The sequence below is a fragment of the Pistacia vera genome, unplaced genomic scaffold, assembly GCF_008641045.1.
Source record: "Pistacia vera cultivar Batoury unplaced genomic scaffold, PisVer_v2 Contig130, whole genome shotgun sequence".
Lineage (NCBI taxonomy): Eukaryota > Viridiplantae > Streptophyta > Magnoliopsida > Sapindales > Anacardiaceae > Pistacia > Pistacia vera.
The window spans coordinates 90,101-212,499 of record NW_022195358.1 but is presented as its reverse complement, the minus strand read 5'-3'; the positions used below and the strand labels follow the sequence as shown (position 1 = coordinate 212,499).

Here is a 122,399-nt window from a genome sequence, read left to right as displayed (position 1 = left end):
CTCTTAAGTTAGAAGGGAGGAGAGTCGCAGGAGGGTCATGCTTGGGAAACATACTACTAGAGGTCTTATTGAGAACTCTTCCTTGGTTGTTGTTGATGCAAATGCTAGTCAACAAAGGATGGATGACAAACCTCATGTCTAGTGTGACCACTACAACAAGCCACGCCATATTCGTGAAAATTGTTGGAAGATCCATGGAAAATCGACTAATTGAAAGAGCAACAGGCATGTTGATAGATCCAACCGTGGGTTCCTTCTGCAAATGAAGTTGAAATGAGTCTCTTCAATAAAGAGCAGATGGACCAGCTCCTTAAATTGCCAAAATCCAATTCCTCATCTGGTATTCTGATGAGACCAACAACACTTTAGTATATGGGAGGAAAAATAAAGGTGTAAAAAGAGGGATAAGGGACTAAGGTTAGGTTATATGCGTGATGGTGGGTGGTATTGGGTTTATGGGAGAGTGACAAGTGGCAAATGCTGATTTGTTGGGGAGCTGAATTCAGTTATAGCAAGAGAGTATAAAGAACAAAAGGCAATGGGAAGGATCTTTCATCATCATCGATTTTGTAAAAGGAAAAGAGGTTGGGGAGGTGCTGGCCCTTGAAGTCTAGTGGGTTTCTTTTTGTATGTAGACTTATCTTAGATGAGCTGGTTTATGCTTACCTTTTGATTATGTTTAATTTTAGTTGTGGATGATTTGTTATTCGAATAGGAATGTCATAGAGTTGTTATTAAATATAGATATTGAGATTACTCATCATTGCTTGTGTTTTCAATTGTGTGAAGTGTTAAAACTGTTCTTGTGTGAATGGAAATTCTGGCTAGTGACCATTGGAGTTCAGAGTGATCTGGGTGGTGGTCTGTGAGTGAACTTTTGCAGGAGAAGCCTAGGGTTTCTATCAAAGTGGTGTTAGAGCAAGGTTATGGTTGGTACTAGAATGAGAACAAGGTTGATACTATTGAAAGAGAATTGGGTATGATCAAAGATTGTTTGGTGGAGATGCAGGCGTGGATGAGACGAAAAGATGAAGAAGAAGCTAGAAGGGGAGAAGGGAGTGGATCAGTTGAATTACATGGGAGGAACGATCTAAACCAGGGAGGGGGAAATGATAATCACGATAATCATGGGCGAGGAAGACCAGAGTATGGTGGCCAGAAACTGGATATATTGCTTTTTTCAGGAGATGATCCATATGGTTGGCTATTTAAAATCGTGAGGTACTTCAGCGTGTATAGAATCACAGAGGAGGAGGATTGATTAAACATAATTGTGGTATGCATGGAAGACGACGTTGTGAATTGGTTTCAATGGATGGAAGTTCAAGCCCAGTGAATTCGTGGGCCACTTTCAAACTCGCTCTTATCCATAGGTTCAATGGGTCTCAAGAGGAAGGTCCTTACGAAGCTCTAATGGCGATCAAACAAACAGGAACTGTTAAGGAATATCGTCGTAAGTTTGAGGCAACATCTGCTCCATTACGTGAGGTTAGGGAAGACATTTTGTGGGCTACTGTTATTAATGGGCTTAAGCCCGAGATCAAAGCTGAGGTGAGGTTGGGTAGGCCTAAAACTTTGGTCCAATCGATAAAGTTAGCCCAAAAGATTAAAGAAAAAAATTGGGCTTTAGATGAAATTAAAAATGGGCTGAATAAAAGGACATGATCTGGTGGGTTTAATGGAACAAATAGAGGCATCAATTCCTTTGGGATGGGTTCGGGTCGCCAATTAGGATTCAATAGCAATGGGTTTAGGTCGCAAATCTACCAGCCCTCATTCACAAATACACCCAAATCAAGCATTCCTTAGGATCAACAGTGATGATTCCCAAATGCTAACCCAGCCAACATCCAAAGAGGTAGCAGCTCTACGATGAATCAACCCATAAAGTAGAGTCTTTCTAATCGCAGAGAGTTTCCCTTTAAACACATGATTGAGAATGAGATCCAGAAGAAAAGAGAGAGAGGTTTGTGTTTTAGGTGTGATGCAAAATTTTTTCCTAGTCACTGTTGTGGAGAAAGACAATTTCAAGTCATCCTCATGGATGAAGAGGAGGAAGAAACCAAGCCGGTTAGGGTGGGAGAAATGAACAAGGAATTTGAGGAAGCTACCCAGGATGACATTGAGCTATCACTCAGTTCTGTAGTGGGGATCAACGGACCAAAAACCATGAAATTAAAGGGTATGCTTCAGGATACAGAATTAATTGTTTTGATTGATAGTAGGGCATCTCATAATTTTATTAGTAGAGGAGTAGTTGAGAAATTAAAAGTTCCTGTCACTGGGATGCAATCATTTGGAGTAAGATTAGGGGATGGTTATCGGGTGAGAAGTGAGGGTGAGTGCCAAGGAATTTGTATTGATCTTCAGGAGTCTCGGTTGTGTTGGATTTTTTCCCATTCGACATGAACAGCTCGGATGTGGTGTTAGGCATGGCCTGGTTAGAGGCGCTAGGGGAAACAACGATAGATTGGAAGAACCAAGTAATGAGATTCAAGGATACGGGCAAAATTATGACACTCTGTGGGGATCTGGCATTGAGCAAGACATTGGTATCCTTGAAAGCAATGTTAAAGACAATCCAGAAGGAAGAGCAAGGGTATATAGTGGAATTTGGCTCCTCGCAAAAAATAGCTAGATGATGGGGACGCATAGACAGTAGACTGCTGGAAATATTGGAGTTGTTTCAGTCAGTTTTTAAACCCTTAGCTGGATTACCCCCCATTAAGAACGATGCACACCATTCGACTCTTACCCAATGCCTAACCACCAAACATCTGACCTTACCGCTATCCCTACTACCAAAAAAATGAGATTGATCGAATTGTTAGAGAAATGTTAGCTTCAGGCATTATCAAACCGAATGTAAGCTCATTTTCTAGTCTAGTGTTACTTGTCAAGAAGAAAGATGGCGGATGGAGGTTTTGTGTCAACTATCGAGCTTTAAACAAATTAACAGTTCCGGACAAATTTCCAATCCCCTTGGTGGTTAAGCTATTTGATGAATTTTGGTGTGGGGGGGTGGCAGGGGGCACACTACAGTCTTCTCCAATTTGGATTTGAAATTGGAATACCACCAAATTAGAGTAAGAGAGGAAGACACCCCTAAGACCGCCTTTAGGACCCATGAAGGGCATTATGAATTCCTAGTTATGCCCTTCAGATTAACCAACGCGCCGGCAACTTTCCAAGCTCTAATGAATGATATTTTTCGGCTGTACTTAAGGAAGTTTATTGTGGTGTTTTTTGATGACATTCTCGTGTACAGTACGACCATGGAAGAGCACGTGCAACACTTAACGATCACCCTGCAGACACTTCATGAGAATAAGGTAGTCGCCAACCACAAAAAAATGTTTCTTTGGGCAGCAAAAACTCGAGTATCTAGACCTGGCAAAACGGCTCTAGACCTGCGGGTCGGCCTGTACCCAGGTAAAAAACATAGGGTATGGGTTTAATATGTTGAACCTGTTTTTTTTTTTTCAACCCGTACCCGGCCCGACCTGTATTATTAACAGGTTATATAAGTAAACCTGCGCGTGCCCGCAGGTACCCGTTTTTTGCAAATCTGAAATCCCTAACCCAGTAACCCTAAGTCCCTAACTCTAAAACAAAATAACATTCTCTCTCGCCTCTAAATCTCTCATCAGTAGACCTCACCCGACTCATTCATTCTCTCAACTCTCAATCTCTCATTCGTGAACCATGATCCCATTCCCAGACCCACCATCGCCGATCGCCCTCACTCATCCTCGTTGGCTCGTCATCTCCTCTCTCTATCGTCGTCGGGCGTTGGCTCGTCATCTCTTGTCTCTCTCCGTCGCAAGACTAGTGGCTCTCCTCCTCACCATTGCAGTCGCAGATCGGTGAGTTGGGTTTCAAGATTTGTTTTTCTTAATGTTACCTTAAATATTTTGCTTCAAGATATTTTCTTAATGGTGCTTTGTTTCAATGGTCTTTGAGATTCTGTTCTTGTAGCCCTAATTTTTTATGAAATTTGTGCATTTAGCTATTTTGTTGTTTTTGCATTACTAATGAGATTACATTTCTTAGGCATTTAGATGCTGCGGAAGCACATATTTTGATGTGAAATTATCTGAAAGTTGTGTGTTGGACTTTCTATTTCATCGTGTTTTCACTGAGTAGTTTTTCTTTTAATTGCATTTTGTTGCTGATAGCTAGTGTCATAGGCTCTATAATTGACAAACCCTACGAGTATTTTTTTTACTTTGAAGTAGATTGTTTGTGGCTTTTGGATGTATTATGGATGTGAAAAAAAAAAAAAACTTTTTTCATTCTAGAGCTGAAATATTGTGTAGATTGTGTTTTCCTCTTTTATCTGTCTCTTTTATAATAATGTATAATCTATGATAAAACTTGAAGGAATTTCCAGTTTTGTACCAGTCCTAATTAACTGAAATGCATCTGCTGATTTTTAATGCAATCCTTTCTTTACATGAACTTGAAAGGGTTTGATAATTTCTTTACATGTGGTAAGAAAAATTGCACTTCAGAGACGATTGTCACTTTCTTTTTGGTCATTAGAAGTTTCATCCTAAAGACAAATCGTAGTTTCCATGACAACAATTATCTCTTTTTGTTAGAAATCATATTTTTATTGCCGAAAGTCTACTATAAGTGTGTTAATTTGTAATTAAGTAGTAGAATATGCGCATGCAGTTTAAATGGGGGCATAACTCCGCAAAAGAAACAATATTAATCAGTACAGATACTGTAGAGCTCCCCATCTGTTATGGCAACACTTTGACATAGCTTTATATGTATTGTTTCATTTTTTTTAATTGTGTAGGACGTTGAGTAGTGAATGTACCTTTAGGCCTTTTCTCCTAATTTTTAGGTCCATAGCACATCCAATTTATATTTATGTTTAAAGCAACAGTTGACTTTGTACAAATAGAAATAGGAAACAAATGAAAAACAATGCCCCATCAAAATTCTGCCTTTTAGAGTAATGACAATGTAATATATCATCCAAAATATACATTATAATGATGACACTCACTGGTAGGTGAGCAATCAACAAACCAGAGATTCCCTACACCATGTAACAAGACTCAAAGCTAGCACAATATCCACTCCCTCATTGTCTCTGGCAAAAAAATTGGAGTCAAGTCAATGCTAGCGCAATATCCACTCATTTACTGTCTCAGTCAACTCAACTCCCACTAGCTCAATCAAAAAATTTGGCGTCAAGAACATTCTTCCAAGTTCTAACTAGCCATGAAAACTTAGTGATATGGATATACCAAGCACACAAGCATACTGACCAAAATATTAAATAAAAACAATATTAGACCTAAAACAACAGTAAATAATAATAGAGCATGTCTAAAATATGTCAACTAAATCTCACCCTTAGCATAGAAGAAGATCATCTCATCTGTGCAAGAACCTTTTATGAATTTATCAATACATGAAGTGGTTCCATGAGAAGAATGTGAAGCTTAAAAAGGCATCTAGATTAGTATAGGACTGGAAGGGGAATGTACAGTTGCCGCAGATCCATTTTATAGTTTATAATAGTCTTGATAAGATCTCTATCTTGTTACCTCACTTGTCCAAGTATCCACAAAAATGATGTAAAGAGAAGCAATATGATTTCCAACAATAAGGAAGAAGATTAACAAGAATTTTATATGACTTCAATAAAGGTCAAAATACAACAAAACCAAATAGTTTGGATATAACATTCTTTCTCATTTGATTGTGGGTAAATGATCATTTTTTAGAATTACGATCTTTAGACAGATTTCACAGATTGTTTGATTTCATAGAGAACGATCATACAAAATATAGTAGTTAAAAAAGAGCTAAATTACATATACCAGAAAGTGGGAGATGGGGCTAGCCATTTGACTAGGAGAGTAATTGATTTAATTAAGCTCTGCAAAACAATTGGATATTTCAACCCTTTTGCAAGAGCTAGTCCTTTATGATAATCTTCATAACAGCCCTTAATCTCTAGTTTGATTATTATAGAACAATACTAATTTATGTATTACAGGCAAATCAAAGTAAAGATAGTTGTCCCCTGACTCTTCTGTTCAATGCAAGGTTGACTCAGATTTTTTATCGGTGAAAGTCTGTTTGAGAACTTGAAACATGAATTACATTGTAGATATAGCTTTTAATATTTTTTGATACTCTTGTTACAAATTTCTGGTATGGATTCAATTGGTCACTTATTAAAACAAATACTTCCGAGGGAAAAAGTATCAAAAATTTATCTTTGCCGCCCAGGTTTTGGAGGACTCTACTTTATTATATATATAGTCAAACAGTCGCATCTCATGTTGGATTCCAATGTGTATACCACTACCTGTTTCAGCGAACAAACTAGTGTTTATGAACAGTAGGTCAAGTTCATTAAACTTGAAAGTGGAGCATGTTGCCTTAGTTTTGAACCCACCGCTACATAATAGTTCAATTGAACTAAATAACTTATCTCATTGTTTATGCATTGTTTTTCTCACATAACTTGAAAGGGTTTGATAATTTTATTTTGGTTATGGTGTCTTTTATGTTTGTTTCTTTGTTTTATTATATTATCCTTTGAGTGTGTGTGAGAGACCTAATATATTAATATTATTGCAACATCACCCTATCAATCTAATATATATATATTTTGTAGTCTCAAGCATTGACATAGCGGATTCTGAAACTATAGATACGGATATGGTTAACGTGAGAACAAGTGACTATGCTTCTAGGGTAATGCCACCTCCTTCTAATTATAGTATTCCTACAACTAGTTCCAGAAATAAACATAAAACATCAGAAGTTTGGAATTATTTTGAGACATATATTGATGAGAATAAGAATAAGAGGGTTAGGTGTAAGGCATGCAATAAATCTTATGCATATAGTAGTGCCACACATGGGACTAAAAATTTGAAGCGTCATATGGGAAATTGTCCAAAACGTGCCAACCATGATATAGGGCAATTATTGATTGATCATGATCATAGATTGTAAAGTATAAAGATTAGTCAAGATACTTATTGTGAATATATGGCCTTATCAATTATTCAACATAACTATCCATATTCATATGTGGAGAATCAAGGAACTAGGAGAGTCTTTTCGTATGTGTGGAAGGAGCTTATGCATTATTCTAGGAACACCGCTAAGGCAGATTGTTTAAAAATATATGAAAGGATGAAGAAAAAAACTAAGCTTGAATTAAGGAGGCTTACTAGTAGAATATGCTTAACTTCTGATGTTTGGACTTCTGGTACAACTGAGGGATATATTTCTTTAACAACTCATTATATAGATGAGGATTTGGAGTTACAAAGTAAAATACTGAACTTTTGCCATATTCCTCCTCCACACTCAAGGGTTGTTTTGGTAGATAATATTATGAATTTCTTGCAAGAGTGGGGAATTGAAAAGAAAGTTTTCTCAATTACTTTGGATAATGCAAGTAGTAATGATAGGATGAAGGATATCTTGAGAAACCAGCTTTGTGTGCAAAATGCTTTGTTGTGTAGAGGTGAATTTTTCCATGTGCGATGTTCTGCACATATCTTGAATCTTATTATTCAAGAAAGGTTAAAAACTACTAGTGTCGCTTTAAATAAGATTCGAGATAGTGTGAAATATATTAAAACAACTGAGGCTAGGAGAATCAAGTTTGGAGAACTTGTTGTACAAATGGAAGTGAAAAGCTCAATGGGGTTGAGATTGGATGTTTCCATTAAATGGAATTCGACATTTTTAATGCTTGAAACAACGTTAATATTTCATCCTGTGTTTGTGGCTTTATCAACAATAGATCTCAATTATAAATTTTGTCCATCAGATGACGAATGGGATAGGGGGCGAGGATGTGCAAGTTCTTGGAACCATTTTATGATATTATGACTTTATTCTCGGGTTCTAAATATCCTACAACAAACTTGTACCTGAAATGTGTGTGGAAAATTCAATTGTGTTTAATTCAAGAGAGGATGAGTGAGGATGAAGTTGTTAGGAGCATGGCGGAACAAATGATCCCAAAATTTATAAAATATTGGGATTCTTATAGTTTTGTGTTGACGATTGCAACTATTCTTGACCCACGTCTCAAGTTTCAGTTTGTGGAGTATGCTTTCAACAAAGTTTATGATTCAACTACTGCCACACGGAAGTTGGAGGTTGTTAGGAATGACTTGCAAAAGCTTTTTCAAGCTTACAAGGCTAAATGTTCTAAAGAAGTTCCTACCTCACCTTCAATTGTTTCTCCTGCGAATGGTTCTACTTCTAGTAGGCGTGCATATCATTCTTCTGTAAGTCACTATACTTTTTAGTTTTTATATTCTTATGATAAATAAAGTATTGTTTATTGTTTAATTTTAACTTTTGACACTTTACTGTTTAAATGATGCGGGATTTTGACAACTATGAGAGTGTTTTCATTTCCTCTAAGAAATTTGAATTAGATCTTTATTTGGAAGAGATGAGGTTTGATCGCGTCAAATATTAGAATTTGGATATCCTCGATCATTAGAAGAACAATAGTGATCGTTATCTGGTACTTGCCATGATGGCTCGTGATATCATGGCTATACTAATAACATTCGTTGCCTCGAATTCTGCTTTTAGTATTAGCAGTAAAGTGCTCAACAAATATCGAAGCTCTTTTTGACCAAAAAATGCAGAATCTTTGATATGCAGTCGAACTTGGCTATATGGATATGAGTTTATAGGTAACATGTTAACATAATATTTCATATATCTTATTATTTACATTTATTAATATCTGTAGTTGATCATTGTTTTGTAGATGATTTGGATGATGATCTTGATGTGCCATTAACTAATCTCGGGACTGTAGAATCAAGAGACTCTATCACCCCCACTGTGGGATGAACATTTGTTGCCCTAAGAATGTTTTTTGTTGAATATTGAATTATGTATTTGTTTATTTTAGTTGGTATTTATAGTTTATTGACTTATTTTGTTTGTTTATGTGTAATTGTGTATTATTGATTATGTATTTGTTTATTTTGGTTGGTATTTGTAGTTTTGTATTATATGTTATTGTTTGTTTATGTGTTATTTTTTATTTTGGTTCCTATTTGTTTATATTCTAAATTGAATTGAATTTAGAGTAGTTGATTTAGGGGGTGTAAATGTAAAAAATTAAAACTGTAGGAATTCTAGGGGTGTAACTATCATAATTGAAAATTGTTAGGGGTGAAACTGTAAAAATTAAAACCTAGAGAGAGAAAAACTGGTACCCACAGGTCCACTCATACCCATATAGGACAGGGTACAGGTCCAATATTTTGGACCCGTATACTTCGACCCGTATTGGACCCGTACCCATTTGACCGGTACCCGTGATAACCCGACAAGTACCCAGCTTACCCACCCGTTTTGCCAGGTTTACGAGTATCTAGGGCAGATTATATCATTGGAAGGAATAGTAGCTGACTCTTCCAAAATTGACAGTATTCTTCAGTGGCCAGTTCCAAAAGATTTAAGAGCTCTCCGGGGATTCCTTGGCTTGACAAGGTATTATTGGCGGTATGTCAGTGGGTATGAAAAAATTGTGACTTCTCTAACTACACTATTAAAGAAAGACGCATTTAAATGGAACAATGATTCACAGAGGGCATTCGAAGAATTGAAGCAGATCATGACTTTAGTACCAGTTTTAGCTATGCCAGATTTTTCCAAGGAATTCGTGATTGAGATAGATGCATCAGGACATGGTTTAGGGGCTGTTCTGATGCAAGAAGGTAGGCCATTGGCATTCTTGAGTAAAGGGTTGTCGTTACAATCCATACTTAAGTAAGTCTATAAGAGGGAGCTTATGGTCATGGTTATGGCAATCCAGAAATGGCGGCACAATTTATTATGCAGACATTTTGTGATAAAAACGGACCAGAGGAGTTTACACTTCCTAAATGAACAAAGACTGTTGAGTGAGGACCAACAAAAGTGGGTGATGAAACTGATGAGGCTCCACTTTGACATTCAATATAAATCTAGTCAGGAGAATAAGGTGGTTGACGCACTTTCTAGAAGGCTTAAGGTTGCGAAACTTAATGCTTTATCAATGGGCTGTTTTGCAGGCATAGAGGATCTGGAAAATGCGGTCCACCAGAATGCCAAGTTCGGGAAAATAGTTCAAGAGCTGCTTATTCACCCAACTAGATGACTGCCTTATAAACTGATGGGGAACCAATTGATGTACCATGACAGGTTGGTCGTGCCACGCACGGGGGCTCATATTCAAACCTTATCACAAGAGTTTCACTCATCTCCCATTGGAGGACATTTAGGTTTTTTTCGCACTTACAAACGTCTGGCCAATGTAGTGTATTGGGAGGAATGAAGAAAGATATCCACACATTTGTAGAGGCATGTGAGGTTTGCCAAAAGAGTAAATATCAGGTTTTGAGTCCGACTTGGCTTTTGCAACTGTTACCCATTCCAAATCAAGTGTGGGAAGACATATCGATGGATTTCATCATGGGCTTACCAAGGGCCTTTCAGGTTGATACAATTCTGGTGGTTGTGGACCGTTTGACCAAGTATAGTCATTTCCTCACCTTGAAGCATTCGTATACAGCTAGGGATGTCGCAAGCTTATTCATTAAAGAGATTGCCCGGTTACATGGGTTTCCTCATTCGATTGTCTCAGATCGAGATCGAGTGTTTATTAGTCATTTTTTGGGTGAGATATTCAAGCAGTCTGGAACACAACTTCGAATGAGTTCAGCCTATCACCCTCAAACAGACGGTCAATCAGAAGTAGTAAACTGCTGTTTGGAAACATACCTCCGTTGCTTTATTAGTACTCCACCCCAACAGTGGCCCAAATAGATTCCTTGGGCAGAGTTTTGGTTTAATACTACGTTCAGCAGCTCAATTGGCATGACACCCTTCAAAGTACTTTATGGCTAAGACCCCCGGTCATCCTGAAACATTCTAAACATTCCTCCACAATTGAGCAAGTAAACTAGCAGTTGCATGACCGAAACACTATCCTTTAAGAACTAAAAGAGAATTTGGTCAGAGCTCAAAATCAAATGAAGCACTTTGCAGACACCAAACAGAGAGAAATTAACTTTGAAGTGGGAAATTCAGTTTATCTCAAGCTATACACTTACCGCTTTCGTTCCTTGGCTCGTCGTTACAATGAGAAATTGAGTCCATGGTTCTATGGCCTTTTTTGATTACAGGAAAAATTGGGTTAGTTGCTTATCTCCTGCAGCTACCCTCCACAGCCTGGATTCTCGTCTTTCATGTGTCTCAACTTAAGAAGACTACTTTCCCACCCTCGAATGTCCAATCGCTTCCAACTGCCTTGGATGAGGACTTGATTTTAGCTATTGAACCAGAAGTTGTGTTAAAGAAAAGAAAGTTGTTGAATGGTACTTTGGAGGTCCAGATCAAATGGAAAGGACTATCAGATTTTGAAAATACTTGAGAAGAGTTCTCCAGCATCCAGCTGCAGTTTCCATCCTTTCACCTTGAGGACAAAGTGGCTATCTTGGGGGGGTGGGGTTCGTAAATGATGAGACCAACAACACTTTAGTATATGGGAGGAAAAATAAAAGTGTAAAAAAGGGGATGAGGGACTAAGGTCAGGTTATATGCATGATGATGGGTGGTATTGGCTTTATAGGAGAGTGACAAGTGACAAATGCTGATTTGTTGGGGAGCTGAATTCAGTTATAGTAAGAGAGTACGAAGAATAAAAGGCAATGGGAATGATCTTTCATCATCATCAATTTTGTAAAAGGAAAAGAGGTTGGAGAGGTGCTAGCCCTCGAAGTCCAACGGGTTTCTTTATTGTATGCAGACTCATCTTAGATGAGTTGGTTTATGCTTACCTTTTGAGTATGTTTAATTTTAGTTGTGGATGGTTTATTATTCCAATAGGAATGTCACAGAGTTGTTATTAAATATAGATATTGAGATTACTCAGCATTGCTTGTGTTTTCAATTGTGTGAAGTGTTGAAATTGTTCTTGTGTGACTGGAAATTCTGGGCTAGTGACCATTGGAGTTCAGAGTGATCTAGGTGGTGGTCTGTGAGTGTGTTTCCTTGGCTCAAATAGGTAGTGATCCTCTTGCTCTATCTTGTTGTTCAAATTCGGCTCCTTGGTTTAGTGATTTAGGAGCATTCGGTCATATGACTAGTTTTTCTTATCTGTTTACAAATTATTCACCTTGCCTTGGTAATGAAAAAATCAAAATTATAGATGTTAGTTTTTCACCTATTTCAACGAAAGGCCTAATAAAGATTTATGAGAATAAAGCTTAGTATAAGGAATGAAGGTGTAAAAAGAGGGATGAGGGACTAAGGTCAGGTTATATGCGTGATGGTGGGTGGTATTGGGTTTATAGGACAGTGACAAGTGGCAAATGTTGATTTGTTGGGGAGCTGAATTCAGTTATAGTAAAAGAGTACGAAGAATAAAAGACAATGGGAAGGATCTTTCATCATCATCGATTTTGTAAAAGGAAAAGGGGTTGGGGAGGTGTTAGCCCTCGAAGTCCAGCGGGTTTCTTTATTGTATGTAGACTCATCTTAGATGAGCTGGTTTATGCTTACATTTTGATTATGTTTAATTTTAGTTGTGGATGCTTTGTTATTCGAATAAGAATGTCACAGAGTTGTTATTAAATATAGATATTGAGATTACTCAACATTGCTTGTGTTTTCAATTGTGTGAAGTGTTAAAATTGTTCTTGTGTGATTGGAAATTCTGGGCTAGTGACCATTGGATTTCAGAGTGATCTGGGTGGTGGTCTGTGAGTGTGTTTCCTTGGCTCAAACAGGTAGTGATCCTCTTGCTCTATCTTGTTGTTCAAATTTTGCTCCTTGGTTTAGTGATTTAGGAGCATTCGGTCATATGACTAGTTTTTCTCATCTGTTTACAAATTATTCACCTTGCCTTGGTAATGAAAAAATCAAAATTGTAGATGGTAGTTTTTCACCTATTGCAAGGAAAGGCCTAATAAAGATTTATGAGAATAAAGATCTTAAATCCGCTCTCCATGTTCCTAAACTTGCCTATAATCTTTTTTCCGTGAGTAAATTGTCCAAAGATTCTAACTGTTGTTTTATTTTCTCTAATTCTCACTGTGAATTTTAGGCCCAAAGCTCGGGGATGATGATTGGCAGTGCTAGGATGATAGATGGTCTTTACTACATTGGTGACAACTCCTTTAATAATAAAAAAGCTCGAGGTTTTAGTAGTATGAGTTCAATTTTTGCTCATGAACATCTTAGACTAGGACATCCTAGTTTCCCTATCTTAGACATTTATTTCCTGGTTTGTTTAAAAATTTGGATTGTTCGTCTTTTCAAGGTGAAAGCTGTCATTTATCAAAAAGTCATCGTCCTACTTATTCCTCAAAACCCTATTGTGCTTCAAAACCATTTTATTTAATTCATAGTGATGTATGGGGCCCTTCTAAGGTCACTATTGTGTCTAGAAAAAAATGGTTTGTAACCTTTATAGATTATCATACCAGATTATGTTGGGTTTATTTGATTAACAAAAAATCTGAAGTGGACAAATTGTTCAAAGAGTTTTACAAAATGGTCAAAAACCAATTTCAAACAAAAATAATTATTTTTCACTCTGATAATGGAACATAGTAATTTAATGAGTATCTAGGGAATTTTTTGAAAGAAAAGGGGATTCAACCTCAATCTACATATCGTGAAACCCCTCAACAAAATGGGACTGCGGAAAGAAAAAACAAACATTTACTTGAAGTGGCTCGTGCCATAATGTTTTCCATGACTGTTCCAAAGTATTTATGGGAGGCCGTTTTAACGGCCTCCTACTTGATCAATAGGATGCCTACCCGAGTTTTGAAATTTATCACACCCTTAGATTGCCTCAAAAAAAAAAACTTTTCTTGAAACAAGAATACAATCTGATTTGCCAATAAAAGCTTTCGGTTGCATAGTGTATGTTCACATACCTAGCAAATTCTGATCCAAACTTGATCCTAGAGCTGAAAAATGTGTTTCGTCGGTTATGCTCCAAAGGATACAAGTGTTATACCCTCAAACCAAGAAAATCCATGTTAGTATGGATGTTTCTTTTTTTGGAAAACCAACCTTACTTTGACCAAATTATCTTCAGGGGAGGAAAAGAAAAAAGGAGACAATTTCTGGGACATGCATGTTTCGTTACCTAACATAATTCTGAACAATCTTGTTCTTTCTACAACACAACCCTAGAAAAAAAAATTGTTCAAGATACTAGTCAACCATTGCCAAGTATTAATGTATCACCAATAGGGGGAGATATACTACAAAAGGACCAAGACGATCTGAATATTGAGCTTCAAGTTTGTATTAGAAAGAGGACTCATACGAAGGGTAAAGACCTGTCTATCAGCCCAACACAAGAGCAACCAAAATCTACGAGAGATGGTCCTGAGAACATTCCAATTGTTCATGTTCCTATTCTTGCTTCTATTAAACCTTCGAATAATGAGCCCATAGATCTTGATATTCCTATCGTTGTTACGAAAGGAGTCCGTTCATGTAGTAGTCATCCTATTGCCAAATATTTATCTTACTTGAAACTTTCTAATTACCATAGAGCTTTTACCTCTAAGATGTCTCACTTGTTTGTTCCAAGGAATATTCAAGAAGCTCTAGATGATCCAAATTGGAAGTTAATAGTTATGGAATAAATGAATGCTCTTAGAAAGAATGACGCTCTAGAGGTAGTTGACTTGCCAAGGGATAAAAAGACAGTAGGATGCAAATGGGTGTTTACAATAAAGTGTAAAGCTAGTGGAAACATAGAAAGGCACAAGACAAGACTTGTGGCTAAAGGGTTCACACAGACATACAGGATTGACTATCAGGAAATATTTGCTCCAGTAGCCAAAATAAGCTCAATCTGGGTTTTATTATCTTCAGCAATGAATTCCAACTGGCCGTTACATCAGTTGGATGTAAAAAATGTTTTTCTAAATAGACTTGGAAGAGGACGTTTTTATGAACCTAGCACCTCGATTTACGAAAAGTTTAGTAAAGATAAAGTTTGTAGATTGAAAAAGTCGTTATAAGGGTTCAAACAATCCCCTAGAGCATGGTTTGAACGCTTTGGGAAGATTGTAAGAAGTTATGGTTACTGTCAAAGTCAAGCAAATCATACTATGTTTAATAAACATTTAAGAGAAGGTAAAATCGTTATCTTGATTGTATAAGTAGATGATATAATCTTGACAGGTGATGACAATGTTGAGCTGGAACGACTTAAAATGAAACTTGCTAATGATTTTGAAATCAAGGACTTGGGTACATTGAAATATTTCCTTGGGATGGAGTTTGCTACGTCTAAGGAAGGAATATTTGTTAATCAACGCAAGTATGTACTTGACTTACTTGTTGAAACAAGTTTGCTTGGAAGCAAAGCAGCTAAAACACCAATTGAAACCAACATGAAACTATAACGTGCCAAAACTGAATAAGTGGTGAATCGGGGGCAGTAATAAAGACTTGTTGGAAGACTGATTTATTTGGCCCATACACGTCTAGATATAGCATGGTTATTTAATTTATGCATTCACCTGGTCCGGAACACTTTGATGCTGTGTATAGAATCTTGAGATACTTGAAAGGGACTGCTGGAAAAGGGTCTGTTGTTCAAGAAACGTGGACATCTACATATTGAAGTCTACACTAATGTAGATTGGGCCGGGAGTATAACTGTTAAAAGACCAACTTCCGATTACCGCGCCTTTGTTGGAGAAACCTAGTTACTTGGCAAAGCAAAAAACAAAATATTGTGGCTAGGAGTAGTGCAGAAGCGGAATTCAGATCAATTGCTCAAGGGATTTGTGAAGGGTTGTGGATTAAAAGACTTTTAGAAGACTCGACGATTCCTTACTCCTCACCCATGAAGGTATACTGCGACAATAACGCAACAATCTCAATTGCTCATAATCCAGTTCTTTATGATAGAACGAAGCATGCGGAAGTGGATAAACACTTCATCAAAGAAAAGATCGATAATGGAATGATTTGCATGCCATATGTTCCAACCACCGAACAAATTGCTGATATACTTACAGAGGGATTTCAAAAGCAACAATTTGACTACTTTACTAGCAAGCTAGCAATGGAAGATATTTTCAAGCTAGCTTGGAGAGAGTGTTGAATGATAGAAGATTTGTTTATTTAAATAAGGCTAATTAGTTTATGTAAATTAGGCTAATTATTTCTTGTAATTAAAATAATTAGTTGCTGTAAATTAGAATTATTATTTACTATTATTAGGCTAATTAGTTGCTGTAACATAGGTTAATTATTTCCAACAAGTAGGCAAATTAGTTCCTGATTTTACGCTGACATGTATAGCTTTCTGATGAAGAGAAGAAATATACAAATTTCCTCCTAAAAAATACTCCTTTTTACTCGGCTTTTATTATTTAAAACATGAAATAAAAAATAAAAAATCAAGTAATATTAAAAATTAATAAAAAAATTTAATACTACTAAAACAATAAATTAAATTCCTAATTAATACTACTAAAACATGAATTATAAAATCAAAAATCAAAATAATAATTTTTATACTTACACTTTTATTAAATTATAATCCAATAATAAATTAATTTGATCCTATCATTATAACTATATGCATTACTGTAATTATGAAAAATTAACATTTAAATTAAATATGATAACAAAAATTTTATCATTGGGACTATAAGAACTGTTAATCGCTATAAATCAATTTTCAGAAATATTGCTAAATGCCATGGAATTAAGCAAATACTAACTGATGGCCGCTCTCTCTCTCTCTCTCTCTCTCTCTCTCTCTCTCTTAATATCTATTTTAGTAGCGTTATAAGGAATCGGAATCAAAACACCGGAGTGAAACTCAGAATTCACAATCAAACTTCCCTGGGTAATAAGTGAAATAGAAAATTAGATAACAATACAACTCTTTTTTTGTCCTTGAGATCACCAACATACTCTACTACAACTTAGATGTTTACATAACCAGGTGCTGCAAAAAATTGGAATTGGTGCAACATATTTAACGGCCACCACGAGCACGTCCGCGACCACGTCCACGGCCCCGACCACGTCCCCCAACAGGCCTCCCTGGAGTTTGATGAGGATTAGAATGATTAATATCCTTCGTATTCATGAGACAAAATCCTAAACTGGATACAATTTAATAACATAAACATGGTTTAATAAGAGAAATGATCATACCGGCAGTTGGCTTCTTGGGCTTGACCCTAGGCGTCTCTTCAACCAGCAATGTTTCAAGATTCAAACTGTCAGGAAGAATATAATAACGAATGTTGTTACCCCTCACACTAAGGTGGTCCAAAGTTACTGGATTTTTCCCCTTCAGCGTAAGTTTCACTGTTTTCAAATGTGTGTTCATACTGATATCCACACCTATAATAAACCAGCAAATTGAACTGTCAAAATATTTGCATCTTCACAAATTTGTAAAACGTAAATAGTAATTCAATTAGGAATAATATACACTGCTAGGGTTACTTCGATTATTATATCAACCTGAATACTAAGCTGAGGTAACATCAACACAGCATGCCTTGGAGAAATACGAAGAAAATTCAGATGATAATAATATACTATAATGAAATAAAACAATCACTCTCATGACAAGCAAAAGTACCACCCAATAGCACCCCAACGCCATTGCCATGCCCCCACCCCAGATAGAAAGAAAAATGGCACATTAACCAAAATGGTTGGAGCATGTTGTTGATAAATGGCGTTGGAGTAAGATAAGCAAAGTGCAAGAAAGTCTGTGGGTGTTCCTATGCAACTGGGGGCATCCATGTGTACGCAACAGCAGATGTGACATAGGAGAAACCGACAGAAAGACAGACAGGGAGAGGAGCCAGCCCTTAGAAAAACGCTAACTGTGTACAATTTTCTACAGGGCAGGAACAATTGGAAAACAGGTTCCCCCAGTAATACAGAACCTATTGAGTGAGCTCAACAAACAAAAACACGAAAATCTCAGGATTGGAATGTTTATGCTTTAAAGGTCATTATTACTTTAAACCTTGATTCATCAGCTAAAGAAACCATCAGGAATTCATGACTCTGATGGAGGTCAATCTTACAACGAGTTTCTTCCACATGTGAATCAAGGGTTGCCCCATCATTCAACCCACAAACAAAGGAAAATAACCATAAACTCTCAAGACAATGTGTTAAGGCATAAAACCCCAGATTTCCTACAACCAGTCCTAACTTTAGATAAACAAAAGAAAAATCTTAAACTCTTTATAACAGAAAGGCAAAAAATCTATCATTCTAATCACACAAGAGCCAGATAAAGGTTATATTTATCCAAAGAGATATACACCTCTATTATGAAAACCTTAAAATGCACAAAACCATGCCCTAAGATGGGAAAGCCAATCCTAATCTATATAGGAAACTTAAAGAGCACAAATAGAGAGAAAAAGAATAACCATATCCTATAAAACTTATAAAAGATTCATAGATCAGTTAGTGCTTTCCAATATGTATGGCCAATGGTTTTGCATAGTAACAGCAAATGAAGTACATTCATCTCCAATAATCAGTAAATGTATGAAAAATCATGCATGCTGTTTGGAGAACAATCAAAACTCAAACTCCACCATCTTGTCATCATATTTTGGAGTCAATAAAATCTTATACTACCCAGCCCTGGTTTACAATGATGCAAGTAATGCTTATATGAGAACAATTAATAAGAAAAGAAATCAATGATGGGCAGTTGACCACCCATAGGCATTCTTAATAATAGTAAAATGAAAAATACAGTAAAGCATCCTCTGTCACATACCAAATCAAAACATAAACTATAACAAATTCGAAAAAAAAAAAAAAAAAATCTAACGAATAGGTCCCAATTCAATTTATTTTGGGTAACATATAAGATAAGAGTAAAAAATTTGATGAAACAATCATAACCCGACTAATATCCAGAACCAATTACTTTTCAAGCAAAACTATACACACAAGTTCTCAAAAAGGAATGATTACATGGTATCACTAATTGAATTGTCCATAATTTTTCTGCATCTCCTGACAAAACAATTATTTATTGTGGTTTCATAGCAGGATTCAAAGCTAAGAACCCATGCCAATCTCACACATAAAACTTTAGAAATTATTTATTGTCACAAAAAAACAAGGCATAACAACTGAATTTATATTACTACAAAATAAGCCAAAATCCTACCCAAATTATCTCTACATTTTCCTCAAACTAGAAACTATTCAGTCCCAACACCCCTCAGAAATTAAGCTCAACTAGAAAATTTAACCGAAAAAAATCATAAGAACGTCTACAGAAAAGAAAGGAACAATTAAACAAGATAAAACCCTAGGGTTTAACAAAACCCTAGATACATAAAACTTCTGAAAAGAAACGAAGCAAAAAGTGAAAGAGAAAGTAAGCAACCTGTGATGGTTCCGTGAACAATGGTTCCGTTCTTAAGCTCAATCGAAACGGTCTCATTGTTCAGCTTCATCAAAAACCTGAGAAATTTCACATAAAAAATGACAGACAACAAGATCAATAAACTAAAAAACACATAACTAGCAACACAAAGAGGAAGTTAAGTTGTCGTAACCGACCTGACGAGCTTCATTCTGGCTAAGTAAGACGGAAGCTAGGGCTTAGAAGCAAATGCGAAGACTACTACTCTAAGAAGCGGGAACCGCTGCACTCAATGATCTGATTTAGGGCTCGAGCGTGTAATGAGCTATTTTGACTTGGACGAAACGACGTCGTATTGAGAATAGAATATTTATTTGGATACCCGTTACTTTGGCATAAGACCAAAGTGGCACCAAAAATATAATTAATTAAAAAATTGTCTTGATTTACACAAATTATTTAGTGTAATATACTAACATTTGCATTTTTTTCAGTTAAAAAAACTCTAAATATATACCAAAGTTCTTAAGTGATAATATTCACCCCGTCAAGCACGTGGATTTTACCGAAGAGACTGGCTTTATAAATGTATTTTTTTTGTGGATATTTATACACAATTCAAGAGCTATAACTCAATAAAATCGGTCATTTTTTATTTAAATTAATCAATTGATGAATTACATGTCATCGGTCCTAGCCACCGGTTGGACCAATCGGACCACCCAACCCATGGACCGGCCTTTTGACCGGGTCAAAGTCAGTCCAGGGTATAAAAACATTGGTATCTACACATAGTTTAAGAGCTATAATTGAACAAAGTAGGTCTCCTTTCAATTAAATTAATGAATGGATGAAGCCACATGTCATTTCTCAATCTGTATATGTCTTAACTTTAGACATTTTGATAATCAATCGAATGTCATTTCTTAATTTATGTTTCAATTTAAACATTTTGATTATCATAATATAGTAAAACCCCCTCTCATGGGCGACTACACACAATTCAAAAGCTGTAATCAAGCAAGGTTGGTTGGTCATCTTTTAAATTATTAATGGATGCAACCATATGAAGTTTAGACGTTTTAATTATCGTAATATGAAGTTTAAATTTTGGACAAGTATACAGAAGATGAGCTCGCCTGCTAATATTGACTATTTGTGAACTAGAGTGAACTCAAACACAAGAAAAAAAAAAGGGATTTATTGAAGCATTTTAGCAATGTTATGAAAACTGAACTAGACTGGCCAGTCGAACTAGGGACTGGCACTCTCTCTAGTCTGGTTTACTATTTTCAATTGCTTCCCAAACCCCTAATTTGATAATCGGCGAACGAATGATTATCAAGTGCTGGAGTTGATGAGGTTTAGTAGAGTAGAGACCGGTGGTTTAAGGGGTGGTGTTGGATTGAATTTTGGACTCTGGAATCATCTAGAATGTGGTCGGAAAAATAAAAAACTTAACTATTGTAGGGGTGTGTTTACAAGATTTCAAACCTATAGGGACTGTTTGGTGTTTTTGTAAGATTTCAAATTTTTGGATCACCGGTTAGACCATAAGTTTAACATGGACCGGTCAACCTAGAATTCGGATGGTACCCTGGGTCGGGTTTCAGAACATTGCACTTTAAATGAGACATATTGGCATTTTAAAGTTTGTATGTACTTTGATAACTGCGGTATCCTGTTGATATTTGGGCTACACCAGTATTTGTAACTAGTAAGCCCGTGAAAATCATAACCCAAGGGCCTAACCATATTTCTCACTTATTTAATTGATGTACTTTTGTCAAATGCAAAATTTTCTCCACTCGTAATTTAATTAATTAACTACAATAAATTAGCAGGCACCATAACATTACAAATCACTCCCATCAATGATAATAAAATTGCTGGAATAAGCAAATAAATAAAGGACTTGAACTTGATGAATTCACTTGATTGAGTTCCAGTAATCTCCCAACAGATATTTGTAGATGACTCTCAAATGCTAATCTTGCTTTCAATGAAACCATGTAAATTAACGAAGGACTCCCATAGCAACGTGTTGATACAAAAATCTGCACTAACTAGAGAATTCTGATCGACTTTGATGGGATCAGAATAGATGTGTGTGTGATTACGGATAATCAGCAATAGACAAATATTGAATGCAATAAAGTAAATGACAATGAGAGTATTTTAAAGTGGTTCGGCAAGGTAAACTCTTGAACCTACGTCCATTGTGTTTTGTATTTGATGTGAGAGCTTACAATGAGAATTATGTGTGAATGTCGTAACCCCTTTTTCATTATTTGAGGGGGTTTATATATATACAAGGTTTGTACAAGGGAAATAGCAAAAATAAAGGGATTACAATTGATCTAAACTATAATTCTAATATTTTTGTGATTGGGCACTGTGATTGCGCAGAGATTGATGTTGATTTAGTCATTCCTGTAATATCTGGGATCTGAAGCTATATGGGAATTGATTGAATAATTATTCAGGTTGTTCGTGACTAACTTATGCTGAATCGAGCTATGTGTTGACGAGCTTATGTTGGGTTGGACAATCGGTGGAGTCGGATTGATCTTGGGTCGAGCTATATCCTCGCAGTAGCCTAAGCTTAGTGGAAAAATCACACACAACATAACGTTTAAGAAATTTACGACGATTTGTTCTCAAATGATTGCATGAGAAAAAAACCCTAGTCTACTCAAATCTTGAATAATAGACACTATAGGAAATATGATTTATTTGGACGCAAAAATTGCGTTGAGAAACTAATATCCCAATATCGTAAAGGTATTGGTATATGGTCATATAAATGCCATGCTGGCGTCGTATTACCAAAATCAAACTAGGGTTTAGATATTCTTAGTATTGACATACATGTTTTCTCTCATTCTCGCAAAACCCACATTCATACACAGTTTTTTTATAAAAAAATTTCAGCACTCTTTAAGAGTTGGAGGGCCAACGTCAATATATATCCCTATCTGATCTCTCTGATCTATTCAATTAAGATCCTACAAAGCTATGAAAATTTAACAATATTCCGAGAAGCTTTGCTAGCTTTAAGAAGCGACTGGGTTGTAGCTTTATCTTGGTGGATCAAGGCCAGTTTAATATTACTTCTTTATTTCCCTGAAATTATGTCAACTTCAAGTTCGTGTGGAGAACGTAAAAATGATTTGTTTATTAATGTTAAACTCAACTCTGTTAATTAATACAAGAATTGAGAAGAAGTCAATGCTTAAGTTAACGCAAAAGAATTATAATACAAGTGATTCATGAATCACATAAAGAAAACTCCATTAACTACGCACTGTAAGTAGTTTGACAATTTACTTAGAACTCTTAACTTTATTACTCAGAGGTTATTAATTAAATTCTTATCTACTATTAATAAGAAGTAGTCACCGGAGACTTACCTGACATTAACTTTAGGCTCTGGAATACTAACTGAGATGCGAACAAAACTAGTTCAAATACCTCCTATTAAAAAAAAAAAAAAAAAAAAAAAAAAAAAAGGAAGAAGAAACTCCATTAACAAAATATACTATAAACCTTTCTCATTCAATGTTTTTATAGCTAGACATAGTTGATTTTCAATATATAAATATTCGATCATGCGGCCCAGTTACGTTTTCTTCCCCACTTATTCGCAAAATTTTGTTTATCAATTTAAAGAGAATATAAAATGTCCTGAAGGGAATTAATTAATTTGATTTTGTTTTTAATTACTCACTGAATATTACATCTCATGTGTATGTATACAAATAATTCAATCAATCAAAGCCAGTTGATTATTAATTACAGTCCATTATTCAAACTCTGAAGATTAATTATAACCTTGACGATGAGGACCATTAATCACGCAACGGAAGTGGAGTTGAAGTTGGCGAAGTAGTTGCCTGCCGAAGAGCAGGCACTGAACCCAGCCGCGATGTTGCCAAACACAAAACTGAAGAAGAATGTTCCCAACTGATGCCCTCCAATCACAATCGAAGTTCTCTGGTTGTTTCCGCATACAACGAACCCAAGACAATAGACGTTCTGGTTCACCTCCACCATGAGTATCGCTCCGAAAATGCTCCACGTCACGTTCCTCTCCAGCACCAGATTAATGGTCGGCACGCTTGGCCCAGCGGGTGCTCAGAATGTTGCTTGAACTAAAGCACACATCAAACGTGCAGGAAGCCGCCCTGGTGATGTTTCTCGCTGCGGACTGATTGATGAAAGCCTCAGTCAGGCCTTATAAATCGAGTCCCAACACAGTGTAGGATTCACTGTGCTGATATTTTGTTCCACCGACGCCTTGGCTGTCTATGGAAAGTAGAGTTGTGTTTTAACGGGATGACATTGTCGCGATTTGGATGATTTCACGCCGATGAAATATTCAGCCGAGGGCTCGCTTGGGTGAATGCGGAGGCCGTGCTGACGGGTTGATGAAGAGTGTGGTGAAGCTGAGGGCTGAGGGCATCGACATGGGAAGGAAAACGTAGGACTTTCTCCGAAGAAGACTACACGTTTGAAGACGAAAGACAGATGGCAAATTTCTCTGAAACTGAAAGTTGAAGCAAATTGTGAAGGGAATGCAATTCTCGTTCTTCGAGACCGGCCATACCGACAACGCCGCTGGCCAGACCCTCCAAAAGAGAAGTGGCGCACAAGAAAACACAAAGTTTGACGCTGAAACATTCCTTCCAGGATTGAACCCGTTCGTGGATTGAACGGACACAACGTCTTGAGCAACTTCGCCACCCGTGGCGTGCGAGTCACAGTGTTGTCAGCGAGACGCCGCAAGTGTTGTTGTTGCAACCCGGCCGGGGGCGGAGAAGCATCGCCGCAGCCGTTGGCACTAGCACAAGACATTGGGCTGAGCCGCACCGTGCTGGGGCGGTAGGTTGAAGAACATAATTTTGATCACAATCAACCCATAGAAACTGGCCGCCGAGGTCGAGCACGAGACTGATGGGGACAAGCCGGTTCTTTGTTTAATGGTGGGAGATATTGAAGTGTGAGGCGTCTTTGGAGACAGGGAGGACGAGAGCTTTGGGCGGAAGGATTGCTGGAAATGAAGGAGAAATGAAAAGAAGATGAGAGATGAAAAGAGAAGGAATGAAGAGAAGAAGAGATGCCATTGCGGATTGTTGCGTGGAGAGATGGAGGGAAGCCCAATCTATTTATAGTTGTTGTAGTTGAGCATAGTTTTGATTAATTTATTAAATATTTGCAGATTATGTGTCACTCCATGGCTGGACAGTCAAAGGAAGTCAATTCAATCACGGCAACTAAACTCAATCCAGTTTTGACTTGGGACATGTTAATCGGGTTTATTTAAAACATACAGAAAATTACGTAAGGATAATGTTAGCTTACAGGGACGAAGTTTTCTTAGCTTAATCACGTCATTAATTTAACTTTATCCATTAACTAAAATGTCTTAATATAAATGGAAGGGTTATGGTGATGCTGCTTATCGATAAAACTACTTGCACGTGTAAACTGTTAAAATGATTTAGAGGGCACCGTGATATCGAAATATTCAGTAGAATAAGGGTGAGAGACATGTTTAAGTGGTTCGGATGCTCGCAAGCGAATCCTACGTCCATTGCTATTGTATTAATAAAAGAGTGATCGGATTACGTTAGCGAGCTGAATTACAATTTAGAGAGTGAGAGCTATTTCAGCATGAAAATTAGTTAATCCCCCAATAAGAAGAAGCCTTCTATTTATAGTAGAAAAGTTCAAGGTAAGATTATGAAAGCTGTAAGTGGGTAGGTGTCTACAAATCATTTCTTTGCGTCATTGATCACTTGCCCGAGGGATTTCCTTGATTAAAGTAGGTTTTTGACACATGGGTGATCTCCAGCCACTTGCGACTGACATTCACCGCTACACTGATGAGTCATGCCACTTGCGTCAGCACATGTGGCCACACCTGAACGACCATAGAATCACTTCTGACTCTGATTATCCTTTACTAACGAGGTTTACATAGCTCTATTTTTTTTGGACAAAATAGTTATATATAGATTTTGTGAGCCATCAAAATGTCAAATCAAGTGAGTACTATCCCGGCAAGAATTTCTATAAACAAATTGCAAATTACGAATTAGTCAAATGGCCGATACAATGAATATCATTACAAAGTGGCCAAAAACAAATAATTATGGAATGAAATGGGATCCAGGAGAAGTTTGATTTCTTTCTTTAGTTTCGTCGAGCAAAATTCAGAAATCCAATATTGTTGCCAATTAACTTGCATTGACATCCGCATATTTGTTGCATCATCGTGTGCATGATGACTATAATTTTTAGCCTAGCCCAGGTTGATGAACAGATCTAAATTAATATCAAATAAATAAAAACTTTAGCCAAATCCTTTAACACAAGATTTGTACAAATATCTTTAGTACACAATATTTTTACATATTGTTCTATACAATTTTACATAAATCTTCCATTGACCACAATCAAAAACCTTGGTAACAAAAATGAATATCAAATTACCATATCTTCCATCCTCCCCACATTTCTAGCTCCATAAAAATTCCATCTAGCGCCAAAACTCATCTTCAGTACCAGAGGAATTTTTTTTTTTTTTTTTTTTTTTTTTTAATAAAAGAAAATTTGGGTAACCCAACGGTTAAGGGTGACCAAAAGAAGCTGCAAATGATACATATCTTGTCCATGGATTATTTTGGGGGGCCATGGTGTTTGTTTGTAGAAATGGGGATAGTCTCTATGAGGATTAGTCAAGCTGACTCGGATACCTCAGTTATTCCGGTTCGATTATCCATGGACGCAAATGATTAGTCAATGTGCGTGTAAACTGGCCATTGAAGCAAAACTTCCACCGACCAAAACCAAAACCAAGTAAGCAAAAGCTTAACTAATAATGAGCAAGAGCAAGTGAAACTGGAATTTCCATGAGCGTTTGGCCATGGCATTTCTGTGGTCATGTGATGAGAAGTCTTAAGTTTCACACAAGGAGAAGAATTTCACAAACCAACCAGTGACCAGCAAATTTAAAGTTAGAGACTGGTGCCAAATGATGTGAAATTAATATAAACAATGTCTTGCACAACGATATCAAAACAAGATGGAAATGGAGTTTCAAATCAATTGAAACTCCAGAGTCTTATTCCAAAAATGTTTTCATTTATTGAATTTGATACATGCCATTACAGAAATTTTTCAATCTAAACTAACAGAGAGCCTCACTACACAGTTACAGCTTTCCCTGAAGCAGCACTCTCTGATTCTGCTCGTCTAAATGTATGTTCAAGAATCCACTTCTAGGCGATGCCTGCAGAGTCATGAAAAATACAGATCAGTATGTAACAATCATTTATGTTAACAATGAATATATGTTTGTGATTTATTAAAAGAGGGAGAGATCATACTGCATATGCACAAAATCATTCTCCCCAGCTTTCGACTCCAAAAGGTGCCAAAGCACAATGTGCACTCCACAAACAGATCCTAATACAGACAAGAAACCAACATAAGTCTTCATTAGGTTTATTTCACTATAGAGAGTTGATCAGATACTTGTTTCATCTTAGTTACCACATTTCCAAATCTGGGAAATGTCGTGCGAACAAAACTAGAATTTGCAGAATGGATTAACCAAGAGTGTGACCGTGTGAAACATCTTTTGCGTTGGTGGAAGTAAGCGAATATGTTCATCCTTAGAAGTGGATAAAGATATGACTTCAGACTTCTAACAGAAATCAGATTTGAAGTTATATTAGATAACTATCGTCAAGATTAACATTTTGGTAGAAGTCCCAAGCTCACAAAGTAGGTGATGTTATTTTTCTATGGCAATGGAAGTATATGATATAAAATTATTCATTCAAATAGTCACCTAACACAAATGCCAAAAGATATTACCTCATTGATGCCAAATTTTGGGCAGAAGAATCTGCTATAAAAATCAAATCCGGATTCTGATGGCGCTGCCCTGAAACTATTAGCCTCTTCCAGGACAATTCTGTATGTCATCAAACTGTGGCTGTAATTTCCACAACAGATTTTGCTGATGGAAGTACCACCTAATAAATTTTCACCAATTACTAAATGATGAAGAATGAAGAAAAAAATCAGAGGTGAAGGGTCAAGAGGATTACAAAGATGTCTCTGAGTAGTTGTATCTTCATATCAATAATTGTGAGAAACATTCAAGGCCTTATAATTGAAGAAACCTCAGCAGAATTGAAGTCGTAGATGGAACAGTAGGAAAATTCAATTCAATAAATAGCACTCTTTTGCTTCACCGTTAGAGACACTGGTTGCCTCCAAATCGGAACCTTTTTGGCAGTCAGAATTCCAGAAGTGTTTCAAATTCAATCGCGTTAGATTTCACCAAGCCTCTCGAAAGAGAGAGGTGTGCGCTGCTAACGTTGCATGACACAAAGTTTGACCTGCAAAAGAAAGGGTAAGAATTAATTGTGTTTAAAATTACTTTTAATGTAAAATTTAAGCAGAAAATTATGTTGCTGGGAAAGAAAACGGACCTCAGCAACAGGGGTGAACCATCTGAGTCGAACCGGGAGGAGAGTCGGACTCGAGTGAGTGAGGGAGTAAGTAAAGTTTCAGAGATATTGAACTCGAGAGCTACGGATTGTAACCTCCTCGTCCCGGTCTCTATCTAACAAACAAACCGCAGCTGGGTTGCCTTGAAGGGTGAATCTGTAATGCATCCACCTGCGGATGAGAGATACAACCAGAGCAGAAAGAAGTAAAATCAAGGTAAAGATGGTGCTTTGGTGTAAGTGATGAGAAATGGAGAGAGAGAGTGATTACCACTGAGTATTGGACGAGTTTCTTGGCCATTATGGAGCTGTTTGCAGAAATAAGTACTGAGTTGTGGAGTATGAAGGGAAGTGAAGAGCACGGCCAGGCTTTAATAAAGAAACGAAGTCTTATTTTATTGCATAAGATTCCGTAGAGGTTTTGCTTCTTCCCAAGTACAACCCACCTATCAACTAGCTTAGTAAGTATACAACACACGACATGGCTTCGTTGATCATAATGGACGCCCATGCTTTAGCCGTTGCTGATGTACAACATGGTCAAATCCAAGAGAGATTTCTAAAAAAGGGTATCTCGATGTACGACTGATTAATCAACTTGTCAGCGTCATAATACCGAATTTCAACGGTGATAGTCAGAATTGACAGCATTGTATGTATAGGGGTTCCTTGTAGTTTTATTTTATAATTTTTTTATATTGCGTGTTAAATTAATAGCAACGCCGAGTTACTAATGTTGAATGTTTAAATTCTACCTAGTATAATGCACCTAACGCTACGTCCTAATAATATTTAAAAATACTACTCAAATAATTTAAAAAACAATTAGTACAGTCATATTTGAGTAAACGGACTTTTTCCCCACCTAAGGTGTGCTTAATGCTTACTTTTCCACCCCAAAAATTCAAAATATCACAATTTCTCACCCGAAGTTATATTCTATTAATAACAAATAACTCACTTCTTAATTTACAGTCATTTTGACGAATTACCAGGTTGCTCGGTGAGAGTGCTTGTATGGATGGAAAGGCTATAGACGCATGATGGTGACTGATTGATATTAGCCCGTTAGAATTAGTCAGAAATCAGCTAACAATAGAAACCTTAGGTTTTACCAAGTGACTACAATCGACGCCAAGAATCCGGTGTCAAGTAAGACGGAAGGTTTTATGAGAAGATAGTTGGAGATTCAACATGGTGAGTAACATACAAGAATTTAAAGCCGTCCGAATAGGATGTTGGGTATAACATAATATTATTGAATGAAAAAACGGTATTTTTAAATCATATTAACTAACCCAAACCTTATTTATACATAATGATAGGAGCAACGCCTGGCCTAGCGAACACTTTTACCAGATTCTGCTTCCTGGGCATTTCAGGGAAACAGGACAAGACAGTAAGTTTGGTGAGCCGGGCGAACCTTTATTTGTTTATATTGTCATTTCATTGACCGATCCTTTGCTCTGTAAACTGTTATTGAACCAAATTGAGTATACGTTCAAAAACAAGCATTTCTACCAGTGTTAGACAGCTATATGTCTTCAGCACGAAGAGTGTATTTCTTCATGAAAACAAACTATTATCATGGGCAAAAAACCAATCAAGTGGTCAAGAAGGTTAATTATCAATTCTAAAGGAAGCTGATTGCGTAACTCCACATTTGCATGAATGATATTTAAGCCTAAGATCATAAAAGCTACATACACCGACGCTTCCCTGAATTGAATCATTAAACACTAAGATACTAAAATTCTACAGACACGGACGCGTTCACATGCAATTTTTACAAATACACGACGAGCCTTTTCAACTGAATCCGAACGACCAGTATATCATGTTAACAAATAATTTGGCGATGTATCATGGTCGTATATTGATTAGTTGAGTACGACCGTGCATTTGAAATGAAACTCTATCCATCGTATATGGACGATTGTCCACTTAGACAGGATACCCGTTCATAGTTAAAATAAAAAAAATTATTCTAAACTGTTTATAACGTCCATCCTCTATGAGCGGATGATTGTCCATCTTTCAATATTACCAAATTTCTGTTTGAATAAAACAAAAAAAAAAATATTCTTAAATTTTCATAAAATGTTTAAAAATTTAGGCTTCCGACATAATTTTATTTCTCTCTTGCTTTGCATTTTGTTATACAAGAAATTTTTTTTTGACAAAAATTAAAAATAATAAATAAATTTTAGAACTGGAATTGCGTTCACGAATCTGGATGCCATCCAAATTAGCCGCCAGGCCATCAAATGAGGGATTCCAGTCAAATTCTCAAATATATATATATATTTTTTTAATTTTCAAATTTTTTTTAGATTGAAAGGCTTAGACAAATCTAACTGCGCGTCCAGATTTTACTTAAAATCAAACTTCTTTTTCTTTTATTTTATCTAAAAATTGTACACTTTAAAAACGAATATTTCATTAATTAACAATGAAGACGTCCATCTAAAGGGACATCTGTCCACTGAATATAAAAATTGTTTGATTGGGCGTCTATCTTATATGGACACCGTCATAGTAAATAGACATCCATCCATATAAGATGGAAGGGCATATATTATTTTTTAATTTTTTGGACAGGCATCCATTTAAATAGACACTCGTCCATATAATAGGAATGAGAGGTCCATAAATAGGGTGGACATTCTAAATGTTGGACGGCCGTCATCACGGAAAAACTCCAGCGTGGTCCGCGTCTAACTGGTTGCTATTACTTCAGTCCATAAATTCGGTATAAAATTTCGGTGTCCGTAGTGTTATCGATCATATACAGGGGGGACAAATTATCTACAGACACATGCAGCAACAACCTATCAAAATAATCTTGAACCTTCAGCACAAGCCACTCTCCATCTCACTCTCGTTAATGAAGGCCCGTATGCAATCCTGTAAGCAAAAAGAAATTCAACTACTAATAACAACAAAGTAACAACTCTGGATTAAAATTATTAAAGGAGAACGGACTGTCACTTGTTGGCACTAAAAATGAAGAAAGAAGAGAACCTTGAGGGATATTAAGATCAGAGAATCATTGATACAGTTAAATCATAATTGAATATCTAATGAAACCACTAAGCACAAAGGCAAGGATATATTCATACCTCATAGCCCTCAATCAGTTCTGAAAGAAAAAGCTACGGCGAAGGCCTCTCTTGTTCGTCAATAAACTCGATGCCATGCAATTTAAAACAGCTATATTCTCAGCATGACATGGACCTTTCCTTCTTTGGAGATGAGCTATTCAGAGTGGTAAATATAGCACTAAACAAACGAAAAAAGGCAGGGTGGAGCATTTGGCCAGTATACACATCAAATAACCACTAAACGTTTGGTGGAAGTGAATGCATGCATTGGCAACATCCTCTTGTCAAACTAGATACAGAATTTAAAATTTGGACAGAATTTATGATTAAGAGAAACATAAATACCGCTGATGTCCGTATATTTCTGAGTATTCGTTTATAGGCTTTAAATCTAAAGGATTGCCATGAAAGAACTTAACTTGCATGAACACCCGCATTTTTGTTGCTCATCGTGATGCATTGAAGACTGTAATTTTTCCATGAAAGTGGAAAATTTTTGTTGTATGACTTTATAAAAGCTATGTAATACAGTAACAGAACTCGTAAAAATTGACTAACACATAAATAATAAGTTTGTGTTTACACTTTGATATTTAGACACAGTAAGCTGAACGAGTTACGTTTAATGAAGATTTGACATATATGAAGTGATACGAAAACCGTTTTAAAACAACCAATTAATTATTTTTGACCAAGTTTCATGGAACTGTTGAGAGAGAATTTTAGCCTAGGTAGCCAGGTGTTAGTGAACCAGAATTAAACTAACAGAGGCTCCCATCACGCGACACGCTGTTCTTGCAGCAAACCCTCTGATCCCCTCATCTAAAAACCTCACTTCTGGGTGATCATGCCTACATTGCATGGTAAAGTGTAAATTATATATCTAATCAATAAGCATTAACATTATTACGTAAAATTTGAATTATTTTTTGAGGCATTCTTCCCAGTTTTTTACTCAAATCACGCTCACTTTGACTCTTGAAATGCAATATCTACCCTTATAAATAATTAATCGAAAATTAATATCAACTAAAATAATAAAATTTAAAGCAAATCTTGTAACACAGATTTGTACAAAATCTTTAGGACAACATATTTTTACATATATGTTCTATACAAATTTTACATAAATCTTCATTAACCAGGATCAAAACCCTGGTAACAAAAAAGAATATCAAATTAAACAAATATCTTCCATCTCTCCCCACATTTTAGCTCCATACAAATTCGATCTTTAGCTCTCTAACTCTATCTTCAGTTCAAACAGGATTTTTTTTTTTTTTTTTTTTTAAATAAAAAGAAAATCTTGGGTAACCAACGGTAAGGGCGACCAAGGAGGCTACAAGCTAATATCTTTGTCAATGATTTACTGAGGGCCATGGCGGTGGATTGCCATGGGATAGTTTCCTTGAGGTTAGTCAAGTTGGTTAGGATATCTCAGTTAGTTTAGGTGCGATTTCCCCATGGGCGTTAAATGATTAGTCGAGATATGCGTAAATTGGCCATTGAGCAAAAACTTCCCAACGACCAGAACCAAAATTCAAGAGAAGAAAAGTTAACTAATAATGAGTAAATCAGAATTTCATGTCAAAGAGAACTAAAAATCTCATAGGTGTGAATCCTATCAGAGAGGCCATCAGGAAGAAAGTTTTTACAATGGCTATGAGTTTAAGTATCACTTCCATTTCAAAAGTTACAACAATAAGAGAAAGAGAGGAAAAAGAGCTAGAAATTGAAACACCCACCTGCTTAGTTGTTTCCTTTAGTCCTTTTAAGATGTTGTTGTGACAAAAATTTTCGTTTTTTGGAATTTATTGGGGAGAGGATGATCGAAGCGTTGGTATGCTAACAAGATTTGATTACTATTTTCAGTTAAGCTTTTCTTACTTAAGTTTTGGTTTTGGCCTCATGTTTCTCTGTTATAAACCTCATTGAAACGGAATTTCCAATGAGCAAGTAGAATGCCATGGATTTCTGGTGTCAATGTGATGAGCCTCTTAAGTTCGCACAAGGAGAAGAATTTCACAACCAACCAGCTGACCAGCAAATTTAAAGTTAGTTAGAGAGGTGCCAAATGATGTGAAATTTCATATAAACAACTGTCTGACAAGGTCATCAAACAAGATGAAGAATGGAGTTTAAATCTCTCAATTGAAACTCCAGGTATTATTCCAGAAAATGTTTTCACTTATTGAATTTGATAATGCACATTACAGACGTTTTTTAAATCTAAAAACTACAGAGAGCCTCCATCACAGTTACAGCTTTCTCGAAGCAGCACTCTCGACGGTCTGCTCGTTCTAAATGTATGTTCAAGGACTCCCACTTCTAGGCGATGCTGGAGAGTCATGAAAATAATACGATCAGTATGTAACAATCATTTATGTTAACAATTGAATATATGTTGTGTGTAATAAAAGAGGGAGAGATCATACTGCATATGCCACAAAAACATTCTTCCCCAGCTTTCGACTCCAATAAGGTGCCAAAGCACAATGGCCTCCTTCCAAAACAGGATCCTCAATACAAAACAAGACAACAAACGAAGTCTAATTAGGTTTATTCAATCTATAGAGAGTTGATCTAGATAATTTTCATCTTAGGTTACCACAGTCAAATCTGGAAAGGTGTTTCGAACAAAACTAGGATTTGGGTTCAGACTAGAATGGATTAGCAAGGGTGACTGTTGGTGAAACATTCTTTGCATTGGTGAAGTAAGCGAATAGGTTCATTCTTAGCAGTGGCATAAAGATATAGATTTTAGACTCTCACAGAATAGATTGAAGTATATTAGATAACTATTGTCAAGATTTAACATTTTGGTAGAAGTCCAAGCTCAAAAAAGTAGGTAGAGTTATTTTCTATGGCAATGGAAGTCATATAGATATAAAATTATTCATTCAAATAGTCACCTAATACAAAATACCAACAGATATTACCTCATTGATGCCAAATTTTGGGCAGAAGGAATCTGCATAAAAATCAAATCCGGTTCTGATGGCGCGTGCCCTGAAACTATATGCCTTTTCCAGGACAATTCTGGATGTCCAAACTGTGGCTGTAATTCCACAACAGATTTTGTGAGGGAAGTAACACCTAAAAATTTTCACGCATACTAAAATATGATGAAGAATGAAGAAAAAAAATCAGAGGGTGAAGGTCAAGAAGGATTAAAAGATGTCTTCTGATGTAGTTGTTATCTTCATATACATAATTGTAGAAAACATTCAGGCCTTATAAATTGAAGAAACTCAGCAGAAATGGAGTCGGTAGGTTGGAACAGAGGAAAATTCAATCAATAAAATCAGCACTCTGTGTGCTCTACCGTTAAGAGGACACTGGTTGCCTCCAAATCCGGAACTTTTTGGCAGTCAGAATTCCAAGAAAGTGGTTCAAATCAATCGCGTTGAGATTCACCAAGCCTCTCGAAAAGAGGGAGAGTGTGCAGATTGCTAACGTTGCAGAACCACAAAAGTTGACCTGCAAAAAGAGAAGGGTAAGAATCTATGTGTTAAAATACCTTTTTAATGTAAAAATTTTAAAGCAGAAATTATGTTGTGAGGACAAGAAAAACGGACACTCAAGCAACAGGGGGGAACCATCTGAGTCGGAAACCGGGGAAGGAGGTCCAGGGCGCGGTAGGTGAGGTTGAGGCGAGTTAAGTAACCGGTTTCAGAGATATTGAACTCGAGAGCTACGGATTGTAACCAGTCCTCGTCCCGGTCTTCATCTAACAAACAAACCGCAGCTGGGTTGCCCTTGAAGGGTGAATCTGTGAATGCATCCACCTGCGGATAGAGAGATACAACCAGAGCAGAAAGAAGTAAAATCAATGTAGAAAGCTGGTGCTTTGGTGTAAGTGATGAGAAATGGAAGAGAGAGAGTGATTACCACTGAGTATTGGACGAGTTTCTTGGCCATTATGGAGCTGGTTTTGGGCAGAGATAAAGGTACTGAGTTGTGGAGTGTGAACTATGAAGGGAAGTGAAGAGCCACGGCCAGGCTTTAAAGTTTAAATAAGAAACGAAGTCTTATTTTATTGCATAAGATTCCAAGTAGGAGTTTTTTGCTTTCTTCCCAAGTACAACCCACCTACTCCACTGGTTATACAAACAAACATTGTCTCCTATCACTAACCTTCAACCATCAAATGGTCAGAACTACGATTAGAGTCATTCAACGGTGGCTGTTAATTAAGAAATCATTCTATTAGAAAATTTAACCATTGTATATTGAATATATATTAAAGAAAATATAAAATATCACATGTATACCATATTATTCAGTTAATATATTGAGTAAACGAACAATTTCCAACCCAAGGTTTGCCTCAATGATATTTCTCACCCAAAATATTTCAAAATATCACTTTCCCACCTAAAGTTTATATTTTATTAATACTCAAAATACACTTCACTTTCTCGGTCAGCGTTCAACGAGTTATCAGGCGCCACGGTAAGAGGGGTGTTATAGAATGGAGGCTAGTAGATCGAATGATAGTGACTGATTGAATATTAGCCGTCAGAATTAGCCAGAAATTACCTAAGAACAAGAAACACTAGTTTTGCGATGACTAGCAATTAGCGAGAAATCAAGTGTCGGAGTGAAATGAGTTTTGTAAAGAAGAGATTGAATGTTCAAATGATAATAACAAAGAGAATTTTAACCGCCAAAATTGGTTTCGGGTAGTAACATAATATTAACTTTGGATGAAAAAGTGATATTTTAAAACCTTTTGGATAAAAAATATCATTAAGGCAAACCCTCCGGTGGGAAAAAGTTGTTTACTCTTAATATATCACTCGTGGAATTAGATCAACAATACCAAACTTGGTCAGTTAATACATATATTAATATTAAATCTAACAAATTCATGTTAAAATTTTGAGTTTTCCTTTCCTTATCTAGTATCATGTCAAATATGCTTATTATTAAGCTACAAGTATGCAGTGTCCTTGGTGATACAATTTTGGTTTTTGACCCAATAATATGTAATGATGCTTGCTTGCCTTCAAATTCTGCATAAAATGAAATGAATCCCTTGAACCTTTCATTTCATGCCAGTAATGCTTGCGAAGTTGCTGGATTAGAGGAAATAAAGAATGTCACAATCAACTTATCCAGTAAAAAAGAACAGCTTCCACATCAGCATAAAGAAACAGGCTAATGCCCTTGATAAACACTAATCTTGTGTTGACTTGGTGACTACATAGAACCCAGTTTTTTAAAGCTACCTGTCAATGAACTAGTTGACAGTAGATAATTGAGACAGGGAAATCAAATTGCTTCATCAAGATACATGAAGTTTCACAATTAAATCATATTATTATACACAACCTTATTTATATCCATCATGAATAGGAGAATCCTGGCTAGCGAAACTTTTACCAGATTCCTTCCTTGGACATTTTCAGAAAATGGGACAGGGTAATGTTTGGGAGCTCGGGCGAAACCCTTTTCTTCTTTTTTATCTTTGTCATCTTCATTGACTCCGAATCCTTCGATTCTGTAACTGTTATTGAGACCAAATTGTAGAACTGTTCAAAACAAGAATTTCTACATGTTAGACAGCTATATGATCTTCAGCATAGAATAGTGATTTCTTCATGAAAAACTATTTTCATTGTGCAAAACACATCAAGGTGTCAAGAAAGGATTAATTCATCAAATTCTAAAGGAAGCTGATTGCGTAACTCCACATTTGGCATGAAGTGAATCATTTAAACTAAGATCATAAAAATGCTACAGACACCGACGCTTTACACTGAATTGAATCATTTAAACTAAGATCATAAAAATTCTACAGACACCGACGCTTTACACTGAATTTTTACAATAAACGACGTGTCCACTGAATCAGACGACCCATGTATCATGTTAACAAATATTTTGCGAATGAATGGTCGTCTATTGTTATTGGACGACCGTTCATTTGAAATGAACTCCTATCCATATTATATGGACGGTTGTCCACTTAGAATAGATACCCGTTCATAGTTTAAACTAAAAAAAATTATTCTAAATTGTTTATAAACGTCCATCCTCTTATGAGGATGATTGTCCATCTTTCAATATTAACAAATTTTAGTTTAATAAAAAAAAATTCTTTTAAATTTTCAATTAAAATGTTTAAAAATTTAGGCTTCCCGAAATAAGTTTTATTTCTCTCTTGCTTTGCATTTTGTTTATAAATGAAAATTTTTTTTTGAAAATTAAAAATAAATAAATAAATTTTAGAATGGAATTGCGTTCACTCATTTGGATGGCCATCCAAATTAGCCGCCATGGCCATCCAAATGAGTGGATGCCAGTCCATTCTCAAATATATATATATATTTTTTTTAATTTTCAAATTTTTTTTAGATGAAATGCTTAGACAATATCTAACTGCGCGTCCATACTTTTACTTAAAATCAAACTTCTTTTTCTTTTATTTTATCTAAAAATTGTACACTTTAAAAACGAATATTTCATCTTAATTAAACAATGGACAGACGTCCATCTAAAAGGGACATCTGTCCACTGAATATAAAATTTTTTGGATGGGCGTCTATCTTATATGGACACCCGTCTATAGTAAATAGACATCCATCCATATAAGATGGACGGGCATCTATTATTTTTCTTTTAAATTTTTTTGGACAGGCATCCATTTAAATAGACACTCGTCCATATAATATGAATGAGAGTCCATTAAATATGGGTGGACATTCATAAATGTTGGACGGCCGTTCATTCACGAAAAACTCCAGCGTGGTCGCGTCTAACTGGTTGCCATATCCTTCAGTCCATAAATTCGGTATAAAATTTCGGTGTCCGTAGTGTTACTCGATCATATACAGGGGGGACAAATTACTTCACAGACACCATGCAGCAACAACCTATCAAAATAATCTTGAACCTTCAGCACAAGCACATCTCCATCTCCACTCTCGTTAATGAAGGCCCGTATGCAATCCTGTAAGCAAAAAGAAATTTCAACTACTAATAACAACAAAAGTTAACAACTCTGGATTATAAAATTATAAAAGGAGAACGGATGTCAACTTGGTTGGCACTAAAAATGAAGAAAGAAGAGAACCTTGAGGGATATTAAGATCAGAGAAATCATTGATACAGTTAAATCATAATTGAATAACATTTCTTAATGAAACCAAATGATTTAAAACAAACAGGAGAAAGCACAAAGGCAAGGATATTCATACCTCATAGCCCTCAATCAGTTCTGAAAGAAAGCTACGGCGAAGTGCCTCTCTTGTTCGACAATCAACTCGATGCCATGCATTTAAAACAGCTATCTTCTCAGCATTGACATGACCTTTCCTCTTTGGAGATGAGCTATTCAGAGTGGTAATAATATTAGCCTACCACAAAGAAAAATGGCAAGGGTTGGAGCATTTGGCCAGATTACACATCAAATAACACTAAACGTTTGGTGTGAGTGAATGCATGCATTGGCAACATCCTTTCTTGTCAACTATACAGAATTTAAAATTTTGGGACAGAATTTTATGATTAAGAGAAACATAAATACCTCTTTGTCCATGTCTATATTCCTGAGTTATTCGTTTATAGGCTTTAAATCTAAATGATTGCCATGAAAGAACTTTAACTTGCATTGAACACCCGCATTTTTGTTGCATCATCGTGATGCATTGAATGACTGTAATTTTTCCATGAAAGTGGAAATTTTTTGTATGACTTTATAAAAGCTATGTAAATACAGTAACTATCAAAATGTCAAAATCAAGTGAGTACTATCCCGGCAGAATTTCTATAAACAAATTGCAAATTACGAATTAGTCAAATGGCCGATACATGAATATCATTACAAAGTCGGCCAAAAACAAATAATTATGGTAATGAAATGGAGATCCAGGAGAAGTTTATTTCTTCTTTATTTCGTTCGAGCAAAATTCAGAAATCCAATATTGTGGGCCAATTAACTTGCATTGACATCCGCATATTTGTTGCATCATCGTGATGCATGAATGACTATAATTTTTAGCCTAGCCCAGGTTGATGAACAGATCTAAATTAATATCAAATAAATAAAAACTTTAAGCCAAATCCTTTAAAAAAACACAAGATTGTACAAAATATCTTTAGTACAACAATATTTTTACATATACTGTTCTATACAGTTTTACATAAATCTTCCATTGAACCCAATCAAAACTTGGTTAACAAAAATGAATATCAAATTAACATATTTCCATCCTCCCCACATTTCTAGCTCCATAAAAATTCCATCTAGTCCAAAAACTCGATCTTCAGTACAAGAGGAATTTTTTTTTTTTTTTTTTTTTTTTTTAATAAAAGAAAATCTTGGGTAACCCAACGGTTAAGGGTCGACCAAAAGAAGGCTGCAAATGATACATATCTTTGTCCATGGATTATTTTGGGGGGCCATGGTGTTGTTATGATATGGATGGGGATAGCTCCCCTATGAGGATTAGTCAAGCTGATCGGATACCTCAGTTATTCAGGTTCGATTATCCATTGGACGCAAAATGATTAGTCAATGTGCGTTTGTAAACTAGGCCATTGAAGCAAAACTTCGCACCGACCAAAAACCAAAACGAATGTAAGAAAAGCTAACTAATAATGAGCAAGAGCAAGTGAAACTGGAATTTCCTATGAGCAAGTATTGGCCATGGCATTTTGGTGTCAACTGTGATGAGCAGTCTTAAGTTTCACAACAAGGAGAAGAATTTCACAAACCACACAGACTGACCAGCAAATTTAAAGTTAGAGACTGGTGCCAAATGATGTGAAATTCATATAAACAATGTCTTGCACAACGTATCAAAACAAGATGGAAATGGAGTTTCAAATTCAATTGAAACTCCAGAGTTTATTCCAAAAAATGTTTTTCATTTATTGCATTTGATACATGCCATTACAGAATTTTTCAATCTAAACTAACAGAGAGCCCTCCTCACAGTTACAGCTTTCCCTCGAAGCAGCACTCGTCTGATTCTGCTCGTCTAAATGTATGTTCAAAGAATCCACTTCTAGGCGTGCCTGGCAGAGTCATGAAAAATACAGTCAGTATGTAACAATCATTTATGTTAACAATGAATATATGTTTGGTGATATTAAAGAGGGAGAGATCATACTGATATGCACAAAATCATTCTCCCCAGCTTTCGACTCCAAGAAGGTGCCAAAGCACAATGTGCACTCCACAAACAGGATCCTAATACAACAAGAAACAACATAAGTCTTCATTAGGTTTATTTCAATCTATAGAGAGTTGATCAGATAATTGTTTCATCTAGTTACCACATTTCCAAATCTGGGAAATGTCGTGCGAACAAAACTAGGATTTGCGTTCAGAATGGATTAACCAAGATGGTGACCGTGTGAAAACATTCTTTTGCGTTGGTGGAAGTAAGCGAATATGTTCATCTAGAAGTGGCATAAAGATATAGATTGCAGACTTCTAACAGAAATCAGATTTTGAAGTTATATTAGATAACTATCGTCAAGAATTAACTTTGGTAGAAGTCCCAAGCTCACAAAGTAGGTAGATGTTATTTTTCTATGGCAATGGAAGTCATATGATATAAAATTATTCATTCAAATAGTCACCTAACACAAATGCCAACAAGATATTACCTCATTGATGCCAAATTTTGGGCAGAAGAATCTGCTATAAAATCAAATCGGATTCTGATGGCGCTTGCCCTGAAACTATTATGCCTCTTCCAGGACAATTTGTATGTCATCAAACTGTGGCTGTAATTACAACAGATTTTGCTGATGGAAGTACCACCTAATAAATTTTCACCATTACTAATATGATGAAGAGATGAAGAAAAAATCAGAGAGTGAAGGGTCAAGAGGATTACAAAGATGTCTTCTGAGTAGTTGTATCTTCATATCAATAATTGTAGAAACATTCAAGGCCTTATAAATTGAAGAAACCCAGCAGAATTGAAGTCAGTAGATGGAACAGTAGGAAAATTCAATTCAATAAAATAGCACTCTTTGCTTCACCGTTAGAGACACTGGTTGCCTCCAAATCGGACCTTTTGGCAGTCAGAATTCAGAAGTGTTTCAAATTCAATCGCGTTAGATTTCACCAAGCCTCTCGAAAAGAGAGAGGTGAGGCAGCTGTAACGTTGCATGACACAAAGTTTGACCTGACAAAAGAAAAGGGTAAGAATTAATGTGTTTAAAATTACTTTAATGTAAAATTTACCCGCAGAAAATTATGTTGCTGAGGAAAGAAAACGGACCTCAGCAACAGGGGTGAACCATTGAGTCGAAACCTGGAGGAGAGTCGGACTCGAGTGAGTGAGGAGGTCAAGTAAAGGTTTCAGAGATATGAACTCGAGAGCTACGGATTGTAAACTCGTCCTGTCGGTCTCATTTCTAACAAAACAAACCGCAGCGGGTTGCCTTGAAGGGTGAATCTGTGAATGATCCACCTGCGGATAGAGAGATACAACCAGAGCAGAAAGAAGTAAAATCAAGTAAAAAGTGGTGTTTGTGTAAGTGATGAGAAATGGAAGAGAGAGCGATTACCACTGAGTATTGGACGAGTTTCTTGGCCATTTGGAGCTGACTTTAGGCAGAAAGAAGTACTGAGTTGTGGAGTATGAAGGGAAGTGAAGAGCACGGCCAGGCTTTAAAGTTTAAACAAGAAACGAAGTACTTATTTATTGCATAAATTCCAGTAGGAGGTATTTGCTTTCTTCCCACAGTACAACCCACCTATCAACCTAATTTAAGTATAACACAAGACATGGGCTCCGTGATCATCAATGGCACGGCCATGCTGGTTGCGCTTCTGATGATTAACATGGTCAAATCCAAGAAGATTGCTAAAAAAGGTTTCTCGATGTACGCATGTTAAATACAACTGTCATGCGTCATATACCAGAATTTCAACGTGATAGTCATAATTGACAAGCTGTGTCATGGTAGGGGTTCCTGTTTTATTAATTTATATTTTTTTATAATTAGAGGTGTTAAATACATTAGCAAACGGATTACGACTATTTAATTTTGAAATTCTACCTGTAATAATCACCTAACTCTACTTACTAATAATATTAAAAAATACTCAAAGTAATTTTTAAAAAACAATTTAGTTAATATATTGAGTAACACGACTTTTTCCCACCTACAGGTTTATGCTCTTTCTCACCGTCCACACAACAAATTCAAAATATCATTCTCACCAAGTTATATTCGATAAACTAAATACCACTCACTTCTTTTTCTAGCAGTGTTGACGAGTTACCAGTGCACGGGCGAGGTGTTGTAGAGTGGAGGCTAATATACGAATGATGGTGACTGATTGAATATTAGCGTTAGAATTAGTCAGAAATCAGCTAAAATATACGAAACCTTAGGTTTTACAGTGACTAGCAATCGACGAGAGAATCAGGTGTCGGAAGTAACGAGATTTCTATAGAGAGATTAGATTGGAGATTCAAATTCGATAACATTACAAAGAATTTTAGCCGTCCGAATAGGCTGTTGGGTTAACATACATATACTTTGAATGAAAAAAGGTATTTCAAAATTTTGTTTATCAATTTAAAAGATAATATAAAATGTCCTGAAGGGAATTCAATTTAATTTGATTTTGTTTTTAATTACTCACTGAATATTACATCTCATGTGTATGTATTACAAATAATTCAATCAAATCAAAGCCAGTTGATTATTAATTACAGTCCATTATTCAAACTCTGAAGATTATATTATAACCTTGACGATGAGGACCATTAAATCACGCAACGGAAGTGGAGTTGAAGTTGGCGCAAGTAGTTTGCCTGCCGAAGAGCAAGGCACTGAAACCCAGCCGCGATGTTGCCAAATCAAACTGAAGAAGAATGTTCTCCAACTGATGCCCTCCAATCACAATCGAAGTTATCGGGTTGTTTCCGCCATTAACGAACCCAAGACAATAGACGTCCTGGTTCACCTCCACCATAGAGTTCGCTCCGAAAATGCTCCACGTCACGTTCCTCTCCAGCACCAGATTAATGGTCGGCACGTTTGGCCCCAGGCGGGTGCTCAGAATGTTGCTTGAACTAAAGCACACATCAAACGGTGCCACGGAAGCCGCCCTGGTGATGTTTCTCGCTGCGGACTGATTGATGAAAGCCTCAGTCACGGCCTTATAAATCGAGTCCTCCAACACAGTGTAGGGATTCACTGTGCTGATTTTTGTTCCACCGACGCCTTGGCTGTCTATGGAAAGTAGAGTTGTGTTTAACGGGACGACATTGTCGCCGATTTGGATGGATTTCACGCCGATGAAATATTCAGCCGAGGGCTCGCCTTGGGTGAATGCGGAGGCCGTGCTGACGGGGTTGATGAAGAGTGTGGTGAAGCTGAGGAGCTGAGAGGCATCGACATTGGGAAGGAAAACGTAAGGACTTTCTCCGAAGAAGACTACACCGTTTAAAGACGAAAGACAGATGGCAAATTTTCTCTGAAAACTGAAAGTTGAAGCAAATTGTGAAGGGAATGCAATTCTCGTTCTTCCGAGACCGGCCATACCGACAACGCCGCTGGCCAGACCCTCCAAAAGAGAAGTTGGCGCGCAAGAAAACACAAAGTTCGGCGCTGAAACATTCCTTCCAGGATTGAACCCGTTCGTGGATTGAACGGACACAACGTCTTGAGCAACTTCGCCACCCGTGGCCGTGCGAGTCACAGTGTTGTCAGGCGAGACGCCGCAAGTGTTGTTGTTGCAACCCGGCCGGGAGGAGGAGAAGCAGTCGCCGCAGCCGTTGGCACTAGCCAAGGAGCATTGGGCTGAGCCGCACCGTGCTGGGCGGTAGGTTGAAGAAACATAATTTTGATCACAATCAACCCATAAGAACTGGCCGCCGAGGTCGAGCACGAGACTGATGGGGACAAGCCGGGTTCTTTGTTTAATGGTGGTGAGATATTGAAGTGTAGAGGCGTCTTTGGAGACAGGGAGGACGAGAGCTTTGGGGCGGAAGGATTGCTGGGAAAATGAAGGAGAAATGAAAAGAAGAATGAGAGATGAAAAGAGAAGGAATTGAAGAGAAGAAGAAGATGCCATTGCGGATTGTTGCGTGGAGAGATGGAGGGAAGCCACATCTATTTATAGTTGATATGTTGAGCATAGTTTGATTAATTTATTAAATTATTTGCAGATTATGTGTCACTCCATGGCTGGACAGTCAAAGGAAGCTCAATTCAATCACGGCAACTCAACTCAATCTTTGGACCCTCATATATAAATTAAATAAAGACAAAGAATAATGTTAATCGGGTTTATTTAAAACATACTAGAAATTACGTAAGGATAATGTTAGCTTACAGGGACGAAGTTTTCTTAGCTTAATCACGTAATTAATTTAACTTTATCCATTAACTAAAATGTCTTAATATAAATGGAAGGGTTATGGTGATGCTTGATTCTGATAACAACTACTTGCACGTGTAAACTGTTAAAATGATTTAGAGGTCACACGTGATATCGAAATATTCAGTAGAATAAGGGTTGAGAGACAATGTTTAAAGTGGTTCGGATGCTCGCAAGCGAATCCTACGTCCATTGCTATTGTATTAATAAAAGAGTGATCGGATTACGTTTAGCGAGCTGAATTACAATTTAGAGAGTGAGAGCTATTTCAGCATGAAAATTAGTTAATCCCCCCAAATAAGAAGGAAGCCTTCTATTTATAGTAGAAAAGTTCAAGGTAATGATTATGAAAGCTGTAAGTGGGTAGGTGTCGTACAAATCATTTCTTTGCGTCCCATTGATCACTTGCCCGAGGGATTTCCTTGATTTAAAGTAAGGTTTTGACACATGGGTGATCTCCAGCCACTTGCTGACCTGACATTCACCTGCTACACTGATAGGAGTCATGCCACTTGCGTCAGGCACGATGTGGCCACACCTGAACGACATAGAATCCTTCTGAACTCTGATTATCCTTTACTAACGAGGTTCTACATCAGCTCTATTTTTTTTGGCAAAATAGGTTATATATAGATTTTGTGAGCCATCAAAATGTCAAATTCAAGTGGAGTACTATCCCGGCAAGGAATTTCTATAAACAAATTGCTAAATTACGAATTAGTCAAATGGCCGATACAATTGAATATCATTACAAAGTCGGCCAAAAACAAATAATTATTGGTAATGAAATGGAATCCAGGAGGAGTTTCATTTTTTTTTTATTTAGTTTCCACCAGCAAAATTCAGAAATCCAATATTGTGTGCCAATTAACTTGCATTGAACATCCGCATATTTGTTGCATCATCGTGATGCATTGAATGACTATATAANCATCAAGGTGTCAAGAAAGGATTAATTCATCAAATTCTAAAGGAAGCTGATTGCGTAACTCCACATTTGGCATGAAGTGAATCATTTAAACTAAGATCATAAAAATGCTACAGACACCGACGCTTTACACTGAATTGAATCATTTAAACTAAGATCATAAAAATTCTACAGACACCGACGCTTTACACTGAATTTTTACAATAAACGACGTGTCCACTGAATCAGACGACCCATGTATCATGTTAACAAATATTTTGCGAATGAATGGTCGTCTATTGTTATTGGACGACCGTTCATTTGAAATGAACTCCTATCCATATTATATGGACGGTTGTCCACTTAGAATAGATACCCGTTCATAGTTTAAACTAAAAAAAATTATTCTAAATTGTTTATAAACGTCCATCCTCTTATGAGGATGATTGTCCATCTTTCAATATTAACAAATTTTAGTTTAATAAAAAAAAATTCTTTTAAATTTTCAATTAAAATGTTTAAAAATTTAGGCTTCCCGAAATAAGTTTTATTTCTCTCTTGCTTTGCATTTTGTTTATAAATGAAAATTTTTTTTTGAAAATTAAAAATAAATAAATAAATTTTAGAATGGAATTGCGTTCACTCATTTGGATGGCCATCCAAATTAGCCGCCATGGCCATCCAAATGAGTGGATGCCAGTCCATTCTCAAATATATATATATATTTTTTTTAATTTTCAAATTTTTTTTAGATGAAATGCTTAGACAATATCTAACTGCGCGTCCATACTTTTACTTAAAATCAAACTTCTTTTTCTTTTATTTTATCTAAAAATTGTACACTTTAAAAACGAATATTTCATCTTAATTAAACAATGGACAGACGTCCATCTAAAAGGGACATCTGTCCACTGAATATAAAATTTTTTGGATGGGCGTCTATCTTATATGGACACCCGTCTATAGTAAATAGACATCCATCCATATAAGATGGACGGGCATCTATTATTTTTCTTTTAAATTTTTTTGGACAGGCATCCATTTAAATAGACACTCGTCCATATAATATGAATGAGAGTCCATTAAATATGGGTGGACATTCATAAATGTTGGACGGCCGTTCATTCACGAAAAACTCCAGCGTGGTCGCGTCTAACTGGTTGCCATATCCTTCAGTCCATAAATTCGGTATAAAATTTCGGTGTCCGTAGTGTTACTCGATCATATACAGGGGGGACAAATTACTTCACAGACACCATGCAGCAACAACCTATCAAAATAATCTTGAACCTTCAGCACAAGCACATCTCCATCTCCACTCTCGTTAATGAAGGCCCGTATGCAATCCTGTAAGCAAAAAGAAATTTCAACTACTAATAACAACAAAAGTTAACAACTCTGGATTATAAAATTATAAAAGGAGAACGGATATCAACTTGGTTGGCACTAAAAATGAAGAAAGAAGAGAACCTTGAGGGATATTAAGATCAGAGAAATCATTGATACAGTTAAATCATAATTGAATAACATTTCTTAATGAAACCAAATGATTTAAAACAAACAGGAGAAAGCACAAAGGCAAGGATATTCATACCTCATAGCCCTCAATCAGTTCTGAAAGAAAGCTACGGCGAAGTGCCTCTCTTGTTCGACAATCAACTCGATGCCATGCATTTAAAACAGCTATCTTCTCAGCATTGACATGACCTTTCCTCTTTAGAGATGAGCTATTCAGAGTGGTAATAATATTAGCCTACCACAAAGAAAAATGGCAAGGGTTGGAGCATTTGGCCAGATTACACATCAAATAACACCAACGTTTGGTGTGAGTGAATGCATGCATTGGTAACATCCTTTCTTGTCAACTATACAGAATTTAAAATTTTGGGACAGAATTTTATGATTAAGAGAAACATAAATACCTCTTTGTCCATGTCTATATTCCTGAATTTGTCCCACTCTCCACAATTGGTCATAGAAAAAGCTGATGGTGGCACTTCATCACCTGTAAAATTACCAGAAAATCAGTGTTGAAATAGCTTACCTTAAGAAGTAACACCACAAAGAGGTACTACATAATGATAACAAAATGCAGTGACCTATAGCAGGAATAATAGGAGAGTAGAAAAACACGTATGATAAAAAACATAATATACAAGACGTTAAGCAACCTTCTGTACCAATAAGATCTAATCCAAACTCCACATTGTAACATGTATTGGGTAAGATCGGACATGTCTCAGCTACAGAATGATAACATGATGCAGAAACAAAACTTTAGGGCAGTATGCAAGAAATTCAGAAAACGGCTAGTATTTAAATCTCTTGCATTCACATGTCTGCAAATGATAGAGGCAGCAATGTGCGTCAAAATACAGGGACAAAATTACATCTGGCTAAGCAACTGGTTATTCGTTTATAGGCTTTAAATCTAAATGATTGCCACGAAAGAACTTTAACAGGATTATATATGTGTGCATCCACACACACATAAAATCAGAAAGGAAAGATAATTATTGTATGAAGGTAGATGGGGAAATTAAGGCATATAATTACCCCAAGGTGGGGGAGCAAACAAGCCTCTAATTTCCTCTGCATCTAAGCGAGGAACAAGTTCCATCAACAAACGATCATTTAACCATCTTCGAGACCGTCGATTGCTGACCTGCAGTGTATGAGATATTAGCTCCAGAATAAACTCAAACCCCTCAAATTTATTCACTGAAATGACTTTGGCCAACACTGATCTGTCAATTCAATAATGCAAGGATTGATTTCTCTCTTCTAAATTGTCCTCCATCTTCCACCCATACCCCTTCTTATGTGCAACTCAAATAAATTCTTTTCTGCTTATATATAGTTCAATATTTTGAGGGAAGTTAATATAATTCCTTTGGAAAAGTAACACAGCATTTCATAGTACCAAAAAGACTCCTATCTGCACCACTAAATTGGATATAAATGGCAATAGTTAGACATCCAATGCAGTAAATTCCTTGGATGTGATAGTTGGATGAAGCTTTTAGCAGCCATAAAATGAAACAAGTTTTTCTATGTATGGGACTCATGGACCGCCTAAAACATTCAATCAATTTACCCCCACCTCAAAAACATGTAGTCAAAATTTTGCAGCAATAACTACCACGAAAATATGCAGCAACAACAAATCCCAAAAAAATTTAAAGTGTGATTTACATATTTCAAACCCATCAAAAATAAACCATGACTGCTCAAAACATGAGGACCAAACATAAAGTCATACAGATTGCACTAATCCCATTCACATAGATTGCCCATTTTCAGCATGTAGCCAGAACTAAAGTACAAGAAATTAGAGCCTTTGTCACACAGTTTATCAAGTTCATTCAATTTGATTTCAAAGTTCAAACTTATAATTCTCATAAAATAACAAAAATCGTCACTCTAAGTTGTGTTCTCTTAACAAACACATACAAGAATAGAAAAATAATTACTTTTCCAGTTAAGCTCTCTAAAAATTCAATCTTCTTCTCAATAGACATTCCACGCGACTTCGTACTCTCTCCTGCTCAAAAACAATACCAAAATTCAACATTTTTACAAGGCGATGAACTCATACAAATAAAAAATTGGCGATGAACTCATACAAATAAAAAATTGAAGAAATTATCAAAAAATTTAATCCGGGTATTAAAAATTATAACCGAAGAAACCTTTCTTAGGATCAAGAAGAGGAGACGAATAAAGGAGGCCTTCTTCTCTCTGCAGAACATCCGGCGACGCCATGATTGTTGATTGATGAACAGATCTGAAGCTCGTAGTTTGGGTTTGATTAATGAGATTTGAAGAGAGTGAAGGCGAACAAGCAGAAGCTGGAAATATTTAAAGGCGGTGAGCCAAACACGGCGTTAAATGAAGAGAACTGAAGGGAGAAGAAACAGGGGAGAATCTGCGAGTTTGCGATGCCTCTTGCTAATCCGTGGTTACTTGTCTGAAACCAAATCTTCAGTTTCTCCGCATATTAAAAATGTGCTTTCTATCATTGTACATTTAGATTTTAAATGCCCTTTGACTTTAACCAAAAGACCTGGTTCTGTTGTCCCAAGGTGCAACCTGTGAAAGCTGAAATTTTTGTTGGTGCTTGAGGGACACGTATGTATGAATAAACGTGAGGGGAACCTCATCCGCATGGACAGCTAAGGATATTCTCAGCATCAAAAAAGAATAAAAAAATCATTCGAAATTATTTAATTTTAAAAAGAAAAAGAAAAATTAATCTATTTTGGTAAATTATTTTATTAGATAGGTGTATTATTATTCTTTTCTTCATCTCTAATTATACATAAATTTTCATTCCTGGATTCAATAAAATCCAAGATATTGGAAATGATAAGAGGGAAACATAATAACTATCTTCAAACTTTTTTTTTTATATTTATTGGATTATAAAATATTAAAAACCGAAAAATTGTCTTAATTAAATTCGAAACATTCTGTCCAGTAAGTAACTCTTATTTTATTAATAATACGATAATTTTATTCTATTTTTTTTATAACCGGAAGTATTCGATCCAACTTATAATTTCTTAGGATTTTAAAATTATTGGTCGAATAAAAACTCTAGTGGTTACCTTTATTAGCAATTGAAGAAAGATTCGAATTCAGAACCTCTTGAGTAATACACTCAAGAATCTCTATCGAATTACTCGATCATCTAGAGATAATTATGATAATTCTTCTTTAGTAATAAGTATAAACTAAATGGATTGTTTTGATTTTGTTACAACTTTTCTTGTGCTCCATCGTATCACATTCGAATAATTTCTCTCAAAACAGAGTTGAATTCTTTTAATTTCTTCAAATTAAAAAAAAAAAAAGAAAAAGAAAAAGAAATTGCCTTTTCCAACAGGTAATTCACGGCAACTTTAGGGGCAAATTAGGTTTTTCATTACTACAGACAATACAGCTATGCAATATACTGCAAAGCAAGAATGTACGTACCAGTCATAGCTAAACAAACAAAGGTGGCGAAGGCGAAGCAACCATTTCCTCCTTCTCTTCTCCAATAACCAACACTAAACCCTAAAAATCTAATCGTAAAACTTGCCTTCTTCTTCACTAGTTTCCAATCCCTAATCCCCCAATTTCCCCATTCAATTTCCGCGCATCTTCGCTTCTCCACTCAGTCACTCACTACCCCAGTCCATTCTCCTTCTTGGCTTCGTTCATTCATTCAATCTTCTTCTTCAATAGTCCACTCTTCTCCACCATCTTCTCGTCTGATTCCAGTCCGTGTTTTGAACTTCACAAATGTAAGTAAACCCAACCTATTTTCATGAGTATGTTTCATTTTATCGCATGCCAGTCGGGATCTTGTATGTAATCTTCGTTGATTTCTTGTACTTCTCATGACAAACTGTTATTTTAATGTTTATTGGGGACGTGCTAACTGCTAAGTAGGTCTGGGAGAGAAAAATCGCGACTCTCTTTCTAATTCCTGTTTGTCCTCAGCCTCTACAAGAATTTATGCATTGGGTACACCTCCATTGTCTTCCTTCACCTCTAAAGCCCATTCACTAAAATCCTCCACGTTAAAGTTAAATGGACCAATAAGTTAGGAATCTAAATCTTCCATAATCATCATATTTGTCTTCAATACTCTGTTATTTATTATTTAATTTGTTGGGAGTAGATTATATAGGCTGAATATTAATGGTACTAAGTTTGAGAGAATATTTTATCTGAGGAGAGATGGGGCAGGCACATGGAAGCTTAATTGAGAAAGATGTTATGAAAATTGTAGTGGTAGATGTGTAATATGAAAGATGTGTCGAACTGGCGATTGTGCGTAGTAGCATGATGAGTTTGTAATGGTTTATTTCTCTTTGAAGGTGTTTGTTCTTCATACATGGTGATAGATATTCTGTAACATCAATTGTGGCCCGGAAAATTTAAAAACGATGATTGATGATTGTTTTTCTTGGTTAAACAAAGCACTTTTACTGGGGACTTAGGATTAACAAAAGTAACTTATCATTAACATTAATTTTGACATTAATTTATTGCATTAAATCAAAAACTTGGTCAGAGTATTTGTTTAATTTATTGCATTAATTTTGACATTTTAAAACTTCTTTGACATGTGTAAATTTGAGGGAATACTTGAAATAAAGAAGTCAGATGTTGACAAAAATCTCTTATGTGTCTGGTTGGTTGTTTGACTGATTTTATATATGCCTTGCGCAGTTGCGCCTTGCGGAGATTTCCTGATGAAAGTATCTTGTGCTTTTTGTACCTAATGCAGGGAAATCATGTATTTGAAGTCTCTGAGGGCCATAAATTGAAGATCACTTCTGGAAATTCAGGTCTTAATGATTTGATAACTTGGCATTTCTGAAATATTTGTGTGCTTTTTCTGCCAGTAAACTGAATCATNAAGGTACTGAGTTGTGGAGTATGAAGGGAAGTGAAGAGCCACGGCCAGGCTTTAAAGTTTAAACAAGAAACGAAGTCTTATTTTATTGCATAAGATTCCACGTAGGAGTTATTTGCTTTCTTCCCAAGTACAACCCACCTACTCCACTAATTAAGTAATTATACAAACAAGACATGGCTCTCGTTGATCATCAATGGACGGCCATATCTTTAGCCGTTGCTGATGATTAAACATGGTCAAATCCAAGATAGATTTGCTAAAAAAGGTTATCTCGATGTACGACTGATTAAATACAACTTGTCATGCGTCATAATACCAGATTTCAACGGTGATAGTCAGAATTTGACAGCTGTGTATGGTAGGGGTGTTTTTATTATTTTATAATTTTTTTATATTAGGGTGTTAAATTAAATTAGCAAACCCGGAGGTTTACTAATTTAATTTTTAAATTCTACCTCGTAATAATCACCTAACTCTACGTACTAATAATATTTCAAAAATACTACTCAAAATAATTAAAAAAAATTTAGTTAATATATTGAGTAAACGACTTTTTCCCACCTAAGGTTTGCCTTAATGATACTTTCTCACCAAAAAAAATTCAAAATATCACTTTCTCACCCGAAGTTATATTCTATTAATACTCAAAATACACTTCACTTTCTCAGTCAGTGTTTGACGAGTTACCAGGTGCTACGGTGAGAGGAGTGTTGTAGAGTGGAGGCTAATAGATCGAATGATGGTGACTGATTGAATATTAGCCGTTAGAATTAGTCAGAAATCAGCTAAAAATAAGAAACATTAGTTTTACAGTGACTAGCAATCGACGAGAAATCAGGTGTCGAAGTAAGAGAAGTTTTATAGAGAGAAGATTGGAGATTCAAATGGTGATAACATAAAGAATTTTAGCCGTCCGAATAGGCTTTGGGTAATAACATAATATTAATTTTGAATGAAAAAACGGTATTTTTAAATCATATTACTATACACAACCTTATTTATATCAATCATGAATAGGAGAGAACCCTGGCTAGCGAAACTTTTACCAGATTCCTTCCTGGGACATTTTCAGAAAACGGGACAGGGTAATGTTTGGGAGCTCGGGCGAAACCCTTTTCTTCTTTTTTATATTTGTCATCTTCATTGATTCCGAATCCTTTGATTCTGTAACTGTTATTGAGACCAAATTGTAGAACTGTTCAAAACAAGAATTTCTACATGTTAGACAGCTATATGATCTTCAGCATAGGGAATGTGTTTCTTCATGAAAAACTATTGTTCAGTGTGCAAAACGCAATCAAGTGTCAAGAAGGATTATTCATCAATTTAAAGGAACTGATTGCGTAACTCCACATTTGGCATGAAGTGAATCATTAAACTAAGATCATAAAATGCTAACAGACACCGACGCTTTACACTGAAATTGAATCATTTAAACTAAGATCATAAAAATTCTACAGACACCGACGACTTTCACTGAATTTTACAATAAACACGTGTCCACGAATCAGACGACCCTGTATCATGTAACAAATATTTTGCGAATGATGGTCGTCTATTGTTATTGCCGACCGTTCATTTGAAATGACTCCTATCCTATTATATGGACGGTTGTCCACTTAGAATGATCCGTTCATAGTTTAACTAAAAAAATTATTCTAAAATTGTTTATAACGTCCACCTCTTATGAGGATGATTGTCCATCTTTCAATATTAACAACTTTAGTTTAATAAAAAAAAATTCTTTTAAATTTTCAATTAAAATGTTTAAAAATTTAGGCTTCCCGAATAAGTTTTATTTCTCTCTCCTTTGCATTGTTTTTAAATGAAAATTTTTTTTGAAAAATTAAATAATAATATTTTAGAATGGAATTGCGTTCACTCATTGGATGGCCATCCAAATTAGCCGCCATGGCCATCCAAATGAGTGGATGCCAGTCCATTCTCAAAATATATAATATTTTTTTAATTTTTCAAATTTTTTTAGATGAAGGCTTAGACATTCTAACTGCGCGTCCATACTTTTACTTAAAAATCAACTTTCTTTTTCTTTTATTTTATCTAAAAATTGTACACTTTAAAAACGAATATTCATCTTATTAAACATGGACAGACGTCCATCTAAAAGGACATCTGTCCACTGAAATAAAATTTTTGATGGGCGTCTATCTTATATGGACACCCGTCTTAGAAATAGACATCCATCCTAATAAGATGACGGGCATCTATATTTTTCTTTAAATTTTTTGGGACAGGCATCCATTTAAATAGACACTCGTCCATATAATATGAATGAGAGTCCATTAATATGGTGGACATTCATAAATGTTGGACGGCCGTTCATTCACGAAAAACTCCAGCGTGGTCGCGTCTAACTGGTTGCCATATCCTTCAGTCCATAATTCGGTATAAAATTCGGTGTCCGTAGTGTTACTCGATCATATACGGGGGGACAAATTACTTCACAGACACATGCAGCAACAACCTATCAAATAATTTGAACCTTCAGCACAAGCCACATCTCCATCTCCACTCTCGTTATAAGGCCCGTATGCAATCCTGTAAGCAAAAAGAAATTTCAACTACTAATAACAACAAAAGTTAACAACTCTGGATTATAAAATTATAAAAGGGAACGGATGTCAACTTGGTTGGCACTAAAAATGAGAAAGAAGAGAAACTTGAGGGATATTAGATCAGAGAAATCATTGATACAGTTAAATCATAATTGAATACATTTCTTAATGAAACCAAATAAGCACAAGGCAAGGATATTCATACTCATAGCCCTCAATCAGTTCTGAAAGAAAGCTACGGCGAAGTGCCTCCTTGTTCGACAATCAACTCGATGCATGCATTTAAAACAGCTATCTTCTCAGCATTGACTGACCCTCCTCTTGGAGATGAGCTATCAAGTGGTATAATAATTACTACCACAAGAAAAATGGCAGGGTGGAGCATTTGGCCAGATTACACATCAATAACACTAACGTTTGGTGTGAGTGAATGCATGCCATTGGCAACATCCTTTCTTGTCAACTATACAGAATTTAAAATTTTGGGACAGAATTTTATGATTAGAGAAACATAATACCTCTTTGTCCATGTCTATATTCCTGAGTTATTCGTTTATAGGCTTTAAATCTAAATGATTGCCATGAAAGCTTTAACTTGCATTGAACACCCCATTTTTGTTGCATCATCGGATGCATTGAATGACTGTAATTTTTCCATGAAAGTGGAATTTTTTGTATGACTTTATAAAACTATGTAAACATAACCAGACCTCGTAAAATTGACTAACACATTAAATAAAGTTTTGTGTTCTACTTTGATATTTAGACACGTAAGCTAACGAGTTACGTTTAATGAAGATTTGACATATATGAACGTGATACGAAACCGTTTTAACACAACCCATCTAATATATTTTTAGGACACAATTTCATGGAACTGTTGAGAGAGAATTTTTAGCCTAGCCCAGGTTGATGACAAATCTAAACTACAGAGAGCCTTCCCATCACCGCTACAGCTTTTCCTTGCAGCAAACCCTCTGATTCCCCTCATCTAAAAACCTCACTTCTGGTGATCATGCCTACTTGCATGGTAAAGTTAAATTATATAATCTAATCAATAAGCATTAAACAATTAATTACGTAAAAATTTTGAATTATTTTTGAGTCATTCTTCCCCAGTTTTTTACTCAAATCACCGATCACTTTGACTCTTGAAATGCCATCTTACCCTTATAAATAATTAATCGAAAATTAATATCAAATAATAAAAATTTTAAAGCAAATCTTTTAACACAAATTTGTACAAATATCTTTAGTACAACATATTTTTACATATATGTTCTATCAAATTTTCTATCTTCCATTAACCAGGATCAAAACCCTGGTAAACAAAAAGATACAATTAACAATATCTTCCATCTCCTCCCCACAATTTCTAGCTCCATACAATTCGATCTTTAGTCTCTAACTCTATCTTCAGTACAGATTTTTTTTTTTTTTTTTTTTTTTAAATAAAAGAAAATCTTGGGTAACCAACGGTAAGGGCGAACCAAGGAGGCTACAATGCTATTATCTTTGTCATGATTTACTTGAAGGGCCATGGCGGTGGATTGCCATGGGATAGTTTCCCTTGAGGGATTAGTCAAGTTGGTTAGGATATCTCAGTTATTTAGGTTCGATTTCCCCATTGGGCGTAAATGATTAGTCGAGATATCGTAAATTGGCCATTGAGCAAAACTTCCACACGACCAGAACCAAAATTCAAGTAAGAAAGCTTAACTAATATGATTAAATCAGAATTTCCCATGTCAAGGAACTAAAATCCTCATAGTGTGAATCCTAATCTAGAGAGGCCATGGAGCAAAAGTTTTTACACTGGCGTATGAGTTTAAGTATCACTTCCTTTCAATAAGGTTACAACAATAAGATAAAGAGAGAAAGAGCTAAGAAATTGTAAACACCCACCTGCTTAGTTGTTTCCTTTAGTCTTTTTAATGATGATTGTTGTGAAACTTTTTCGTTTTTGAATTTATTGGGGAGAGGAGATCGAGTCGTTGGTGCTAACTTAAATGACTTTTGATTACTCATTTTCAGTTAAGCTTTTCTTACTTAAGTTTGGTTTTGGCCTCTATTTCTTCTTGTTATAACCTCATTGAAACTGGAATTTCAATGAGCAAGTAGGCCATGGCATTTCTGGTGTCAATGTGATGAGCAGTCTTAAGTTTCCACCAAGAGAAGAATTTCACAACCAACCAGATGACCACAATTTAAAGTGATAGACTGGTGCCAAATGATGTGAAATTCATATAAACAATGTCTTGCACAAGGTATCAAACAAGATGAAGAATGGAGTTTCAATCTCTTCAATTGAAACTCCAGAGTATTATTCCAGAAATGTTTTTCACTTATTGAATTTGATACATGCCATTACAGAAGTTTTTTAAATCTAAACTAACAGAGAGCCTCCATCACAGTTACAGCTTTCCCTCGAAGCGCACTCTCTGATTCTGCTCGTCTAAATGTATTGTCAAGACTCCACTTCTAGGCATGCCTGCAGAGTCATGAAAAATACAGATCAGTATGTAACAATCATTTATGTTACAATGAATATATGTTTGTTGATAATTAAAAGAGGGAGAGATCATACTGCATATGCCACAAAATCTTTCTTCCCCAGCTTTCGACTCCAATAGGTGCCAAAGCACAATGTGCACTTCCACAAACAGGATCCATACAAACAAGAACAAAACGTAAGTCTTCATTAGGTTTATTTCAATCTATAGAGAGTTGATCTAGATAATTGTTTCATCTTAGTTACCACATTTCCAAATCTGGGAAATGTCGTGCGAACAAAACTAGATTTGGGTTCAGACTAGAATGGTTAGCCAAGGTGTGACTGTGTGAAAACATTCTTTTGCATTGGTGAAGTAAGCGAATATGTTCATCTTAGCAGTGGCATAAATAGATTTTCAGACTTCTAACAGAAATCAGATTTTGAGTTATATTAGATAACTATGTCAAGATTTAACATTTTGGTAGAAGTCCAAGCTCAAAAAGTAGTGATGTTTATTTTCTATGGCAATGGAAGTCATATGATATAAAATTATTCATTCAAATAGTCCCTAATACAAAATACCAACAGATATTACCTCATTGATGCCAATTTTGGGCAGAAAATCTGCTATAAAAAATCAAATCCGGATTCTGATGGCGCTTGCCCTGAAACTATTATGCCTTTTCCAGGACATTCTGTATGTCCTCAACTGTGGCTGTAATTCCACACAGATTTTGCTGATGGAAGTACCACCTAATAATTTCACCAATTACTAAAATAGATGAAGAATGAAGAAAAAAATCAGAGGTGAAGGGTCAAGAAGGATTACAAAGATGTCTTCTGATGTAGTTGTTATCTTCATATCAATAATTGTAGAAACATTCAAGGCCTTATAATTGAAGAAACCTCAGCAGAATTGAGTCGGTAGTTGGAACAGTAGGAAAATTCATTCAATAAATAGCACTCTTGTGCTTCACCGTTAGAGACACTGGTTGCCTCCAAATCCGGAACCTTTTTGGCAGTCAAATTCCAGAAAGTGTTTCAAATTCAATCGCGTTAGATTTCACCAAGCCTCTCGAAAGAGAGAGTGTGCAGCTGCTAACGTTGCATGACCCAAAGTTTGACCTGCAAAAAGAAGGGTAAGAATTAATTGTGTTTAAAATTACTTTTTATGTAAATTTAACAGCAAAATTATGTTGCTGAGAAAGAAACGGACCTCAGCAACAGGGTACCATCTGGTCGAAACCGGGGAGGAGAGTCAGGCTCGAGTGAGTGAGGGCGAGTTAAGTAACCGGTTTCAGAATTTGAACTCGAGAGCTACGGATTGTAACCGACCTCGTCCCGGTCTTCATCTAACAACAAACCGCAGCTGGTTGCCCTTGAGGGTGAATCTGTGAATGCATCCACCTGCGGATAGAGAGATACAACCAGAGCAGAAAGAATAAAATCAATGTAGAAAGCTGGTGCTTTGGTGTAAGTGATGAGAAATGGAAGAGAGAAGGGATTACCACTGAGTATTGGACGAGTTTCTTGGCCATTATGAGCTGGTTTTGGGCAGAGTAAAGGTACTGAGTGTGAGTGTGAACTATGAAGGGAATTGAAGAGCCACGCGCAGGCTTTAAATAAGAAACGAAGTCTTATTTTATTGCATAAGATTCCAAGTAGGAGTTTTTTGCTTTCTTCCCAAGTACAACCACACCTACTCCACGTTATACAACAAACATTGTCTCCTATCACTAACCTTCAACCATCAAATGGTCAGAACTACGATTAGAGTCATTCAACGGTGGCGGTTAATTAAGAAATCATTCTATTAGAAATTTAACCATTGTATATTGAATATATATTAAAGAAAATAAAATATCACATGTATACCATATTATTCAGTTATATATTGAGTAAACGAACAATTTCCAACCAAGGTTTGCCTCAATGATATCTCACCCAAAATATTTCAATAACACTTTCCCACCTAAAGTTTATATTTTATTAATACTCAAAATACACTTCACTTTCTCGTCAGCGTTCAACGAGTTTCGGCGCCACGGTAAGAGGGGTGTTATAGATGGACTAGTAATCGAATGATAGTGACTGATTGAATATTAGCCGTCAGAATATCAGAAATTACCTAAGAACAAGAAACCTAGTTTTGCGATGACTACAATTACGAGAAATCAGTGTCGGAGTGAAATGAGTTTTGTAAAGAAGATTGAATGTTCAAATGATAATAACAGAGAGATTTAACCGCCAAAATTGGTTTCGGGTAGTAACATAATATTACTTTGGATGAAAAGATATTTTAAACCTTTGGATAAAAAATATCATTAAGGCAAACCCTCCGGTGGAAAAAGTTGTTTACTCTTAATATATCACTCGTGGAATTAGATCAACAATACCAACCTTGGTCAGTTAATATATTAATATTAAATCTAACAAATTCATGTTAAAATTTTGAGTTTTCCTTTCCTTATCTAGTATCATGTCAAATATGCTTATTATTAAGCTACAAGTATGCAGTGTCCTTGGTGATACAATTTTGGTTTTTTGACCCAATAATAGGTAATGATGCTTGCTTGCCTTCAAATTCTGCATAAATGATTGAATCCCTTGAACCTTTCATGTCAGTAATGCTTGCGAATTTGCCGGATTAGAGGAAATAAAGAATGTCACAATCAACTTATCCAGTAAAAAAGAACAGCTTCCACACAGCATAAAGAACAGGCTATGCCCTTGATATACACTAATCTTGTGTTGACTTGGTGACTACATAGAACCAGTTTTTTAAAGCTACCAGTCAATGAACTAGTTTACAGTAATATTGAGCAGGGAAATCAAATTGCTTCATCAAGATGCATGAAGTTTCACATTAATCATATTATTATACACAACCTTATTTATATCCATCATGAATAGGAAATCCTGGCTACGAAACTTTTACCAGATTCTTCCTTGGACATTTTCAGAAAAGGGACAGGGTAATGTTTGGAGCTCGGGCGAAACCCTTTTCTTCTTTTTTATCTTTGTCATCTTCATTGACTCCGAATCCTTCGATTCTGTAACTGTTATTGAGACCAAATGTAGAACTGTTCAAACAAGAATTTCTACATGTTGAGACAGCTATAGTATCTTCAGCATAGATAGTGATTTCTTCATGAAACTTTTCATTGTGCAAAACACATCAAGGTGTCAAGAAAGGATTAATTCATCAATTCTAAAGGAAGCTGATTGCGTAACTCCACATTTGGCATGAAGTGAAGCATTTAAACTGAGATCATATTAGGGGGACAAATTACCTCACAGACACCATGCAGTAACACCTATGAAAGAATCTTGAACCTTTAGCACAAGCACATCTCCATCTCCACTCTCCTTAATGAAGGCCCGTATGCAATCCTGTAAGCAAAAGAAATTTCAACTACTAATAACAACAAAAGTTAACAACTCTGGATTATAAAATATAAAAGGAGAACGGATATCAACTTGGTTGGCCACTAAATGAGAAGAAGAGAACCTTGAGGGATATTAAGATCAGAGAAATCATTGATACAGTTAAATCATAATTGAATAACATTTCTTAATGAAACCAAATGATTTAAAACAAACAGGAGAAGCACAAAGGCAAGGAATTCATACCTCATAGCCCTCAATCAGTTCTGAAAGAAAGCTACGGCGAAGTGCCTCTCTTGTTCGACAATCAACTCGATGCCATGCATTAAAACAGCTATCTTCTCCAGCATTGACATGACCTTTCCTCTTTAGAGATGAGCTATTCAGAGTGGTAATAATATTCCTACCACAAAGAAAAATGGCAAGGGTTGGAGCATTTGGCCAGATTACACATCAAATAACACCAACGTTTGGTGGTTGAATGCATGCATTGGTAACATCCTTCTTGTCAACTATACAGAATTAAAATTTTGGGACAGAATTTTATGATTAAGAAAACATAAATACTCTTTGTCCATGTCTATATTCCTGATTTGTCCACTCTCCACAATTGGTCATAGAAAAAGCTGATGGTGGCACTTCATCACTGTAAAATTACCAAAATCAGTGTTGAAATAGCTTACCTTAAGAAGTAACACCACAAAGAGTACTACATATGATAACAAAATGCAGTGACCTATAGCAGGAATAATAGGAGAGTAAAAACACGTATGATAAAAAACATAATATACAAGACGTTAAGCACCTTCTGTACCAATAAGATCTAATCCAACTCCACTTGTAACATGTATTGGGTAAGATCGGACATGTCTCAGCTACAGAATGATAACTGATGCAGAAACAAAACTTAGGGCAGTATGCAAGAAATTCAGAAAACGGCTAGTATTTAAATCTCTTGCATTCACATGTCTGCAAATGATAGACAGCAATGTGCGTCAAAATACAGGGACAAAATTACATCTGGCTAAGCAACTGGTTATTCGTTTAGGGCTTTAAATCTAAATGATTGCCACGAGAACTTTACAGATTATTATGTGTGCATCCACACCACATAAATCGAAAGGAAAGATAATTATTGTATGAGTAGATGGGAAATTAAGGCATATATTACCCCGTGGGGGAGCAACACGCCTCTAATTTCCTCTGCATCTAAGCGAGGAACAAGTTCCATCAACAAACGATCATTAACCATCTTCGAGACCGTCGATTGCTGACCTGCAGTGTGGATATTAGCTCCAGAATAAACTCAAACCCCTCAAATTTTTCACTGAAATGACTTTGGCCAACACTGCTGTCAATTCAATAATGCAAGGATTGATTTCTCTCTTCAAATTGTCCTCCATCTTCCACCCATACCCCCTTCTTAGTGCAACTCAAAAATTCTTTTCTGCTATATATAGTTCATATTTTGAGGAAGTTAATATAATTCCTTTGGAAAAGTAACACAGCATTTCATAGTACCAAAAAGACTCCTATCTGCACCACAATTGGATATAAATGGCAATAGTTAGACATCCAATGCAGTAAATTCCTTGGATGTGATAGTTGGATGAAGCTTTAGCAGCCATAAAATGAAACAAGTTTTTCTATGTAGGGGACTCTGGACCGCCTAAAACATTCAATCAATTTACCCCCACCTCAAAACATGTAGTCAAAATTTTGCAGCAATAACGCCACGAAAATATGCAGCAACAACAAATCCCAAAAAAATTAAAGTGTGATTTACATATTTCAAACCCATCAAAATAAACCAGGACTGCTCAAAACATGAGGACCAAACATAAAGTCATACAGATTGCACAAATCCCATTACAGAATTTTCCATTTTCAGCATGTAGCCAGAACTAAAGTACAAGAATTAAGCCTTTGTCACACAGTTGATCAGTTCATTCAATTTGATTTCAAGTTCAACTTTAATCCATAAAATAACAAAAATCGTCACTCTAAGTTGTGTTCTCTTACAAAACACTACAAGAATAGAAAAATAATTACTTTTCCAGTTAAGCTCTCTAAAAATTCAATCTTCTTTCATAATTCCACCGCGACTTCGTACTCTCTCCTGCTAAAAAAAAAAAAAAAATACCAAATTCAACATTTTTACAAGGCGATGAACTCATACAAATAAAAATTGAGAAATTATCAAAAAATTTAATCCGGTATTAAAAATTATAACCGAAGAAACCTTTCTTAGGATCAAGAAGAGGAGACGATAAGGAGCTTCTTCTCTCTGCAAACATCCGGCGACGCCATGATTGTTGATTGATGACAGATCTGAACTCGTAGTTTGGGTTTGATTAATGAGATTTGAAGAGGTGAAGGCGAACAAGCAGAGCGGGAAATATGTAAAGGAGGTGAGCCAACACGGCGTTAAATGAAGAGAACTGAAGGGAAAAGAAACAGGGAGAATATGCGAGTTTGCGATGCTTCTTGCTAATCCGTGGTTACTTGTCTGAAACCAAATCTTCAGCTTCTCCGCATATTAAAAATGTGCTTTCTATCATTGTACATTTGGATTTTAAATGCCCTTTGACTTTAACCAAAGACCTGGTTCTGTTGTCCCAAGGTGCAACCTGTGAAAGCTCAAATTTTTGTTGGTGCTTGAGGGACCGTATGTATGAATAACTGAGGGGGACCTCGTCCGCATGGACAGCTAAGATTTCCAGGTCTCAGCATCAAAAAAGAATAAAAAATCATTCTAAATTTTTAATTTTAAAAAGAAAAAGAAAAATTAATCTATTTTGGTAAATTATTTTTTAGATAAGTGTATTATTATCTTTTCCTCATCTCTAATTATACATAATTTTCATTCCTGATTCAATAATCCAAGATATTGGAAATGCAAGGGGAAACATAATAACTATCTTCAAACTTTTTTTTTTATATTAGTGATTATAAAATATTAAAAACCAAAAATTGTCTTAATTAAATTCGAAACATTCTGTCCATAAGTAACTCTTATTTATTAATAATACAATAATTTTATTCTATTTTTATGATCGGGGGTATCCAGTCCAACTTATAATTTCTTAGAACTTTAAAACTATTAATCGAATAAAAACTCTAGTATTTACCCTTATTAACAATTAAAGAAAGATTTGAATTCAGAACCTCTAAGTATGCATCCAAGAGTCTTTATCGATTATTCGACTACCCAAGATAGTTATAATAATTCTTTTTTAGAATAATATAAACTAAATGGATTGTTTTGATTTTGTTACAACTTTTCTTGTGCTCCATCGTATCACATTCAAAAATTTCTCTCAAAACGAGTTGAATTCTTTTAATTTCTTCAAATTAAAAAAAAAAAAAAAAAATTGCCTTATCCAACACGTAATTCACGGCAACTTTAGGGGCAAATTAGGTTTTTCATTACCCACAGACAATACAGCTATGCAATATACTGCAAAGCAAGAATGTACGTACCAGTCATAGCTAACAACAAAGGTGGCGAAGGCGAAGCAACCATTTCCTCCTTCTCTTCTCCAGTAAACCACACTAAACCCTAAAAATCTAATCCTAAAACTTGCCTTCTTCATCACTAGTTTCCAATCCCAATCCCCAATTTCCCCATTCATTTCCGCGCATCTTCGCTCTCCACTCAGTCACTCACTACCCCAGTCCATTCTCCTTCTTGGCTTCGTTCATTCATTCAATCTTCTTCTTCAATAGTCCACTCTTCCCCCATCTTCTCGTCTGATTCCAGTCCGTGTTTTGAACTTCACAAATGTAAGTAAACCCAACCTATTTTCATGAGTATGTTTCATTTTATCGCATGCCAGTCGGGATCTTGTATGTAATCTTCGTTGATTTCTTGTACTTCTCTGACAAACTGTTATTTTAATGTTATTGGGGCGTGCTAACGCTAAGTAGGTCTGAGAGAAAAATCGCGACTCTCTTTCTAATTCCTGTTTGTCCTCAGCCTCTACAAGATTTATGCTTGGGTCCACCCCCATTGTCTTCCTTCACCTCTAAGCCCATTCACTAATCCTCCACGTTAAGTTAAATGGACCAATAAGTTAGGGATCTAAATCTTCCATATCATCATATTGTCTTCAATACTCTGTTATTTTATTATTAATTGTTGGATAGATTATATAGGCTAATATTATGGTACTAAGTTTGAGAGAATATTTATCTGAGGAAGATGGCAGCGACATGGAAGCTAATTGAGAAAGATGTTATGAAAATTAGTGGTAGATGTGTAATATGAAAGATGTGTCGAACTGGCGATTGTGTGTACAGCATGATGAGTTTGTAATGGTGTATTTCTCTTTGAAGGTGTTTGTTGTTCACACATGGTGATAGATATTCTATACATCAATTGTGGCCCGGAAAATTTAAAAACGATGATTGGATGTTGTTTCTTGGTTAAACAAAGCACTTTTACTGGGGACTTAGGATTACAAAGTAACTTATCATTAACATTAATTTTGACATTAATTTTTGCATTAAATCAAAAACTTGGTCAGAGTATTTGTTTAATTTATTGCATTAATTTTGACATTTTAAAACTTCTTTGCATGTGTAATTTGAGGGAATACTTGAAATAAAGAAGTCAGATGTTGACAAAAATCTCTTATTTCTGGTTGGTTGTTTGACTGATTTTATATATGCCTTGCGCGTTGCGCCTTGCGGAGATTTCCTGATGAAAGTATCTTGTGCTTTTGTACCTAATGCAGGGAATCATGCATTTGAAGTCTCTGATGGCCATAAATTGAAGATCACTTTCTGGAAATTCAGGTCTTAATGATTTGATAACTTGGCATTTCTGAAATATTTGTGTGCTTTTTCTGCCAGTAAACTGAATTATAGAACATATCACTTCAATTCACCATATGTTAACACATCAGTCTGCTTCTTGAGGAATGCATATTTACAGTATAGAAGTGTATGGTCTGTATAGCGTAATATTGTTCCTCTTCATCTAGGATATGTTTCAAAAGGAAGTGAGTTTATTCTTGTAGTTTGGTATTGGTGCTATGTGGGGAAGCATTAGGTCAGACCTTAAGATTTGTGTTATACACATAGTATCTCATAGTTGTGTGTGGAAAATAATTTAATGTGCTTTAAGAATTTCTGAAATTTTGCTCTTGCTCTCTGGCTCACTTCTGCAAGTGTCCCAACTGTTTAAAAAAAAGTTACGATGAAGCTTTGCTGTGAATACATATCTTTACAGATATTTAAGGAGTTTTACCATGTCATTAGTCTTTCCTTTATAAAATTTATGGTTTCCAAGAAAAAGAAACAATTTTGGGGTAAAAGGTAGTTCATATTTTATTTGTTTATTCCACTTTTTTAGTACATTTTTGGAAACCAAATTGACTGCTATCCAGATTGACTCTCTTCTTCTTAAGAGTTAAATTAAGGGTAAAAGGTAGTTCACTTTTAAGCTTCTTAGTTATGAAGGTGAGTGTAGTGAAGTTTTCAGTTTTGGGGTATAGTGATTTGCTTGAATTTTGTTAGAAATGGTTGAACTAGGTAAGAAATTTGAGTTTTGATATACTCATATATATGACTGTGCAGATTGTTGTGTTTGAAATGATTGAACTTTTTTGAAGTTGAGTTTTGGAATGTCATTAATTTGGTTGTGTAGATTATGTTAGAAATTATTGAACTTTGAAGAAGTTGAATTTGCGAGTTACCCATTTGCTTGATTGCTTGATTGTGCTGGAAATTATTGAACATTAGGGGTTGGCCCTGGCTTTTCTGAGGCAAACAGAGGCAACGGCTGTCACAAAGGCTTCATGTAATTTATTATGATTCTTCAATCTTAGCGTTACATGTGGAGTAAAGCATTAGGCACTTCACTTGTGAACATTGTGATCTTGGTTTCGTTTATTTCCTTTTGATAATGATTACTTATAGGTATAACAATATAACAATTCGGAGAATGAACCATGATTTGCCAATGGTTAGATAGTGCTGAGTGACTTTAAGACTAGACATGTCCTTAATCTTATTTGATCTGTTTTTCTTTCTTGTTTTGCTTGTGCAATTAGGGTGTGTTTTGTGGTTCAGGCAATGGGTGTCACGAAGCAGGAGCTACCTGAAAGATACTTAAGACATGAGCATATATATGTGTGTTTTCTACGGCTAAAGATTATATATGTGAAAATTCAGAGAATGGATCATGATTTGCCAATGATTAGAAAGTGCTGAGTGATTTTAAGACTAGAAGTTTTCTTAATCTTATTTGATCTCTTTTCCTTTCTCATGTTTGAAGATGGTCTTATCTAAATGGCAGGCTTATTTAGCTACTCTAAAGTAAAAAATAATATAAGAATAGGAATTAAGAGAGCTTCAGTTTTGTTAGACCTTCTAAGATTGTACAGAGTTAACAAAATCTTATCATAAACTGGATGGAAAATTTGGAATGAACTCCTCATTGATTAATCATTTTTCATTTAAAGAGTGCCAAGGAGTTAAATTTAAGCAGCTGGGGATCAAAATTAAGATATTTATGAGAAACAATGAGTAAAGCATTTTGAAAACCTTCCTGCGAATTTTAATTACAAATTTGAGTAGGAGGTATATACCTCCCACTCAAATTTGCATCCGTTTTTTTAATTTGTTTTATGATTATGAACTGTTTATTTTATTTTTTATTTTTGTGGTGTTCATGCATCTTTATGTTGTTACTCTATTATGTATGTTCTCATTTTATTACACGATCAGAATCTAAAACAAATTGAATGTATATTTCATTGTATTTAAAATCAGTTGTGTATCATATTATAGAAATTTTGTTCATCAATTAGTCTGAACAATACTGGTTGTACTTCTTGCTGTGAAGTTCCATTTCTTTTATTTTTTTAGGCTTTAGTTAATAGTTTAATTTTTTGAGTCAAGTGGTTATTTGACGTGGTATTAGAGTTAATGGTTTTGTATTTCAATTTCTGTTGTATTTCTTTCGCCAGATCTATTAAATATCAAGATTAAATCAACTTTTAACATGGGAGAAACTATTAGACTTAAATATTGATAAATGATTGCTTAAAATCTTTGCAAAATTTTGTAATTTGTTAGATAGTGGGATGTGTTTGTGTCTAATTAAGCAAAGTCTGTTCATATTCCTATCAAGAAGTTGTATGTTTACCGTTCTCATGAATGCTTGCACCACCTGTCTCTTCCTTGCTTGGCTTGTTGCACTATGCAATGTTGTACTTTAGCTATGACTGAGAGAATATGTTTTCTCTTGACTTCTAATACTTTTTTACTATCAAATTTCAGATCAAATTAATTATAAGTAGATTGGAAAATTATTCTATTGCATATCAGACTATCTTCTCTGTTTTTGGCAATAGATTTAAAATTGGGGCAGGTCATTTCTTTATTATCATTGTTTCTTATTTGTGGAATAGAAAATTGCTTGTATTACTAAAATTGTTGTTAGTGTTTCTTAGTTGTTTATGTTGTTCATGGTAGTTCCTGTTGTTTTACTGTTTTCTAAATAGCTAAGGGCTGCAAAGTTTTTGGTTGGGCTAGTATGGAAGGACGAAGTGACCAGGAGAACCTTCTGCAGTTGATGTCACTGAACATAAGTGGAAATGACAATGGTGTGTCTTATGGATCTGAAGATGACCCAAATCATCATTCTCTTATGGAAGCTGGAAGGATTATTAACCAGCCTAATGCTCTGCCTTTGCCATCCTGGACCCACTTCCCAAAAGCACCTCGCAATTATGTTGAATCTCTTGCAGAAAACTCCACATTTCTTGAGAATGCTACTGGTGCAGATATGTTGGAGACCATTACTTCACCTATTTGCAGTATAAAGTCTGTTTATGGCATCTCCGAAATGCAAAGAGAATTATTGTTCAACGATCTAGGAAAATCTTGTGATTATGAATCTGCTGATCCTTTCCTTTCCGTGGATGCTTTAAAGGTAAAGTAACCTGCCTGTATGTTCAACAGAATGAATATCATGAATCTTTTGTTAGTGCTAAAAGAATTTGTGATCGTTGTTGAATTTACTAACAATTGGAGAGCATAATTTGACCCTTAACATATGAGTTCTATTCCTGAAACTGACTTTTCATATGATAGTTTGCTTAATGGAGGCTAACATATCCAGAAGATCTGATTATGATTTTTTGTAATAAGAACAAGGGTTGAAATCTTTTATTGTGTGTGCACTACAGGTAAGATTTCAGAATCCGCATAACGAAGTTGAATCAGCACACAGGTTTACAAGCTTTCAGCAGCAGATCCTCGCCCAGGTTAATTCCCTTTAACATCTATATATCTCTAAATAGAATTTGAGAATATTGCCTCTAGCAATCATCAAAGGTTGAAAATTTCACTGAGAATTTTATCATTCATCATGTGATGCTAAAATCTTGCAGCAGAATCATAGTTCATTGACACAAGAACCAAATGAAGATAATTGGAACGTGTCTCAACTTCATCCCAAAGTAACAATAACGCCATCTTTTCACCAGTCCAAGCGACGTTCCAGTGGGTCTAGACAAAGAGCTTCTGCAGTTGATCGTGTAAGCTGAACATCTTCTCAACACCTTGAAGTACTAATAGCACAGAACTGAACAGGCCAACAAATGGGGTTACTGTATTGTTTTGAAATGAATACAGGATTTCTCAGATTGATTCAGCATTACTAGAGTCTTGCTTTGATATGCTTTATTTCCTGAAATTCTGTTTCTCAATTCAGGATCGGCGGGTACGAATAGCTGAGAGACTCCGAGCACTGCAAGAACGGCTTCCAAACTCTGTAGAGGTAATATGTCTGTGCATCTATTTAAGGCATTTAAGAAAGCATTTCAAGACGACCATTTAACATGTACACTCAGGGTTTTTGTGTCTTCACAATCTTAGTGGCAATATAGAGATGGCACCACTAAAAGGCAAACTAGTACTTCCATTTTGTGTATACTTCCTGGCATCCCAAAGTACTTTAACCATACTGTGTGGAGGTTTAATCTAAATTTAAGGCCAATATTCTTCACGGGAAATGTAATAAAATTATTTATTTGGTTACATATTTATTTTGTAGGGTAACCAAGCAACTGTAATGGAAGATACTATTGACCATATCAAGTTTCTGCAGTTACAGTTAAAGGTATGTGTTCCCTGTCATGACTTAATTAAATACAAGGGATGTGCCCGCATGTATTAATGTGTATCTATATCTCTTTGTACGTGATCATTACATTGCAGTCATAATGCAGTATGGAAATTCAAAATTGTTAGTGTGGATGTTACTTTATTTTTCATTTCTGATACTTATACTCACTTGATAAAGAAAACATGTTTGATATATCTGCTATATTCTCGTAGATATAGTTTTCAAAATTGTATATAGAAAACATGTTTGACTTGTAGCAATGATGTATTAGAGGAGGTATTTATATTCTCGTAGTAATTTATTCAAAGGTGAAATCAACCACGCAGGAATTAAGCCGAAGCAGATTGGGAGGCCAATCAACTTCATCTCCTTTTGTTTTCCTTGAGGTATTAACAATCTCTGTCTAAGAAGAAGCTATGTAAGATCATCATAGTGCAGCTGATAATCAAACCCTAATGCTGACGATTTGCAGGGATTTGGTCACTATGTTCTCAATGGACAGATGACAAATGAACCTCTTGAAGAGATGATGGGGAAGTTGCTGGAGATGAACCCGTCAGCGGCAAGCCAGTTGTTGGAGAGCAGGGGCCTGTACATGATGCCTATGTCTTTGGCTGAAGATTTAAACCAAGCCTCCTAGATGCTTGGCAAGTCTATCTCATGGTTTTTCTTTTTGTTAACTATCTTCCTACCACTAGGTGTTCAACTTTAGTTAAAAGTATGTTCAGAAACGGGGCTAGAAGCTATGGCTTTTTACCATTTGTCGTGGCAAATTACTGGTTGAAGCAAAGCGGTAACATTTGATTCTCTTTGTTTTTTACTTAAATGCTTCGACGAATGTAGCACATTGTTTGAGAGTGAAAAGGAAACCTTTCTCTAGGCAAAAAAGATAAATAAATGAATGAATAAATTAAATAGTAAAAGTTGAAAACAACAGAGGCTACAGAATGCAAAATGGCTAGACATTTTGGAAAAAAAGAAGACAAAAAAAGGGTAAGCTTTCTCCTTGGTAGTTGTCATTCCTAAAAACTCACTTCGAAAACGGCCGGTTAAGAGAAAAATGAAGAAAGAATCAAAATTAAACAATCCTTTGTTTCTCATCATCTTCCCTTTCCCTTTGGCCTATCTGAATAGCAAGAGGCTTCTGAAGCTCCAAGGGAGGATCTGCCACAATGGGCAGCATTGTTGTGACCAATATATGCTTTTCTGAATTCGCAACCAGTGCTTTGTCCAAAGAAGCCTTCGCAACTTTCGTAATATACACTATCAGAATCACTATGTCCAACCACAAACAAGAAGAATAATGTCAGTAATTCACCTGATTAAGTTTTAGTTACAAAATTTAAATCAAGTTCATTTTGTTCATTGGGATTCTTATTATGAACAATATGATTTAAAGACACAAATATGAAGAGAACTAATATAATGAAGGGTCGACAAGGACTCACCAGATATCATGAGGCCCAGTGCCATAAGTACCTGCATTCAACACACAAATGCAGCATATGAAACAACAGAGTTACAATGAAGATAGTAATCCCAGATGCAATCAGAAACCCAACTGCAGTAGCCTAAGAAAATTTCTATACGATCCGAAATCAATTAGTCAGTCAGTTTGTTTGCACTACGGATTAAACTATTTTCAGAAAGATTATTGTTAAAATTGTTAGGATCTTCATAGCTTTAAAACTAATCAAAGTAAGAGGGTACTAAGCTAACCCAACGAGTGGTCGAAATTTCATTCCATCCATGCGTGACATCGGAAAGATCCTTCAAAGTTGTTCCAACATACACCAAAGCAGATGTACTTGGCTGTCGCAAGAAGGAAATCAGGAGATCAGTTTTCAACAATCAATATTACAACCAACGAAATCAGGAGATCAGTTTTCAATGATCAATATTACAACCAACTTAATGAGAGATCAAATAAAGAAAGCTCAAAGTATGTAACTGAATGAAACATTTACTTCTAAATTAGCACAAAGTTAATATAGCATAAAACTGGAAGCTTATAAAGTAATCCCTAATGGTGAAAGTGGATTGCTGTATTACCATCATTCCCAACCAAGAAGCCAGCATGTACTTGCCAATATGAACGGGAGTCACTGAGAGGAGATAATTTAAAATGGTAAATGGAAGCAAAGGAACAAGCCGAAGCAGAAAAACTATCTGTTGGATAAATCAAGAGAAAAAGAACAAAGGCTTAGAACCAGAGCAAAGAAGTTGAACCAAAAGAAAAATCTCCAATTTCGGATTGAAAACACCAAAACCAGAGTGTGATGCCAAAACTATAATTTAAAACTTACATCTGGATGCTTATAAATATTGAAGCATAATTTCAGTCACAGGAACCAACTCTAAGATCAGATAATATGCATTGCAGTCTCTACTTAAAGAACTAAAAAATTTACCGGATTCTAATTTCCCATTAATCATCTTTCCTGAATCTTGCTATATGTTTCTTACCGAAAACATATTTGATTTATGCCATGAATATGCAGATTCTCTAGTTCAATTTCTGTTACACATACCCAATTAGTTTAACTCTCAACCACTTCTGTTTATACCATCACAAGTCTTTTACATTTTAAAACCGCTGGTTGTTCAATATAATTTTTATCAGTCACTTAATGTATGAATGTTGATCAATTTGAGAATTAGTAAAACAAAGAAAAGAGCAACTATGAAAGAACAGGTAAATTTGCAATCAAATCAATATCACATTCTTGCATACTATTTTCTTAGAAAGGATCGAAAGAATTCTTGCCTTAAAACCAGAATTCTGGATTGCCATAGTGACTGCCTGAAACTTAGGATAATTCTTTAGCTTGGAGATGACATATGATCTTCCAAACTGCACTAGAGTATAAAGTAAGATACAAGTAGATGTAGATATGAAAATAAACACCGAAGCATACATATAGCAATGACAATAACAAAAAAATACATAAAAAAATGTTGCAACATTTCCCTTTTAGCATAGAAACTGACATTCTTTACTCAACATATTTTAAGTTATAGCAAGCTCAGTGCTCAGTAAAGCAGAACAAAATGCATACTCTCTTTCTAATATCTCTAATTAAGGTTTAAAAGGATGGGGCTTTGCCTCATTGTTAACAATTTATAGTCGAACGCATGTGCATACATACACACTATAACTCACTCAATCACAGGTTCAAGAAACTCACTGTTCTACCAATAAGGAATGCAGCAGTTGCACCTACGGTTCCACCAACAGAATCAATGATAAACCCTATTGGCAGTCCATAAAGATAACCACCTCCAAGCTGTAAAATGCCCCCCCAAGAAAAGAAAATATCACCACATGATGGCAGGTTGAACTAATAGAATATAAGAAAAATATCAGTCCCAAAAAATATAAAAGAACAAAAATTTGAGCCTACAGTAAGTATTGAAGCAGGAATCGCAAAGATTGCCAGAGGAATGTATGCAGCAGTCCTGAGAAATTCCAGGAAATAACAGTTAGATATAAAGCCTTAATCTCTTCATCTTAAGAGAAATCCTAACATTCAAGCTCAAAATAACATCGAAAATTGTTTCATTAGTAATGACTCTAATAAGAATTCAATAATATTTTCTGAGATTTAATTTCTAATATCTATAAATCTTGCATGCATACATTATGAGCATGAGAAACTTACATAACAACTGGACCCCATGGCCCAAGATCTTGCTTAATCCATAACAAAAACTCCTTCAGAATCTGTAAGAAAAAATTTCAATAAATATCACAGACCAAACATAAAATTTTCAACAATTCATGCTTATAGAGCATCAACAAGCAACAGCATTAGCTTCATTTATAAACATGAATTTACTTTTCTTAGTAACTGTTCTTATTTATTAAGAACATGAAGCGTAGGAAATATTGTATATGCCTTTTCAATGGGGAGGGAAACGCAGGCAATGCAAATGGCGGCGAGGAGGAGGAGCAAGAGAGCGATTCTGAAGGCGGAGCGCCACCATGTACATGAGATGACAGCCATAGCCACCACCATAAAGGGCACAGTCAGCTCCGCTGGTTGTTCCTCGCTCGCGCCACAGCACCCTCGCCTCAGCTCAATCTCAATCCCTCCTCCACGTCCCTATTTCTTGTTTCAGTTTTAGCAACCAAACAAACAAATTTAACTAACTATTTTCAGACGTAATGTAACTTCTTCACCTATCATTTCGGTGAATTTGGTCCCACGTAATCAGCCATTCCCATTAATTTTGTTTCTGTTATGGATCTTCAGGGCCCCACTCTGAGTTTCTTCTTACAGTCCCCCGCGTATATTAGTCCTTCCAGGCCCGTAGAACGGCCCATTAAGGATGGTTGAGGCTGACGCCCGCCCAATATCTGTTAGGCGGTCCAGCCCAACGCCCATAAATCAGTTATGTCGGCAGGCTACTATTTCTGTTACAAACATCATAATATGGTAGGAAGACGTTGATTTGACTAGTTATTTTATCTCAAGGCTTTGCTGTCTAGATCTATCAAATATATCAACACATATTTTATAATTCATTTGAAATATATATTTATAACATGTAGCAGTGTAATAGTCAAAACCCGTCTTATAATTAATGAAATTTTGTCATATTAAATGTCACGTCTAGGGGTGTAGCCGAGCCCAAGTCGTTCGAACGACTCGGGCTCAGCTTGAGAAAAACTTGAGATCGACTCGAGCTCGAACAATTCGGTGGGTTGACAAGTCAAGTATCAAACGTAGTGATACTTGACTCATAGGCTCATAAGCCTAATAATGCTTGATAGCTTATCAAGCTTTCGAGCTTGAATAAACTCCCGAGCCTTTTTAGGCTGATGTGATAAGTAAAAATGCCCCAAAACCTAAATAATGCCCTAAGTCCTAAGCGAAAACAGACACAACTCCCAACCCCAAATCGAAGAACTTAGCAAATAGTCGAATCTGCTTTCCTTTGCACCCCAAATTTCGGTCAGCCATCATCTCATATCTCATTTCCTCTCTCTCTCTCTCTCTCTCTCTCTCTAGGACAAGTATTAGTAAGAGGTAAGAGGGATCTGTTCTATAACTTCTGTTATATCAAGCTTTGTTCAGTTTAGGGTTAATTTTCAATTATATTGTGTTGAGTCTATTGAATGTTGACACTTGACATTGTATTATGTTATCACTCACCAAAAAGAGGTAACGTGTGATTAGTCTCCGTCATTTGCCGATTTGAGATTCACCTTAAGCCGTGTTTGGTTGGAGGTAATCCTCTATTACTGAGGTAATATCATCTTTTATTATTTGATTACCACGTCTGATTGTCAAGTAATATAAGATTCATATAATTTTCTAAAACCAATAGTATTTACTATTGGTAATATAAGAGGTAATATGATTACCTCCATTTTCTTAAGTATGTTAAGATTACTTAGTAATCTTAATTTTATTACAATTTTACCATTTATTAATAAAATTTTAGGATAATAATACATTTGTTATCTAAACAATTTACAATAAATTTATGAACAATTTTAACCTCATATTTAGGATTTTTAAGATAGAACTACCCTTGTACTCTAACCAAATTACCTAACCATAGCCCCCCTAACCACCCAAGATTGCCGCCGTCGGCCGTCATCAACAGTCACTGGAATGATGCACGGTAGACCGAATCTAGCCGATTGTGAGCCGGTAAAGTCGTTTTACAACTAGATCTATGGTTGTTTCACAGCCAAAGATGTGGTCATGAAACAGCCACAGATCTGGCAGTGAAAATGCTAGATCTTTAGCCGTGAATTATGATTTGCTTAGAGATTGAAGTTTGGTGAATTTGGTGACTGTTTTTGGAGTTTGTTTTGTGGATTGGATTTTTGTGTGTGTAGTGTGATTTTCGGCCACCTCTCATCTCCTATCTGCCTCTTACAAGCCACCCACATCTTTGCCCACCAACTACTTGAAGAAAGGCCTCAACCGCATTCATTCACCACCAACTGTTTGGGTTGAAAGAAATTTAGAAGGTTGGGTGGGTTTGGATTGAAGAGGGTGTTGGTGAATGAATATGAGATGTCTATGATTTTCCTAAAATTTTATTAATTTGGCTGGATGGTGATAGTGGCGACAGTGGCTGGGTGGTAGTGTAGTGGTAGTGGCCGGCTGTAGGGCTATAAATGAGCCGAGTCGAGTTTTCGACTTATTGAACTCTGCTTCTTTGCTACAAGATCAAGCTCGAGTTTGTCGAGTCGAAGAAAAGGGACTCAAACTCGAGCTTGATCGAGTTCGAGTCGACTTGACTTTATCTTCATCATCTGCATCTTTATCTCCATCATCTTCATCATCTGCATATCTTTATCTCCATCATCTTCATCATCTACATATCTTTATCTCCATCATCTTCATCTTCATCCTTTTCTTCGTCTTTATCTCCATCATTTTCATCTTCGTCTTCGTCTTTGTCTCCATCTCATCTTCATCTTGCAGAGCATCACGAGTTACGCAGACTTACACTACTTCCATCTCCATCATCTTCATCTTCATCTTCATCTTTATCTTCATCTTCATCTTCATCTTCATCTCCATCTCCATCTTCATCTTCGTCTTCTTCCTCAACACAACTATTATGTTGATTTTGATTTGATTTTTGATTATCAATATTTGCAAGAACAAATTTAGGGGTTAGGGTTTGTCGATTTGGGATATCTGATTTGGAGGTTTAATTTTGCGTTTTAGAACAAATTATATCGGGGGGTTAAATGTCATTTTTACAAATTTTTAAAACTAAAGAATATAGATAACACTTCAATCCCCATAGTTTATAAAATATAACCAATGGAACCCTGCTTAGTCGAGCCACATCAGGCTCGCGAGCCTACGAGCCGAGCCTCCTCATGTTCGAACTTGGCTCGTTTTATATAGCGAGCTCGAGCCAAGTTGACTTAGTTAACCACGAGCCGAGTCATAAACGAGCTTCAGACGAGCCAAGTCGAGCCAGCTCGTGAGCCGCTCGGCTTGTCTGACAGCCATAGCCGGGTGGTTAGAGATGGGGAGGATGTGAAGGTTGAAAAAGAGGGTGCTATTGCAATAAATTTGAAAGTAGGATGATGATTTTTTTAATTCTATTAATTTAGGGGTTAAAAATAATTTATTAATTTATTTGTTAAGGGCAGTATGATAATAGCATATTTTATATCTACGTCAGAACCTAAAAATTGTTAACACTGTTATTTTAAAGGTAGAAATCTGAAATTTATCAAACTAAGGGTGAGAACTTGCTATTTGGCGAAACCTTGGGTGGGAAAATGTCGTTTACTCTGAATAATTATAGGAGTTGTATTCATGTTGACTAAATTTCGGGATACATGTACCATCCCAATAATTCATATACTAAACACAGGTTGAATTGATGAATGCACACGAGTATGTTTCTGTACCCCTCCACAATGTCAAAGTCTTATTCACTTGACCATGGGGCTTCTTTGTGCCCCACAATCATCTTCCATGGCTTTGCCATCTGAGAATAACTCTCTTCATCTCCATCTCCACCGACACAACACCTCCTGTAATAAGTTTAAAATTTGCTTATTTACAAAGAATCAGTGCCTGGATTATAATTCACAAGGGCTTTGTGTTTGAGATCAGTTTTTTTTTATTTTTTAAGGTTTTCAAGATACACAAAGAATCAGTGGTCATGGATGAATTGGCCCAGCTGGGACTGGTGGGCACTAGAATTGCATCTGGCATGGATGTTAATTGGGATCTATAATATGGTTAAAATTGAAGTAAACTTTTAAGTCAATAAGCATCGCAGGCCCAGTTCCATCTCCACCTACTGCTACTTAACTTTCACAAAAATCCGGCGAATTTCCACTGAAAAAGACCATTTTTCTTTTTTCAGAGATGGATTAATCATGCATGGAGTATCCTATTCTGTAGCACAACATTAACAGAATGCCCTGAAGGGTTACTATTGCCGTGGTCCTCTCCCGCATTATTCTCGTTTTTGCATAGGAATATACGATTGATTATGAGGAGATTTTTGCTGGTGTTACTAAGATGAACTGTAACAATTATTGTCAACTGAAACTGTTACTAAGATGATCACGTTTCGTACAATGATTACTGTAACAATTATTTGGCTCAGAAAAATAATTCAGTAGAATGAAGATGTTTCCGGGAGAGCCACACACTTCCCATTCCCAATCAAATCCAGTATATAAGTGTTACGTTACGTAGGCCATTTCTGTTAATAATATGCAAACAAACATGGAAATGATTTCAATCTGTCTAATCACCAGAATTGCAGAAATCAAATGTTGAAAGTTTTGATTTTATCCCTAAAGTTCCGGTTCGCGTGATCCTTCCACCTTGTTAAACAAGACAACCCAATATTACAGTAGACAAGATTTGATGTATGAAAAAAATGAACTTCAATTATATTGATTTGATGCCCACTCGTGCTGTCATGAGCTTCGCTTCAAGCAGTTTCTATCTCGGCAGAATTTTAACTTCTTTCTTCTATTCTGACTGCTAACCAATTAATGATTGTTGCTCATTTAGAACGATACCCAGATGAGAAAATCATTAGTACTTTTGTTAGATAAGATTGTGGAGTGTTATGATTTGCTTAGAGATTGAAGTTTGGTGAATTTGGTGACTGTTTTTGGAGTTTGTTTTGTGGATTGGATTTTTGTGTGTAGTGTGATTTTCGGCCACCTCTCATCTCCTATCTGCCTCTTACAAGCCACCCACATCTTTGCCTACCAACTACTTGAAGAAAGGCCTCAACCGCATTCATTCACCACCAACTGTTTGGGTTGAAAGAAATTTAGAAGGTTGGGTGGGTTTGGATTGAAGAGGGTGTTGGTGAATGACTATGAGATATGTAGGCTTTTCCTAAAATTTTATTAATTTGGCTGGATGGTGATAGTGGCGACAGTGGCTAGGTGGTGGTGCAGTGGTAGTGGCCGGGTGTAGGGCTGTAAACGAGCTGAGTCGAGTCTTCGACTTATTGAGCTCAGCTTGTTTGCTACAAGATCGAGCTCGAGTTTGTCGAGTCGAAGAAAAGGGACTCGAACTTGAGCTCGATCGAGTTCAAGTCGACTTGACTTTATCTTCATCATCTACATCTTTATCTCCATCATCTTCATCATCTGCATCTTTATCTTTATCTTCATCATCTTCATCTTCATCCTTTTCTTCGTCTTTATCTCCATCATTTTCATCTTCGCATTCGTCTTCGTCTTCGTCTTCATCTTCATCTTCATCTTCGTCTCCATCTCATCTTCATCTTGCAAAGCATCACTAGTTACGCAGACTTATGCTGCTTCCATCTCTATCATCTTCATCTTCATCTTCATCTTTATCTTTATCTTCATCTCCATCTCCATCTTTATCTTCGTCTTCTTCCTCAACACAACTATTATGTTGATTTTGATTTTGATTTTTGATTATGAATATTTGCAAGAACAAATTTAGGGGTTAGGGTTTGTCAATTTGGGATATCTGAATTGGAGGTTTAATTTTGTGTTTTAGAACAAATTATATCAGGGGGTTAAATGTCATTTTTACAATTTTTTAAAACTAAAGAATATAGATAACACTTTAGTCCCCACAGTTTATAAAATATAACAAATGGAACCCTGCTTAGCCGAGCCACATCAGGCTCACGAGCCTATGAGCCGAGCCTATTCATGTTCGAAATCGACTCGTTTTATATAGCGAGCTCGAGCCAAGTTGACTCAGTTAACCACGAGCCGAGTCATAAACGAGCTTCAGATGAGCCGAGTCGAGCCTGCTCGCGAGCCGCTCGGCTCGTCTGATAGCCATAGCCGGGTGGTTGGAGATGGGGAGGATGTGAAGGTTGAAGAAGAGGGTGCTATTGCAATAAATTTGAAAGTAAGATGATTATTTTCTAATTCTATTGATTTAGGGGTTAAAAATAATTTATTAATTTATTTGTTAAGGGTAGTGTGGTAATAGCATATTTTATATCTGTGTCTAACACCTAAAAATTATTAACACTGTTATTTTAAAGGTAAAAATCTAGAATTTATCAAACTAAGGGTGAGAACTTGCTATTTCGCGAAACCTTGGGTGGGAAAGTGCCGTTTCCTGCGAATAATTATAGGAGTCGTATTCATGTTTGACTAAATTTCGGGATACATGTACCATCCCAATAATTCATTTACTAAACACAGGTTGAATTGATGAATGCACACGAGTATGTTTCTGAGTCAGTGTACCCCTCCACAATGTCAAAGTCTTATTCACTTGACCATGGGGCTTCTTTGTGCCCCACAATCATCTTCCATGGCTTTGCCATCTGAGAAAAACTATCTGCATCTCCATCTCCACCGACACAACACCTCCTGTACTAAGTTTAAAATTTGCTTATTTACAAAGAATCAGTGCCTGGATTATAATTCACAAGGGCTTTGTGTTTGAGATCAGTTTTTTTTTATTTTTTAAGGTTTTCAAGATACACAAAGAATCAGTGGTCATGGATGAATTGGCCCAGCTGGGACTGGTGGGCACTAGAATTGCATCTGGCATGGATGTTAATTGGGATCTATAATATGGTTAAAATTGAAGTAAACTTTTAAGTCAATAAGCATCGCAGGCCCAGTTCCATCTCCACCTACTGCTACTTAACTTTCACAAAAATCCGGCGAATTTCCACTGAAAAAGACCATTTTTCTATTTTCAGAGATGGATTAATCATGCATGGAGTATCCTATTCTGTAGCACAACATTAACAGAATGCCCAGAAGGGTTACCATTGCCGTGGTCCTCTCGAGCATTATTCTCGTTTTTGCATAGGAATATACGATTGATTATGAGGAGATTTTTGCTGGTGTTACTAAGATGAACTGTAACAATTATTGGTCAACTGAAACTGTTACTAAGATGATCATGTTTCGTACAATGATTACTGTAACAATTATTTGGCTCAGAATAATAATTCAGTAGAATGAAGATGTTTCCGGGAGAGCCACACACTTCCCATTCCCAATCAAATCCAGTATATGAGTGTTACGTTACGTAGGCCATTTCTGTTAATAATATGCAAACAAACATGGAAATGATTTCAATCTGTCTAATCACCAGAATTGCAGAAATCAAATGTTGAAAGTTTTGATTTTATCCCTAAAGTTCCGGTTCGCGTGATCCTTCCACCTTGTTAAACAAGACAACCCAATATTACAGTAGACGAGATTTGATGTATGAAAAAAATGAACTTCAATTATATTGATTTGATGCCCACTCGTGCTGTCATGAGCTTCGCTTCAAGCAGTTTCTATCTCGGCAGAATTTTAACTTCTTTCTTCTGTTCTGACTGCTAACCAATTAATGATTGTTGCTCATTTAGAACGATACCCAGATGAGAAAATCATTAGTACTTTTGTTAGATAAGATTGTGGAAGAATTTCTGGTTAAATGGATCAACACATTATTAGTCATTTTTCAGATGAAAATCAGGGCCCTACTCAGATCTCTTATAGTCTTAGCCTTTTGACAAAGCACGCTCAGTCCAAATTTTATAGATAGATAGATAGATATCTATAAGCCTAATCAATGAAACAAAATAACTCACAGTGACCACAGACTTACAAAATCAGACGGCAAATTTTCTTTTCTCTGAGACTTAAAAATTGATAGGGGAAAATGGGTGTGAAATGGAAAAATTTGTTAGGGGACCAAAAGAGAAAACGCAAGAACAAGTTGGAAAGAGGGAATCAGATGTTTGAGAAAAAAGAGCTCCGTGTAGAGTTGAGTCCAGCCAGTAGCCCAGTACTGTAAAGATTCCCTGAGTGTGCTGGGCAGAAATTTGCCTCACGACAATGGCATACTTTGAGGATCAAAAGTACTTCTATTTTTAGCGAAATGAACAAAATAAAAAAAGGCAGTGCTGCAAGTAGAATTATAAAAGTTATTTTGATCAAATATTGGTTTGGCTTCACATCCTTTTTGTAAAGTGCAAAACTTCCATTCCTTAAAAGTTCTGAAGAGAATTTTATATCCCATCTTGTGCGATAACCTGAGTGGAAAGACACTTAATCACTGCAAATGCCACAAATACAACCAATGAGAGACAAAAATGCCTATTAAAATCATATATTCTTATACAAATGGCTACTACTATAACCATTAACAGAAAATATATATCAAATCACTGAACAAACTCACTCATTTCTGCCCACTGCTTTCCCAGAAACAGCAATGCCTTTTCATGTTCTGTATGGTCAAGAAATTGTTTATTAATAATAACATCATTTCATTATTATTATTATTATTATTATAAATCATTTCCTCTAAGATTATTAATCAAAGCAATCAAACTTTTTAGAGGAATATTGTTAGAACCACTTTTGTGCTTTAACAGTGGACTTGAAAGAGACACAGTGAGAGTCTCAAATTGACATAAATATTTGGTTTTGAGTTGGGACTCTGTCTATAAATATTTATGCTTCAATTCCAGTTTGCCATGTCCAGTGAAAAGCCACCTGAACTTTGAAGAGAAATAAGAGACTTCAAACCTTTTCGATTTGCAGCGTTTCATACACAAAAGGGTGAGTTTCTGCAAGAAATCATGTCTATGTAAATATATGAATGTTCTGTTTCTTGTTGTGTTTGTTATTTTCGGTTTAATTTAATGCAAAAACTGACCTTTTTATCATGTTTTTTCACAGAGGTTCATCATGAGAATTTCAACGTTATTGCTCAATCATACAAGCCCTTCACTGTCTTCACTGGACATACCGACCGGGAGGCTCAAAATGGACCTTTTGCTACCCAGGAGACAGAAAGAAAAGGTTTTGATTGTAATGGGGGCAACCGGAGCTGGCAAATCAAAACTCTCCATCGACCTCGCCACGCGGTTTCCAGCTGAAATCATAAATTCTGATAAAATGCAAATGTTTGAAGGACTTGACATAACCACCAACAAAATCACAGAGGCAGAGCAGTGTGGAATCCTCCATCATATGCTAGGAATCCTAAGTCCTAATGCGGAGTTCACAGCTGCAAACTTCTGTGAAGTGGCTTCACTTGCCGTTGAATCAACTTTGTCTCGCGGTCAGCTTCCAATCATCGTTGGAGGCTCCAACTCATACATTGAGGCATTGATTGATGATAAAGATTTTATATTCCGAAAACGATATGACTGTTGCTTTCTCTGGGTAGACGTATCAATGCCTGTACTACATTCATTCGTGTCAGACCGAGTTGACAGGATGGTCCAAAATGGGATGGTGGAAGAAGTGAGAAATATATTTGATCCCAAAGCTGATTATTCTAAGGGGATAAGAAAAGCAATTGGGGTGCCAGAGTTTCATCAATACTTCAAAGAGGAACCATTTCTTGATGAAGAAAATCGAGAAAAAGCACTTAAAAAAGCCATTCAAGAGATAAAAGACAACACATGTGAATTGGCATGTCGGCAATTAAAGAAGATACATCGACTCAGAACCGTCAAAGGGTGGAATATTCATCGTATTGATGCAACGGAAGTGTTTCGAAAGCGTGGAAAAGCAGCTGATGAAGCGTGGGAAAAGCGTGTGGTTGTCCCAAGCACTACCTTAGTGGCAGAGTTCCTGTATAATCTTGTCTCCATGGAAGTCCCCTTCTCCGTAGCTGATATTAGAGATTACATTACACAATGCCTTGTAGCATAATCTACTTGTCAAAAATTCAATTTTGATGTGCCCTTATAATCATATAATGTTACTTCAAACCATAAAATAATCAATAGAAATCTACAATTGAGCTTTGCCTTCTTTATACATACTCCCTCTCTCAATTTGTTTTATGGTGACCAGTGAGTGTAGGATATTTTTAGAAAGAGTAAACGACTTTTTCTCACCTGAGGTTTGTCTTGATGACATTTTCCACCCAAAAAAGTTTCAAAATACCACTTTCCCACCCAATGTTTATATTCTGTTAATACTCAAAATACACTTTACTTTCTCAACCAGCATTCAGCGAGTTATCAAGAACTAGGGATAGGCATAGGCCGGGGACCCCATTCCTCGTCCTCATCCTCGGCCCGTCCCCACTGGCGGGGACAACTCTCATGACCGTCCCCAACCAGTGGGGATGGAATCACTCCTATCCCCGTCCCAGCTCGGCCCGATGAACAAGGCTTTGCAAGGAAATTCGCCCGCGGGGATTTTCCCCCGAACATAATTAAATATATCTAAATCTAATCTTAACATAATTTATTAGGTAAATTGATTAATTATTCAATTGTATAGAGGCTTAAGCTTAGTTAGCCCTGTTAATTAATTAATTTTTCATAAAATAAATATATCTATATCTAATCTTAACAAATTTATTTGGTAAATTGATTAATTATTCAATTGTATGAAAGCTTAGGCTTAGTTAGTCATGTTAATTAATTAATTAATTTTTCACAAAATTAATATAACTAAATTCAACTTTAACATAATTTGCTAGGTAAATTGATGAATTAATTCATAAAACATTATCTCCACTACAACTAATAAAATTAGTCCATTTTTTAAAGGGACAAATCTCATTATCCCAAGTTCCCAACATTGATTAAGTTTAACATTATATTTAATTGACCCATTAACTAATTACAAGGATAATTAAATTTGTGTAATTTGTAAGTCGTTAAGCAATTGTGTATATTCTTATATTGTTTTGGTAAATTATAATAACATAATCAAATTTATTTTTGGGCCATGTATTATTTTTTCGTGAAATGCACAAAGTAATAATATATATATTTAATTATTAGACTCTTTCGTTTAAATTATTTTTTCTATAAATTTAATAAAAACATTAGAAAGTATTATAAAAGTAAATATCATAAATTTAGATTCATTACTTAAAACTATGATTTAAATTCTAACTTTATATGCAATCTTGCAAAGAAAAAAAAAAATTCTCAATAAAAGAAGGCGGGGCTCCATGGGGGCGAGGATTTTTTTAAGGATTGTCCCCAGCCCTATCCCTGATTTCCAGGGATTCCTTGCTCCATTTGGGCCGCTTAGGTCGGATCTCCGCAAGGCTGGGGCAAATGCCCATCCCTACCAGGAACCAGGGTAAGAGGGTGGGTTTTTGTAGTGTGAAGGCCGGTGGATTGAATGGTGATGATCGATTGAATATTCACTATCAGAATCAGTCGAAAATCAACTAAAAATAGAAAATCTAGCTTTGTGATGACCGACAATCAACGAGAAATTAGATGTCAGAGTGAGAGAGGTTTTGTAGAGAGGAGACTAGAGGTTCAAATGGTAGTGACAAAGAGAATTTTAGCCACCATAATCAACTTTGGGTAGTATCAGAATATTAACTTTGGGTGGAAAAGTGGTATTTTGAAACTTTTTGGATGGGAAAGTGTCATTAAGGCAAACCTTGGGTGGGTAAAAGTTGCTTAGTCTTTAGAAAACCCCATAAATGTAATGATTACACCAGACTACCTTTAAGTATCAGAAATAGGACTAGGACTCTAGCGGTCTAGCCCCTTTCAAAAATATATATTCCTTTAAGTTTAAAAATGACATTTTTACCCCTAAAACTCTACCACATTACCCTTTCCCTACAGTTGCCGTTAGACTCAGAGTCACTGCTAACGGTGATTTTGTGCCTCCACTTGAGGCCATGGAGGTATCACAGTATCGGTGGATGTTGCAAGGCCTCATAGTAGTAGCACAAGGCCTCCTAGTAGTAGCACAAGGCCTCCTAGTGTTGTTGAAGGCCAAAAAATGAGATCACGACACCAGTAAGGCCTCTAGAGGCCAGATTCGGCCTCAGGGTTGTTGCTTGAGACTAGATTCGAACTCAAAAGTTTTACAGGAGGCCAAATCATACCCTTGGTGTAGAAGTGCTATACATACGAGATGTTGCTGAAAATATCCCGTGAGTTTAGTTTAATGTAAGCACATGTGATAATTTTTAATATGGTAACAGCGGCTACAATCCACCGCACCAATGAGCATATACAGCCGTACACAGAGAAGCCGCTGACTTCCGTAGCATTACTGCATTAGTGGGTACGAATTTATCTGTTCTTTAATTGTTATCTTCTCTCTCTCAGCCTCAGGTCCCATTAACTCAATGGTGGTAACCCATGATCTCGATTGCTTAAGAATATTGAGCCCTTTTGCAGACAGTCAGTAGTGAAATGGAAAAAAAAGGGCATATGCATAAAAAGAAGAATATAAGAAGAAGATATTCTACTTGCCAAGTTTGGTTTTGGTTGCATGATTAATAGTTTTGATGATTTAAGTGCATTATGAGTGGGAAGAATGATCAGAGGAAGAAGAAGAAGAAGAAGAAAAGTACAAGCAACAATTTGTTGATTTATTGGTGGTGAAAGTGTTCCATCCAAAAACCCATTGTCTCTTTCATCCCACTTAAATCCACCATGATATATCCTTACGCGTATAAGCATAAATTAAAAAGACTGCATCAAATCAAATACTCCAAGGACCCACAAAAGAAAGAAGTGAAAAATTAATGGGTTAAACTCAGAAGAATTCGTATCCTTACTCCATCACTTTCAACTTTTAACCTCGTTAGATAAGGTTTTGCCTTGATGAGCATCCATAATTAAAAAGAAAAAAGAAAAAACTTTGTTTTTTTTTTTTTTTTCACCAATCAAATGGGTTTGGCTTTAAAATTAAAGATGTTTGGATTATTGGATAGGTTCTGGGCACCGGGTGTGATGGACCACCTGATAAAGGAGAGAAGAGGTTCTTCGATATACTAAGATGTTAGTGAATTTATTATAAAGAAAAGAGTTAATTTAACGGTTTATGGAAGCGGGATTTTTGTTATTTAAAAAAGTTGGGATTTTTGGGTGAGCGAGAGATGGTTTATGTCTTTTAACTCTGGGGAGAAGGAAAGAATGATTGGGAGAGGAGATGAGACAGGGTAGTTGAGCAAACCGTAAAGTCCAATAAAACTTATTCGTTTTTGAAGAAGAAGGTAAACTTGGAATAAAACTTATTGTCAATCAGTCACTATCTTGTAGCTTGAAAAAGAGGTTCTTTTTGTCGTCTTCGATAACTCTTGAAAATATTCTCTCATGGACGTAATGGGAAAAATGCGAGACGAATCCATTGATGAAAGAAAGAAAGAAAGAAGATTGAAAAACTTTAGCTAAAAGCAATTCCGTTTTATGATGTCAAATGATTCATCTGTTGCACTGTGATAAAGAAAGGTCCAAGCCAAACTTGTAGCTTGGATTGTTGTTATACAAAATCCAATGAAGAAAAAAAAAAAAAAAAATAAGCATTTCCAATTCCAGCTTCTACTTTCAATAAGCAGTCATTTTCATTCATCTAATAAATTTAAATGCATAAGCACTTCCCTGTAAGAATGCAGCAGCTAGTTGTGAATTTAACTGATGAAACAGTATTAATGTATAATTATTATTACAAGAACTGACATTAGAGACTACAAACATAACAGTAATGAGCTAAAACTGACTCATATTTAAGAAGAAAATCACAGTTCAGTTTAGTTGTAACCAAATATAAGCATGACATTTTTTTTTTCCATTATGTTAAAATTAAGCGCCCTGAGCAACTGTAAGTAACGTTGCAAGACTCATCAACAATGACATTGTACTCGTGCACAGGCCTGGCAAGGAAGACAGGTAAGTGAACCAGCAAATCACAGACACACTCATTGTCTACCTCCTTCAACCAGCGGCAACAATCGCCTTCCTGGGGCGTTTCTCCAGATCCATGATGGTGCCTGTGTTTGTGTCCATGTCCGTGTCCGTGTCCATGTTCATGTCCATGTCCATGTCCGTGTCCGTGTCCGTGTTCATGTTCATGTCCGTGTCCATGTCCGTGTCCGTGTCTGTGGCTTGAATGATCATCAGGCGGAGGGGAAGGTGTCGGCGGGTTAGGTGGTAGAGGTGGAGCCGGGCTGTATGGCAGCATTGAACATGCATAGTTTGCAAGACGGAATTGGGAGACACAGAGTGGGTGTACAGGAATTGGTGGTGTTAATGGCTTCGGCTTGAGCGGCCGTGGCATCATCTGGCACTCTATATTGGTAGAGAGGAGTACCAGAAACATAAAGAGTGCAAATGAAAGAATCTTGATTCCCTCCATTGAAACTACCTTCATTTTCTTTTGGTATTGGTATTTCAGACTAGTTGTTGTTGCTATTTATGCCTGTGCATTCATAAATTTCTTGTTTCCTTTAAATGTGATTTCGTGGGGATTATGAAGAATTTAAAATAGCGAAGATAAAGGGAGTGAGTCCAGTTTCTTATTGATGTTATGGAAGAGTTCAGGTGCTCATTGGTTGTGTATGTTTCATTCATTTTGTGTGGCGATTTGTTAGGTCAAGTACTGACTGATTTTAGGGGCTGTTGCATATCAACAAACTTGCGCCCACTATATTTGCTTATAGAAGAAGCCAATTCATACCCTATTTTGTAATATTAAACAACCATTAAAAGCAATGTAAACAAGGTAAAGATTGCATGTACAATGAAATTCATGCAAATTGCGGTGCCGGCTCTTTGACAAGAAGATTGGAATGAAAAAGGAGATCAAATGCCTCCGGATAAATTCGGTCATTCATATCAATACAATCATAATTATGTGAAATACGGTTTTTGGTTTACAGGATTTTGCAAAGTAGTAGAACAACACAACACTAATCACTAAGGGAGCATTTGGTTAAGAAAATATTGTATAAAAGATTGATTCCGTTGAAGATTTATAGGTATATTATATTGATATGTTTGTTTGAAATAAATAAATGAGTGGGTATGTCATATAAATTACTAAATTATCCTTCTTTTTTAATATTATTATTGTTTGATTATTTTTTAACAAACTACATTTGAGATTTTGCTAAAACACCCAAGCCACAATAAAAGTTTAAATTGTAACAATAACAACCCCACCCACCTAAACCACTGTCAGCGGCCGGCCATCACTGTCGGTCGTGGCCTAAACGACACACGACTGGCTAGATATGGCCGACCGTGCGTCGATTTGGTTGACCAGATGGCCATGGATTCGGCTGTGCTATTAACGACCATGGATCTAGCTAGAAATAGCCAGATCCACGGCTATCTAGTAGTTTTCGACCATCGATTTGGCCATAAACGGTCGGGCAGATCCAACCGACCGTGCCCCGTTTCGACGATGGATGCCAACGACCGATAACAGTGGCCAGTGGCTAGTCATGGTCTTGAGTAATTTGGTGGAAGTGCAAGGGTATAAATGCCTTAATATTATTCTGTATAAGGTTAAAATTGTCCATAAAAATTCTTGTAAATTGTTTAGATAACAAGGACAGTATTGTCTTAAAGTTTTATTAATAAAGGATAAAATTTAACAAAAGTAAGATTACTAAGTAATCTCAGAATACTGAAGAAAAATGTCGTATTCATATTACCACTTGTATAACCAAAGAGTGATTACTATTGGTTTTAGAAGATTATTAGAATCTTATAATATTTGACAATCAAACATCGTAATGTCAATAATAGATAATATTATTGGAGTAATGAGAGATAACCCCCAACCAAACAGTCCCTAAGGGTGCGTTTGATTCAGGGAATATTGTATTACTAGGAATGTTATATTAATGAAAAGAAGTATTACCTTGAAAGTTACTAAGAATGTTTAAGAATGTTTAGGAAAATGTGTTTGTCTAGTTGAAATAAATTGGTGAGTATATTATATTAATATGTTTGGTTGGGAGGAATAGATTGGTAGGTATGCTATTTAAATTACTAAATTATCCTCTAATTAAATATTATTATTTAGATTATTTATAACCCACCTACATTTAAAAACTTAGCAAAAACAACCTCATAATAAATGTTTGAAAAATCAACAATGCACCCCCACCAACCCAGCCGCTGGCAACCATCGCGAGTCACGGGTAGCTAGCAACCTAACAACACACGAAAGGTCGGAAATGGCCAGATCGTGACAGATCTAATTTAGTCGTTTCCGGCCAAATCTCTAGCCGGAAATGGCCATATCAACGCACGACAACCATTTCCAACATTCCGTGCGCCGTTCCGACAGTGGCAATGGCTGGCCACCGATAGCAGCAGGTGGCCGAGGGTGATGGCTTGGGTGGACTGCAGTTTGTTTTGAATTCAAAAATAATTTTGTCCAAAAAATTAATTAATTGGGGCAAATTTGTAAAAGACAGATTCATATAAATTGATTTTAAAACAAGGGCATTATTATCCAAAAATTTTATTAATAAGGGATAGAATTGTAACGAAAATAAGATTACCTTGGTAATCTTACAATACCTAAGAAAATGGAGGTTATCAGATTACCTTCAATATTACTAACAGTAACTACTATTGATATTTGAAGATTATCAGAATCTTATATTACTTTGACAACCAAACGGGGTAATCAAATAATACAAGATGACATAACCCTAATAATCTCATATAACCCTTAACCAAACACCCCCTAAGTGTAATCTGGTTAGCATAGAGTAACTGAAGCTGAACAACATTTACATTACCCATTGAAAATAAGAAAAGAATCCCTTTGGTTGCTATTCTCGGCAAAGCACAAATTTGTCTCAAATCTAAATAATAATCTGATAGAAGAAACCAAACCGTTATTCATTATCGATTAAACCAAACGATTTCCTCTCCAAGGTCCAACATTTGGCATACATTGAAAAGGTTTTGGCCTCAACTACTGGCTCATAACTGCAGGTGAGACAAACCAAACTGTGAACAATAGCAAAAGGGGATCCAAGAGATCCTTTATACGTTTAAAACTTCAGCAGGCACTTAAAAAATTCAACAAACAATACTTTTGTCTCCTGATGACGTGCTCAATATCAAAACCTGAAAAGGATAGCAACAAACATTTAATTCATCAGATTAAAACTATTACTGATCAAATATTCTCATTAATGACAATCAGTCAAACAAGTAATAACACAATCGCCAATCCTGAAAAAGAAGCAGGCAGAATGACATCCAATTATCAAACTGGTAACAAACTAATAAGGCAGGATCAGAATCACCAAAATGTCTTGGATTCATCAATCTCCTAAAAGATCAAACTTTTCTACCCTCTAGAGTTTACTTAACAGACACAATCAAACAAATATCCAGTTAACAATGACTTAGATTTGCCAATCTCCTTAAAGATCCAATATTTTCATCCCTCCAATGTCTACTAAAGTCAACAATCAAACTAAAAATCTGGGAGTTAAGAAACTGTACACATGATATGAGAAAAAAAACAAAATACAATCCCATTAGATCGCTCACTAAATGCACTCAGCACTTATGAGACACACAGGTCTCAACAATTCCAATATGAACAAGGGCTTTAACAAGCAACAAATTAGAACGTGACTTTATAGTATTCTTGTGAACAATCTATCTGGTAGGCAGTATCTTTGGTAACCAAAACTGATATCAAAATACTATTGTGAACAATCTATATGCCGCATACTTGGTAACTAAATAGAGAACAGAAAAAAGCATGCTTAATTTGTACTCTACACAACTTCTTTAGAAAACAGAGACCAAATCCTAGTATTTACAGGTTATCCGACCTTTGGGTTTGCATCACTAATTGCTGTCAATACATACATTTTGTGAAGTGCATTGAAAAAAAAACATTGGTGGATGGGATATGAAAAACATTTTCCAAGGGAAAAACTTTACAAAGCATACCACAATTTACCTTTTATAATTGCTGTCATGTCCAAAACAACTATACCAGACAAGAAAAAGGCCATAGTTGAAACAAGAAAAGAAGTTTCACCCTCTCAATGCACAAAATTTAGTGACTTCAACAATTAAATTATACCTTAACAATAATATCAGGCTGCTCAACAGTATATTCAACAAACATTTTGCAGAATCTTGAAGACGAGGCAGCAACCATCTCTCACAATAAGAAATTAAATTAACTCAATATCAACAATCATTTTTACTCTGAAATTAAAGGCTTTATACCTGTTATGAGGTTTTACATTGTGAAACTTTCCCATCATATTCCCTATAAACTTTCAGATTCACATCTGCTCATTGCACCCATGCTCATACAATTCCTCCTCCTCATTTCTCAAGGCCGTCATCTCTATCTCCTTCTTAAGCTCCTCTCTCTGCACCTTCAACTGTTCAGCTCTCTCCTGCCTTCCTTCCTCCAACAACTCAACAAACTTATCTTTAATCTCAAGTAACGGATCCCTATCAATCAACTCGCTATCCTTATACGCCTCCCTCAGCACTGCAGTCTTAATGCCACCTTTCAAAGACATATAAAAGATTCCTGAATGCCTAGTGAACACAGTTGAAAATGCATTGGGAAACCTATACTCATCATTAAATTTCCCCAATATAGGCACAGGAACTCTCTTGAAAATCGATAGAGACAACAACTCATGAAAAACCCCAACTGTTCTTTTCTCCATTTCTCTTGAAGATTGTGGTAAACTCGATACATCCTCGTATGGAGATATATAATCCAGCTCCAACCAATCTCTAGTCCACTCTCTCATTTCCTTCCTCAAGTAAAACCCTGAAGGTAACTTCACATTGAAGTTAGGTCTAACACGAATCCCAGTTACTTTAGCTTCCTCTTCAGCTCTGAGCTGAATAACAGATTTCGCGAACTCGGGATTCCAAGATTCCAACTCTAAGAACGATTTTCCCTCTCCAGGACACCCAACTAACTTAAAATAATTAGGATATTTAGGCACTAAATTAACCAAAAAATCATTTGGAAACCCGAATTCTCTCTTCACATGAACCAATTTATCAATACTAATTACTTTATCCTTAGACATCATCAACAATTTACACAACTTAGCCACAATCAACCCCTCATTTTGAACACATATTTTTCTTTCCTCTTCAAGGAAATCTCTAAGCTTCTCACTGGGACGCAAAAACAAAACCTGGTTGGTTTTGGGTTTAATTCGATCATAGTAAGAGTCAAAGAGACCCGGGTATCGATTTAGAAAGGCCTTGATTCTGACTATAAGGCGTAGTCTTTCGCGACGTTTTTCGAGGTAAAGAAGCGGGATGACTTGACCCGGTTCGTTCAGGACTTCCTTCACGACCCGGGAACAGAGCTTGTATTGTTTGTCATCCTCTATGGCTTGGTCTAGTTTCTGGTCTTTTCGCCACACAACTTTCAGGCTTGAAATGGGTCTGATTTGGCGAGTGAAGTTAGGGTTCGTGCGAAGGTTTTGTAAGTAAAACAATAAAGCTTTGGTTTTGAAGAGCATACCTGAAATGTTATGCAATCAATCAACTAAAACCACTCTGCGAGCAACGGAGCGAGGGAAAGAGAGAGTGACAGTCGGTTAAAACCCTAATTCTCCGGAGGAAGAATGCAAATTGAAAAGTGCAAAACGGTGCCGTTGAGCGCTTCAACGGACTAGAAAATATATGATTAATAACAATTTTTGATTAAGTGGGTGATTATTATGTAATTAGAAACAGAGTAAACGACTTTTTCCACCATTATTTTAATGACATTTTGTACGGTTTAATCACATTTTCTCATCTAATATTTTTAAAATATCATTTTATTATTTAAATTTATATTCTACCTCCGATTTTGGCATCGATGTCACCCCATACCATCATCATTCTCTTTCACGATCATCACTCATCAAACCCTCTCAAACCTTATTTCTGTCGATCTCACCAATTATCGACAATCAAGCAATTAAGGTTTGCGCAGTCGCCTTTCCCAAGTCAAATTCCGATTAATCTCAACCACCAAAATTCAATTTTCGATGAGTAATACTATACTTACAACCTTTTTTATACAAACTTTCTCTTACAAACTTATGTGACAAAAGATGATTAAGTGAAAATTTATTTTAAATTTAAAATCACCCAATCATCTATTACCACATAAATTTGTGAGAGAAAATTTGTATAAAAAAGTTGTGGATGTAGTATTATTGATCTTCTACCACCAAAAAAAACTCACCAAAATACCCTAGTTAGTAAATACGGTTACGGCAAAAAAAGGGTACGGGAATTTTACCGGTATAATACGGCAAAAAGTGAAAAATATGTTTATAAAAATTTGGCCATAAAATTTGGATACGGGAAAAATACGATACGGGTATATACAGGTTTAATACGATGTATTGTCAATAATACGTTTTGAAAAATATGGTAATATCAATCTTAGTTTTAACATTTTTATGGATTACCTGGCTAAAATCAATATAGTATTTCAAATACAAAGTATTCAATTAACTAATAACACAAATATACAATATATAACTGATATTCAAATTATAGTCTCCAGACTTAAACACAATATTTAGCCATGATTCTTTACTAATTTAAAACTTGATAAGTTTGATATTGAATGCAACCAAATTTAACTTCCCATCAATCCATTAAATTATATTAAATTAAGAACTAAAATTTTGTCTCACAAATCTATATAAAAGATTAGTGTTACAATAGTCTAACTATTATTTTATACCTATAATATATGACAGTTTTTTTTTTTTACAATAAATTATTATTTTAATATCATTAATCCAATCTAATTTATTAGATAGCACGAAAAGAATTTAAGAATATAAAATGATTTTGTATGTGTTTTGAGTTTAAAATGTAAAGGTGTGGGGAATGGGTGGAAAAATGGATGTCAGTTTTGAGTTTTAAACTTTTTGAGAGGATTATTTTATTCCCTTTTTCCAATCCCTTCCCTTACGCCTTACCCACTGATTTCTTCTTCCCCCATTAAAACGATGTCGTTTCAATCAGTTTTTTTTTTTGCAATAATTCGCGAATGATACAGATACTCCAATAATTTGGCAGCCCTTTGTAAAATACGTAAATACGCGTTTTATATATGTATTTACTAACTAGGCAAAATACTATACTCACAATATTTTTATACAAACTTTCTCTCACAAACTCATGTGATAAAAGATGATTAACTTTTACCACATAAATTTGTGAGAGAAAATTTATATAAAAAAGTTGTGGGTGTAGTATTATTGATCTTTCACCACCAAAAAACTCATCGACCCCTCCCCCTCTTAGCCCTAACAGTCAGGATCGAATTTACTCTTTATTCATCACCAAAATATAAATTTGGATAATAAAATTATATTTTAAAATCTATGGATGGGAAAGTGTCATCAATCTAACCATGAATTAATCAGTGATAAAAAAAAGTCACTAACTGAGTTTTAGTGACTGGAGTCCAGAAAAGGGCATTCTTCTTTAAAATTTGGAAGAACACGACTATATGAAGTTAATTAAACCAAATAATAATCAAATGAAGTAAAAAGAGTTGAGCTTAAATCAACGAGTGCTTATTAGATGTAGTGCGAAGAATGAAAAGGTTAATTGATGTAGGCTGGCATTGTGTATGTTTTTGAAAGGCAGTAAAACAGTGAGACATGAAAATATAAAAGGAAGATTGAAGGAAAGGCAGACCTTGTTCAGGTAATTGAGTCCAGAGAAGATGGTGAAGCTGAAGAGCAACTCACAACTTCAGAGATGGTGTAGCTTATTATTGCAATATATTGTTATTTTACTTACTTTCAACCTTTTGATCACTACTTTCAGCCTATTTGTTATTTCGATATTTCTGGTGCTGTTTCTATCTATACAGAAGGATCAAAATGTGATTCCTCATATATTGTTTGAAGTATTAATTAATGATTTAATTCTACTTACTTTTAATGTCTTGATCACAACTTTGTAGACTATGAAATGAATTCAATTTGTATTTTGTTTCGAAATCTATGATGCTATTGCTATCTTATTAATAACTGAAATGAGATTTCTCGTATACTGTTTAAAGTATTCATCAATTCTACTTACTTTCAACATTTTGATCGTCACTTTGTAACTTGTGAAATGAATTCAATCTTATATGTCATTCGGATATCTATGGTGCTAGTAATGGAATCTATGGAATGAATTTCCTTTGATATTCATACTCAAATGCCCTTATGCTTTGATACCTTCCTGCCATCCTCATTGTCTCTAATTTTCTTTTTAATAAAATTTCTGTGCAAGTGATGAAAAGGGTTGGGAGGGAAGAAGTAAAAATGAAAGAGCTGTTAGCATGATTTGTACTTAATTATAGGAGATTGTAGTGTATCATATGATTATGTTAATTATAGGAAAGACTGGTAGAATTTCCTAATTGATATTGTAATTAGTGTTTCCCTGTAATTACGGTAATTAGATCAATTAGGTTCTCTGTTTTCCTAAATTAGTTGTTTCTGTATCTATATATTTTTTTGCCTCGGAGAGATGAATATATGAAAAAAACTGCTCCACTATTGTTCTGTTTGTCATGGTATCAGAGTAGGCATAATTGATATACCTGCTTCTGAAACTGTTCGTAAACTATAAACCTCTTGTTGCCTCTTTTTTTTTTTTTTTTTACCGTCCTAAATCATTACAACATACTTCCGCTGCTACCCTGATATTTCTCTCTACAAAAATGGTTGGTGATACATCTGATAATTTCAAAATTGCTCCTGAAAAACTGACTGGTCGCACTACCTATGATTCTTGGGCTCGTATTGCCCGCATGTCCATTACTAGTAAGAAAAAACTTGGCTATATTTCTGGCACAAAGAAGGCCCTAGAGAAAACTAATGCTGAAGCCTATGAAACTTGGGAGGAGGAAAATTGCACTGTTTAAACATGGCTACTTAATTCAATGGAGAAACATGTGAGAGTTCTCTTCGACCATCTTCTGTGACGTGCCAGAGTTTGCGACCTCGTAATGGGTTTATGAATGGGTAGAGAACAAGGATCGTTCTTGCGTACTCTACGTAGGATTGAATTCTGTAGGACACTTCGAGAGATCCTAGGCCTCCTTACTTGGTTTAATTCGAGAAAAACCATAACTCCAAATCAACACAAGGTTGAAGATAATACTGATAAGATAAAATTCATTCTTGGCCTCAAGCTATTAAATAGTTGAACAACTTTTGATGGAATAGGCAATAACCCATTATTACAAAAAGGAAAATTACAATCGCATAACTCTGGCACAAATTTATTGAAAGGAAATAATATTGATTGACAGGAAATAACACTAATTTAACTATTGATGGTAAGCATTAGTCACTCCCATCCCATGATTCTTGGTCCCTGACAACTCTTCCCTCCTTAAAAAATTCCTTGTCCTCAAGGAAAAAGCGTGTCTTCAATTCTGCTAGATTCTCCCATGTGGCCTCAGCAGGAGAGAGATTTTGTCAATGAACAAGAGCTTCAATTTCTCCTCATTTTTTGCAAGTTTCCATAATGGTTTGAGGAAATGGGTGGAGTGTCGATTCTGCTGGTAATTTGGGTAGAGTGGGAGAGATTTTCTCTTGATCTCTAATCCTCTTTTTAAGGAATTGAATTGCAATAAAAAAATCTCCTTTTCCTTTCCGCAACAGCTCCTCTAAATCACGATCACCCATGATTTTATTGCTAGGCCCTCTTGTCCCATATAACTCTATTGTTTTCCCCTCCCACCAAAATCTCATCCATGGCTCATTGAATTCCCAAATAATTGGACCCAAGTTTTTAAGCCATTGAGTTCCAAAAATGGCATTGCATCCTTCCACCGGTAAAAAGTAAAAATCCACGTGGAATTGAACCTTTTGCACTAAAATAGGGAGCCTTTCACACAATCCTTCACTTTTCATTTTATTTCCATCTGCCACTTGGACCGAAAATTCTCTTTTATTTGTAGGATAAATTCCCATTTTGGTAGCTAACTTTGAATTCAAAAAGTTATGAGTGCTACCGGAATCCACCAATATTGTAACCACGGAATCTCCAATTTTTCCAAAAAAAGGCATAGTTTGAGGTGCCACATTTCCTGAAATAGCATGAAAACTAATTTCGGGAATCTCTTCTTCCACTTCTTCCTCTATGGTAGTCTCATCTAATGGCTCATCAATAGAAGGAAAAATTCCTTCTATTAAAAATAACTTCTTGCAACGATGGCTCGAGGAAAATTTTTCGTCACAATTGAAACATAATCCACGCTTCCTCCTTTCTTGCAACTTAGCCAGACTCAACCTCTTGATGGTGGGGGTACTAGCTCGGGTAAGAGATGTTATGGGTAATGGTGGATGTTCCATGGTGGATGGAGCCTTTTGAGGTTCCACGTACCCTCCCTTCCATTGGTCATACATACGAGACTCATAGAGTCGTGCAAGACCGACAGCAGTAGACAATGAAATTGGATTACATGATTGCACGTCCACTCGTATTGCCTCCTTTAACCTGCTCACAAAACACCCAACTTGTTGTTCTTCAGACAAATGGCCAGCTCGATGTAACAAACGATCGAAGTCCCTTTGGTAATCGTAGATGCTTCCCGTTTGCTTAAGCTTGGTGAGATCCCCAAAAAAATTTGGTATCTTGAAGGCCCGTATCGTAAATGCAACTCGTACTTGAAAACTTCCCAATTGATGCATTCTCACCGATTTTTGAAACGTTGATACCACAATTGGACATCCCTGTCCAAGTGATAACCGGCCATGGGGAGTTTTTCTGCCTCTTTCGTGCCTTGAAACTCTAAAAATTGCTCCACTCGACAAATCCACCCAGTTGGATCATCCATGCCATTATAGCGTGGAAAGTCCAACTTAGTGATTTTGGGTGCAAGAGAGCCTCCTCTTGAAAGGCTACGACGGGGCCACAAGAGGACTCGACATCATCGTCATGTCCTCCATTACGCGTAGAAAAACGAGCAAACATGCTCTCCATGACGTTCTTCACTGGCCTTCATAGCTTGTTGTAGTTTCTTTTGGCCCGCAGCCAATGAGCCAAGCTCATTCTCCACTTGCTCGAGATGGTGGTCGGACATGCCTGGCTCTGATACCAAGTTGTGACATGCTAGAGTTTGCGACCTCGTAATGGGTTTATGAATGGGTAGAGAACAAGGATCATTCTTGCGTACTCTACCTATGATGGAATTCTGTACCGACACTTCAAGGGATCCTAGACCTCCTTACTTGGTTTAATTCGAGAAAAACTACATCTCCAAATCAACACAAGGTTGAAGATAATACTGATCAGATAATATTCATTCTTGGCCTCAAGCTATTAAATAGCTTAACAGCTTTTGATGGAATAGGCACTAACCCATTATTACAAAAAAGGAAAATTATAATTGCATAATTCTAGCACAAATTTATTGAAAGGAAATAATATTGATTGAAAGGAAATAACACTAATTTAATTATTGATGGTAAGCATCAATCACTCCCATCCCATGATTCTTGGTCCCTAACATCTTCCTACAGCAACGACTATCTGGTGTGCTGTAGAGAAGACCTATATTGTAAGTAATAATTCTTCCAGAGTATATGAGTTAACACAAAGATCTATCAACATCAAACAAGAAGGTCGTACCCTTGAAGTTTACTATGAAGAACTACAAACTATCTGGCAGGAACTCGATGCTATCAATCCTCCTCAGATCAAGAATGAAATTGATCTCTGCACCCACTTAGCAACTGTCACAAATTTTTGTGTTTACATCCTATTGGCAGGATTAGATTCTCATTTTGATGGAGCTCGTGCCTATGTGCTTCGTTCTGATCCTCTTCCTGATGTCCTAAAAGTTTATGCCATGATTTGTGAGGAGGATACTCGCTTAAAAACTATGGGGAGTGAGGAAAAGATAAGTGGTAGCGCCTTAGTTGCACGTAAAGGGAAGGAGGGCAGTTTATATGAGTCTCCAAAACCCTTTTTCAAATTTGGTGGATCAAATCCGGCTAAAGATGAACGTAAATGCACTCATTGTGGTAAAAATCATACTGTGGACAAATGCTGGAAACTTCATGGTCGACCTGATTGGGCAGATGAGCTTATTGCTAAAAAACAAGGAAGTAGAGCATCACTTGCTACCATTTCAACCATTGAAAATGCAGATGAGGCCAAGTCAGGTAACTTTGATTATGCTCTATGTACTTCTATGTTTGCTTGTGATAATGCATGGATAATTGACACAGGAGCAACATATCATATGACTAATAACCCTAAGAAATTCACTACCCTCACTAAAAATTGCTCAAAATATTGTGTTAGAACTGCCACTGGTCAGATAAATGCTGTTATTGGCATTGGTACGATTCAACTTACACCCAATATTATGTTACCCAATGTTCTCCTGGTTCCCACTTTAGAGACTGATTTATTATCTGTGTCTAAACTTATGACTTCATATTCCTGTCATTTTTTCCTGAAACATTGCCTTTTTCAGGATCTTCATACTCAGGAAGACATGGGACATAGTTTTAAGAGAGGTGACTTGTGGTACTTTCATCATGGCTCCAAGTTGAGATTTCAACAAACTAGACCAGTAAGCATGTATTGGAGAATGAGAAATTGATTTGGTTATGGCATCAACGTCTTAGACATCCATCGTTTGGCTACTTAAAGCATCTTTTACCTACTTTGTTTGAGTCTTATAATAAAGAATTCAAATGTTCTACTTGTGAGACTTGTATTTTAGCTAAAAGCCACTGTACAGTATTTCCAAAAAGTGATAATAAAGTATCAATGCCATTTACTCTCATTCATTCGGATGTATGGGGTCCTTCACACCATTCTACTTCTGGTGGTATGCGATGGTTTATTACCTTCATTGATAACTGTACTTGAATTACATGGATTTATTTAATTAAGCACAAGAGTGATGTGAACAATGTTGTTTAACAATTTTGCACTATGGTCCAAAATCAGTTTTCTACAACTATCAAAGTACTGCGTTTAGACAATGAAGGTGAATATCTCACAAATGATTATGCTGTTTTCTTTCAGTCACAAGGCATCATTCATCAAACATCTTATGCAAATACACCACAACAAAATGGTGTGGATGAGAGACGTAATCGCAAACTTCTAGAGGTTACTCAAGCTTTCTTATTTGAAAATAATGTTCCTAAATATTTATGCAGTGATGCTTTACTATTTGCTATGTATGTCATCAACTGAGTTCCTTCTAGTATTCTTGCATTCCAAACTCCACTTTAGGTCCTCACTACAAAGATAAAGAATATGTCCCTTGTCTCTAATCTCCCTACCAAAGTTTTTAGATGTGTTACATATGTCCATGTTCACTATCATCAACGTAGCAAACTATCACCTCAGACTGTCACATGTGTTTTTGTGGGATATGGTTCTCATCAGAAAGGATACCGTTGTTATCACCCATCCACTCAAAAGATGTATGTTACTATGGATGTTACTTTTAATGAGGATTTGGCCTATTTCTCTACTGATGGCTTTCCTCTTCGGGGGGAGATGGATGGTGTTTTTGAAGAGAATAGCCATGATGATATACCTATTGTTGCTACATCTCTTCCCAATGATTAGAGACATGATACTCTAGATACCAAGAACTCTCTAGAAGAAGGAAATAGCTTGATAACATGTCTAAATACTGCTGATAGTTCCCCTCTCTCTCCACAACATGTTCAATCTACTTTTGAGGCTTCGAATGAGGTACTTTCTGAACCTGATGAAACTTTGAATGAAACCAGTGATAGTTTGAATACTACACCTGAACTTGACCTTGAACCCGAATCTGAACCGCCAAAATATCAATTACCAGCCCGTATAAATCGTGGTAAACCTAAAACCCAATATGATGCAGATTTAAATAGTAAAGGAAAGTACCCCATTAATAATCATGTGTCAACCCATAGAGTTTCCAAGTCATATGAATCATTTCTGTGTCAAATATCCACTGTATCTATTCTAAGACAGTTGCAGGATGTATTAGCAAATACTAAATGGACCGAAGCTATGGCTGAAGATATGAGAGCATTACAAAAAATTGCACTTGGGATGTGGTACCCTTGCCTCCAGGAAAGAAGACTGTTAGGTGTCGATGGATTTTCACTATGAAACACAAAGCTGATGACTAAGTAGAGAGGTACAAGGCAAGATTAGTTGCAAAAGGATACACTTAAAAATATGGGGTGGATTACAATGAGACCTTCGCTTCTGTGGCAAAGAGTAATACTGTACGTGTATTGCTTTATGTGGCTACTAATCAAAACTGGCCATTGTTGTTGTAACGTCCCACTTGAGGTACGTATTTAAGATTTGTTGTATTGCTTAAATGTTCATTAAGTCAGCTTCAATTGAGTTGTATATTGAGTTGGTTGAGTGTTTGCCTTGAAATTGGTTGAGACTTAAGGGATCTTGGAAATACAGTCTTCGCTGCGGCGACGTTGACTTTGTAATTGCGGTGTCGGTTCTGTTAGTTTTTGCCAGGGCGACGAAATTGATTCGCTACGGTGACGGAACGGCAGAAAAGTTTTCTTGAGGTTCTAGAAAATTCTCCATAGGGGCAAAATAACTATTCTATCCCTAATTAGCAGGAAAAGTTGGGAGTAAAATGTAAGAAAATTTCATGGAGAATATGTTAATATAGGGGTGTGATTGTAAGGAATCAAAGGATATGGATGGAATTTCTAAGAAAGAGCAAAGGCAAAATGGGGATGTTTGTGTATAAGTTGAGCTAAAAAGGGTTAAGTATAGAGAACCCTTCATTTCATCAATTTCCACTGCCTCTTTCATTCTCTATTTTCCTCTCAAATTTCCTTCAATCTTCCAAGGATTTCTAAGGACTTTTGGAGTAGTTTTTGTAGAAGTTTAATCTAAAGCATCCTAAGGTAAGGATTCTCGCTTTAGATTAGAATTTTCTTATGTTTTGGCTAGAGTCTTATGTTGTTGTGTTGTTTAAAGTTGTAGAGAGGAGACAAGATTCAAAAGGGAAGGATAAGTGCTAAAGAAGTCATTTTCCTCACAAAGTAAGTAAATCCAACCCAAGTGAGATTTAAGAACTCATTTGAGTGGAGGTTTATGTATGAATGTGTATTCATTATATCAATTGAGATGAGATGGATGCTATTTATGCTTGTTGTTGCATACACTTAAATATGAGAAGTGTTGAGATTGCTTGATGTTGGGTTGAGTTTGATTGAAGTGGAATGAAGTTTTGAGCAAACTTATAGAAGTGTTTTCCTTTGACAGGGAGATTAGAGAGTATAAGGGAGCCTCTCTCCCAATTTGGATAATTAAAGAAAAGGGAAAAGTTATAGTTAAAGTAGAGCTTTATATGCATATGAGTTGTATGATGAAATGCTCAAGAGAAGCATGAGTAAGAGTAGAAAGCCTTAATTTTTGCCATATGGCATAATTACATCTCATAAGTGCATTAATGAGCATGAGTCATCTATATGGATTAATTATGCATTCATTATGCACTAGAGAAGAGAGAAGAGAGAAGAGAGTAGAGAAAGAGTAGAGAAATTGAGTATAAGCTACTCTAAGAGTAAAGTGAAAGAGAGAGAATGAGTACTAGAGATCAAAGAGAAAGTAGTGCTAGACAAGAGAATAGAGTAGGTTGTGCGATGGGGAACCCGTGAGTAATGGGTAGAGTATTCCCGCATGTACGCCGCATTGAGAGAGCGGCATGAGTATGAGAGAGAATTGGTGTAGCCCGTGAGAGTGCATGCGGATGAGGGCTATACCCGAGTTTACCCGAGAAAGAGATTATGTATTCACATGGCCAAGGGTTCCGAATCCATGCATAACCGAGTCCGATCGGCTAGTATGAGTAGAAGTCACAGAGAGTGGGAGCGAGTCCCAGCTATGCCTCTGGTAAGATGGGGCCGTGACTTACTAAGATGGGTAGGGCTGTGCAAAACCGGGTACCCACTCCGATTTTGGCCAAAAACCAGAATATACCCATTAACCGAACCGGTTTTAGACTACCTGGTTTTACGGGTACCCGAAAATTCGGGTCACAAACTGAGTATCCGATTTTGGCACCCGAATTTTTTAAATTGTTTGGTTACAAAATTTTTAAAAAGATTTCAAATATTAATTAACCAAAAAGAAAAAGGTTTTAACATGTAAGAATAGATTGAAATTTTAACAATTTAATTAATCTCCAAAAGAGCTAATGAGAAAAGCTCAAAAAGCCGTAAAATAATTGATTTAAAATCCTACAAGCCTTTTAAAATACAACCAAATAATTCAATGGTGTTTATGACTTTAAATAAGCTTTTCTTACTAATAAATAAACTCTTAGATAAGTTGTTTCATTGTCAACAACTCAAAGTGGGGCGTTTGGGTTCAGAATGATTATATTACTGGTGAATATTGGATTACTGGAAATATAATTCCATTGGAAGATTACTGGGAATCTTTAAGAAAATATTGGTTAGTTTGTGGGTAATGTTATAATTAATAGATTTGGTTCTGGGACAACTTGGTGGGTATGTTATCTTAAATGCTACAATTGACCCTCTTTTATTTAATATCAATATAATATATTTTATATTATTAATTTTTGAATTACTTTTTTAACCCCCAATAGTTTCAGATTTAAGCTAAAACACCCCCCCGTTATAAAAAAACTTTAATTCATACGAACTCACCCCCACCTCCTGCCGCCGCCTGCCGCCACCGGCGAACAACCGCTCGAAAATCACCGGAGCCCCCAAAAACATGGAATTCTGTGGAGCGTCTGGGATCTTCGCTATGGCCGTTTTGGTAGGCCATATTGATGGCCGAAAACGCCAGATCAGGCCAGATCTGCCGGAAATGGCCAACTATTCTGGCCATTTCTCACAGATCGAGGGATCTGGCCGTTAACGGCTAGATCCCTGGCATATCGCCAGTCTGACCAGACCTGGCCGTTAAACGGCCACGGATCTGGCCGTTAGCGGCCAGATCTATTCTGGCCGTGGAATAGATCTGGCCGCTAACGGCCAGATCCGTGGCCGTTAAGGCCAGGTCTGGTCCAGACTGGCCGAAATGGCCAACGGCCAGATCCCTCTATCTGGCCGAAATGGCCAGAACATATCTGGCCATTCCGGCCAGATCTGGCCCGATCTGGCCGTTTTCGGCCATCAATATGCCAAAAACGGCCTATCATAAGCCTCCCGGAGCCTCCCACAGAATTTTCGATTTTTTTGGGCTCCGGTGATTTTCCGACGGTTGTCGTGCGTGGTGGCAGGCGGCGGTGGGGTGTGGTGGCCGGGTGGTGGCGGCTTGGTGGCAGTTGGTGGGTCTGTAAATTTTCTTTAACATATGGCATTATTTTCCAAATTTTATTAACACGGGTACATTGAAAAGGATATTAATGTAAATTTTTTTTTAAGTAGGTATTATTGTCCCAAATTTTTATTAATAAAGGATAAAATTGTCAAAAAAAGATAACCTGGTAATCTCCAGAAACTAAAGAAATGGAGTACTCAATTACCTCTTATTTACCAATAGTAACCACTATTTATTGAAGATTACTGGTATCTTATATTACTTGACAACCAACTGGTAATCAGTAATATAAGATGACATACCCAGCAGTAATTCACTTAACCCCACACAACCTGACCCTTAGTGAGAAGTGCTATACATACGAGATGCTGCTGAAATATCCCGTGAGTTAGTTTAATGTAAGCACATGTGAAATTTTCAATGGTAACAGCGCTACAATCCACCGCACCAATGAGCATATACAGCCGTACACAGAGAAGCCGCGACTTCCGTACATTACTGCATTGTGGGTACGACTTTATCTGTTCTTTAATTGTTATCTTCTCTCTCCAGCCTCAGGTCCCCATTAACTCAATGTGGTAACCCATGATCTCGATGCTTAAGAATAATTGAGCCCTTTTGCAGACGTCATGTAGTGAAATGGAAAAAAAAAGGGGGCATATGCATAAAAAGAAGAATAAAGAAGAAGATATTCTACTTGCCAAGTTTGGTTTTGGTTGCTGATTAATAGTTTTGATGATTTAAGTGTATTATGAGTGGGAAGAATGATCAGAGGAAGAAGAAGGAACGAAAGAAGAAAAGTACCAAACAATTTGTTGTTTATTGTGGTGAAAGTGTTCCATTCCAAAACCCCATTGTCTCTTTTCATCCCACTTAAATCCACCAGATATATCTAATCCTTAACAACGTATAAGCATAATTAAAGACTGCTCAATCAATACCCAAGGACCCACAAAAGAACAGAATTGAAAATTAATGATGTTTTAAACTCAGAAGAATCGTATCCTTCCTCCATCCACTTTCAACTTTTAACCTCGTTAGATAAGGTTTTGCCTTGATGACATCCATAATTTAAAAATAAAAAAAAAAACTTTGTTTTTTTTTTCTTTTCCTAACCAATCAAATGGGTTTGACTTTAAAACTAAAGATGTTTGGATTAGTTCTGGCACTAGATGTGATGGACCACCTGATAAAGGAGAGAAGAGGGTTCTTCGATATACTAGATTGTGTGAATTTATTATAAAGCAGAGTTAATTTAACGGTTTTGAAGCGGGATTTTTGTTATTTAAAAAAGTTGGGATTTTGGGTGAGCGAGAGATGGTTAATGTCTTTTAACTCTGGGGAGAAGGAAAGAATGATTGGGAGAGGAGATGAGACAGGGTATTGAGCAAACCGTAATTCCAATAAAACTTATTCGTTTTTGAAGAGGTAAAACTTGGATAAAAACTTATTGCAATTAGTCACTATCTTGTAGCTTGAAAAAGAGGTTCTTCTTTTTGTCTCTTCGTCTACACTCTTGAAAATATTCTCTCATGGACTTAATGTAAAAATGCAGACGAATCATTTATGAAAGAAAGAAAGAAAGAAGATTGAAAACTTAGCTAAAAGCAATTCCGTTTATGATGTCAAATGATTCATCTGTTGCACTGTGATAAAGAAGTCCAAGCCAAACTTGTAGCTTGGATTGTTGTTATACAAATCCAATGAAAAAAAATAAAATAAATAACACTTCTCCAATTCCAGCTTCTATTTTCAATAAGCAGTCATTTCATTCATCTAAAATTTAAATGCATAAGCACTTCCCCCTAAGCATGCAGCAGCTAGTTTGTGATTTTAACTGATGAAACAGTATTAATGTATATTATTATTACAAGAACTGACATTAGAGACTACAAACTAACAGTAATGAGCTAAAACTGACTCATATTTCAGAAGAAAATCATAGTTCAGTTTAGTTGTAACCAATATAAGCATGACACTTTTTTTTTTTCCATTATGTTAAAATTAATCAGCCTGAGCAACTGTATACGTTGCAAAATCATCAACCATACAGTGTAACTCGTGGACAGCCTGGCGAAGGAAGACAGGTAAGTGAACCATCAAATCAGAACACACTCATTGTCTACCTCCTCAACAGCGGCCAAATCGCCTTCCGGGGCTTTCTCTCCAATCCATATGGTTGCTGTGTTTGTGTCCATTCCGTGTCCGTGCCATGTTCATGTCCATGTCCTGTCCTGTCCGTTCCGTGTTCATGTTCATGTCCGTGTCCATGTCGTGTCCGTGTCTGTGGCTGAATGATCATCAGGCGGAGGGAGTGTCGGCGGGTTAGTGTGAGGTGTAGCCTGGGCTGTATTGCAGCATTGAACATGCTAGTTTTTGCAAGACGGATTGGAGAACACCGAGTGGGTGTACAGGAATTGGTGGTGTTATAGGCTTCGGCTTGAGCGGCCGTGGCATCATCTGGCACTCTATATGGTAGAGAGGAGACCAGAAACATAAAGAGTGCAAATGAAGAATCTTGATTCCCTCCATTGAAACTAACCTCATTTTCTTGGGTATGGTATTCAGACCAGTTTGTTGTTGTGCTATTTTGCCGTGCATTCATAAATTTCTTGTTCCTTTAAATGTGATTTCGTGGGGATTACTAAGAATGTAAAAAGCGAAGATCAAGGGAGTGATCCAGTTTTCCTTATTGTGTTATGGAAGAGTTCAGGTGCTCATTGGTTGGGTATGTTTCATTCATTGTGGGCGATTTTGTTAGGTCAAGTACTGACTGATTTTAGGGCTGTTGCATATCACACAACTTGCGCCCACTAATTTGCTTATAGAAGAAGCCAATTCATACCTATTTTGTAATAATAAACCACCAATAAAGCATGTAACCAAGGAAAAGATTGCATGTACAATGAAATTCATGCAATTGCGGTGCCGGCTCTTTGACAAGAATGATTGGAATAAAAAAGGAGATCAAATGCCTCCGGATTAAATTCGGTCATTCATATCACTACAAATCATAATTATGTGAAATACGGTTTTTGGTTTAACAGATTTGCAAGTAGTAGAACAACACAACACTATCACTAAGGGAGCATTTGGTTAAGAAATATTGTAAAAAATTGATTCCGTTGAAAGTTATAGTATATTATATGATTTATTTGTTTGAAATAAATAATGAGTGGGTATGTCATATAAATTCCTAATTATCCTTCTTTTTTAATATTAGTATTGTTTGATTATTTTTAACAAACTAACATTTGAGATTTTCTAAAACACCCAACACAATAAAAGGTTTAAATTGTAACAATAACAACCCCACCCACCAGTAAACCACTGTCATCGGCGCCATCACTGTCGGTCGTGGCCTAAACGACACACACTGGCTAGATTGGCCGACCGTGGCCGTCATTGGTTGACCAGATGGCCATGGATTCGCTGTGCTATTACGACCATGGATCTAGCTAGAAACCAGATCCACGCCTATCTAGTATTTTTCAGGCCATCGATTGTGGCCATAAAACGGTCGGGGCAGATCCAACCGAACGCGTGCCACCGTTTCGACGATGTATGCCAACGACCGATAACGTGGGCCAGTGGCTAGTTCTGTCTTGAATTGGGTGGAATTGCAAGGTATAAATGCCTTAATATTATTCTGTATAAGGTTAAAATTGTCCATAAAAATTCTTGTAACGTTTTTAGATACAAGGACTTATTGTCTTAAATTTTTATTAATAAAGGATAAATTTACAAAAGTAAAGATTACTATGTATCTCAGATAATGAAAAAAATGTCGTATTCATATTACCACTGTGTATAACCAAAGTGATTACTATTGGTTTTAGAAGATTATTAGACTTTATAATATTTACAATCAAACATCGTAATGTCATAATAGATAATATTATTGGAAGTAATGAGAGATAACCCCCAACCAAACAGTCCCTAAGGGTGCGTTTGATTCAGGGAATATTGTATTACTCGGAATGTTAATATTAATGAAAAGAAGTATACCTTGTAAAGTTACTAAGAATGTTTAAGAATGTTTAGGAAAATGTGTTTGTCTAGTTGAAATAAATGTGTGAGTATATTATATTAAATATTTTGGTTGAGGAATAGATTGGTAGGTATCTATTTAATTACTAATTATCCTCTAATTAAATATTAGTATTTAATTATTTATAACCCCACTACATTTAAAAACTTAGCAAAACAACCTCATAATATGTTTGAAAAATCAAATGCACCCCCCCCAACCCAGCCGCTGGCACCATCGCGAGTCACGGTTAGCTAGCAACCTAACCAACACGAAAGGGTCGGAAATGGCCAGATCGTGACGATCTATTTGTCGTTTCCGGCCAATCTCTAGCCGGAAATGGCCATATCAGCCCGCAACCCATTCCACATTCCGTGCGCCGTTCCGACAGTGGCAATGCTGCCACCGATAGCACGGTGGCGGGTGAGTGGCTTGTTGGACGCAGTGTGTTTGATTCAAAAATAATTTTGTCCACAAAAAATTAAGTTAATTGGGGCAAATTTGTAAAAGACAGATTCATATAAATTGATTTTAAAACAGGCTATTATCCAAAATTTATTAATAGGGATAGAATTGTAACGAAAATAATATTACCTTGGTAATCTTACAATACCTAAGAAAATGAGGTTATCGATTACTTCAATATTACTAACAGTAACTACTATTGTATTTGAAGTATCAGAATCTATATTACTTTGACAACCAAACGGGTAATCCAATAAGTCAAATGATCATAACCTAATAACTCTCATATAACCCTTAACCAAACAACCCCCTAAGTGTAATCTGGTGTCATAGAGTAACTGAAGCTAACAACTTTACATTACCATTGAAATAAGAAAACCATCCCTTTGGTTGCATCTCGGCAAAGCAACAAATTTGTCCAATCTAAATAATAATCTGTAGAAGAAACCAACCGTATCATATGATTAAACCAAACGATTTCTCTCCAAGGGCTCCACAATTTGGACATACATTGAACAGGTTTGGCCTCAAGACTGGCTCCTAACTGGGTGAGAACAAACCAAGCTGTGAACATAGCAAAGGGATCCAAGAGATCCTTTATTACGTTTAAAACTTCAGCAGATCACTTAAAAAATTCATCAAACATACTTTTGTTTCCTGATGACGTGCTCAATATCTAACTGAAAAGTATGCAAACAAAATTTAATCACAGATTAAAACTATTACTGATCAAATATTCTCATTAATGACAATCAGTCAAACATTCTAACACATCGCCAATCTGAAAAAGAAGCAGGCAGAATGACATGACTTAGATCACCAATCTCCCAAAAGATCAACTTTCTACCCTCTAGAGTTTACTTAACAGACACAATCAAACAAATATCCAGTTAACATGACTTAGATTTTCCAAGCGCCTAAAGATCCAATATTTTCATCCCTCCAATGTCTACTAAAGACAACAAATCAAACTAAATCTGGAGTTAAGAACGGTATACATGATATTAGAAAAAAACAAAATACAATCCATTAGTCGCTCATAAAATGCACTCAGCACATTGAGACACCCAGTCTCACACAGTTCCATATGAACAAGAGCATTAACAGCAACAAATTAGAACGTGATTTATAGTATTTCTTGTGAACACTCTATCTGTAGGCAGTATCTTTGGTAACCCAAACTGATATCAAAATAGTATTGCAACAATCTTATCCGCATCCTTGGTACTAATAGAGAACAGAAAAACGCATGCTTAATTTGTACTCTACACAACTTCTTTAGAAAACAGAGACCAAATCCTAGTATTTACAGGTTATCCGACGCTTGGGTTTGCATCACTAATTACTGTCAATACATACATTTTGTGAAGTGCATGAAAAAAAAACATTGTGTTGGATATAAAAACATTTCCAATGGGAACAACGTTACAACAGCAAACCACAATTTACCTTTTATAATTGCTGTCAGTCCACAACAACTATACCAGACAAGAAGGGCCATAGTTGAAACAAGAAAAGCAGTTTCACCCTCTCAATGCACAAAATTTAGTGACTTCAACATTATATACCTTAACAATAATATCCATGCGTCTCACAGTATATTCAACAAACTTTGGTCAGAATCAGAAGACGAGCACAGCAACCATCTCTCACAATAAGAAATTAAATTAACTCAATATCAACAATCATTTTTACTCTGAAATTAAAGGTCTTTATACCTGTTATGAGGTTTTACATTGTGAAACTTCCCATCATATTCCCTATAAACTTTCAGATTCACATCTGTCATGCACCCATCCTCATACATTTCCTCCTCCTCATTCTCAAGGCCGTCATCTCTATCGCCTTCTTAAGCTCCTCGCTCTGCACCCTTCACTGTTCGCCTCTCTCTGCCTTTCCTTCCGCCAACAACTCAACAAACTTATCTTTATCTCAAGTAACGATCCCTATCAATCACTCGCTATCCTTATACCTCCCCTCAGCACTGCAGTCTTTAAGCCCACCTTTCAAAGACATATAAAGATTCCTGAATGCCTAGTGAACACAGTTAAAATGCACATTGGGAAACCTATACTCATCATTAAATTTCCCCAATATAGCACAGTACTCTCCTTGAAAATCGATAGAGACAACAACTCAGGAAAAAACCCCACTGTTCTTTTCCCTTTCTCTTGAAGAGTGTGGTAAACTCGATACATCCTCGTATGGAGATAATATATCCACCAACCAATCTCTAGTCCCTCCTCTCTCATTTCCTTCCTCAAGTAAAACCCTGAAGGTAACTTCACATTGAAGTTAGGTCTAAACAGAATCCCAGTTCTTTAGCTTCATCTCTCAGCTCTGAGCTGAATAACAATTTCGCGAACTCGGATTCCAAGATTCCAACTCTAAGAACGATTTTCCCTCTCCAGGACACCCACTAACTTAAATAATTGGATATTTAGGCACTCAATGAACCAAAAAATCATTTGGAAACCCGAATTCTCTCTCTTCACATAACCAATTATCATACTAATACTTTATCCTTAGACATCATCAACAATTTTACCACACCTTCCACCACATCAACCCCTCATTTGAACACATATTTTTCTTTCCTCTTCAAGGAATCTCTAAGCTTCTCACTGGGACGCAAAAACAAAACCTGGTTGGTTTTGGGTTTAATTCGTCATAGTAAAGTCAAAGAGACCCGGTATCGATTTAGAAGGCCTTGATTCTGACTATAAGCGGCGTCTTTTTCGCGACGTTTTTCGAGGTTAAAGAAGCGGGATGACTTACCCGTTCGTTCAGGCTTCCTTCACGAACCCGGGAACAGAGCTTGTATTGTTTGTCATCCTCTATGGCTGGTTCTAGTTTCTGGTCTTTTCGCCACAACAACTTTCAGGCTTGAAATGGGTCTGATTTGGCGAGTGAAGTTAGGGTTCGTGCGAAGGTTTTGTAAGTAAAACAATAAAGCTTTGGTTTTGAAGAGCACTACCTGAAATGTTAGCAATCAATCACTACAACTCCACCCCGAAACACACTGGAGCAACGGAGGGAAGAAGAGTGACAGTCGGTTAAAACCATTCTCCGGAGGAAGAATGCAAATTGAAAAGTGCAAAACGGTGCCGTTGAGCGCTTCAACGGACTAGAAAATATATGATTATAAACAATTTTTGATTAAGTTGTTATTATTATGTAATTAGAAACAGAGTAAACGACTTTTTCCACCATTATTTTAATGACATTTTGTACGGTTTAATCACTTTTTCTCATCTAATATTTTTAAAATATCATTTATTATTTAAATTTATATTCTACCTCCGATTTTGGCATCGATGTCACCCCATACATCATCATTCTCTTTCACGATCATCACTCATCAAACCCTCTCAAACTATTTATTTCTGTCGATCTCACCAATTATCGACTCAAGCAATTAAGGTTTGCGCAGGTCGCCTTTCCCAAGTCATTTTCCGATTAATCTCAACCACCAAAATTCAATTTTCGATGAGTAATACTATACTTCAACCTTTTTTATACAAACTTTCTCTTACAAACTTATGTCAAAAGATGATTAAGTGAAAATTTATTTTAAATTTAAAATCACCCAATCATCTATATACACCATAAATTTGTGAGAGAAAATTTGTATAAAAAAGTTGTGGGATGTAGTATTATTGATCTTCTACCACCAAAAAAACTCACCAAAATACCCTAGTTAGTAAATACTTTACGCAAAAAAAGGGTACGGGAATTTTACCGGTATAATACGGCAAAAAGTGAAAAATATGTTTATAAAATTTGGCCATAAATTTGGATACGGGAAAAATACGATACGGGTATATACAGGTTTAATACGATGTATTGTCTAATACGTTGAAAAATATGGTAATATCAATCTTAGTTTTAACATTTTTTATGGATTACCTGGCTAAAATCATATAGTATTTCAATACAAAGTATTCAATTAACTAATAACCCAAATATACAATATATAACTGATATTCAAATTATAGTCTCCAACTTAAACACAATATTTAGCCATGATTCTTTACTAATTTAAAACTTGATAAGTTTGATATTGAATGCAACCAAATTTAACTTCCCATCAATCCATTAAATTATAATTAATTAAAGAACTAAAATTTTGTCTCACAAATCTATATAAAAAGTTAGTGTTACAATAGTCTAACTATTATTATACCTATAATTATGACAGTTTTTTTTTTTTACAATAAATTATTATTTTAATATCTTAATCCAATCTAATTTATTAATAGCACGAAAAGAATTTAAGAATATAAAATGATTTTGTATGTGTTTTGAGTTTAAAATGTAAAGGTGTGGGGAATGGGTGGAAAAATGGATGTCATTTTGAGTTTTAAACTTTTTGAGAGGATTATTTTATTCCCTTTTTCCAATCCCTTCCCTTACGCCTTACCCCTGATTTCTTCTTCCCCCCCATTAAAACGATGTCGTTTCAACAGTTTTTTTTTTTGGCAATAATTCGCGAATGATACAGATACTCCCAATAATTTGGCAGCCCTTTGTAAAATACGTAAATACGCGTTTATATATGTATTTACTAACTAGGCAAAATCTATACTCACAATATTTTTATACAAACTTTCTCTCACAAACTCATGTTAATAAAATGATTACCTTTTACCACTAAATTTGTGAGAGAAATTATAAAAAAGTTGTGGGTGTAGTATTATTGATCTTTCACCCACCAAAACCTCATCGACCCCTCCCCCTCTTAGCCCAACAGTCAGGATCGATTTACTCTTTATTCATCACCAAATATAATTTGAATAATAATTATATTTTAAAATCTATGGATGAGTGTCATCAATCTAACCATGAATTAATCAGTGATAAAAAAAAGTCACTAACTGAGTTTTAGTGACTGGAGTCCAGAAAAGGATTCTTCTTTAAATTTGGAAGACACACTTATGATATTAAACCAATAATAAAAATGAAGTAAAAAGAGTTGAGCTTAAATCACGAGTCTTATTAGATGAGTGCGAAGAATGAAAGGTTAATTGATGTAGGCTGGCATTGTGTATGTTTTGAAAGGCAGTAAAACAGTGAGACATGAAAATATAAAAAGGAAGATTGAAGGAAAGGCAGACCTTTTCAGGTATTGAGTCCAGAGAAGATGGTGAAGCTGAAGACAACTCACAACTTCAGAGATGTGTGCTATTATTGCAATATATTGTATTTTTACTTACTTTCAACCTTGATCACTACTTTCAGCCTATTTGTTATTTCGATATTTCTGGTGCTGTTTCTATCTATACAAGGATCAAAATGTGATTCCTCATATATTTGTGAAGTATTAATTAATGATTTAATTCTACTTACTTTAATGTCTTATCACAACTTTGTAGACTTGAAATGAATTCAATTTGTATTTTTGTTTCGAAATCTATGATGCTATTGCTATCTTTAATAACTAGAATGAGATTTCTCGTATACTGTTTAAAGTATTCATCAATTCTACTTACTTTCAACATTTTGATCGTCACTTTGTAACTTGTGAAATGAATTCATCTTATATGTCATTCGGATATCTATGGTGCTAGTAATGGAATCTATGGAATGAATTTCCTTTGATATTCAACCAAATGCCCTATGCTTTGATACCTTCCTGCCATCCTCATTGTCTCTAATTTCTTTTTTAATAAATTTCTGTGCAAGTGATGAAAAGGGTTGGGAGGGAAGAAGTAAAAATGAAAGAGCTGTTAGCATGATTTGTACTTAATTAGGAGATTGTAGTGTATCATATGATTATGTATTATAGGAAAGACGGGTAGAATTTCTAATTGATATTGTAATTAGTGTTCCCTGTAATTACGGTAATAGATCATTAGGTTCTCTGTTTTCCTATTAGTTGTTTCTGTACTATATATTTTTTTGCCTGGAGATAATATATGAAAAAAACTGCTCCACATTGTTCTGTTGTCATGGTATCAGAGTAGGCATATTGATATACCGGCTTCTGAAACGTTTCGTAAACTAAACCTCTTGTTGCTCTTTTTTTTTTTTTTTTTTACGTCCTAAATCATTACAAATACTTCCGCTGCACCCTGATATTCTCTCTACAAATGGTTGGTGATACATCTGATATTTCAAAATTGCTCCTGAAAAACTGACTGGTCGCACTACCTATGATTCTTGGGCTCGTATTGCCCGCTGTCCATTACTAGTAAGAAAAAACTTGCCTATATTTCTGGCACAAGAAGGCCCGAGAAAACTAATGCTAGACCTATGAAACTTGGGAGGAGGAAAATTGCACTGTTTAAACATGGCTACTAATTCAATGAGAAACATGTGAGAGTTCTCTTCGACCATCTTCTGTGACGTGCCAGAGTTTGCGACCTCGTAATGGGTTTATGAATGGGTAGAGAACAGGATCGTTCTTGCGTACTCTCTATAGGATTGATTTCTGTAGGACACTTCGAGAGATCCTAGGCCTCCTTACTTGGTTTAATTCAGAAACCATCCTACCAATCAACACAAGTTGAAGATAATACTGATAAGATAAAATTCATTCTTGGCCTCAAGCATTAAATAGTTAACAACTTTTGATGGAATAGGCATACCATTATTAAAAAAGGAAAATTACAATCGCATAACTCTGGCACAATTTATTGAAAGGAAATAATATTGATTGACAGGAAATAACACTAATTTAACTATTGATGGTAAGCATTAGTCACTCCCATCCCATGATTCTTGGTCCCTGACAACTCTTCCCTCCTTAAAATCCTTGTCCTCAAGGAAAAAGCGTTCTTCAATTCTGCCTAGATTCTCCCATGTGGCCTCAGCAGGAGAGAGATTTTGTCAATGAACAAGAGCTTCATTCTCCTCATTTTTTGCAAGTTTCCATAATGGTTTGAGGAATGGGTGGAGTGTCCGATTCTGCTGGTAATTGGGTAGAGTGGGAGAGATTTTCTCTTGATCTCTAATCCTCTTTTTAAGGAATTGAATTGCAATAAAAATCTCTTTCCTTTCCGCAACAGCTCCTCTAAATCACAATCACCCATGATTTTATTGCTAGGCCCTCTTGTCCCATAATCTATTGTTTTCCCTCCCCCAAAATCTCATCCATGGCTCATTGAATTCCCAAATATTGGACCCAAGTTTTTAAGCCATTGAGTTCCAAAAATGGCATTGCATCCTTCCACCGGTAAAAAGTAAAATCCACGTGGATATGAACCTTTTGCACTAAAATGGAGCCTTTCACACAATCCTTCACTTTTCATTTTATTTCCATCTGCCACTTGGACCGAAAATCTCTTTTTATTTGTAGGATAAATTCCCATTTTGGTAGCTAACTTTGAATTCAAAAAGTTATGAGTGCTACCGGAATCCACCATATTGTAACCACGGAATCTCCAATTTTTTCCAAAAAAAGGCATAGTTTGAGGTGCCACATTTCCAAATAGCATGAAACTAATTTCGGGAATCTCTTCTTCCCTTCTTCCTCTATGGTAGTCTCCTAATGGCCATCAATAGAAGGAAAAATTCCTTCTATTAAAAATAACTTCTTGCAAACATGGCTCGAGGAAAATTTTTCGTCACATTGAAACTATCACGCTTCCTCCTTTCTTGCAACTTGCCAGCTCAACCTCTTGGTGGGGGTACTAGCTCGGTAAGAGATGTTATGGGTAAGTGGTGGATTTTCCATGGTGGATGGAGCCTTTGGGGTTCCACGTACCCTCCCTTCCATTGGTCATACTACGAGACTCATAAGTCGTGCAAGACCGACAGCATAGACAATGAAATTGGATTACATGATTGCACGTCCACTCGTATTGCCTCCTTAACCTGCTCACAAAACACCCAACTTGTTGTTTCTCAGACAAATGGCCAGCTCGATGTAACAAACGATCGAAGTCCCTTGGTAATCGTAGATGCTTCCCGTTTGCTTAAGCTTGGTGAGATCCCCAAAAAAATTGGTATCTTGAAGGCCCGTATCGTAAATCAACTCGTACTTGAAAACTTCCCAATTGATGCATTCTCACCGATTTTTGAAACGTTGATACCACAATTGGACATCCCTGTCCAAGTGATAACCGCCATGGGGATTTTTCTCCTCTTTCGGTGCCTTGAAACTCTAAAATTGCTCCCCTCGACAAATCCACCTTGGATCATCCATGCCATTATAGCGTGGAAAGTCCAACTTAGTGATTTTGGTGCAAGAGAGCCTCCTCTTGAAAGGCTACGACGGGGCCACAGAGGACTCGACATCATCGTCATGTCCTCCATTACGCGTAGAAAAACGAGCAAACATGCTCTCCATGACGTTCTTCACTGGCCTTCATAGCTTGTTGAGTTTCCTTTGGCCCGCAGCCATGAGCCAAGCTCATTCTCCACTTGCTCGAGATGGTGGTCGGCCATGCCTGGCTCTGATACCAAGTTGTGACATGCTAGAGTTTGCGACCTCGTAATGGTTTATGAATGGGTATAGAACAGGATCATTCTTGCGTACTCTACCTATGATGGAATTCTGTACCGACACTTCAAGGGATCCTAGACCTCCTTACTTGGTTTAATCGAGAAAACTACATCTCCAAATCAACACAGGTTGAAGATAATACTGATCAGATAATATTCTTCTTGGCCTCAAGCTATTAAATAGCTTACAGCTTTGATGGAATAGGCACTAACCCATTTTACAAAAAAGGAAAATTATAATTGCATAATTCTAGCACAAATTTATTGAAAGGAAATAATATTGATTGAAAGAATAACACATTTAATTATTGATGGTAAGCATCAATCACTCCCATCCATGATTCTTGGTCCCTAACATCTTCCTACACACGACTATCTGGTGTGCTGTAGAGAAACCTATATTGTAAGTAATAATTCTTCAGAGTATATGAGTTAACACGGAGTCTGTCAACATCAAACAAGAAGGTCGTACCCTTGAAGTTTACTATGAAGAACTACAAACTAGCTGCAGGAACTCATGCTATCAATCCTCCTCAGATCAAGAATAATTGATCTCTGCACCCACTTAGCAACTGTCCAATTTTGTGTTTCATCCTATTGGCAGGATTAGATTCTCATTTGATGGAGCTCGTGCCTATGTGCTTCGTTCTGATCCTCTTCCTGATGTCCTAAAAGTTTATCCATGATTTGTGAGGAGATACTCGCTTAAAAACTGGGGAGTGAGGAAAAGTAGTGGTAGTGCCTTAGCTGCACTAAAGGGAAGGAGGCAGTTTATATGAGTCTCCAACCCTTCTTCAATCTGGTGGATCAAATCTGGTTAAAGATGAACGTAATGCACTCATTGTGGTAAAAATCATACTGTGACAATGCTGGAACTTCATGGTCGACCTGATTGGGCAGATGAGCTTATTGCTAAAAACAGGAATAGAGCATCACTTGCTACCATTCAACCATTGAGAATCAGATGAGACCAAGTCAGTTACTTTGATTATGCTCATGTACTTCTCTGTTTGCTTGTGATAATGCATGGATAATTACACATGAGCACATATCATATGACTAATACCCTAAGAAATTCATTACCCTCACTAAAAACTCTCAAATATTGTTTAGAACTGTCACTTGGTTAGATAAACCTGTTACTGGCATTGGTACCATTCAACTTCCACCCATATACCGTTACTCAATGTTCTCCTGGTTCCCACTTAGAGACTGATTTATTACGGTGTCTACACTAGTGACTTCATATTCCTGTCATTTTTTCCGAAACATTGCCTTTTCAGGATCTTCATACTCAGGAAGACATGGGACATAGTTTAAGAGAGGTGACTTGTGGTACTTTCATCATGGCTCCAAGTTAAGTATTTCAGCAAACCAGACCACTAAGCATGTATTGGGAAATGAGAAATTGATTTGGTTATGGCATCAACGTCTTAGACATCCATCGTTTGGCTACTTAAAGCTCTTTACCTACTTTGTTTGAGTCTTATAATAAGAATTCAAATGTTCTACTTGTGAGACTGTATTTTAGCTAAAAGCCACTGTACAGTATTTCCAAAAGTTGATAATAAAGCATCAATGCCATTTACTATCATTCATTCGGATGTATGGGGTCCTTCACACCATTCTACTTCTGGTGGTATGCGATGGTTTATTACCTTCATTGATAACTGACTACTTGAATTACATGGATTTATTTAATTAAGCACAAGAGTGATGTGAACAATGTTGTTTAACAATTTTGCACTATGGTCCAAAATCATTTTCTACAACTATCAAAGTACTGCGTTTAGACAATGAAGGTGAATATCTCAAACGATCTTGCTGTTTTCTTTCAATCACAAGGCATCATTCATCAAACATCTTGTGCAAATACACCACAGCAATATGGTGTGGTTGAGTGACGTAATCGCCTACTTCTAGAGGTTACTCAAGCTTTCTTATTTGAATAATGTTCCTAATTTTATGCAGTGTGCTTTACTATTTGCTATTTATGTCATCAACGAGTTCCTTCTAGTATTCTTGCATTCCAACTCCACTTTAGGTCCTCACTACAAAGATAAAGAATATGTCCCTTGTCTCTAATCTCCCTTCCAAAGTTTTTAGGTGTGTTACGTAGTCCATGTTCACTTTCATCAACGTAGCAAACTGTCACCTCCGGTCACATGTGTTTTTGTGGGATATGGTCTCATCAGAAAGGATACCGTTGTTATCACCCATCCACTCAAAGATGTATGTTACTATGGATGTTACTTTTAATGAGGATTTGGCCTATTTCTCTACTGATGGCTTTCCTCTTCGGGGGGAGATGGATGGTGTTTTTGAAGAGAATACCATGATGATATACCTATTGTTGCACATCTCCTCCAATCTAGAGACATGATACTCTAGATACCCAAGAACTCTCTAGAAGAAGGAAATAGCTTGATAACATGTCTAAATACTGCTGTAGTTCCCCTCTCTCTCCCACCTGTTCAATCTACTTTTAGGCTTCGATGAGGTACTTTCTGAACCTGATGAAACTTTGAATGAAACAGTATAGTTTGAATACTACACCTAACTTGACCTTGAACCCGAATCTGAACCGCCAAAATATCAATACAATCCCGATAACATCGTTGTAAACCAAACGCCATCTAATCTTAACAAATTTATTAGGTAAATTGATTAATTATTCAATTGTATGAAAGCTTAGGCTTAGTTAGTCCTGTTAATTAATTAATTTTTCACAAAATTAATATAACTAAATTCAACTTTAACATAATTTGCTAGGTAAATTGATGAATTAATTCATAAAACATTATCTCCACTACAACTAATAAAATTAGTCCATTTTTTAAAGGGACAAATCTCATTATCCCAAGTTCCCAACATTGATTAAGTTTAACATTATATTTAATTGACCCATTAACTAATTACAAGGATAATTAAATTTGTGTAATTTGTAAGTCGTTAAGCAATTGTGTATATTCTTATATTGTTTTGGTAAATTATAATAACATAATCAAATTTATTTTTGGGCCATGTATTATTTTTTTGTGAAATGCACAAAGTAATAATATATATATTTAATTATTAGACTCCCTCATTTAAATTATTTTTTCTATAAATTTAATAAAAACATTAGAAAGTATTATAAAAGTAAATATCATAAATTTAGATTCATTACTTAAAACTATGATTTAAATTCTAACTTTATATACAATCTTGCAAAGAAAAAAAAAATTCTCAATAAAAAAATGCGGGGCTCCACGGGGGCGAGGTTTTTTTTGAGGATTGTCCCCAGCCTTATCCCTGATTTCCGGGGATTCCCCGCTCCATTTGGGCTGGGTCAGGTCGAATCTTCGCGGGGCTGGGGCAAACGCCCATCCCTACCAGGAACCAGGGTAAGAGGGTGAGTTTTTGTAGTGTGAAGGCCGATGGATTGAATAGTGGTGATCGATTGAATATTCACTATCAAAATCAGTCGAAAATCAGCTAAGAACAGGAAATCTAGCTTTGTGATGACCGGCAATCAGCGAGAAATTAAATGTCAGAGTGAGAGAGGTTTTGTAGAGAGAAGACTAGAAGTTCAAATGGTAGTGACAGAGAGAATTTTAGCCACTAGAATCATCTTTGGGTAGTATCAGAATATTAACTTTGGGTGAGAAAGTGACATTTTGAAACTTTTTGAGTGGAAAAGTGTCATTAAGGCAAACCTTGGGTGGGTAAAAGATGCTTCCTCTTTTAGAACACCATAAGTATAATGATTCTGCAAGACTGCCTTTAAGTATCAGAAATAGGACTAGGACTCTAGCGGTCTAGCCCCTTTCAAAAATATATATTCCTTTAAGTTTAAAAATGACATTTTTACCCCTAAAACTCTACCACATTACCCTTTCCCTGCAGTTGCCGTTAGACTCAGAGTCACTGCTAGCGGTGATTCTGTGCCTCCACTTGAGGCCATGGAGGTATCACAGTATCGGTGGATGTTGCAAGGCCTCATAGTAGTAGCACAAGGCCTCCTAGTAGTAGCACAAGGCCTCCTAGTGTTGTTGAAGGCCAAAAAATGAGATCACGACACCAGTAAGGCCTCTAGAGGCCAGATTCGGCCTCAGGGTTGTTGCTTGAGACTAGATTCGAACTCAAAAGTTTTACAGGAGGCCAAATCATACCCTTGGTGTAGAAGTGCTATACATACGAGATGTTGCTGAAAATATCCCGTGAGTTTAGTTAAATGTAAGCACATGTGATAATTTTTAATATGGTAACAGCGGCTACAATCCACCGCACCAATGAGCATATACAGCCGTACACAGAGAAGCCGCTGACTTCCGTAGCATTACTGCATTAGTGGGTACGAATTTATCTGTTCTTTAATTGTTATCTTCTCTCTCTCAGCCTCAGGTCCCATTAACTCAATGGTGGTAACCCATGATCTCGATTGCTTAAGAATCTTGAGCCCTTTTGCAGACAGTCAGTAGTGAAATGGAAAAAAAAGGGCATATGCATAAAAAGAAGAATATAAGAAGAAGATATTCTAATTGCCAAGTTTGGTTTTGGTTGCATGATTAATAGTTTTGATGATTTAAGTGCATTATGAGTGGGAAGAATGATCAGAGGAAGAAGAAGAAGAAGAAGAAAAGTACAAGCAACAATTTGTTGATTTATTGGTGGTGAAAGTGTTCCATCCAAAAACCCATTGTCTCTTTCATCCCACTTAAATCCACCATGATATATCCTTACGCGTATAAGCATAAATTAAAAAGACTGCATCAAATCAAATACTCCAAGGACCCACAAAAGAAAGAAGTAAAAAATTAATGGGTTAAACTCAGAAGAATTCGTATCTTTACTCCATCACTTTCAACTTTTAACCTCGTTAGATAAGGTTTTGCCTTGATGAGCATCCATAATTAAAAAGAAAAAAGAAAAAACTTTGTTTTTTTTTTTTTTTTCACCAATCAAATGGGTTTGGCTTTAAAATTAAAGATGTTTGGATTATTGGATAGGTTCTGGGCACCGGGTGTGATGGACCACCTGATAAAGGAGAGAAGAGGTTCTTCGATATACTAAGATGTTAGTGAATTTATTATAAAGAAAAGAGTTAATT

General features: G+C 36.2%; 10 protein-coding genes, 1 long non-coding RNA gene and 2 pseudogenes across 11 annotated transcripts; 3 read left to right on the top strand and 10 right to left on the bottom strand.

Moving 5' to 3' along the window:
* Positions 1–10,473: 10,473 nt before the first annotated feature.
* LOC116121996 lies at positions 10,474–15,452 on the top strand. Its single transcript, XM_031407902.1, has 3 exons — positions 10,474–10,756; positions 11,199–11,390; positions 15,229–15,452. The coding sequence occupies exons 1-3, from the start codon at positions 10,474–10,476 to the stop codon at positions 15,450–15,452; spliced, it is 699 nt and encodes a 232-aa protein (XP_031263762.1).
* Positions 15,453–16,864: 1,412 nt separating this feature from the next.
* On the bottom strand, positions 16,865–19,764 carry LOC116122029 (small nuclear ribonucleoprotein SmD1b). Its single transcript, XM_031407937.1, has 4 exons — positions 19,630–19,764; positions 19,454–19,530; positions 17,227–17,418; positions 16,865–17,112 (listed from the first exon to the last, which is right to left on the bottom strand). The coding sequence occupies exons 1-4, from the start codon at positions 19,641–19,643 to the stop codon at positions 17,045–17,047; spliced, it is 351 nt and encodes a 116-aa protein (XP_031263797.1). The 5' UTR covers positions 19,644–19,764; the 3' UTR covers positions 16,865–17,044.
* Positions 19,765–23,762: 3,998 nt separating this feature from the next.
* Positions 23,763–25,993, bottom strand: LOC116121995 (annotated as a pseudogene).
* A 658-nt stretch (positions 25,994–26,651) lies between these two features.
* Positions 26,652–35,024, bottom strand: LOC116121994 (phenazine biosynthesis-like domain-containing protein). The gene is given in 7 exon segments (XM_031407901.1): positions 26,652–26,729; positions 33,500–33,583; positions 34,004–34,160; positions 34,411–34,544; positions 34,654–34,677; positions 34,679–34,852; positions 34,956–35,024. Coding segments are annotated over 7 exon segments (681 nt in total). The 5' UTR covers positions 34,986–35,024.
* A 1,156-nt stretch (positions 35,025–36,180) lies between these two features.
* Positions 36,181–38,614, bottom strand: LOC116122008. Its single transcript, XM_031407915.1, has 4 exons — positions 38,599–38,614; positions 38,270–38,428; positions 37,921–38,022; positions 36,181–36,601 (listed from the first exon to the last, which is right to left on the bottom strand). Exons 1-4 carry the CDS (start codon positions 38,608–38,610, stop codon positions 36,449–36,451), a joined length of 426 nt encoding a protein of 141 aa, XP_031263775.1. The 5' UTR covers positions 38,611–38,614; the 3' UTR covers positions 36,181–36,448.
* Positions 38,615–42,674: 4,060 nt separating this feature from the next.
* On the bottom strand, positions 42,675–44,124 carry LOC116122007 (probable aspartic proteinase GIP2). Its single transcript, XM_031407914.1, has one exon. It carries the CDS (start codon positions 44,122–44,124, stop codon positions 42,817–42,819), a length of 1,308 nt encoding a protein of 435 aa, XP_031263774.1. The 3' UTR covers positions 42,675–42,816.
* A 7,492-nt stretch (positions 44,125–51,616) lies between these two features.
* On the top strand, positions 51,617–70,143 carry LOC116122031 (transcription factor bHLH7-like). The gene is made up of 8 exons (XM_031407940.1): positions 51,617–51,681; positions 67,724–68,154; positions 68,411–68,488; positions 68,615–68,761; positions 68,938–69,003; positions 69,280–69,345; positions 69,678–69,737; positions 69,824–70,143. The coding sequence occupies exons 2-8, from the start codon at positions 67,756–67,758 to the stop codon at positions 69,989–69,991; spliced, it is 984 nt and encodes a 327-aa protein (XP_031263800.1). The 5' UTR covers positions 51,617–51,681; positions 67,724–67,755; the 3' UTR covers positions 69,992–70,143.
* Positions 52,795–62,291, bottom strand: LOC116122032 (annotated as a pseudogene).
* Positions 70,144–70,429: 286 nt separating the features above from the next.
* On the bottom strand, positions 70,430–73,358 carry LOC116121993 (TVP38/TMEM64 family membrane protein slr0305-like). Its single transcript, XM_031407900.1, has 9 exons — positions 73,251–73,358; positions 73,014–73,075; positions 72,756–72,810; positions 72,540–72,638; positions 72,119–72,205; positions 71,404–71,520; positions 71,071–71,163; positions 70,800–70,830; positions 70,430–70,626 (listed from the first exon to the last, which is right to left on the bottom strand). Exons 1-9 carry the CDS (start codon positions 73,356–73,358, stop codon positions 70,430–70,432), a joined length of 849 nt encoding a protein of 282 aa, XP_031263760.1.
* Positions 73,359–80,479: 7,121 nt separating this feature from the next.
* On the bottom strand, positions 80,480–82,163 carry LOC116122023. The gene is made up of 3 exons (XR_004126821.1): positions 81,987–82,163; positions 81,507–81,897; positions 80,480–81,380 (listed from the first exon to the last, which is right to left on the bottom strand). It is a non-coding gene; the product is annotated as an uncharacterized LOC116122023 (long non-coding RNA).
* Positions 81,761–83,103, top strand: LOC116122022 (adenylate isopentenyltransferase 3, chloroplastic). The gene is made up of 2 exons (XM_031407929.1): positions 81,761–81,889; positions 82,010–83,103. Exon 2 carries the CDS (start codon positions 82,019–82,021, stop codon positions 82,991–82,993), a length of 975 nt encoding a protein of 324 aa, XP_031263789.1. The 5' UTR covers positions 81,761–81,889; positions 82,010–82,018; the 3' UTR covers positions 82,994–83,103.
* A 3,748-nt stretch (positions 83,104–86,851) lies between these two features.
* Positions 86,852–87,415, bottom strand: LOC116121992 (annexin B11-like). The gene has a single exon (XM_031407898.1). The coding sequence runs from the start codon at positions 87,413–87,415 to the stop codon at positions 86,852–86,854; it is 564 nt and encodes a 187-aa protein (XP_031263758.1).
* Positions 87,416–89,890: 2,475 nt separating this feature from the next.
* On the bottom strand, positions 89,891–92,705 carry LOC116122016 (protein WHAT'S THIS FACTOR 1 homolog, chloroplastic-like). The gene is made up of 2 exons (XM_031407922.1): positions 91,282–92,705; positions 89,891–90,153 (listed from the first exon to the last, which is right to left on the bottom strand). The coding sequence occupies exon 1, from the start codon at positions 92,556–92,558 to the stop codon at positions 91,341–91,343; it is 1,218 nt and encodes a 405-aa protein (XP_031263782.1). The 5' UTR covers positions 92,559–92,705; the 3' UTR covers positions 89,891–90,153; positions 91,282–91,340.
* Between the last annotated feature and the right edge of the window lie 29,694 nt (positions 92,706–122,399).

Bases quoted from the DNA above. Each gene is read 5' to 3' on its own strand.
- LOC116121996 (XM_031407902.1), top strand. From the start codon at position 10,474: ATGGATTTCATCATGGGCTTACCAAGGGCCTTTCAGGTTGATACAATT. The intron at 10,757-11,198 runs GTCAATCAGAAG...TTTTGATTACAG, and splicing joins CTATCACCCTCAAACAGACG to GAAAAATTGGGTTAGTTGCT. The intron at 11,391-15,228 runs GTACTTTGGAGG...TAATCTTGACAG, and splicing joins GAAAAGAAAGTTGTTGAATG to GTGATGACAATGTTGAGCTG.
- LOC116122029 (XM_031407937.1), bottom strand. The intron at 17,419-19,453 runs GTTGCTTACTTT...GGTTTATTATAG, and splicing joins TGTTCACGGAACCATCACAG to GTGTGGATATCAGTATGAAC. The intron at 17,113-17,226 runs GTATGATCATTT...ATCAAACTCCAG, and splicing joins GCCCAAGAAGCCAACTGCCG to GGAGGCCTGTTGGGGGACGT.
- LOC116122008 (XM_031407915.1), bottom strand. The intron at 38,023-38,269 runs GTATGAATATCC...TTTTGCTTACAG, and splicing joins AACTGATTGAGGGCTATGAG to GATTGCATACGGGCCTTCAT. The intron at 36,602-37,920 runs GTAATTTGTCCC...TGTTTTGAACAG, and splicing joins TGCTGCATGGTGTCTGTGAA to TTCTACAATTTGGTCTCAAT.
- LOC116122007 (XM_031407914.1), bottom strand. From the start codon at position 44,124: ATGGCATCTTCTTCTTCTCTTCAATTCCTTCTCTTTTCATCTCTCATT.
- LOC116122031 (XM_031407940.1), top strand. From the start codon at position 67,756: ATGGAAGGACGAAGTGACCAGGAGAACCTTCTGCAGTTGATGTCACTG. The intron at 68,489-68,614 runs GTTAATTCCCTT...AAAATCTTGCAG, and splicing joins AGCAGCAGATCCTCGCCCAG to CAGAATCATAGTTCATTGAC. The intron at 69,346-69,677 runs GTATGTGTTCCC...TCAACCACGCAG, and splicing joins TTCTGCAGTTACAGTTAAAG to GAATTAAGCCGAAGCAGATT.
- LOC116121993 (XM_031407900.1), bottom strand. From the start codon at position 73,358: ATGGCTGTCATCTCATGTACATGGTGGCGCTCCGCCTTCAGAATCGCT. The intron at 72,811-73,013 runs GTAAGTTTCTCA...GGAATTTCTCAG, and splicing joins CCATGGGGTCCAGTTGTTAT to GACTGCTGCATACATTCCTC. The intron at 71,521-72,118 runs GCAAGAATTCTT...TTTATCCAACAG, and splicing joins TCCAGAATTCTGGTTTTAAG to ATAGTTTTTCTGCTTCGGCT.
- LOC116122022 (XM_031407929.1), top strand. From the start codon at position 82,019: ATGAGAATTTCAACGTTATTGCTCAATCATACAAGCCCTTCACTGTCT.
- LOC116121992 (XM_031407898.1), bottom strand. From the start codon at position 87,415: ATGGAGGGAATCAAGATTCTTTCATTTGCACTCTTTATGTTTCTGGTA.
- LOC116122016 (XM_031407922.1), bottom strand. From the start codon at position 92,558: ATGCTCTTCAAAACCAAAGCTTTATTGTTTTACTTACAAAACCTTCGC.